Source organism: Neovison vison, chromosome 3, assembly GCF_020171115.1.
Source record: "Neovison vison isolate M4711 chromosome 3, ASM_NN_V1, whole genome shotgun sequence".
NCBI classification, from domain to species: Eukaryota; Metazoa; Chordata; class Mammalia; order Carnivora; family Mustelidae; genus Neogale; species Neogale vison.
In genome coordinates this window covers 68,478,154-68,622,332 of record NC_058093.1, presented here as the reverse complement: position 1 = coordinate 68,622,332, position 144,179 = coordinate 68,478,154, and the positions used below count along the sequence as shown (strand labels likewise).

At 43.4% G+C, this 144,179-nt stretch overlaps 3 protein-coding genes and 1 non-coding gene across 5 annotated transcripts; 2 read left to right on the top strand and 2 right to left on the bottom strand.

The window, feature by feature from the left end:
- The first annotated feature begins 20,867 nt into the window (after positions 1 to 20,867).
- Positions 20,868 to 20,975, top strand: LOC122903780. Its single transcript, XR_006384006.1, has one exon. It is a non-coding gene; the product is annotated as a U6 spliceosomal RNA (small nuclear RNA).
- Positions 20,976 to 29,759: 8,784 nt separating this feature from the next.
- On the top strand, positions 29,760 to 33,129 carry DLX2 (distal-less homeobox 2). The gene is made up of 3 exons (XM_044242342.1): positions 29,760 to 30,445; positions 30,947 to 31,131; positions 31,621 to 33,129. Exons 1-3 carry the CDS (start codon positions 30,052 to 30,054, stop codon positions 32,038 to 32,040), a joined length of 999 nt encoding a protein of 332 aa, XP_044098277.1. The 5' UTR covers positions 29,760 to 30,051; the 3' UTR covers positions 32,041 to 33,129.
- Positions 33,130 to 43,937: 10,808 nt separating this feature from the next.
- On the bottom strand, positions 43,938 to 47,241 carry DLX1 (distal-less homeobox 1). 2 transcript variants are annotated; one of them, XM_044242339.1, is made up of 3 exons: positions 46,589 to 47,241; positions 45,710 to 45,909; positions 43,938 to 44,582 (listed from the first exon to the last, which is right to left on the bottom strand). In XM_044242339.1, exons 1-3 carry the CDS (start codon positions 46,899 to 46,901, stop codon positions 44,328 to 44,330), a joined length of 768 nt encoding a protein of 255 aa, XP_044098274.1. In that variant the 5' UTR covers positions 46,902 to 47,241; the 3' UTR covers positions 43,938 to 44,327. The 2 variants fall into 2 exon arrangements, with proteins under 2 accessions (XP_044098274.1, XP_044098276.1); XM_044242341.1 differs by lacking the exon at positions 45,710 to 45,909 and having other exon boundaries at positions 44,506 to 44,582.
- Positions 47,242 to 51,842: 4,601 nt separating this feature from the next.
- Positions 51,843 to 138,654, bottom strand: METAP1D (methionyl aminopeptidase type 1D, mitochondrial). Its single transcript, XM_044242338.1, is given in 11 exon segments — positions 51,843 to 52,249; positions 52,380 to 52,458; positions 53,375 to 53,422; positions 54,626 to 54,723; positions 62,204 to 62,367; positions 66,010 to 66,052; positions 66,633 to 66,781; positions 68,215 to 68,364; positions 70,395 to 70,552; positions 138,168 to 138,246; positions 138,248 to 138,654. Coding segments are annotated over 11 exon segments (1,422 nt in total). The 5' UTR covers positions 138,623 to 138,654; the 3' UTR covers positions 51,843 to 52,170.
- Between the last annotated feature and the right edge of the window lie 5,525 nt (positions 138,655 to 144,179).

Below are 144,179 nucleotides of genomic sequence, written 5' to 3'. Positions count from 1 at the left end.
AAAGCTTCTGATTTGAGTATATCTACCCTGCTTGCAGCTGACACACTAAACTCTCTTATTAAATCCAAGAGTTGGGGGTTCATTTTGTTTGATTCTCTTGGTAGGCTAGGTAAAAAATCATATCATCTGCAAATAATAAAATTTTGTCTTTTCCTTTCCAGTGATCTAAATCTTGTTTCTGTTTCATCTTTAATTGCACTAGCCCCAACTGGGAAAGACATCAAATGGTAATGGTAGTGGTGGGTGTCCTATAATCCACTCCTGGTTCTAATGAGAAGCCTCTGGTGTTTCCTCATTCTCATTTTCACAACTGGAGCCCAGCACACCCTCATGGGCTTACTTCTTGCACTTTACTCTTCTTACAGACCACTTAAAATGATCCTAGTGTGATCATGTGAGTCTTAAACAACACCAGGGCGGTTAGCTCTCAAAGAAGTGTCCTTTCTGTCCCTAAGCCACAGTGGAAGGACCTTCTTTTGCCCCCATGAACACACATGCGCACTCACACGGCAGGTGGAGCTTGTCCAGTCACACCACCCCACCCCCGTGGGGATTCCAGGCTTTGGAGGGGTAGGTGGAGCAAAGCTGAAGCCCGGAGGGGTCCAACACATCTGCAGCACTTGGAGCGACAGCAGCTCCTGCCGCTCTAAGGACCCCAGGAGCTCACACCCTTGGCTGACCAGCACATGCTGAGTCCTCTCCCGCCCAGCGCAATACAAATAAACCGATAGTAATGGTGTGTTTGTCCTAATCTGCGTAAGAAGTGAACAGTGTATTGAAATGATACAAAAGGAATCACTTCTGCTCCTGCCCCAGACAATGAGGCTGCTGACTTCTGGGTCTTTCCTGGGTCCACCTACCCATCCGTGATGAGGCAAATCCCTCTTCTGTCCCTTCCACTTGCTTCAGGGCAGATTACCGCTGGAAGCCATGTTCAAGTTTGTGGAGAGACACTGCCCTTCTCTGGTCTCAGACGTTCCCCCCTCCTGCAGACCTCCCCTCCTTTTCAGAATGAAAGCTCTTCCTCTTGCTGCCTCCAGGGGATGAGGACCATGGGCGAAAATACATCAGCAGGTGCAAGGGCATCTGGACCTCAGTGTACAGACTGGATGTGCTGCCTGGGCAAGGATATCTTCCCTAGAGAACCGCATCCTCTACAGGCCTTTGCCCAAGCTCTGGGGCTGTCAGAGCGGCCATAGGAGAAGACTGGTGTCATCTCCCCCGCTCTATGGATCCAAGGTTGCCCCGAAGAGAGCCATTATGGAGAGAAGACCACACCAGTTATATTTCCCCTTCTACCAACCTTGGGTACCAGCTCTACTGCCAAACCACCTCCAACCCACGTTTGAGTAACTTGGAACCTTCTTTCCCCCTTCCCAGCTCCCTCCTTGGCTACGACACCCTGTTTGGCAAGGGGAAGCCAAAGGACATATACATCCATATTGGTGTTCATGGACTGGGGGCAGGAAGGAGGCTGGCTTTGTTCCCCCAAGCCCACCCCTGGAACTGCTTCTCTCACCCCCTTGATGAAAGGCTGCAGCAGATGGCTGGATGAATCTGTATTCCAGAACCAACCCTAACCCCAACTGTTTGCTGTTTAGCTTCACTCCAGTCCCCAGTCCTGACCAGCACCTACTCCTCATGCCCAGCTCAGCAATCCAAGCCTTGGCCTTACACTAATATTAGGAATTATAGCTAACACTTACAAGCTAACACACACGCACACACACACACACATATTTATGTTTACAGTAACCCTCTGAAGTAGGTACTATTATTATCCTCCTTTTAAGATGAGAAAACTGAGACCCTGGGAGATTAGATGACTTGCCCAAGGCCACACAGCCAGTAAATAACAGAGCTGAGATTTGAACCCAGGATCCACAGTTCTCCAAGCTTATACCAACACTGAAATTACTAGCCTGCTGTCCCCAGTCCACCCCCAGACTCTCCAGCTCTGATGGCAATCTGAACTCCTTGATAATAGAGCTGAGCCCCGTGGCTTGCCACCCCAAGTTAGAAGGCAGAGCGTGCCCACCGTCTGCCACATCACAGGCTCTCCTGACATAGCCCTTCCCCTCCTATGGTCAACAGAACCCAAGTCAATGAGATGTCAGTACTGAGCCAGGCCACGGTGGTCAGCTCATGGAAGCCCAAGGGAGCCCAGGCATCAAAGCATCCCAGTTGTTAATGAAAATGAATTCCAGATACCCAGGACATGACCATGGCACCCCAGGCCCACCTTCCAGAACTACGGGGGACACTGTCCCATCAAAAGCATTCCTGTGTCTGGAATTGCCTGTGAAATCCAAGGAGTGGGCAGCGGAAGAAGGCAGCTATGGGAGCACAGAAGGCCTAAGGGTGAGAAAGTCCACAGGAAGGCCGCCTTCACTTACCCAGCAAGGAGCAGCAGCGGAAACTACATGTTGCCATTGTGGCAGAACCCCACGCACCAACTTCTCCGAGCTGTGTGCCAATGGCTCCAGGTGCTGTTCTGCAACTTTCTGGCCCAAATTCTGCTGTCCTACTTTAGGTGGCTCTCCCAGCAAACAGATCTAATTTTACCCATGCATGAACTCAGTGTCTCTCAGCCCCATCTTATTCCTATCCTTCCATCCCCGTGCTTCTAGCCACCTCCCTAAGACTTCCTAAGGTATTCATCACTGTTAATTATGATTCATAATCCGACGTACAATTTGCTCAGAATTCACAGCAACCAAGCTAATTCATCTAGTTCTTATATTCACAAGCTCCTTTAGTTCTTTGGGATCCCTATTTTACCCATTTTCCTAAACTCAGTTGCCTCGGGACGAGCAAATGTCATATCCACTTTCAGAAGGCCGTATAACCAAGACTAAGACAACATCTTTTATTGAAATCAAGATAGCTGGAATCACTATCTTTGGAATCGCTGGGAAGGCAAAACAAAATAGACTTGCTCGTTCCTCCCGCCCTTGAGTCACCAGCTTAGGATCCTTGAGTTCAGTAACTCAGATCAGCCTGCTTCTTGGGGCCCATGCTCCTAACACCTAGTTATTCCCCTTCCCTGTGATTCCCTTTCTTCCTACTGAGCCCATTAGATGTAAGCTGAGTTGTGTGGAGAAGGAGGCGAAGAATCAGTATCGAAGAATCCCCAGTATAACTGAGGCAAATTCCCACTAACCTACTTCACAGCACAAATAACTCAGGTACGAGACAGAATCTTGTTACAACACCCCCCCCTTATTTGTGAGGGATGTGTTCCAAGCCTCCCCAGTGGATGCCCTAAACAGCAGATAGTACCAGGACCTATATATACTATGTTTTTTCCTGTAAGACATACCTATAATGAAGATTAATTTATAAATTAGGTACAGTAGGAGATGAACAATAATAACAAGATAGAACAACTATAACAGTATACTGTAATAAAAGTTATGTGAATGTGGTTTCTCTCCCACTCCTTTGCTCTCAAAGTATGTTACTGAACTGTACTCACCCTTCTTCTTGTGATGAGGGGAGACCATAAAATCCCTGTGTGATGAGACAAAGGGAGGATGGAGAGAGGTAGCATTTGGGCAGCTATTGACCTTCTAACGGTCCATCAGGAGAACCATCTTCTTCCAGACCACAGCTGGCTGCAGGTAACAAACCACAGACCATGAAACCATATTTAAGGGGGCCACTACTGTAGGAGCGCCTGGGTGGCTCGGTCGTTAAGCATCTGCCTTCAGCTCAGGTCATAATCCCATGGTCCTGGGACTGAGCCCAACATTGGGCTCCCTGCTCAGCAGGAAGTGTGCTTCTCCCTCTCCCACTCCCCCTGCTTGTGTTCCTGGTCTCTCTGTCAAATAAATAAATAAAATATCTTTTTAAAAAGGGGGGACACTACTGTAGTCCTAAATTTATGCATGATGTGGGGGTGGGGAAAGAACCCTACCCAATTCTTTAAATCACACTATGGAACATTTGCAAAGAGAGGCAAAACTTGCTTTATTTTTTGTTGTTGTTTTTGAGAGAGTGAGAGCATGCCCATGTGGGAGCATGAGGTGGGGGGCAGAAGCAGTGGGAGAGAGAGAATCTGAAGCAGGCTCCACACCCAGCACGGGGCTCAACACAGTACTCAATCTCATGATCCTGAGATCATGACCTGAGCCGAAATCAGGAGTCCCACGCTTAATCAACTGAGCCACCCAAGTGCACCTGCAAAACTTGCTTTAAAGGTTAAAAAAGAGGGGTGCCTACAGGGCTCAGTCAGTTGAGCATCTGCCTTTGGCTCTCAGGGTCTTGGGCCCCAGGACCTTCTCAGCATGCTTTCCCTCTCCCTCTGTCACTCCTTCTGTTTGTGCTATCTTGCTCTCTCTCTCATGCATGCTCTCCTGTCAAATAAATAAGCAGAAACTTTTTTTAATTTTTAAGTAAAAAAGAATATCACAAAATGCCATCAGAGTCATTTTGTGTCTATTATAATATCTCATTAAGACGATGCTTTCCGGAGTGCCTGGGTGGCTCAGTGGGTTGGGCCTCTGCCTTCGGCTCTGGTCATGATCTCAGGGTCCTGGGATCGAGCCCCGCATAGGGCTCTCTGCACAGCAGGGAGCCTGCTTCCTCTCTCTGCCTGCCTCTCTGCCTACTTGTGATCTCTGTCTGTCAAATAAATTAATAAAATCTTAAAAAAAAAAAAAAAAGACGATGTTTTCCAGTCACATTCTGTGGACAGGTAGGGGGTAAATCCAACAGCAAAGGACAAACATGAAGCATGCTCTGGGGAGAGGTGCTGTAACCTGGGGGCCATGGCATCTTTGCTGGGCTTAAGGGGGTTCATGCACATCTTGGAAGTCCATTCAAAATTTTGTATATTTGTGCCTTTTTTCTGGAAAAAAGTTTCAGAATTATTATCAAAGGCCCACCACTCAGGGTGCCGGGGTGGCTCAGTGGATTAAGGCCTCTGCCTTCAGCTCGGGTCATGATCCCAGGTCCTGGCATCGAGCCCCGCATCAGGCTCTCTGCTCAGCCGGAAGCCTGCTTCTTCCTCTCTCTCTCTGTCTGCCTCTCTGCCTACTTGCGATCTCTGTCTGTCAAATAAATAAATAAAATCTTTTAAAAAAAAATTTTTTTTAAAAGGCCCACCACTTAGGGGGGAACAAAACAGCAACACTAAAAATACTAATATTGTAGATAATAAATATCTTCTATAATTCAAAAGTTTTTCTCAAACCCAGTTGTCCCTTCCTCCTGAAAACTGGTCCCTCTTCCTCTCTGGTCCCGCAGGAACACCATGACACCAGGCTGGGCAGCCCAGCTGGTAGTTGCTATCACTCCTGGGCCCGCCTCGTGTTGCTGGCAACCCACTCCCCCACAATGAAAGGCCAGGTAGTCTCCCATAGCACCTTAATTAAGCCAAACAGGGAACACTCAAAAGAGCTGAAAAGGAGAGAGCATGGAAAATAAACATCCGGTCCCCAGGAGAACACAGCTCAAGCAACCTGTGGAATTCCTCGGGAGGCCTGGAAAGACTGAAGGGCTGGAATCACTCAGGGAAGCAGATGAGCTTTCTGAAGGTTAGGAAGGAAGAGCATATTACATGGGCTGGGCTTGCAGGTGTAACAAGCACAGATCAGAGGCGGGAACAGATTAAAGCAGCAGAGATGCAGGAAGGGAACAGATGGACTGGTCCAGGCCAGGCGGAAATGAAAGGCAAGATGAAGGCCGTATCATTGAGCATCACTGAGAGATGAGCCTTGAACTTCTGTATGGAAGATGTCACAGACTGGGCAGAGTTCAGTGGGGAAAAAGACCATGTGACTAGGCTCTAAAGGAGAGGATTGAGAAATGGGGTTTAAATGATAGAAAATAGAAGGGAAATATGATTACTGAGAAGATAAATTGGCCAGCACATGGAGGGTCAGGTATTAATTTTGGAGGCACATGGTAGAGGAATGGACCAGTCAGGAAGGGGCATGCAAGACCAGATGCAGGTGTGGATAAATGGGATGACTCGTGTGAAAGGAAATTGGGGGACCCTCCCCATACATGCCTGGGGTCCACCTCTGCAGAGGTCTTCCCTCAGCTCTAACAACTGACTTTTACCATAGAATTATTGCGAGTACCCATGATAGTCCCAACATCCATCTCTGCCAACACTTTATCCCATATCTTTGAAGAAAAAGTTAACTGAGTGGCCAAGATTAAAGAAAAATATAAATTACAGCATAAGAAAGCCAGAAAATGACCAATAGCTTCCTAGTCTGATCTGGAATCAGTTCCATACCCTGAACCCAGTGTGCATTCTATCCCTTGATTTGTTGTTATAAGAGATTGGGAAATCCCCACATCCTAATGACCATCAGTTTTATCTACACCCTGGAATATTATGCTGCTATGTAAAAGAATGAACAGTATCCAGTTCCAGTTGTGCTAACATGAAAAAATATTCAAAATTCCATCTGGGGAAAGAAAAACAAGTTGGAGATTGTACATATAATTCAATTCCACTTGCTACAAAGAATTATACAAATCCATATGAACTGTCTAGTTGTGCTTGACATTCATCCATCTACCCATCCACTCACTCAAGAAAATTTATTAAGTGTCTTCTGCGTATCAGGTACTACACAAAAATCCTTACTACCTAAACAGAATTTCTATTTCGGTGGGGGAGTGAGATGGATAATAAACAAGAGAGCCAAGCAAAATATATGTGTACTATGTAAAAAGTGAAATCGGGTGAGGGGAATAGAAGTGTAGGACAGATATGATTTCTGATACTATGGTCAGGTCCAGCTGATGCCCTGGAAACATGTTTAAGTAAAGAGTAGAAGGAGGTCAGGGGGGAATCAGGCTGCTATCTGAAGGAACCAAAGTTTCTGAGTGAACGTTCTGTGGCTGGAGCATGCCTAGAGGGCCTGTGCTGGTTGGGAGAAAAATTGGAGGTGGGGAGGGTGCAAGCAAGAGTCCATGCCCAGGGGTAACAGGGCGTTACAGACCATGTAAGAATATTGCTTTCACTCAAAGTGAGATGAATACACATTCAAAGAAAAGCTTCTAGAAAGGTATTAATAGTGATTAACTGAGAAATGGGATTTGAAATAGGATTGAAACTCTTTTTAATTTTCACGTTATAAACTTTCATACAGGTTTTAAATTTTATTATGAGTATCTATGCCTTTTATCATTAATTTCTAAACTAGTTCAAAATGCAAGGTTTCTTTTTTAGTATTAAAAATCACTGGAGTGCCTGGGTGGCTCAATGGGTAAATCCTCTGCCTCTCAGCAGGGAGCCTGTTTCCCCTCTCTTTCTGCCTGCCTCCCTGCCTACTTGTGATCTCTCTCTCTCTCTGTCTGTGTCAAATAAATAAATAAAATCTTTTTTAAATCATTATTCTATTAAAAACATAAATTCAATTAATTTGCTACTTTTAGAATATTCTAGGTTTTCTTAGATTCTATATTTGTCCTCTGGCATCTGTTCATCACAGGATCAATTCTATTAACTATATTTTATTTTCTGTTTTCTTGGTACTCTGGTATTTGAGGGCCTCACAGACTCAGAGAGAGACTGCCCCTTCCAGGGCTACTAATTCCTAAAAATAATAATGGCTTGCCAAAGAGCACACCTTTCGTATGCAAACAACCCAATCCCTACATCTGTATCCCCAACTAGTTCCTAATCTAACTCACAAATCCAGGTCACTATCTCTGCTACCCTAAGTTAAACCCAAGGCCACATACTGGGCAACCCAACGGAATTATTCAAACTCGCCAATCCTTAACTGTGTTCTCTGCCCTAACTTGGCTTTCCCAAGAAACCCCAGTAAAGGCTGTGGCCTCATGACTTCCCCTCCCGCCTGTCTTCTGTCTCCAGATCATCCTGGTTTGGGGGGGCAGAGACAGGGTAGCTGTGCCCTGTGGTATAAAATCTTCCTTCAGTGGCATGGACCTCTCACTGTTACCACTCAATCGTAGTTATATAAATTAAACCCTGGGAATCATAATTTTAGAACACACAGCTATATACCTTTAAAAATTCCAGGGATCTCCATAGAAATAGGGGAAGAGTCGCCATTTTTGTTTTGTTTTTCATTTTAACTGTTGAATTAGCTCATTCCCCAACTCATTCAGACTTCAGCCTATGCCTTTGAAAAGTGGAAAATAAAGACCACTGAAAACCACGAAGGGACAAAACTGCACATTGAAGTTGCTCTAGAGATTACTAGTCTAGCAGACTAGTACCTGGTATGTAAAAAAAAAAAAAAAAAAATCACATCTTACTGCCATGCTCAGCAATTGCTGTAGGTAGAAAGGCCATGAAAATACAAAGCCAAAGGGTGTGGGTGGTTTTGAATTTGAGGAAGTCTGTAGGAAAAGCCAGGATGGGGATTTCGGCTAGATCTGAAGAGGGGTGGATCACAGAAGAGCACCTGCTACAGCCCTCAAAATGTTACAGAACAGGGATTGTGATGACTAATTTAAGGTGTCAGAGTAGAGACTGAGTTTTTATACAAAGGAAAGATTTGGAGCAGAAGTCATCGGAAACCTAAGAGAACGTAAAAGATGAACCAAATGTAAATCAGAAAAGGTACATGAGGGCGCCTGGGTGGCTCAGTGGGTTAAGCCGCTGCCTTCGGCTCAGGTCATGATCTCAGGGTCCTGGGATCGAGGCCCGCATCGGGCTCTCTGCTCAGCAGGGAGCCTGCTTCCTCCTCTCTCTCTGCCTGCCTCTCTGCCTGCTTGTGATCTCTCTCTGTCAAATAAATAAATAAAATCTTTAAAAAAAAATGTAGATTTTCAAAAAAAAAAAAAGAAAAAAAAACTACATGAATGGGTCATTTATTTTTAAGATTTTATTTATTTATTTGACAGAACACAGAGAGGGACTACAGGCAGGTTTAGTGGGTGAGGGAGAAGCAGGCTTCCTGCCAAGCAGGGAGCCTGTTGTGGGATCATGACCTGAGCCAAAGGCAGATGCATAACAACTAAGTCACCCAGATGCCCCTGAATGGGTGATTTAGAAGTGCTTGTTGACTGGGGTCAATCTTTGAAAAAGTAGTCATAAAATGCAAATCACAGGTGTGTATTATACAAAGGTCTGCAAATTTCTGTAAAGGGCCAAATAGTAAACACCTGTAACCCATATTATGTCAGTCACATCAAACCATCTCCACCATGACAGCACGAAAGTAGCTACAGATACTACAGAAACGAGTAAGCCTAAGTTACAATAAAACTATACTGATGGGCGCTGAAATGTGAATTTCATGTCATCGTCATGTTTCACAAGATACTACTCATGTTTTGATTTTTTTTCAACCATTTGAAAATGTAAAAACCATCCTTAGATCCCAAGCTGTAGTTTGCCGACTCCTGACTTAGGGAATAGAGTTTAGGAGGTTTATAAATGTCTACAGAAGGAAAAATATGTTGGGCTTTGGTTCTTGTTCTGAACCTACTGGCATGGGAAATCTTGAAAAACTCCTTGACAAGGAGGTCCTATACCTCATTGCTCTTAATGCTCAGGCTGCCACAGTGTATCCAGCCCTTGCTCTCCCTCTGACGCATCAGAAGGTTGCTATGGGTTTCTGCTGTGTGTTAGGCCAATGTTACATCCTTAAGCTAAAGGAAACATCAAAGTGGGCTTATTTATGAGACATAAGAGAATTTTTTTTTAGATTTGGGATCCAGAAAAGGCCTTAAAATTTTTTGATCCAGGGGGCACCTGGGTGGCTCCGTGGGTTAAGCCTCTGCCTTCAGCTCATTTCATGATCTCAGGGTCCTGGGATCGAGCCCCACATCGGGCTCTCTGCTTGGAGGGGAACCTGCTTCCCCCTCTCTCTCTGCCTGCCTCTCTGCTTACTTGTGATTTCTGTCAAATAAATGAATAAAATATTTTTTAAAAAAGTTTTTGATCCAGGTTCACCTGGGTTGCTCATTTGGTTTGGCATCCAACTCTTGGTTTCAGCTCAGGTCATGATGTCATGGGTTGAGGGATCAACCCCCACGTGGGGCTTTGGGCTCAATGCCCAAATCTGCTGAGATTCTCTCCCTCTGCTCCTCCCCTAGGAGCATGCATATGCATTCTTTCTCTCTTTCTCTCATAAATAAATTTTTTTAAAATTGTCTGATCCAATTTCTATATTTTAGGAACTAAATAAACAGAGAGTCAGAGAGGATAAATGGCTTACCCATCACATCAGAAGCGACCTAGGACTAGAACCCACAGTTCCAACATCTTCATCTTCCCATGTTTCCACTCCACTACCTTCATTTGTATTCTTAGAATAAAATGGGGCGCCTGGCTGGCTCAGTGGGTTAAGCCTCTGCCTTTGGCTCAGGTCATGATCCCAGGGCCCTGAGACTGAGCCCCACATCGGGATCTCTGCTCAGCAGGGAGCCTGCTTATCCCTCTCTCTCTCTGCCTGCCTCTTTGCCTATTTGTGATCTCTGTCTGTCAAATAAATAATACAATTTTATTTAAAAAATTATGAAATGTGCTAAGGGATATAGGGGGTAGTGGGTAGTGGGGTATGGCTGGAGATGCAGATATTGTAAACAATTCAACACTTTTTAAAAAGAACATAAAACAGGGCATCTGGGTGGCTCAGTCAGTTGGGCATCTGCCTTTAACTGGGATCGTGATCACAGGGGCCTGGGATCAAGTCCCATGTCAGACTCCCAGCTTAGTGGGGAGTCTGCTTCTCCCTCTGCCCCTCTCCACATTCATGTTCTCATGCTCTCCCTCTCTTGCAAAAATAAATAAAATCTTTTAAAAATAATAAAAAGAAAAAGAAATAAAAAGAATATAAAACAGAATGGCATTACACATCCATAGAATTTTTTGTACTGTTTGGTCCCAACTATAGGACGAGGGAGAAATCATAAATCTCAGGTAAAGCGTGGGAGCTGAGAAGTATTTGCAGGAGATCCTTCAACATACTCCTTCACTAAGTACTATCCATGCACTAATAATAATAATAATAAAATATCTTCCACATAGATATTCTACAGCAGTAGTTCTCAAAGTTTGGTCCAGGAACATTCAGGCATCCCAAAACCCTCTCAAAGTCACCACAAGATCAATACTATTTTCATCATAAAACTAAGATATTGTTTGCCTTCTTCATTTTCAATCTCGAAAAATACACAGCAAAGTTTTCCAGAGGCCACATGGTACACAGTGTCATAACAGAGTGAAAGCAAAGTAGATACAAGAATCTAGCAGTCTTCCACCAAGTGAGACATTAATGAGATTTGCAAAGATGTAAAACAATATTACTCTTCTCACTATCCTCTTTTTGTTTAGGAAAATATTGTTCTTTTCTGACAAATATATTATTTGTATTAACATCTAATGGATTTATTATTTTTAATCAATTAAATATTTTAAACTGTTTAGTTTTATTTTAATATACAATAAATATCAATAAACAGGGGGCTTTTTAAAATATTTTATTTATTTATTTATTTATTTGAGAGACAGCATGAGTGAGAGAGAACACAAGCAGGGGGAGGGGCAGAGAGAGAAGCAGGCTCCCCACTGAGCAGGGAGCCAAATGTGGGGCTTGATCCCAGGACTCCAGAATCATGACCTGAGCCAAAGGCAGTCATTTAACCAACTGAGCCACCCAGGTATCCCATATAGTGTTTTCTCTTAATCTCTTGTTATACATAGTTTAAAATGGACTTTATCACCCCAGAAATAAAATTTATGTCAACACAAGAATAACATTAAATATCTGAGGGAGGACAAATGATCCAGTTTATTCAACAAATAAATGGCAAGGAAAGAAAGAGGGGGAGGAAAATAAAGACTAAGAGACTTAAAGATATAGAAAATAAATGCAGTGTGTCTACCTCATGAGACCCTGATTCTAACAAACCAGCCATAACAAAGCACTTATAAAACAGTTGGGGAAACATGGAGATGGAGAAGATATTTGATAGCAATTTTTAATTTTACTTAAGTATGAGATGATATTGTGGTTGTGTTTAAAAAAAAGAACACTTTCTAGGAATACACGTTGAAGTATCTATGGATGAGATCATTTGATGTCTGGGATTTCCTTCAAAATATTCTAATGGACAGGGGAGTGAGAGAGGTATGACCAAGACTGATCATAAATTGATAGCTGTCAAATCTCAGACATGGATCCATGGGATACCATTTTTTCTACTTTTGAGTACATTTAGAAAAGTCTATTCAAAAAAATGTTTAAACAGGTTGTCATGTTTAAAAAGGTGGGAAACCACTCCCCTGACTCATTCTTCTCTTAGCCATTTACAAATCAACAAGTCATATAATTTGGAGGCTGGGAATTTATTTTTTTAAGATTTTATTTATTTATCTGAGAGCAGAGCGAGAGCAAGTGAGAGAGAGAGAGAGAGAGAGTGAGCAGGGAGTGGGGAGAGGGAGACGCTGATCAGGGAGCCCAATGCAGGCTGATCCCAGGACCCTGGGATCACTACCTGAGCTGAGGCAGATGCTAACCAACTGAGCCATCCAGCCTCCCTGTGCCCCTGGGGCAGGGAATGTAAATGAGGCCCTCCCTCCTAACGAAGACATCAGATGGGAAGAGAAAAACACTCAGAGCAAAATTCATAACCCAAGTTGAGTATGGCTCCAAGGAAAGCAAGTATTTAGGGGCACCTGGGGGTTCAGTCGGGTAAGCATCTGCCTTTGGCTCAAGTCATGATTGCAGGGTCCTGGGATGGAGACCGCCATCGGGCTCTCTGCTCAGCAGGGAGTCTGCTTCTCCCTCTCATTCTCCATCTGTGCTCTCTTGCTCTCAGTCTCTCAAGTTAATAAGTAAAAACTTAAAAAAGAATTTTATTTTATTTTTTTAAAGATTTTATTTATTTATTTCACAGACAGAGATCACAAGTAGGCAGAGAGGCAGGCAGAGAGGGGGGAAGCAGGTCTCTGCCAAACAGAGAGCCCAACACGGGGCTTGATCCCAGGAGCCTGGGATTATGACCGGAGCCGAAGGCAGAGGCTTTAACCCACTGAGCCACCCAAGCACCCCGGAAAAACCAAATATTTTAAAAATCCATCTTCAAAGGACTCCTGCTTTGGGCAGAACACAGGAGCTATGAAAAGAACACTTTCTCCTGCCCAAGACATTGCCCAGATATCTATGAGTGTCTTATCAACCCATAAGTAGGAGAGTCTCATTTGTAAAGCCACCAGATCGTGGTTTGTTTTCTTCTCCTCTGGAATTACTAGCCAATAGGATTCAACAGTACATTAAAAGGATTATTCACCACGACCAAGTGGGATTTATCCCAGGGCTGCAAGGTTGGTTCAACATCCGCAAATCAGTCAATGTGATACAACACATCAATAAAAGAAAGAACAAGAACCATATGATACTCTCAATAGATGCTGAAAAAGCATTTGACAAAGTACAGCATCCCTTCCTGATCAAAACCCTTCAAAGTGTAGGGATAGAGGGCACATACCTCAATATCATCAAAGCCATCTATGAAAAACCCACTGCAAATATCATTCTCAATGGAGAAAAACTGAAAGCTTTTCCACTAAGGTCAGGAACACGGCAGGGATATCCATTATCACCACTGCTATTCAACATAGTACTAGAAGTCCTAGCCTCAGCAATCAGACAACAAAAGGAAATTAAAGGCATCCAAATCGGCAAAGAAGAAGTCAAATTATCACTCTTCACAGATGATATGATACTCTATGTGGAAAACCCAAAAGACTCCACTCCAAAACTGCTAGAACTTATACAGGAATTTAGTAAAGTGTCAGGATATAAGATCAATGCACAGAAATCAGTTGCATTTCTCTACACCAACAACAAGACAGAAGAAAGAGAAATTAAGGAGTCAATCCCATTTACAATTGTAAAGCCACCAGAAGCACTTGAAGGGAGCAGTACTAAATGTGGACCACTTCATTTGAGCCTGAGCCCAACTACATTGATCTCTTATAGCAAACAGTTCTTTTTATTTTTTAAAGATTTTATTTATTTATTTATTTGACAGACAGAGGTCACAAGTAGGCAGAGAGGCAGGCAGAGAGAGGGGGTGTGGGAAGCAGGCTCCCTGCTGAGCAGAGAGCTCGATGCAGGGCTCCATCCCAGGGCCATGAGATCATGACCTGAGCCCAAGGCAAAGGCTTTAACCCACTGAGCCACCCAGGCGCCCCCAGCAAACAGTTCTTAGAGACAGAAATCAACAGATGCATACTGAAGAATGAATGATACATTTCACTTTTTACTTCTTATATTGAACATTCTTTTAAAATCTTTTAAAATCTTTTTTTTTTTTTTAAGGAAAAAGAAATAAAAGCCACCTGGGTGGCTCAGTGAAGCATCCAACTCCTGATTGAGGCTCAGGTCATGATCTCAGGGTCCTGGGGTTGAGCCCTGCAGTGGGCCACACTCAGTGGGGAGTGTGTTTGAGGATTCTCTCTCTCCCTCTGCCCCTCCTTCGGCTCACATTTTCTCTTTCTCTCCCAAATAAATCAATTTTTAAGTAAATAAATAAATAATAAAATCTGCTGTACAAATGTACACTACAAAAACTTGGAAACACAGTTTAGAATTACTTACTAAAGTATAAAATACACATATTCTATGATCTAGCAATTCCATTTCCCAGTACATATCCAAAAGAAATGTATATATATGTACCAGGAGCTATGTGGAAGAATATTCTTAACAGAAATGAAAACAATCCAATGTCCTTTAATACTACAGTGGATAAGTTATGCTATATTTACATATTAGAATATTCTACAGCAGGGAACACAAATTACAGCTACACATACAACATGGTTGAATCTTACAAACACGAAGTTGAGCAAAAAAGACATAAAAGAGGGGCACCTGGGTGGCTCAGTCGTTACGAATCTGCCTTCCTCTTGGGTCATGATCCCAGGGTCCTGGGATGGAGCCCCGCATCCAGTTCCCTGCTCCACAGGGGGCCTACTTCTCCCTCTCCCACTCCCTCTACCATGTTCCCTCTCTTGCTGTGTCTCTCTCTGTCAGATAAATAAATAAAATATTTGTTAAGAAAACATATAAAAGAATACATTCTGAGGTGTTAAATAATAATTTAATATCTTGGCATGTTTTAAGACAAAAGATTGAATGCAGAATGAGAAAAAAAAAAAAAAATCCTGCCAAGCTGGGGAACGTAATCTAGCTCAGAGTCTAAGCTCTAGGAGATGACACTAGGGGGATAAGACATGGGGTGAGGCACTTTAAAACCAAAAAACTAAGATCTTTCTCAGACTGATATTAGGAGAAAAAAGCCTCACAGTGTTGCTGATTGGCCCTGGATGCAGAATTGTGAGTTAAGTGAAAGGCCTGGGCTGGCTGCGGGGTGGGGTGGGGGTGGTCTTTGTATACATGAAGTTACAGCTACAACTTCAAGATTATGGCTTGGATGCCTCTGTTGTATATATGACGTACCCCACAGGGGACCATACTACAGCCGGGTTCGTGCTGGTGTCAGCAAGCGAGGTAGTCAGGTCAATGTTTGTTAATATTTTTCTATTTGTGTATAGAATTCAAGAACCGGCAAAACTTTAAACATCAAGAAACTGATCATCATAAAAATCAGGATAACTGTTACCTATGTGGAAGGGGGAGGTTGAGAAGGAGGTGACCAGGACAGGACACATGGAAAGCGTTCTGAGGGTAACAGTAGATAGAGTTCTATTTCTTAATCTGGGTGATGTTTTCATGCCTTTTATAATTATACTTACTCTATAATTATTCACCATACTCTGTGTTCTATGCCTTTTCCTCTGGGTGTTATCATTCACAATTAATAAAGGTTTAAAATAAACAAATCAGGGCACCTGGGTGGCTCAGTGGGTTAAAGCCTCTGCCTTCAGCTCAGGTCATGATCCCAGGGTCCTGGTATCGAGCCCCGAATAGGGCTTTCTGCTTAGCAGGGAGCCTGTTTCCTCCTCTCTCTCTCTCTCTCTCTCTGCCTGCCTCTCTGCCTAATTGTGATCTCTGTCTGTCAAATAAATAAATAAAATCTTTAAAAAATAAAATAAACAAATCAACTTCATTATATACAACTATAGAAGTCCCTCTGAAATTGCTAGACTTGTAATAAGTGTATTAATACAGCTTCATTTTTTTTAAGATTTTGTTTATTTATTTGACAGACAGAGATCACAAGTAGGCAGAGAGAGAGGAGGAAGCAGGCTCCCTACTGAGCAGAGAGCCTGACTCAGGGCTCAATCCCCAGGACCCTGGGATCATGACCTGAGTCGAAGGCAGAGGCTTTAACCCACTGAGCCACCCAGGTGCCCCAATACAGCTTCATTTTAGCATGAAGGTATCAATTGAAAATGGAAACCACCTGGGGCGCCTGGGTGGCTCAGTGGGTTAAGCCGCTGCCTTCGGCTCAGGTCATGATCTCAGGGTCCTGGGATCGAGTCCCACATCGGGCTCTCTGCTCAGTGGGGAGCCTGCTTCCCTCTCTCTCTCTGCCTTCCTCTCTGCCTACTTATGATCTCTGTCTGTCAAATAAATAAATAAAATCTTTAAAAAAAAAAAAAAAAAAGAAAATGGAAACCACCTATTTCTGATGTGGCAAATTATCATATGCTATTTTAAGATCTCCTGCCTATTGATTTAAATACAGACGAGCTGTAGAATAAGTATGCTGAACACACTCTTCTGAAATGGTGACATTTGGGTTCAAAGATATCCCAAGAACATTCTAAGATCGACTTTTAAAAGTACTGTATTATAACTAATGTTTAATTTGGATCCTCTCCATTTTGCTAAGCTTTACACCAATTGAGCTAGGGTTTATAGGCCATGAAAGGCAATTAGAAAGAATTGCGACATTCTCAAAACACTAGAAAACTAGTGCTCTGGAGATCATACTCTAAAAGTTTGCTCAAGCAGATTCCGATATGCAAATGTATGCTTTAAAATTAAGCTTCATTAAAATGCACTTACGAATTTAAGTGGAGGCTGATTTTGTAACCACATTTGGAATTTAGATTCTTACTACTTTAAAACAAATGCTATGTAAACATGAAAATTAAGTAATCAAATGATTCTTTGCCCTCCTTCTACAACAATTTTGCTTGGAACTATTGATACACTTCAAAATATAAACCCTCAGAACAACCCAGCAAGCAAACAGAACCCATTGGCTTTAGTAATGCACTTCAGCCAAGTCAAGGGCAGACTCCCTTGAGCTCATGAAGATCACTGGCTCATCAGAACTTTGAGAAGGCCCTCTGCAGTTCAGCCCAGCAGCCTTCCCCAGGCCCGAACAGGCCCTCCTTGTTCTCCTGTCCTTGCCTGCCAGCCCCTGGAGTTGGCTTACATTCTCAGAGCGTGCTCTTCCTAGCCCTTAAGGTCCTCTCTCTCCCTGTTTGGCTGCCAATGGGCCTATCATCTCCCCAGCACCTCTCATTTCATACCCAGTTTGAGGAAAAGCCAGAACATGATAAAAGGACAGAACACAGATATTAATAACACTTGCCGAGCATGTAATGCAGTCCATGCCCCTCAAAACCCTGACAGGGAATTGTCATTAGACCCTTGTTTTATGAAGAAGAAAACCAAAGTCCAAGACAACTTGTAAAATCTGCTTGAGGTCACGCAACTAACAGAGAGGAACCCAGCCAAGCCAGTGCTTAATAATCCACTTCCCTGCATCTTTGCAGACTCGGTGTCCTAGACGGCTCCGCTCAGTGGTTCAGAGCTAGGGCTTAGGGTCAGACAGTCCTCGCTGGAGTCTCAGGCCTCTCACTTCCAAGCTTTGTGACCTCAGACGGATGACTTGATCTCTCTAGTTTCAGTTCTCTAAGGCAAAGCTCAGTGAATGGTAGCCATTACTATTTCATTCTCAGATGTTCACCTCTAGTGTAGACCTCCGCTCCCAAACTTTCCTTTGCCTAAGGATCACCTGGGGCAGCCTGTGAAAAGCAGATTTCTCCTCTGCCATGGGAACTCCTGAGCCAGGTCCAAGAAGCACCATTTTAATGTTTTAACAAGAGTTCTAGAGATTCTGAGGCAGAGAGCCAAGGTTTGGCAAATAGCAATCAAGTACTTCTAACTTCCATACGTGCATTTCTCTCAGGAAAACTCTGTCTCTAAGAACTCGAGGTCTTTCTTCTGAAGTAAGTCCCACTCCACATCTGCCTTCTAGCTGGTGGCTTTCAAACAGACCACAATCACAATAGGAAATACATTTTACGTAATAACTAAACACACACACACACACATACACACACACACACACAAACACACAAATCTTCCACAAAATAAGGCCTTCCCTGTGCATGTGGCATTTCCATTCCTTTTTTTAAAATCTTTCTTAAAAAAAAAATATTTTATTTATTTATTTGACAGACAGAGATCACAAGTAGGCTGAGAAGCAGGCGGCAGGCGGGGGGTGTGGGGAGAAGCAGGCTACCTGCTGAGCAGAGAGCCCAATGTGGGGCTCGATCCCAGGACCCTGGGATCATGACCTGAGCCGAAGGCAAAGGCTTTAACCCACTGAGCCACCCAGGCACCCCTCTTTTTTTTTTTTTAAATCTTTCAATGCTAGGCACAACTTCCAATTTCATTTCACAACCCAATAATAAGCTGCAACCAATAAATGAGCTGCAATCAGCAAAAACCAATACAAGATGTATAAATAGAAAATCTAAGCAAAGAAACAAAACTACAAAAAACGTACCAAATAGGGCACCTGGGTGGTTCAGTCGCTAGGCATCTGCCTTCAGCTCAGGTCATGATCCGGTCCTGGGATCAAGCCCTGTATCGGGCTACCAGCTCAGCAGAGAGCCTGCTTCTCCCTCTCCCACTCCCCCTACTTGTGTTCCCTCTCTTGCTATCTCTCTCTGTCAAATAAATAAGTAAAAAATTTTTTTAAAGGTACCAAATAGAAATTGTAACACTAAAAAAAATACATATGTGAAATAAAAACTGCACTTAATGGGCAGATTGAAATGCCAGAAGAGTCAGTAAACTAGAAATTATTCAATTTGAAAAACATAGAGAAAAAAATTTTAAAGTCTCAGAGATGTGTAAAATGATATCACACAATCTTACATACATATAATTAGAACTCCAGAATGACAAAAGAGAGAGAAAGAAGCCAAAAAAGTGTCAGACATAATGGCTCCAAAGTTCCCTAATTTGGTGAAAGACATAAATTCAAGAAGATTGAGGAAGATTCAGCAAAACCCAAGCAGAAGAAATAAAAAACATACCTAAGGATATCAAACTGCTGAAAATCAAAGATAAAGAAAAGAATGTTTAAAGTGGCCAGAGAGGGCGCCTGGGTTGCTCAGATGGTTGAGCGTTTATCTTCAGCTTCAGTCTTCAGATGTCCAGGTTCTGGAATCAAGCCCCTCATTGGGCTTCTGGTTCAGCAGGGCCTGCTTCTCCCTCTGCCTCTGCCTCCCCCCTTGCCCGTACTCACTCTCTCTCTCTCTCTCTCTCTCAAATGAATAAATAAAATCTTTCAATAAATAAATAAATAGGGGCACCTGAGTGGCTCAGTGGGTTAAGCCTCTGCCTTCGGCTATTCTTCCCTCTCTCTTTCTGCCTGCCTCTCTGCCTACTTGTGATCTCTCTCTGTCAAATAAATAAATAAAATCTTTAAATAAATAAATAAGCAGCCAGAGAAAAATGACTCCTTACTACAATGATATATTCATAGCTAAATTCCCATCTGAAACAACAGAGGTCAGAAGATAGTGATGCAACAACTTTAAAGTGTCTAAAGAATAAAAAAAAAAAATACTTCCAACTCAAGGGGCACCTGGGTGGCTCAGTCAGTTAAGCATGTGACTTTTCATTGCAGCTCAGGTCATGATCTCGAGGTAGTGGGATCTAGCTTCATATGGGTCTCTGCACTTCGTGTGGAGCCTGCTTTGGATTCTTTCTCCCTCCCCCTCTGCCTGTCCCTGCTCATGCTCTGTCTAATAAATAAATAAAATCTTTTTTAAAAAATCCTTCCAACTCAAAATTCTATATCCATCAAAAATATCCTTCAGATATTGAACAAAAGGAAATAGAAATGTTTTCATATAAACAACATCTGAAAGAACTCACCAACAGAACTATACCACAAGAAACACAAAGAAAATTCAGGCTGAAGGGAAATAATATCAGATGGAAATTCAGACCCTTGGGGAGAAATAAAGAGCACCAGAAAGAGTGATATATAGATATAAAAGACTATATAGATATAAAAGATAGATATAAAAGACTTATTTTTTCGCTTAATTTATTTAAGTACATCTAACTCTGTAAAGAAAAATTATAACAAAGTATTGTGGTATTTATAGCATACTTATATTAATGCACATGACAACTATAGCATAAAGCAGGAATCAACAAATTTTCTCTATGAGGGTCCAGATGGGAAATAGTTTAAATTCTATAAACATTATAATCTCTGTGACAAATACTGAACTCTGCCATCATAACATGAAAGTGGACATAGACAACACATAAAGGAATGGATGTAGTTGTACTGCAATTAAACAAAAGCAGGTACAGGGCAAGATTTGGCCTAAAAGCCACACTTTGCTGATTTCTCACATAAAAGATTGGAGTCAATGAAACTGAGTGGTTGCAAAATGTTCACATTTTATGTGAACTGTACGATAACTCTAAGTAGACTCTGAAAACTTAAGGATATATACTGTAGTCCCACAGCAACTATTTGAAACAAAACTACAAAGAAAAATAACTAAAAGCCAATATAAAAAATAAAATGGACTTCTCAGAAATACCCAGTTGACTTACCAAAAAACAGTGAGGGGTGCCTGGCTGGCATAGTCAGTAGAGTATGCAACTCCTGATTTCAGGGTCATGGATTCAAGTTCCACATTGGGTATAGAACTTACTTTAAAAAAAAAAAAAGTGGTGCTTGCTTTGGCAGCACATAAGCTAAAAATTGGAATGATACAGAGAAGATTAGCATGGCCCCTGCACAAGGATGACACGCAAATTCATGAAATGGTCCATATTTTTTCAGACCTGTACCCCTGGTGCAAATAATACATTGTATGTTAATAAAAATATTTAAAAATTTTTCAAAAATGAAGGGGCACCTGGGTGGCTCAGTGGGTTAAAGCCTCCGCCTTCGGCTCAGGTCATGATCCCAGGGTCCTGGGATCAAGCCCTGCATCGGGCTCTACGGCTCAGCAGGGAGCCTGCTTCCCTCTCTCTCTGCCTGCCTCTCTGCTTACTTGTGATCTCTGTCTGTCAAATAAATAAATAAAATCTTAAAAAGAAAAAGACACAACAGTTGAGGCCATGAAGTCTAGCTGACACTTCCTTCACAAGATGTCTCCCTCCGTAGAATGTGTCTGGGTTTTGGTATTCATGCTTTAATGAAGTTCTGTTTTGTATTATTTCATAAACAAACAGCACCTTCCTTATACTAATATGTACAATGTGTTGGCTCCACTCTGAATTGGGATGATGTAGAGGAAGACCACAAATGACCACTGGGTGTCATCAAAGTCTTATACAAGGCAACAGGCTTGGTTGGCATGGCTCCTTAGTGGTCTACCTTTTCTGGAAGGGGGAGATAAATTATGCTTGGCTCTAAATGGAACCAAAGAACGTTATCAATCTAGAACTTAAGTATGTGGTAACATGGGCCAGGGGAACACAGCTGAGGACTGGAAAATAAGCGAAAAATAATATCTTGAAATCATCCAAAATAACATCTCCAAGTCCTTTCACTTGTATTTGCATACTTTCTTCAAAATATTAGGACAGCTATTTGGGCCCTATTAGTGGGAAACCTACTGTTTTGTTTTGTTTTAATTTTAAATTACTTCATTATTAGTACTTCCAGCCTTTGTATTGCCTTCACTGTGGCTCATCCCATTAGTTTAGGTACTGGTACAGACTACAGTAGGAAGTGGGCTTATCACCTCATGACAACTCTAAGCATAATAAGCACGTGCCCCAAGGTAAGAGTGACATTGACATGGAAGGGAGGACCCCACGTGGCAGGCTGCAAACCTTGCAACCTGTCACCTTTTAAAGGAAATACATACGATTTGGGCTTAGACCTGCCAGAACCTCACTAACAATCATTTTAAGACTTGCATTCCTGAAGTGCCTGGGTGGCTCAGTGGGTTGAAGCCTCTGCCTTCGGCTCAGGTCATGATCCCAGGGTCCTGGGATCAAGTCCCACATCGGGCTCTCTGCTCAGCAGGGAGCCTGCTTTCTCCTCTTTCTCTCTCTGCCTGCCTCTCAGCCTACTTGTGATCTCTGTCTGTCAAATAAATAAATAAAATCTTAAAAAAAAAAAAAGACGTGTTCCTAATGATAACCACCAGTTGTGCTAACCTATTTCTATCCATGGACTGAATGCACTTAGGAATCAAATCGTTTCAGTTCTATGCTCACCTCCCAATACAAGGTCTAGTTTTCACAGACAAAAGGTATTCTGGATTTTTTTTTTCTATACTTTGCTGACAAAGTCATTACCCTGACTCCAAGGTCGTATTAGTTACAGTAGTTAAGCTTATATATCTCCAATGTGATGATGCAAGGCCATGATAGAATTCGCTGGAGCCCCATGTTAAGCACTCTATCAGGCAACTCCAAAGAAAATGTTTTTAAAAAAGTAGATCCCCAAAATTCAGTCGTTTAAAATATCAGAAGTTTATCTCTTGGTCAGGTAACCTTCCAAGACAAGTGTCAGAGAGTCCCCTAAGTGACTCCCCTAGGGCATAGTTGGGGCTGGTGTTAGCCAGCTAATGGGTGAAAAGAGAAGGGAGGAGTCTCAATGCTGTGCTAACTTCCATCCTAGGAGGGGCAGACATGACTTCCGCTCAAGTTCCATTCATTGCCTAGAACTGAATCACATCATTATTCCTAACTGCGATGGAAACTGGGAAATGATGGTCTAGCTGTGTTTTCCCCAAAATCAGATTTTTTAAATTAAATTTATTTATTTTCATCATAACAGTATTCATTATTTTTTCACCACACCCAGTGCTCCATGCAATCCATGCCCTCTATAATACCCACCACCTGGTACCCCGACCTCCCACCCCCCCCACTTCAAACCCCTCAGATTGTTTTTCAGAGTTTTTGGAGGCAGCACTTGGTCCACAAGTACCCATTACTAGTCCAAATCATGAAGTTTTACTCTGATTAAACATTAAATTGAGGCACAGAGCAGTAAATTTTCCCAAGGTCATACCGCTAACAAATGGCCAACTTAGGGACGCCTGAGTGGCTCAGTGAGTTAAGCTTCTGCCTTCCGCTTGGGTCATGATCTCCTGAGATGGAGCCCCACATCTCATCTCACCATCTCACAGGGCTCTCTGCACAGTGGGGAGTCTGCTTCCCCCTCTCTCTCTCTGCTCTGTCTACTTGTGATCTCTCTGTCAAATAAATAAATAAAATCTTTTTTTTTTAAAGTGGCCAAGTCAGGATTTAAGCCTAGAAGTCTCTACTTTTCACCACTCTACTATATTTCTAATACCATTTGATTCTCTAATAACCACTCTGTATTACTTTGTAATTTTTTAACAATAATAATTTTTTTAATTAAAAAAGGATGCAAGAAGCCAGGGATTTACCAGAGGGACAATTTCCTATGACTAATTTGCAGGCCTCCTCCCCACCCCCACCCGCTCTGCATTTTCAGAGAGGTGAGCAGAAACAGCCTGGGTATGCCACACAGTGAAACTACCTAAGACTTCACAGACTGATACTCTGCCCAGCAGACTGCAAGAGGGTAGGGCAATGCTGCATGGGTTCGAAGCTGCTTTTGAACCTTTCCTACATTCAGCGCTGCAGGCAGCCTCCCCACTTCTGACCTCTTTCCAAAGCACCTGGACCAAGCATTGCCACCCCTGGAGGCCCATATCCAGGTCCCCAGCCCTGCTCTAGTTCCCTGGAGCCTGGAGGCCGCATCGGTTCTCAGCTCCTGATGACTTTCTCTCACTGGAGAAGAAAGTGGGCAAACACCCTTGCCTTGGCCTCTTAACATTTGTGGAACCCAGGTCAGAGAATGCGGAATTCTCCAGATAAATGAGGCAGCAACGTGTAATGATGTGTTCCCAGGCAGTAATCCCATGAGGGAAGTACTGTTGTTGTCACTACCAGCGTTCTACAGATGCAAACAATGAAGCACAGAAAAAAATAAGTCCTTCTCCAAAGACCAGACAGAAACCAGTGGTTCAGCTCAGTGGAATCTGGCTCCTATTCCATGCGTGAACACATCCTCTTTGCAACCCCATGAACTGGCACAACTCTAGTGGGTGAAGAAGCAGTGTGGGGTGGGGTTGCGGGAGAGGAAGGGAGAGGAGAGAAAGGAGTCCCTGTACCCAAAAGGATACTCGGGAGTTTCAAAGGGTTCTTTACAAGCTCTCCCCGTTTGGTGGAATGTGTGTGGATACGAGGGTGCCCACGCGCAAGTTTTAACCACTGAATAGACCAAGTAAAAGGGACTTGACTAGAATCTAAGACCTGGAAGGCAGAAGGCAAAATGGGTTCTGAAAGTTCCAGAAGCGAGCGGTAACTGACATCCCAGCGCTGTGAGCCTCGGGTGGTGAGGTTTAACCTTCCTCCGCTCTTCTGGGAGGAGCTGCGGTTTCAACCTGACAGCCTGGAGCCCTAGGCAGAGGACAGGAGGTTCCAGACGACAGCAGCGCTGCCCTCCCGGCCCCTGCGCGCAGCCGGGAGCGCAGGGCACCTCTGCCGGCGCCCAAAAGTTCCCCGACGTGGTTGCGTGGTGCAACCAGTGCGGGGAGCTGAGGCTGGGATTTGGAGTGGGGAAGATGGGGGCGGTTTTCTTTCAGGTCCGAGGACGAAGCTTGTGAGCCATGTGCACACCTCCCTGCTCCTTACGCAATTTGAGTGCTGCTCCAAGCGCAAAGTACTCCTCCCAGCGGTCTCTGGTGTCTTTCGGGGTGGGATGGGGAATGTAACTTATTCCATCCGCCTTCGTGGCCTTCGCCACCTGGACACCGAAATCTGGCAGCTTGTAGCCATCGAAGAACTACTGCGTTTCCCCAGGCGCACTGCTGCTTGCCCCCTGAGCTCTTGGTAACCAAGTTGTGAGCCCAGACTCCATGGTGAAGCCACAGGCTTAGCACCTCAGAGCCTCGGCCCATGCTGGGTAACCTCGAGGGCCAGGAACCCTAGCTTTTGTTCTCCTTAACCACTGAGTTGTCCATAAAGTGAAATGGGACTGGGGGGTGGGAGCGGGGAGGGAGTCAGCAAGACGTAGAAGGCGGAAGGCTAAATTGGATCCGAAAATTCTAGAAGCATGCTGAACTACACATTCAGCGCCACAACGTCCCTCAGAAAGGTCATGGATGTGAACGTGAAGTATCGACTTATTCGTGTTCAGTGTTCAAGTCCTTTTGGTTTACTCACACTAGCAAATAGAAAGGTAATCCGTGGCGGAAACAGCAGGGTCTCCTGCTGGGGAGCGGGGCGAAAGTGCACGCCTCAGGGCCTCTCCATTGACCTCGAATCTGTTGCAGGATTTTCCCAGGGTTGCCCTGCCATCCCCACACTCAGTGCTTGAGCTCCTGCTGGTGTTTGAGAGACCACTCTCCTTCCAGTCTGCTCCTGGGGTCGGAGGAGTGCGTTCTGGACTGTCCGTGCCCCCTTTTCAGCTGCCGCGTTGCATTCTGCTGGAAGAACCTGGCCTGGAAAAGGTAGGGGTAGTACCGCCTTCCCCCATGAGCCCCAGGCCAAAAACCCAGCGAGAAGCTGCAGCAACCTTGCCTCTGTGGCCCAGACCTCGGTTTGAATGACAAGTCAGCTGTGTGTCCCCCAAAGGTTTTCTCGAGGTCCCCACATCAGCAGTGGGTGTGTTTCCATTATGCACTTCCAGCTAGTTTACACAAGAAAAAAAGCAGGCTCCTGGTACACAGACCCCGAGTCAGATATCTCATCTGCCTAGCGGGCAAAGGGACTGGGAGGAGCTGACCGCACCCCAAAACCCTGGAGGTTCCATTAGGAATGAGGTGGGGGGCAGTTGTGGACACTAGCAATGCAAAAGGATTGGGCAAGCGTTGTCCCCTAGAAGATACAGTGGCCAATGAAGAAAAGACAAGAGCACGCCAGTATGGTCCTGGAAAGATGGAGATGGCAGGCTCCCATAAACTCCCAACCTCTCCCAAGGTCTTTGAATTCTAGAACAAACCCAAAATATTTCCTAGAACTTCTAGAGGGATAAAACCACAAAAGAATGCCTGGGGCGGTGGGGGGGGGTGGCAGCTGGGCCTGGGTGGCTCAGTGGGTTAAGCCTCTGCCTTCAGCTCAGGTCATGATCCCAGGGTCCTGGGCTCTCTTCTCAGCAGGGAGCCTACTTCCTCCTCTCTCTGCCTGCCTCTCTGCCTACTTGTGATCTCTCTGTCAAATAAATAAAATCTTAAAAAAAAAAAAAAAAAGAGAGAATGCCTCTGGGACCAGTGGCCTGGAAACCCATGTCCCAGGGACCCTCTATGGGAAAGTGCAAAGTGGGGGACAAGGAGCAGTCCCACAACAGTGCATCTGACACTCCCCCCACCAGGAGACTAGGCAAGTTCGAGTGAGCCTAACCCTTTGTGCAAAGAGGGCATCACATGCTCCCGACAGGGGGCATCTTCTCCCCCACAGGACCCCTCAGTGTAATGGAGGATGCCCAGTGGTAGAGCAGAGGTGGTGGTGCATCGGGCCAGGGAAGCCCAGGCCAGCAGTAGGTCAGGAGCTGAAAACAAGGCATGGAAGACCTGTTCTCCAGCTGTTCACCAAGGCTCGGAATAAGTACCCTGCTATTTGATCTACAACAACAGAGAAAGGAGGGGTACCTGACTCAAAGAATGTCATTTCTACCCTGGACCTTCAGTGTTCCTCTGTGCCATGGGAACAATGATTCCATCCATGTCTGACAAGAGTTACCTCAAGGCTTCTCTGGGAGGACACGGTGGGACTCTGTGACCACATGAAGTGCTGCAGCCAGAGATGATGGGCAGAGTATTCAAAGTGAGAATGTCTTGGTGATGGGACTGGAGTGTAGGAGGCCAGAGCAGAAACACTGAGCTCCCCTACTACCCGCAATCTTGTCTAATTCTCTGGAGAATAAACGACTCCCCAGGCCAATGGAGAAAACCAAAAGTAGAAAAGGGGAAGGAGAGTGCTCTGAGGTTGAGGAGGGAGTGTGGCCACACAGTGGTGTTCCCCTAAACTCAGTGTAAGTGCCCCCTCTACCCTTCTCAGATCACTGTGGAGGGGGATGTCCCTCTGCTCTGAACTGTGGACAAATGTGTCCCATTCTCTAGGATACTGTCTCCCTGAGTTTAGACCAAAATGAGGAAATCACTAGGATATTATGATTTGGTGACCAGATCCTATTGGCCAAACCCAGTTTTGTGTCTGGATTATCAGATTTAATATGTCAAGTCTTTATTTTATTCTCCAAATGCAGCTGTAAGTTCAGCCTGTCTGGTTCCCTCACTCTTGCTCTCTCCTTGCTCATTGCCTCTGGTCTTTTCTCCCACATACACATACAGCCCCTTGTTTTCCAGTTAAAGAGAAACTGGAGTCATATTTCCTTCCAGGGAGATGCCATTTTCCAGATCTCAGCTGACCTAGACTTTAGGTTATTAATGGAGGTTCTCATAGATAACATAATACAACAAACTTGCCACCATGAAAAAGCCCAGAGGACATGCTTAGAGTGGGAACAAAGGAGCAGAGAGAAGGCAAAACTAGGGCAATTGTCTCTTTTATATTTCATTTTCAGAGGGGAAAATGTTTATATCGGGCCAAAGCAGCTACCACTGTGCTGACAAAAAGACTTGGAATTTGGAGTTAAGACACCAAAAGGCAATACTGGTTAAATATCTAGAGTTCAGTTTTGTAACTAGGGTCCACAAAACAGCAGGCTGAGCCCAGCCGTTATAAAGGCTGTCCCTCCGTGGTGAGCCCCACTTCCCAAAGCATTTCTAACGAGTTCACCAGGCTCCATCAAGGGGCCTTCCTCAACCAAAAGGCAGGCTGGGAACTAAATCCTGGCAGATTTGAAGGTGGATTACCTTCCTCATTATTCCGCAGAGAGCGAGCTGTGTGGATGCTGGAGTTTTAATTACACACTTGCTTTTTCGGGGGAAGAAGACCAAGATCACATTTTTCAAAGTATCAACTTGTTTTCCATTAGGCAGTTGTTGAAACAAGTTCTTTCAGCGACATGTTATGTCTTTAGGAAGGGGTGCTTCAGATGGCGCGCACTAGCACAATTTTGTGGCTTTTAATTACTATTTTGTTCTTTTGGGGGGTTTCAGAGACTGGCGCCTCAGCGTGATTAGACCGTCTAGTGGGCCCGCTGCAACCAGGCACACCCCCAGCAGGTGGCGCCACAAGGCCGGCACTGCTGCGGGAACTGCGGACTTCGGGAGTCCAGTCAAGGTGAGCGTCCCTCAACTCCCGGCCACGGTCCCCAGCCAGCAGGAAACACTGCTCTGGGGAAAGTCGCCACTTCTGATTTAAGAGGAAATTGCAATGATAGGACGAAACAGGGTCCTAACTGAATGAACTGGAAAATAGGGTTAAGCGCTTGAGGGAAAAAAAAAAAAAAACTTTTTCTATTTGTTTCTGTAAATTCACCCAGACTTGGAGTATCGAGACGCCTCTCTCCCCTAAGAATTATCCTTTGTCGTAAATATATAGAATTTAGAATTAGAACGAACTTTGAAGGCCGTCTGGTCAATCTGGTCTAGCATCCCAACCTAGAGAGGAAATTCCCGGGGCCGCTTTGTGCCTGTCAGTTCACCATCAAATCTACCTAATTGCTCGAAGTCTCGTCCTATCGGGAAAGTACGAGGGAAAATGGTTTCAAATATATCGTTGGTGAGGGGGCGCCTGGGTGGCTCAGTGGGTTAAGCCGCTGCCTTGGGCTCAGGTCATGATCTCAGGGTCCTGGGATCCAGTCCCGCATCAGGCTCTCTGCTCAGCAGGGAGCCTGCTTCCCCCTCTCTCTCTCTGCCTGCCTCTCTGCCTACTTGTGATCTCTCTCTGTCAAATAAATAAATAAAAATCTTTAAAAAAAATATATCGTTGGTGATAATATTTTTGAATTTATATAGCTTTTCACGGAAGCAACAAGAAAACAATCGTTCAAACATTGTCTCATTAATTATCTAATATTCCTGCGGGTCGGTTAGCAAGTATGTGGAAGTAGGGATTATTATACGTGGTTTATGGATCATTTAAATCAATTGACTTCAAGCGCCGAGTGACTGACAAGGGTAACCGCCGGACGCTCCGCGGAAAAGCGGAGCTAGACCTGGCTCGACTCTCGGTGCCGCTTTGATCCGTGTTTGAGGCGGACCTCGGACTGGAGGACGCGAGTCGCGGGACCTGGCGGGCGCTCGTGCACAGAACGGGATGGGAGACCCCCGGTCTTCCTCCCCTGAGCCGGTCCCCGTCCTCGCGCCTCCCGTCCTGCGGCTGCCCGCCCCTCGCCCCGACTCCCCACCGCGCCCCTTCCCCACTCCCTCGCCTCGCTGCTCCCATTCAGCCGCGGCCTGTCTGCGCCCGCAACCGCAGCAGCCGCAGCGCCCGCCCCGTGACACCAGCCCCCCGGCCGGGCGTACCCCGGCGCCCGGAGCCTCGCGGCCCGGCGCTCGGGATTGGCTGTTGCTAGGTGACGTCCCGGCGCTCACGTGACGACTGTTAAATGCCCACCCTGCCCGAACCCGCCCCGCAGACAATCGTAAGGCCGCTCTGGGCTGCTCACCTGCTCCCGCCTCCCGGAGCCCCGGCCTGGCCCCGCCACCCCTGCCCCCTCCGCCGCCCGCCGCCCGCCCCCCGCCCGAGCCGGCGCTGGGCAAGAAGCCGAGCGGGTTAGAGAGGCGGAGAGAGGATGCGGCCGGCGGCAGCTGTCCCGAGCAGTGCACGGTGATCGCCTCCCCCGGAGGAGGAGTTGCCCAGACCGTTGCCACATTTCTTGTTTTCCTCCCCACCCTCCCTCACCCCCCGTAATTACATTGGCTGCTGGAGGGGACAGGGAGAGACGGAGGAGGCGCCTCGCTTCCCCGCTCGCGCCCGCCACCCCTGCTCTTTCCCGTCCCGGGCCAGGATGACTGGAGTCTTTGACAGTCTGGTGGCTGATATGCACTCGACCCAGATCACGGCCTCCAGCACGTACCACCAGCACCAGCAGCCCCCAAGCGGCGGCGGCGCTGGCCCCGGCGGCAGCAACGGCAGCAGCCTCCACAAGCCCCAGGAGTCGCCCACACTGCCGGTATCCACAGCTACCGACAGCAGCTACTACACCAACCAGCAGCACCCGGCGGGCGGCGGCGGCAGTGGGGGCTCGCCCTACGCGCACATGGGCTCCTACCAGTACCACGCCGGCGGCCTCAACAACGTCCCTTATTCCGCCAAGAGCGGCTACGACCTGGGCTACACCGCCGCCTACACCTCCTACGCACCCTACGGGACCAGTTCTTCCCCGGCCAACAACGAACCTGGTATGCACAACGCTGGCGTCAAGGGTGACAAGTCTAGTTCCTGGGATGGGTGGGAGAAAATTGTTTGGGGCGGGGATCCATCCGGAACCCTTGCCGTGTACTCTGCCTGCTCCCTCCCTGCCCGCCCTGCGCCTTTTACTCTTCTCAACCTCCAGTCTGCGGAGGGTCACTGGGTAGGTCCCTCGGGGCTCGGCTGGTGGGACCAGGTGGCCTTAGGGGGCCGAGTGGGCGCGCGGTGCATGCTTCATGGCAACTCATTTCCTTACCACCTGCTCCTTCTTTCTCTCCGGTTGGCTCCTTCTTCCCCTTCCTGGAGAATCCAGCTCCCAGGTTCCAAGGAGGCGCGAGTCCGCACTTAGCGAAGTGGAGTCTGAGCGCCCTGCTCGTCTCCGAGAAGCCGCTCCCCGGCTCAGGCCAAATCCCAGGCCAGGCGCTTACGCCCAGCGGGAAGTCTTTGGGGCTCCCCGTTTGTGGTGTTCTCACGGTTGCGTTGCGTTGCAGAGAAAGAGGACCTCGAGCCTGAAATCCGGATAGTGAATGGGAAGCCAAAGAAAGTCCGGAAACCCCGCACCATCTACTCCAGTTTCCAGCTGGCGGCTCTTCAGAGGCGTTTCCAAAAGACTCAGTACCTGGCACTCCCCGAGCGAGCGGAGCTGGCGGCGTCTCTGGGCCTCACCCAGACTCAGGTGAGGGCTCCCGGCCTGGAGCGGAACGAGGAGCGCGCGGGCCTGGGGTGGCTGGGAAGCAAGCGGGGTCAGCACAACGTTTTAAAAAAGTGTTTCTAAAGTAATTTTAAGGATTACGAGGCCCGCGCCTTGGGCGGTCTAAACTTCTACTCCTGATGCTGAAATCCCCAGGGGGGCGCCGCGCGTGAGAAAACGAAAGGACCGGGGTGGGCAGAAAGCCGCTTTCGCAGTCTTACCGCGCCGTACTGATTAAGCGGGTAAAATCATTGGCCCTCCTGACCCTCCCCCGCTGTCACCACCACCACGGTGCACCCACACCAGCTGTCTCCGATTTTCTGAGATTGCCTCCCAATAGAGTGGGAGCCATCCCAGCCTCGGAGGCCTCGGCACGTGATCCGCTCGCCTGCCGCGCGTGCTTTCCACGCTCCTCCCCTCCCCTGCCCCAGATCCAGGTTCTTCCACTAACGTTCGGGTTCCTTTTCCACAAAGGTCAAAATCTGGTTCCAGAACCGCCGGTCCAAGTTCAAGAAGATGTGGAAAAGCGGTGAGATCCCTTCGGAACAGCACCCTGGGGCCAGCACCTCGCCACCTTGTGCTTCGCCGCCCGTGTCGGCGCCGGCCTCCTGGGACTTCAGCGCGCCGCAGCGGATGGGGAGCGGTGGCGGCCCCGGCAGCGGCGGCAGCGGCGCCGGCAGCTCGGGCTCCAGCCCGAGCAGCGCGGCCTCGGCCTTCCTGGGCAACTACCCGTGGTACCACCAGGCCTCCGGCCCTGCCTCACACCTGCAGGCCGCCGCGCCCCTGCTGCACCCAACGCAGACCCCGCAGCCGCACCATCACCACCACCACCACCACCACCACCACCACCACGGCGGCGGGGGCGCCCCGGTGAGCGCGGGGACGATTTTCTAACCCGAGGGACACTACGCAGGAGACTGACAGAGCAGAGATCGGTGATCCTCAGTGCTCGCCCGGAGAGCCGGAGGGTCCCTCCAGCTGGCCCGAGGACGCCTCCCACCCTCTGTGAGGAGAGGCCCGGGAGGGCCCGCCACGGGCCCTGCTTCCTCGCGCTGCCTCTGAGCGGTGCGGAACTGGAAGGTTCTTCGAGGCCCCGGGCAGGGCCGCCCGCCTTGGCCGCCTTTCCGACCTGAGCCCCGCCTCAGACATGCCTCTCCTCCCCTCCGCGACCCGAGAGGCAGTCGGGCGCCTTCCTTGCCGCGGGCCACGAGCTGAGTCCGGGGGGAGGGACGCCTCCCCCGCCCCGCGAAGCTTCCAGGGTGCTCTGAGGCTCCTTTCTCCGTGCCCGCCCCCAGGCCCAGCTCCAGCGATGGGCTGATTGACCTCCCCGGCCTGCGCGCCCTCCCCACTCACCCCTGTGACCTGGGCGGCCCGCCGCTTTTTTTCTGCCCTGCTGTCCCAAGTCCTTGGAGCCCCCCTCTGCCCTGCCTTAGATCCCGCCCCCTCCCCCAGGAACGCTCCCTTAGCTCTTTCCTCATCCATCACCTTTGGAGTTTTTTTATTTTTATTTTTTTAAAAGTTTAGGTGCCTTTGCGGATGACCTCATTTTGATGTTGGGGAAAAATGATTTTTTAATATGTGGACACTGCAAAAAAATGTGTTTAAATTATCTTTTTTAAAACCTATTCAGGATTGTTAGGCTGGACTTCGACATAGAGTTTGTAAATAAAGGTGTCTGTGCAGATTTTCCCACTGATTTATTTGTATAAAAACACTCGTCTTTTCAGACTTTTTTGTAAACCCCCCCACTTGTGAAAACTGCGGTTTAGCAGTGACCTCAGCAACCCCTCCATTTTATTTTTCCCTTTGAAAATTTTCTCAGTTTAACTAAGCTACTGATTGGGTTTTATTTTATCTTATACTAAAGTCTTTGTTCTTGAAATGAAAGATATTTTGGGGTTATTTATTATGAAAACAACATGCTCTTAATGTTGATTTTACAATATGAAGAGATTATTTAAATAAATTATTGTTTTCATTGGATGTGTGCGCTTTTTCCTTGGAGTCATGACCTGGAGCCTCGAGCCCCCTGCCTCGGGCGGGGAATCTGGCCGGCCGAGAAAGTGACATTTCCATCTTTCAGAGGCTTAGAGAGCGGTGAGGCGAGGCGGGAACAGACGCGCTTGGCATGGGCCTCCCCGAAATGTTCACTCTCTGCGGGCACTCGAGTCTTGGCGCGGGGTTTGCCCTCTCGAGGCGCGGTGAGTCACCCTGCACTCCGGCAGCTGCAGCCTCCGCCCGCCGGGCCCCTCCAGCGCCGGCGCCACTGCCCCGCGCCTGGGCGGTCTGTGCCGCCCCCGCACCGGTGGTGCAGGCGGGGCAGAGCTTCCGAGCCGCCGCGGGGGACCTGCAGTCGCAGCCTGAGCGTGCAGAAGCCGGGGTCAGACCCCTACCTTGGACCCTCCCCTCTGCTTGCCCTGTGGCCCTGCTGGGGCTGCCAGAGCTGAAAACTCAGTGAGTCACCATGGCCCCCGGGAAACTCAGTTGGCTGCTCTGGAATGTAGGGCGACCCCGGCACGCAGGGCTGCGCTAACACACATAAAATCACACACTGTGACTCTTACAGTCACATCTATACTATCACACACTCTAGTATGCACACAGTCACACACTCCTGAGTCACACACGCACACCACTGACAAAAATTCATGCACGCACACCTTCACGTACAGGGATACACCAACCCACACAAGCACACTCATGCACACAGGCACATTCACATAGAGACTGAGGCACATTGCTGTGAGAGTGGCACCTTTCCATCTCACATTCTCTGAGGGGAAATGTGCACACACCGTTCAGCTCTGCTTTCTACCTTGGGTCCCCCCCACCCAGCTTCCATTGTAGGAAGTGACTCTACTTTCTGTCATTCTCTGCAAAGGCCAAGGGCAGGTGGGTAATATAGGCCTGAACTGAAAGTCCCTTTCCTTCAAAGCACTGAGGCCTACAATGGAAGCGTTTTAGGTTTAATCATTAACTCTGTGATTGGGGCTACCCGCCTTAACCTCTCGGTGCTGTAGTTTGCATATCTATACGACTGGAGAAATAAAAACAGCTACCTCAGAGTTTTTGTGAGCATGTAATGAGGTAATGAGGTAACAGTGCCCCGCACATAGTAAGCACTCATTTATGCTATTAGTAGTGTATTGTTTGATCCCAATGCCCCCCAAACAGGGAGGCTTTACTTGTGCCTTGTGTGTACTTGTGTGATTATGAGGTCCAGACTGACCCAGAAGCCTTTCCAGCTTTGCCTCATGTAGAAAAGCAGCACTGTAGAGCTGAGAGAGCTCAGCTCTGGCCCCTTCTTACATGAGAACCCGAACCTCAGCCATCCCCTCTGAAAGGGCCAGCCTCTACTGGAGAGGAAATTAGGGGCAGGCCAGAGAGTCCTGCTAGCCAGATCCAGGCCTCCTCTAGGAGGGCTATTCAGGCCATCCCTGTGTGTCTTCAGATCACCTCAGCCAGAAAGCAGACATGAGATGGGGGTGACTTTCTACATTCAGTGCCATCATCCTGAGACAAATCCTACCTTTTCTGGCCAGTTTTGGGGCTTGCGTGGAGTCTAGCTTACATACAACAGAGTATGGCCAGGGAGAGGGATTCTGGGAAAAACAGGGAAGCTACAAATCCAGTGGCCATTCCCATTCCTGCATTGTTTTCCCAGGCTAGGAAGGCCGGAGCTAAAGCTCGTTGACCCTGTGATTCCAACTTCTCTAAGCAGCCGCTGCCTAGCAGACCCCATTCCTGCTCTCCCTCCCCGCAGCTCCAAATTCCGTGGTTTTCTTTGAGTGCCAGTAGCTGGTGCCAGCCTTCCTCCTGCGGTTGAATGCGCCCTCCCCTCCTCTGCGCGCACTCCCCTCCCCCTCCAGAAACCAGCGAGGAGAGACAGGGCAGTAAATTGGCTGGTGTCGAGGATCTGCAGCAGACAAGATGATTAAGAGGCCTACGCCGGAGCGCCCGGGGCAGGGAATGTCAGCCCAAGTTGGAATCACGCAACAGGCCTTGGCATGAGCGAGCCTGGGAGCCGGGAGGGCGGGCGGCCCCAGCTCCGGGGTGGGCCGAGGCCCCACAGACTCGCTGGAGTCACCGAACCTGGCACCCGGCGGCGGCGGGGTCGCGCCAGGCCACGGCGCGTCTTTCCCCGGGAAGCCCGCAAAGCAGAGATCAGGAGGGTGCAAGGGCCAGAGGAAGGGGGCGTTTCCGCAGACCCGGAGAAGGGCAAAAAGATCGGGAAGCGAGGATGCGCCCAGGTCTCAGAAGTGAGGGGGCGGAGAGGAGGAGGGGTGAGCGAGGGGACAAACAAAGCCTGGCTGGGGGAGGCAGGGGACGGCTCCAGCCCCGCCGGGGGCAACGAGCTGGCAAGTCTTTCTCACAGTCTCACGGCTCGCGGAGAGACGCGGAGCCCTGTGATCAGCCCGCCGCCGAGCAGACACGCTCCCCCCGCGCGGGACTGCGCTCCCCAAAGCGCGAATGAAAAATGGAAATGGGAAGCCGCGATCTCGGCTCCCTACACTGGGAAACCAGTCGCGCTCGGAACACACATAAATCTTCATTGCAATCCCCTTCCATTTGCTCGCGTGAAATATCAGGCCAGAGACAGGATATGACAAGCGCTGGGAAGCAGGGGGAGGGAAGCCGAAGAGTGAGGGATGCCCGGCCCTCTCTGCTCCACCCCCTGGCAGGGTTGCTCGGAACTCTGGCAGAGCGCTGGTATTGAGTTCCAATTCCCCGGGCTGGCAGCCGGGGCGCTCCCTCTTCCACTTCTCATCCCGTTCCCGCCCCTTTGCCCCCCGCCCCCGCCAGGGCGCGCAGGCCATCCAGCCCCGGGTGCTCCGCTGGGTGTAGACACACCCCGCTCCCGCTGCCCCGAATTCCAGCCGCCGGCCCCGCGGCTCCCGGGGTAGGGAGAGCAGAGAAGAAAGGGAACGGATCCCGGGCCTAATCAGCGCGGCTGCAATGTGGGACCGTTTAAGAGGCTTCCCCTCGGCTTTCTTTCAGGATTACTTGTGAAATTTGTGAATATCCGTCCTGTGTAAGAATTTCCGAGACTGGTGGGGCGAGTTTGGGGGAAGTATCAGGTTTGATGGGGGCGGAGAGCACTCTGCAAAACTGGGTCTTTGTTTACAAACAGTTCTGCGGTCGAAGGGGAGAGGAGGGAAAGAGGGGTAAAGGGAGGAGTGCAAATGTGGTGGAATGGTCCCCTCCAGTGTTAGAAGCCCCCTCGAAGGGGAACACGATACTAGGGACCAGAAAGCCCCCTTGCCTTTCAAAAAAAGAAAAAAATTCGTGCTCCCTGACGGTAAAACCCAGGAGCAACTCCCCCACTCCCACACAGCCCACCCCCGAGTTCCCCGTCCCAAACTCTAGCTCAAAAGTCAAAAGCCGGCTCCTTTCCCGCCAAGGAACAGCGACAACCAGTGCCTTAAACCTGTTGAGGATCAGATACCTCCTTTAAAATGAAGCTACAGATCTCTTTTTCCTCCTAAAATACCTCCCTTGCATTCGCTTTTGGGGTCCCCAGAAGCGAGGGGGTGGGGCGCGGTCCTAAGATTCCAGTTATGCGAGCCCCTGGCCCTGTCCGACCAGGCTTTCCGGAGACTGGCCCGCTCTGGCGGGGTCATGACACCCAAAACAGCCCCAGAGAAGCCTCCCTTTGCCGGGACCTCCTTCCCCATTGGGATCTGCCCCGCGCGCTTTTCCTGCTGCCCCGCTCCCTTCCCCCCTTAGACACACCAGCGGGAGCGGATGCGGAGGCCCCACAGAGCACCGAGGCCCCCCTGGCAGGAGTTCCCCTCGCAGGGACGGCTTTGGCAGTGATTGCCACATTACAAGATGTTACATTCCGCCCTGGGGCCTGGGGCCCGGCGGGGCGGGGGAGACAATATGTTTCTGAAAAGAAAGAGCAGGCAGATCTTGGAAGAGCAGCCACTCGGAGCCCCACGTGAGAACACAGGCACAGTCTCTAGAGACCTTTCTTGCAGCGGCCGCCTCCTGCTCCGACTCCGACTGCTCGCTGGTCCTCAGGGTCGGGCCAGACCGCAAACACCACTGAGTCTTTGAGATTTGCGGGCAGTGGGGCTGCGCTCCCGCGATTGTCCGGAGGCCGTTTGCAGGATTCTCGGCAGCCCTGGTGCCACCAGCTGCGTCCCGGGTCGGGTCCCGCCTGAGAGAGGAGTTGGGGGGAGGGGGAGCGCGAGGATCAGGTGCGAAGCCCGGGAAGGTAGTGAAGAGCTGCGTGGGGCAAGCGGGGGCTGCAGGACAGAGGATTAGAATTTGGGGGACGGAGAAGAGGCGAGAGGGAGGGAAGGACTGGACTTGGAGAGCCCGGGGGTAATCCCAGAGGGCAGACTAGGGCCCCAACGGAGCAAGCATGGCGGGTTTCCCACACTCCCGTTCCTGCCCTCCTTTGGGGGGTGCAGGAGTCTCAGACACTCTAGAAATTAAATCGTCGCTCACGGAACAATGGGGACTTCTGGCCCTGGAACTCCACCAAGTCTAGGATGCGCCGAGAGGTGGCCGCACACCAGGTGGATACTCCCGCCCGCTGCCGCTGCGTTGCCCCCTCCTCTGGGGCAGCCCCCGCCCCGCCCCATCCCTCCTCGGCCCTGGCCTCAGCTTCTTAAAGTCGCAGGGTGTCTCAGCGCTCTAGAGAAGCGCCGCCCAAGTGGGGAATGAGTGTTTCTGGGGGGCGCTATCTCGGGACAGTATTGACCAAAGAAGGGCCTAGGGGACCGCGGGGCGACCCCAACAACCTTCAGCTTCTTTCCTCCTCAACCCAAAGCTTCCCAATAGCAGGCTCCTATTCATACCAACTCCTCAATGCAAAGCCTGCTCCCGCACCCCACTTTCGCCTCCCGCCCCTTGGCCTGCAAATTCCTGGGCCGAACCAGGCTGCTTTGTGAGGGGGGCTTGGGAGAATCCGGGAAAGGGGCCGAAGGAAGGAGGATAGAAATTGAAATGAGAAAGGAACGAGTATCGGGATGAGGGTGCGGGAGGTCCGGCTCAGTCACTTTCTTAATAGTTGCCGTATTTAGGGTGGGGGCCCGGAGCTTCCGCGGCATCCAAACCCGGAAAAGCAGGCACGCGGAGAAAGGATTCTCTTCTCGACATGTTCAAGGGGAGAACAGTGAAAATTTGCCTTAGGTGGCCAATTTTCTCATTTGCCCCTATTAAAAGAAAAAGCCCAAGAAATTCAATTAAAGCCACCCTGGCCAAGGCGCTATTTGAGGCATGAATGTCTCCCCTAAAGCTGCAGCAATCATGTGGCATTAGACACTTCCGGAATCCTATAGCCAACCTGAAAAATCCCAGACCCCCTTTTTCCCTAATTTTTGCTCTGATCTGTAATTTTATCCACATTTGCACTAGTTTGAGCATTCTGGCTCTCCCATCTGAAAGCCTGCAATTACTATATAATTCTTCGCAATTTCAGATGTCCTAATATGGACTGTAATTTTTGCGCAAGACAATTTCCTGCTATTTCAAGCATCAACATTGTCAAAGTTGTATGTACATAATAAATGGGAATATCAATGCATAGTTTTTAGCATAACATCTTGACTCCTCGATAATTATATCCGTTCGGAGCCTACGCAGAATTAGCCTGAATTGCATGGTAACTGCTGCTGCTTTAAAATTTTTAAAAATTACTCATAATTTTCCCAAAGATTACCAAGATCTCGAGTGCACAATGTCATCAGCGTAATGAAGAGTAAACATTTATGCTAATAATCTGCAATTTTTTTCATCAGCTATAAAGACAGAGGCTATATAGCCGAAAATTTCAGTCCTATTCTGCAAGCGCTGCGCTGCAAAAAGCCTGCGGCGCTCGGAGGAGCCTGGTCCTGGAGACCTCTTTCCACTCTTTGCTCTCAGGATAGGAGGATGGGGCTGGGGGATTCTTTTTGGTTTTCTGGTTTTGTTTTGATCTGGTTTGGTCGGTTTTATATTTCCTATTTTTCTTTTTTTCCCTTTTTTTTTCCTTTTTTGCCTTTTCTTTCCTGTCATTCTCCCAGCCAAATGCCGCCTTCGACCCTTTTGATTTGATCTAGGAAAGATTGTGTCCAGATTATCTGAAATTGACACTGAAGAAGGTAAGGGTGGAAACTGGTTTCATTTTTCAGAGGGTTGGAAGGCTGCGCTGCGCCCGCCGCGGTGGCTCCCGCTCCGGGAGTAGGAGGGTGGGGGAGTGATTATGTATGCACCAGCTAATTCTTCCATCAAAACTTCTTGTCAGCGATGTCAGGATTATTTTTTTTCCTTTTTATAAAAACACTTGATGTTTCAGGAAGTGTTAATCCCTGAAGGTTGGGGGATGAGGGCGGGGGTAGCAAAGGAGTGGGTGTGGGTGACAGGTTTCTTGAGCCTGGGGAAGGCACCCTTTAGAGCCGTTTGCCTGTCTTCACTGGAGTTGGGGGCTGCTGTGAAGCTGGGGACCGAAGGAGGGTTTCTTTGAGTCAGGGGAGGGACAGACCCTTACCCACCATACTGCATTTGATGGAGGTGCCTATGGCTTGTGTGGGATGAGGAGCAGAAAAGTTCGCTTTAGCCTGTGATTTCAGATGTTTAACCCAGGCGCTGGCTTGACAAAACCCAGATAATTCTGAAATTGGTTTTCAAAAGATACAGAATGAAATAGATAGATAAGAGGATAAAAAAAAATATAGCCGGGAACCTGGGTTGCTTCTTTCCTCTTAATTTTTCTTGGGATCAAGCATCTCAGGTTCCATATCCAGCACCCAGACCTACCTTTCCATAGGTGACAGACATGGACAATTTCTTCAAGAGGAGGGATTTAGTTATTTCTCCATCGAATGATTCTAAGAATAAATTCATATTTCTGTGCATATTGGTAGAGGAATTTTTAAACTTTTTGTAGCTCTTCAAACTAGCACAGACTAGGCGAAGGCTGAAGGGCCATCTGACCTAGCCCAGGAAAACTGTGAACTATAAACATGTTTCCAATTTCAGATTTTTAAAATACTACCTAGATTTAGAACCTGGATTCTTGCACAACTAGACTACCACTTGCAGGACCACTCAGTCCCAGGCTTATGAAAGCCAAGACCAGTGGGAAGGGGGTTGGGGATTGCTGCTTGAGCCCCTACCGCCCCCCACCCCTGCCCCTTTTAGAGCTAGTGTGTGTGAGAGAAGATATTAAAGAGGTATCTGTTGTTTGGCAATTTTGCTAAGTCTGTCTTCACTACTTCGACGCTGTGCATTTGCTAATTTGGAGGCCTGGCCATTGACAAGCTTGCTCCATACACCTGCAAGCAATTTGCCGGCTCCGGTACCAGAGAATTGCAGAGATGGCAGCTCGCACCTATTTGATTTTTTTTTCCCCTTTTCTCAATGCACAGCAAATTTGGCTTTCAGTGCGTTATCTCTTTTGTTAATGCAAAAAGATTCCCTGGGCGAAAAAATTGCTCATAATTACCAGAGAGATGGGGAAACTGCATTAGAATAAATAAACCTGAAATTACTGTAATTATGTTGTGTTTGATGGGCCCGGCTTGTAATCAAGAAGAGAATACAGTGAAATGATGCTGACCCTCTTGGGTTTGCAGCTGTACGCGCACTTTGGGGTCTTTTTTTGCAGAAAAGAGTCATTTTGATAATCATTAAGCTGTGTGTAACCTATTTCAGAAGTGTTTTAAAATGAGGTTCACATTTTTTGAACAAGGAGAAAAAAATCCCAAAATTGCATTTTGCCATTACAGACTCATACATAAGGAAAGGTTGTGTTTTCTAAGTGACAATTGTTAAGACATAATATTCGAAATCAGTATTTAATCATTATAATGAGGTATTGTTTAAATATAACCACCTTTAGATTATTCATAGTTTAATTAATATACTCATTATGAAAATCTTTGAATCAGATATTTGATGAACTACTTGTCAGTAACAAGGCAGCATTAATTAGGCCTATATTGAGATTAACATTTTTTAAAAGTGCAACCGCTTATAATTATAATAGAGCCTAACTAAAGACCGCCTTCGTTGAGCTAAAACTAATAATTTCTCTATTTGAACTGTTAGCAAGAGATTATTAAATTAGTATAAGCTAATATCTCAAAATATTAAAATCCGCTTGACCAAAAAGATTTTGCCTGTGGCTTCAGGCGCTGAGTCCTGGCTGCTGCACCAGAGTTGGATGTGTGAGAGCAACCCACCAAAACCTCCCCTTTAGCAAAGTCACATCTCCAGGGAAAACCAAATGCGGAAAGTTCCCTACCCCACGGCGGAACCCAGCCTGGGAAATCCTGTTCTCCCTCGCAGCTTTGAGGCCCGTCCGCACCCGCCTCCGAGATTTGGCTTCCCGGGTTTGCGTTCCGGGTTCTGGAGACCAGCGGGAGAGGAAATGCCCCAGTCCCAAGCCCTGAAGGGGCCTCGAGGTCCCCGGCTCCATCCCCCACTATTTCCCCAGCTCCCTTCACCACCGCCCCTCCACCGCTTCCCCTCCCCTTCCCAAAGGGCGTCAGAAGAGCCTGGAGCATCTGCTCTTTCACCAGCACCAATTGAAAAATGGGTGCTTGTCACAACACAGATCACTGCCTTCCAGGCTTTGCTCCCCACCGCGCGCTGCAAAGGGCCCCCCAAAGGCGGAGGGCCAGCCGGTACGAAGCAGTGTCGCAAGGCGAGTGCGAGGGAAGCGGGAATCGCTCAAAGCAGCCCCTAGAGGCCCGCAGCTTCCCCGAGCTTCCTCCGCTTGGCTGTGGGGTCTGGGATTGAGGTTGGGGTGCGATGCCAGGCCAACGGGTGGAGGGAGCCAATCTGGTTCTGGTTGATCGGAGTCCACTTTCTCCCGGAGAGAATTCATCGGAACGTTCCACTGGAGGTGCCCCCTTACTGACATGGCCTCAGGACTGTCGGGCTAGGGTTGGGGCGGGGGGTGGGAGGGAGGTCTTGACTCAGCTGGCGCCTGGGTTCCAAGGAGTCAATGGAGTCCTCCTGCCCCTCCCTTGGCATTTCCGTCTGGGCGCGGAAAAAAGCTGGTGATCATTATGAGGAAAGGGGCTTCTCCTGGTGGAGGAGCCCAGTGAGTGGGAGTTACTGTGGGGGGGCCCAGGTGACGCCTTGGGACTGTCCCCCGGAGCTCACTGATCGACTGGGTATAGCCGGACAGACAAGTCCTTCTGGCCCCTTTCTGGTGTCTGGCCGCGTCTTTTCCGCGTCGGGATCGCGCGCCCAGCGGGCATGCAAAAGCCGTAAGGCCAGATCGCGGCGATGGCGTGGGGGGCAAAGTCCAGCGTCCCTGCTTTCAATCCTCTAGGCTTCCGGCGAGGTAACTTGGTGAGGGGTGGCACAAAGTCTCCCATGCCAGCTGCCTTTGAGCTCTGCTTTCATCTCCTCTCAGCTAGCCTTCACAGTCCCTTTGGTTCCTGAGACCCGGCTCTGTCACACAGCACCTGTTCCTGAACCCCCCCCCTTCCAAGGACCCTTGCCAGACAGTTGCTGCCCACCCTTCTAACCCAGGTAGGGATCAGACCCCTTAGGGATCAGAAGCAGAGCAAAATGAACGGCCCCAGCCGCTGGGGAGGGCCTTGCCCCTTATTCTGATGTCTGGAGCCAGGAGTCCCTACCTCTGTCTGCATTATCTGTCCCTAGAGTTGGAGGCCAGGCCCAGCCCACAGCACCCCTCACACAGCACACCAGACAGCAGTTCTTTCTCGAAACCATAATTTTACTGTCTCAAAGAAAGTTTATAACTTATTTACAAAGTTCTTTTTTTCCCAAGATACAAAGCAATAAGTTAACATTCTCAATATAAAACTAAACTTTGACATAGAGAACACAAAACACGGTTGATTTCAATTGATCACATTTTCCAAATTTCACAAGTAAAATGTCAAGATTCTCATTTCACAAAGCATCAGATTTTACAGCCACACACAACAGAACGGAAAAAAAGCTAAGCTTGTGCAACATGTTTACGGAACAATAATAATAACAATAATAATTAACAACAATAATAATATGTACAGCGATTAGATCCTGCATTGGAGCCTGGGTGTCCAGGGCGCTGCCTGGCGTTTTCCTGTGGTCAAGCCTCTGGGGATTAGTGCTGCTTTTGTCTTTCTTTAAAGCTCACTGGCTTTAGGGCACTCATATATGCCTGCCTTTTTTTTTTTTTTTTTTTTCTTCACTGCCCATTGGTCCTCTCTCGATCTCCCCAAGGAGGGAATAAGGATCTTCCTACTTGTCCAGGCAAAGCGACCAAGTGTTTTTCCCGAGATGAGAAAATTGTGTTGGCTTCATTTCTTTTTTTTCTTTTAAAAATAATATGGAACATGTAAAAATGCAAAGCATTAAGTTCCAACTTCTCCATACCAGTGAAGTACAAAAGTTACTGTATAAGTTAAAAATCACCAGGTCCTCCCTATTCGTTTTTCCGGGTGCATTTGTAGTCATCGGTACTCTTGGACCAGGCGCTCCTTGCGCTCCACAGAACTGCGAATTGGCCAACGTTCACCCTCAGAAGTCCATTTCTCAATAAATAAAACCCCTTCCCTCCAATTTCCCCCAATTCCGGAGCGAGCTACACAGATGGTTAGGCAGGCCCAGAAGAAGGTCCGAAAGGACCAAACGTCCCAGCACCCCGAACTGGGCGGCCTGCCGGCCCGAGCCTCTTCCGACCTGGTGACTTTTTTCAGAGGCCGCAGAATGAGGACAGCGGACAGACGAGGACCTCGACTTCGTCAGCAAACAGATACAGAGCGAAAGGAGACAAGAGACAGACAGAACAGGAAAAAAAAAAAAAAAGCTTTTGCTTTTTCTATATTGTTTTTTGTTTTTTGTGGGTGTGTTTTTTTTTTTTTCTTTTTTCTGATAGTCCCACACAGCTGAAGGTCGACGAATCGGGTCCAGCTGGCTCATCTTGCTGCTCTGGCTGTCTCGGGAGCTTGTGCCTGCGCTCGGAGGCCGCTGTCTGCTGTCACCGCGCGGCGTAGGCCGGGGCGGGGGCGAGGGCGTGGGCGTGGGCGCCAGGAAGTCGCCGGTCCAGACCGCGCGGGGCTCCAAGGAGGTGGCGGGCGTCCTGCCTTCGCTGTTCCTTCTTCTTTGGCCCTGGGCCTTTCTGCAGGCCCAGGGCTTGCGGACAGGGTGGATGGACCGGGAGGCGGGAGGGGCCCGGGCCGGGGGGAGACGGGAAGGAGGCGGGAGGGTGCGGGCGGGCAACCTCACATGAGTTGGGGTTGCTGCATAGCTTCTTGGTGCGCCGAGGGGTACCATGACGTGTAGCTGGGGATGTAGGAACCCGCGCTGCCGCCCGAGCCCTTCCCAGATGACGAGTTGGGGTTCCAGCCGGGCGGCACTGGCGGGGAGCCGGCAGAGAGTGCCCGGCCGTTGGCCAGCGCGCTACCCTCCAGAGCCGCCCCGCCCTGCTTCATCAGTTTCTTGAACTTGGAACGCTTGTTCTGGAACCAGATCTTGACCTGCAAGAGCGGACAATAATGTGACTCGGCTAGGTCCACTGTGCCTACCGTGGTCGTCGGGGAGATAAGGGAGCCGTGGGACAGTGGAGAAAGGATCCCCCTCGCCGCCCTGCGCGACTGAGCAGCTCCCTGCTGGAGGAGCAGAGCCCCATCACCACCTATAAAAACCAAAGCCAGGCTGTCAGCCGCCGGTGGCCCGCAGGGGCAAGCTCTCAGAGAGCCAAGGGGGCGTGGTGGTGAGGAGTTAGGGGGGATCCAGGCCTTCGTTTGTCAGGGACTCAGCTCGACCCTCCCAATCGTCTGGGGGAAGAAGCAGCGCCTGCACAACATCGAGTCTTCAAGTCCAATATGAACATCAATAAAAGAATCGAGTGGAGGAAAGGAGTGGAGGAAATTTATTTGTAATGCCACCTGCTTTCTCTTTGCTCCATCCTTTCTGCCCTTGAGTGAGTCGGGGGTTGATTGAGGAGGCCAAAAGGTTTTGCTAAACTTTTCATTTGGACTTACAACAACCTTTCCTTAGTGTCTGTTTGCTCTCCCCAGCTCTACTCCAAATCCCGGCCCAGACGTTGGAAACCTGCACCAGTCCTGATCAGAAAGCCCATGAGCTCCCCAGAGTTTTAGAGCAATCCGGGAAGGAAGGTCCTGTTCCTCCTCCAGGGTCTGGGACTTGGGAGGTGAGAAGGCAGAGGAAAGGATTTCCCCATACCCCAACCCGGTGAGGAGGAGGAGGAGGGAGACAGAGGCTCCAGCCCGGCCCCGAGTGATTAGCCACACACTTTGAAGGCAAAGAAGGGATTAAGCCCAGCGTCTATTGTTCCAGTTGTTCGGGCACGTGTGACCTCAGAGTCCCCAAACAAAACGTCTAGGGAAATCCTTCCACGCCCTAATCAGATTGTCCAGGGAGTGAGGGCCCAGCGGCAGGCAGTGCGGAGTACAGAGTGCAGCGACAGAGCCCGGGCAGAGAGAACTAGAGAGGAAGGAGAGACGCAGGGAGAACCAGGGATGGGACACGGACACACACACACGCACACACGCGCGCACACAGTCTCCGACCCTGAGGCCCAGAGAGCCAGAAATGAAGCTCCGGGCGCAGGCCGCTTGGCAGAGGGGCAGCGGCAAGGTACCTGCGTCTGCGTGAGTCCCAAGGAGGCCGCGAGCTCCGCCCTCTCGGGCAGAGCTAGGTACTGAGTTTGCTGGAACCTCCGGTTCAAAGCCTGCAACTGCAAACTGGAATAAATCGTCCTGGGTTTGCGGATCTTTTTCCCCTTGCCATTGAAGCGCACTTCACCGCCTTCCACCACCGTGCTCTTCTCCGAGTCAGCCCCTGGAGGGACAGCAGAAGCGGGGACTGCTGTTAATGCAGGGACAGCCTTTAGTGCGGGGAGCCGAGGGCGAGTGGCTACCGAGGGATGGCAGAGGCTGGGCCGATAGAGAACGCTCAAGAAAGTCCGAAAGCCAGGGAAGTGTCCCGTAAAGTCCGAGGGCCGGACCCGGGCCGCTGCAGGCGGACTGGGGCAGTTCCCAGGCGTGCAGTTCCTGCCTTTGCAGAGAAAGTTTGCTATTTTTGCAGGCGGTAGTTGAGGTTTAATTACCCTTAATTGCATACATTGTTTATAGCGCTACGCAATAAATAATTACTGCGACTAATACGTGCACATGTGGGTTTCTGTTTTCCAAAGGGGCATTGTGTGCTCCGCACACAGAGCCGCCCAGAGGCTCAGACAGTGCCAGGGGACGCTCTCGGATTTATCCTTTGCTGTATAGTTGGGAGTTGGGTGGAATTTTTTAAAAAAATCTTTTCTTTGCTATGACAAGGATCCATACATAGATTGATACCCGAAACCTCCATTGCTCCGGCGCCCTCCCCACCCCCACCTCTCTCTCCCTCTCTCCCTCCTCTCTCTCTCTCTCTTCCTCCCCCCCTTCCTCCCTCCCTTCCACCCTCCTTCTCCCTCTCTCCCTTCGTACCCTTTCCTCTCCCTCTCCCTGGCAGGCGCACGTACCTGGGTCCTCCAGGCGGCTCTGGGCGAGGCTGGCGCTGCCCGGGTAGGACTGCACCGAACTGATGTAGGGGCTGGACGCGTGGCTGCTGACCGAGTTGACGTAGGGGTAGCCCAGCGGTCGGGAGAAAGACGAGGCCGAGCTGTAGGCGCCGTCGGGCTGCGAATGGCCCGCCGAGTGTAAACAGTGCATGGAGTAGTGCCCGTGGGACATGGGAGAAGGAGACATTTGCTGGTTGGGTGGCCCAAACTCCATAAACACCGCCTTGCCCGACACGGGGCTGTTGAGACTTTCTGGCATGGTGGTCATGGTCATCTCTTCTCGCGGGGTCTGGGTGTGGGTCTCTCTCTCTCCTCTGCTTCCCTTTTGGGGGTCTCTGTGTTTCTCAGGACAGGAAGGAACCCAATTTAAGCGGAACAGGGGTTTTCACTTTCCATTCATAAGAAAATGGAGTTTGTCTCTTTGAAAAGTCTAAGCATGATGCTGCCGAGCTCCCCAAACTCGCTTCAAAGCTTTGACTCAGCCAAGGTCATAAATATTCATGAGCTGGCGGAGCTGATTGGTCCGCTGTCTTGCATAATCACCGGGGATTGGTCCGAGGCGCTCCGGCTCCGCTGGACTAGAGCGGGCGAGGCGGCCGGGCCTCGGGAGAAACGCGTCCACACTTCCCGGCCGGGGCTCCTCTGCAACAGAGCGCGCCGTGCGGAGCGCACAATGGGCTGCAGCGCCCGCGCCGGAACCTCAGCGGCCCGTGGCTCTTCGGCCTCCCGCCTCCCCGGCGCGCCTAACTTCCCAGAAACCCACCAACCGCTCGGCGCAGCCGCCCTCCCCCCACTACTGTCCCCACCCTCCGCCCGCCCCCCACGCCGGGACAGGGGAACTGCTTCTCCTAGCCGCCGTCACCCGGTCCAGCGCTCAGCTTGGGCGACTCTGGAGCCCGGCCGCGGCCTGGGAGCGCGAAGTCGCGCACTGCCGGGGAGGGCGGGGGTGGTGGCACCAGAGGCGGCCAGCAGAGCGCTGTCCTCTCGAGAGTCGTGTGCCTAGCCCAGCGCTCTCCTTGGCCGCGCCTCCCCGGCCTGGATCCTCTCTGCCACATCCCTGGGATCGAGTCTGGGGCCCTCCGGGCGAACTCACTCACTCGGCCGCCGCGCCGCCGCCGCCGCTCCCTGGGGCCCGCTCGCATTGCTCCAGGCCCAGCTGGCCACTCCAGCTCGAGGCTGCACCGGTCTGATTAAAGCAGAGCGCGCGGAGAGCCAGGAACCCGCGCTTCTCCTCCCAGGAAAGGCGACCGCACCGCCCCCTCCCCCCAACACACACCCCCTCTTTCCCTCCCAACCTTCCTCCGCCTCCCTCTCCCCTCCACTCACTCTGCGCCGAATGCCCTGGACTCACTCGCCCCAAGGGCGCGGCGCTGAGTGGAGCCAAGGAGGCGGCGGGCTCAGTTCGGCTGAGCCTCGGATATCGGGTGGTCATTTTCCGGCCTCCTGGGGTCTGGAAAGAGTACCCGGGGTTTAGGAGTCCCGTGGACCCCGGAAACCCGCGGCAAAACCAGCCCAGTGGTAGGCTCGCAGATCTGGTTACAGACAGATCTCTCATTGTCGCCCAGGATCCTCCTCATCTCCAGTGGTCAAAGCGGGCGCCCCTGGGCCTGGGGGCAGGGCTGGCAAAAGCTGCCACCGCGCCTTCTGTCTTCTGGGGCGCTAGGTACAGAAAAGCGCACAAAAGCCCCCCGCCGCCGCCACCACACAGCCACCCCCACGAGGCGTGGCGCGCACCACGCTGTCTGCGAGGGGCTGTTGGTTCCCCATCCCGCCAGCCCCACGGTGAATCCCAAATTACTTTGTTAGGTAATTAGAAAGTGTTGATAATTATTTCTTTCATAATTTAGCGGTGTGACGGGAACGGGGAAATGATCTTGTGAAAGTTCACACGTGCAGATGTATTAGTTACTGATTCATTTGATTAAATGGTAGTCTCAAGTGCTCGGATCCGCAGCTGAAGGCGCCCCATTAGCATAACACTGATGTTTAATTTTCATACGCATAATTAGCCATATATTTAACACTAATAGCAACATGCAGCCTTTCAGCGTTAAACAGCCCGGGGATTTGATCTGGCCTGAGCTGAACCTTCGGCGTTGCACCTTCCCCTGTCTGGAGTGCGCAATGATCACAGGACAAACCTCTGTTCTGTAATCAAGCACATTTTGGCAGAGGGAACACCAATAAAAATGAACATTCAAAACAAATTACATCGGTGCTGTCGTTACAGATATTAGTGGAAGGGGCTTCTCTCTTTTTTAACTTCCGTAGCCGCAGCTGCTGCCCGCGGAATTCCTCTCCCTTTGGTTTAAGGGCATGATATTGGGGGTAGCAATATTTCAGGCAGCGTGGTTGGAGCAAAAAGGAAAACAAAAGCAAAAAAAAAAAAATCCTTCAAACCAATAACTGGTTTGCCAACGTTTAGAAAGGTTTTTCCCCCTTAATCACAGAACCACAGGGCGATGCTTTGTAGCAACAACCAGCTAATGACTCCGCCACCAGACTACTCCTGGAGCCGCTCAACTCCTCTTGATTTCCGTGTTGCCCTTGTGGTTTTAATTGCTCCTTCCTAGCGCCTGTTTCGGGGTGCGGTGCGGTGCGGTGCATTCTGCACAGCAGCACGGATGCCGCCCGGGCCCCTGGTCTCTTGCGCGCACCTATAGCGGGCCCTGCCCACGTAAGTGATCGCCGCGGCTGGCGCCGGGTCGGGGTGGGGACCGAGGGAAGTGGCTGTTGACTTCTGGCGCTCAGGGCTATACGCGAGGAAACCCGACGGCTGGCCGGCCCGTGGCCAGTTTATGCCAGAGAACTCTAAGAAGGGGGGAGGGGAGAGAGGCAGCCACGGGTCGCGACTGTCGTCTACAGGTCTCTCTATCCACATCTGGAAGGAGAAATCCAAACCTTTCCAGTGCAGAGGACCGGGCTGGCTCCGTGGAACAAAGGACGCGGTCCCTCGGGAAACGGCTTCAGAGCCTTGTTTATTTTAGAAATGAATTATATGTGGGCGAGAAGTGTCTATACTCGGGGATTATTTCTTAGCCCCAGAGAAGCAGGTCCAGGGAGGTGCGGCCGAGCCGGGGCCCCTCGGGTACTGAGACACCCGGCCTGGAGCAGTTTCGCAGTGTGCGACCTTATCTCCCCTTGGTGAGCCCGGAGTGGATCCCTCCCACCGCACCCCACCCCCATTGCTAAGACGACACCTGTTCTGAAACGCTGGTTTGCTTAGATCTTTGCCGGTCCCAACTCCGACAGGAAACAAAACTCTACGTTTATCCTGAGAGTCCCGGATTCCGAGTAGAACCAGTGGGAGACACTGCAGGACCCGAGTCCGGTGGTGTCAGCCGTATCCACGCGTTTGCTGAAACGCCGGCGGCCCGGGGGTGAGGTCTGGGGCCAGTTCAACCGGAAGGTGATGGTGGTGGTGCACAAGGTATTTTTAAATCTTTCTAACTTCAACTTCAAAAGCATGTTAAACGGAGTTCACTCTAAATCAAGTTTGTTTCCTACGAGCTGCTGACATTGGCTGTGCTGGTAGATATACATATACATGGGTATCATGTTTAAACTAGGCTTAAACTAGTTACTTTAATAAATAGGATTATAAACCTGTCCCATAAATACTTCCACCGCAAAATAATTGCTGCACAAACAGCATGTTATCCCAGTGGTTGGTAAAACCCTGTGGTCCTAATAAAATTATTCTTGGGGAACTTGGAGTAAACTGATCAGTAGATAAGATAAGCGGGGAACCTTGCAATCTCATTGCTCTAGGAAAGAAGTGAAATCATTATCTGGCAAACCTCTCCCAAGGCCATCTGGGCCGAGTTCTTTCCTGGAGAATGATTGTTCGAGAGCCGCAGTCTCATCTGTAGGCCTTTGCTTGGACGATGTCTCAAGAACTCTGAGAAGTTTTTCTGTGGGCTTTGTAAATCTTCAACCCCTCCCTCACCTTTTCCAGTTCTCAGATACACTTGAATTGGAATCACCTCTGTCCAAATTCTCCATGCCTGAGCACAGAGAAAGGGGGCTGGAAGGGTTGAAGGATCCCCAAGAGAATCCACGCTTGGGGAAAAGCTTGAACTAGCCACTTCTTCAAGGGCACTTACTGGCCTGTTTCCTAACTCTTCTCCCTACACTTTGTGTCACAAAGACAGCTGCCTCTTGGGTCCTGATCACAGAGACCACCTGTCATGGCAACTACAGGTGCTTGCATTTCCTTGGTGCTCTCCAGACCAAGCCATATTTAGTGCTTGGCAACTTTGTAAAACCCGCTTCAGTAGAAACAAAAGTTAGCACAACTCCTGACTGCCTGGACACCCTCACAGAAGTTGTTCCTAAAACCATAATCAGAGGGGGGCTATTCTCTATGTGCCTGCTGGACGCCTGGCACCTCTTCACTTGAGCCCAGGGGTGAACAGGTGCTGGGGAGTGTAATTCCTGCTGAGGAAGAGAGGGTATTCTGATCAAAATGGGCCTTTGGGAAATGTAGAATGTGAGTACTTGGATTTTCTGCTTCTGAAGCTGATGGAGCTTCGGGCTTGCCAGTTTCTATCCCAGCTAACTTGGCTCTTGCCCTCAAAAGTTTCCGTATCTTCTCCTAGAATCTTCTGGGTCTCTAGCAGGAGAGCACAGTCCAAAGGCGGCGGATACGGAGAGAGGTCACCTTAGGGGCTAGACAGCTGGACAGTGTTCACATCTGGATGGGAAGGGGGCAATGTTCAAATTTCTAGTGCAACAGATGTGTGTGTGTGTGTGTGTGTGTGTGTGAGAGAGAGAGAGAGAGAGAGATATGGAGGGGCGAGAGCGTCCCTCAAAAGTAACCTCAGGGATGGCTGCTCGGGGCAGGATGAGGGATGTGAGGAAGAGCCAGAAGAGCCACAGGGATCCAGGAAAGCCATGTGTGTGGACTGATAAAGCACTGTGAAGGCCAGATGCAGGGTTCACTGGCAAGGAAATATGTGTAACCAACCCCACGATTTGCTAGCTAATCTTTTCATCCCAAAGCAGCTATGAAGGGAAAAGAATTGGAAGGGCTAGTGCCAACGTGGGATCCACAAGGGGAAAAGAAGAGACTTCTAAAAAAATTCCCAGCTAACATCTAGGCTCATTCTTTCCCCCAACCGCAGATGTGAAAAGTTCAGAGACTCAAAAATTAACCAGCCACCCTCTCCCTCTAGTATCTGTCAGAGGCGCAAGGACAACAGACACAATGGGCTTGGGAGGGGAAAGCTTTTACTTGGGCAGTCAAGGCAAGGGGAAGAGGAAACCACGCGTCTCTAGAAATCCTTCCCCTACCAAACCCGGGAGTCCCCACTTCCCCCCAGAATCGATTCTCGCGGTAGGAAGCCGGGCCCGCCCTCTCTGCGAAGCCCCGAGGCCAAGGCCAGGCTTGAGATCGGATCCCCATCGGGTTTTTCCAAGACGTGAAGCTAGGTTGGTTACTGCGTGACCTCTCGTCTTGCTGGTCTTCTAAAAGTTCTCCAGCTGGATTTCGGCAATTTAGGATAAAAAGCTCCCGGCCTCTGCGACCTGCGGGCGGCTCCTCAGGCCTCGTGGGGCAGTTTGGTCAGGATCTGCACGCCCCCCGACGTGACGAGAACTGTGTGCTCGAACTGGGCGGACCTGAAACACACACCGCAGCGGTCAGAAGGCGCGAGAGCGCCGGCGGGGCGGAGAACAGTAGCTCCCGGGAGCCGTCGGACCAATCTCCCTTCCCATAGCCTCTCAAAGCAGTGGCACCGAAAGCAAACACCTTTGATTGTCCAGGGAGACCACAGTCCAGGCGTCTTCCAGGACTTTAAATTCAGGAGATCCCTCGGTTATGATTGGCTCTGTAAGAGGGAAAATATTTACTGCAGTGATCTAATCACATTCTTGTCAAATATTGTTCCGGCTGATTACGAAAAAAGAGAAGAAGGTTCTCCTCCCCTCCCCCCAAGTGCTTCCCCCACGGGTTCCTGTTGTCATCTCACAAGGGCTGATAATTGATGTTGCTTACATCGTATATTACAAACTAAACAGTAGGAAGAGGAAACACTACCGCATTCAAAAATGTATGAAGTTGTCTCGTTCGTAATTTTTTTAAGAAAAAAAAAGGGCATTTTAATCAAGCCTTAATTAGGACCCCGTGGATAATAACCACCCAAACACCAGTCCCTCTTATAAATACCAGTCAGTTTTTTAAAATATTTGAATTTTTAAAACATGCTTAAAATGTTCATTAATCAGCAAATAACAATTTTCATATTTCACTCTAATTGCTTCGCCATTAAGTACCACAGTCAGAAATATGATGCCTTTAGGGTCTTAGATGATTGGAATTTGGTGGTGACACCAGTCACATGATTAGCCAGGACCTGGCGGCCAGACAGGGAGCAAGGGACATGATCACTTCTAGTTACTGGGTGTTACTGGAAAAAAACAAAAGCAAAAACGAAAACCCCAAACCAAACCAAAAACATCCCCAAAACCAAACCAAACCAAAACAACAAAAAACACCAAACACTGCCTTATGCTCGTAACAGAATTAGAGGTTGGATGGCTGCCGTCTCCTAAATGTGTCAGTAAGTATCTGATTTAGGAAGATGGGGCTTGAGGATATTATTTAATCAGATTTGCTATGCATCTGAATTATTTCATTACGCTGATTGGCTTTATTATTCCTTCACGGGACTGCCTGGCCTAGGCCAGCACTGCTGCCTTGATCCAGGGAGCCAGAGCTCTCTAAAGGGAAGCTTGGGCACTGACCTATGGTGAACGCCATTCCCTCCTCCATGAGTAGATCGCTGTCATTTGCTGCAAAACAAAAAATATAGGGTAGGGGGAGTGAGAAATGGAGAGAAAGAGAGAAACAGAATTAGAGGGGCAGGACTGTTCAAAAAGACCTTGGTCACTTCATTTATTTATTTTTTATTTTTTATTTTAGGATAGAGGGGGTTCTGACCCTTAGGCTTCACATTTTCTTTGCTTGGGGTCAAGACCCCTAGGAAGGGTGTACCAAGGGCTAGCAGAGGCAGCTGGGGTGTTTTAGATACCTGTTGTCTCCTGACTTCACTGGGTCCTAGGCCCTGCCCGCCACCCCAAAGAGAAAGACATCTTGGGGAACTGATACAAAGGGAAGGCAGATCCTTAGGGTGCAGGTTAAAGCAGGAGGCTAGGACAGGGGTGACTTGAAATAACTCCAATAAGTGTTGGTGCAGGGTGGGGCACACGCCTGAGACACTCTTTCTGCGCTCCTGAGCTGCTGCAGGTGGGGTTCTTTAGTGCAAAAGGAATTCTGACCTGCTGGGTCCACGGAAATCTTCAGGGAATAGGGTTCTACCAGCATTTCTTCTAGGGACTGCTCCAACCCCAAGCACACAGGTCAAGGCCCAATTTTCCTTCGGTCCCTGTCCAGGAGTGCAGCCCCCCTTGGGGGCACTCTACAGAATTGCCTCCTACCCTAACCACTGCCTCTGACCTACCCTTGCCTTCTCATTGTCAGGTGCATACTCAGGCAGTGAAAAGCAGGAGGTTCTGGGGAAGGAATACAAGAGTGGGTATAACCTAGAGATCACTAAAGAGTACATGCTGCTAAATACATCAGCTGTCAACGCTGTGTAGGATGTAATGAAGTTTAACCACAACAGTCAGCAGTTAGAGAAGAGGGTAGAAAAAGAAAAACAGAAAACAGTCATATGTGCATGCTGCTGGGACATTGATGCAGTGGCATTTTGTTTTCAGTAACTTTTTCTAGACAAATATCCCTTGTGCCTTCCAGCCATCACCCTTCAGGGGAAGACAAAAAGCAAAATAAACCCTATTCTGAGACTGAAACTGCTGGGCTCTAATCCAGTAACATAGTAATGTGCTGGTTACAATTGAGTAACTCCCCCCCCACACACACATGCATACACACAAAAGGATGATCATATGAATTCAAAATTAGAGGAACATGAGGAGCAAAATTGCCTTGTTCTGATTCCACCCAATAAATAGCTCCCAAATTAACTTCCTTACCATGATGCCAAATTTCTGGATGTCCATGAAAGTAAGATCCTATCCCATGCCCCACAAAATGTGGACAGACTTGGAAACCATTCTGATGAGTTATGCGGCTTTAAAAGCGACCAAAAAATTTTTTAATTAAATTAGGTAAGTTTTTAACACATACTTAGATAAAGTCACTTTAAAATAGTCTCTGAAAGAGAAAAAAAATCAGTTATATTTAGAGTCAGATGGTAACAATGTTTTCATTATTCTGAAATAATTAAAATTTTTGCCATTGCATGCAATGACTCCTTTTGGATAAATGAAGAAAAAAGTTATGTATCTAACATGGTAGTTTGCTTCATTTACCTTAGTAAGGCATTCAAACAAGGCCACTTTTAGACAACAAGTGAGTGTGCATGTGGATCGAGGCATGCATACACGGATCGATATGCATACCCATGTGCATAGAATGCAGGTCATAAAAACTTGCCTGGTTTGTATAAGATTTCACCAAAGACTTTGCAAATTACTACTGATTTGGGGACTGAGCAGAGAAACAAAAATGCAACCTAGAAATGTGACCTCCTACTTTTATAGTTTCCTTATTCTGGCCTACTTCAAAACATTATGTATTTTAGAAATAGACACACTCATACAATAGGTCAAGCTGCATTGTCAATATTCCTGAAATACTCCAAAACTTTGTCATCATTTGGGATTTCCACTCAAGACTTAAGTCATTAACAAAATTCACACAGAATGTTTTTTAATCACCGTGATGCTTAAGAGAAGCTAGTATTGTGATTCCTAATTATTTTTTTAAAGATTTTATTTATTTATTTGACAGAGAGAGATCACAAGTAGGCAGAGAGGCAGGCAGAGAGAGAAGGGGAAGCAGGCTCCCTGCCGAGCAGAGAGCCCGATGTGGGGCTCCATCCCAGGACCCTGGGATCATGACCTGAGCCGCCGAAAGCAGAGGCTTTAACCCACGGAGCCACCCAGGCACCCCTGATTCCTAATTCTTAATGATATATTTGTTCTTTCTACATGCAAAATGTACAGGTTTCCATCTATTCCATCCACAGAAATGAAGTCTGGCCTATAGAATTCAACCCTAAAATCCTCACATACAAAGTTAAGAAGTTGTTTTTGAAATCAGGTGAGCACACTCATTTCTAAGAGCAAAGAAAGTTAAAACATATAAAGCATGAACAATTTATATTTTCATGTGGGGTTAGTGCCCTAACCCTAACCATAACAATGGATCAGGATTTACAGGACTACTATTAAAAAATTTTTTTTTCTTTTAAGATTTTGTTTATTTGACAGAGAGAGATCACAAGTAGGCAGAGAGGCAGGCAGAGAGAGAGGAAGAAGCAGGCTCCCTGCTGAGTAGAGAGCTCCATGCAGGGCTCTATCCCAGGACCCTGGGATCATGACCTGAGCCAAAGGCAGAGGCTTTAACCCACTGAGCTACCCAGGGGCCCCAACTATTTAAATTCTTAACAAAATCAAAGTTTTTAGATCCCAAACTAGGTTTCCAGTAGACCTTAGGTTTAGTCTGAACATGAACTCAGAAGCAGCATCTCTGACACTCATGTCAATACTCTTATCTTTGAACATGTTTAACTTTCATCTCCGGACCTGCAAGATGCCTTCCCTTATACCAGGATGTCACTATAAGTAGCAAATGGACAGCCTCTTATTCAGACTTAATTTCCATGTAACTGAGAGTGCAGAAACAGGTAAGCTATGCATGTGTCAAAGACAGGAACAACAAGTCAACATCTTTATCTCTTAAATTTGTACTTTGTGGTTATAGTTATTTCTGTGTGTCTGTGCAGTTGGGGCAGGAGGTATAAAAACTTTCCCAAGGTGTTTCTACTTGTACCACACAATTTCCAAATAAAAACTGAGAATGGAGAGCGGATAGAGGGTGGAAGAAAGATTATTACGTAAGACAATAATGATCCAGATTTTTTTTTTTTTACAAGAATGGGTCCTACCGAAACTGCAAATTATGTGACTTTAGTCCCAACAAACCTCAATGATTCTAAGAACATTCCATAAACTGTTCTCCTACTTTCTTTCCTTTAAAGAAAAAAAAAAAAAAAACCCTAGGATCTAACAGATTGGCAGGCATCACGGCTACATCTTTAATGTGTGATACAATGGCAATCTTCATTTTAATTTCTGATGAGAAGAGAGGAAGAAAGCCCACTCTGCAAAAACACTTGGGGTCCCTCTGCCATCACACCTCTCATTCCTCTTCATAAAAGAAGATGTGCAATTACAAGGTGCTAACGATATTTTGAGTGCATTCTCCTACAACAATTTACTGCCTGGATCCTGCTGGAACTTATGGTTATGGGAGTATCACAGAATGTATGTGTCATGAATGCAAAGGTCAGGATTTCACAGCCGGGTGGAAAAGAGGAAAAGCGCAGGACAAATTTCGCTCAGTTCCTTGGCTGAGCATCATCTCAATGCTTGATTACCAGGAGCTAAGTATAGATTTCGGTCTGCCTTTCAGGGCATTTCCCTTGTGGATTTGTAGTGAGCTTTTTTATTATTTATTTATTAAAAAGATTTTATTTATTTGAAAGAGAGAGTGAGTGTGTGAGAGAGAGCATGAGAGGGGAGAAGGTGAGAGGGAGAAGCAGACTCCCCGCGGAGCTTGGAGCCCGATGCGGGACTCGATCCCCGAACTCTGGTATCATGATCCGAGCTGAAGGCAGTCACCAAACCAACTGAACCACCCGGCACCCTGTAGCGAGGTTTTATCACACATACTTATGGGGACGAAATGGGATCAAATCTAATGCTCCTATTTGCTATTTAAAATCATGTCCTTGGGTGCCTGGGTGGCTCAGTGGGTTAAGCCACTGCCTTCGGCTGGGGTCATGATCTCAGGGTCCTGGGATCGAGTCCCACGTTGGGCTCTCTGCTCAGCAGGGGGCCTGCTTCCTCCTCTCTCTCTGCCTGCCTCTCTGCCTACTTGTGATCTCTCTCTGTCAAATAAATAAATAAAATCTTTAAAAATAAAATAAAATCATGCTCCTTCACCTACTTTGGAATATACGGGGAGCATGAGATGATTTGCCCTGATTCTAGGGCTTAAATCTAGATTCATAAAAGACCATCCAAGGGACCTGTAGTAGCAAATTCCACTCTAACCTGAAAGCCAGTGGTGGTCACCCTGACTGCGGTACGGGAAGGTGGAGCACATGTGCTTCCCTTCACTGGTGTGTTGAGGGAAGTGAAAAGAGCTGGGCAGGCAGGGCTGCCCAAGAAATGCCGCGGCTGCTCCCCTGCACCAGCCCTCCCCGGCTGTGACCACTCCTGAGCCCGAGGTCTTCTTGCCCTGGACAAGAAGGAGATCTGCCTTCTTTCTGCTGAAACCTACCGAAAAGAATTCTCCTGGTATTAGCTGTTCTGTACTGATTTTTCTTTAACTAAAAATCTCTCAGACAGTACAACACTTACCTATGAGCCTGAGCGCATTTACAATTTGAAGTCCTTCTTAGGGACTATTTGGGGAGGGAGAAGAGGGTAGAGAAGGAAGAAGGTATACAGATGTACTTCCTGAACTTACTTTGAAATCATCCTATTATTATAGTTCGTGTTTCAGTTATGGTTCCTCTCTTAAGGAATTTCTTGGGGCCGTTTTCGTCCATTTAATTCCCTTTCATGAGAGAGTTTTCCTCAATTGAAGTATTGTGTAGACGAATTAAAATTCTTAATACATTTCAAGTATATTTTGTGACGAAGAACACATTCCCCAAGAGGGCAGAGGAGTACTGTGTTTAAGTGCATACTCTTTTCAAGAAAGAAAAATGCACACGGAAATAATTTTCTCACCATTTTTACACGAATCCTATAAACAGTACTAATTTCCAAATGGTCACAGCTCTAATTAAATGGCCCCTGGTTTTCCAAGTTCAGTCCTTCCAGGCTTTTATTTTAAACAGTAGTCTTTGAATGAAGGAATGCACGAGCCCAAGGATTCCCTCTAACGACAAGGAATGTTTAAGTGCAATTAGTAATATTTTTGAAAGCCAACAACCGTTTTTGGAAAGAGGGGTACATTTTTTTGTTTCAAGCCGGATCACAAATTACTGTGTTTTTCTTACAATAGTGCTGAACTTTTATTTGAGGTTTTCTGTTTCCGAAAAGCAGACATGATGGATTGAAATAAAAGATAATTTATTGCAGTGCTTACTTTCATGTGCAGAGAGAAGCAGTGTAATTGTAATTTACAGTAGCTGTCAAGAAAAATCCATCACAGATGACATTAAAATGACTTATTTTGCCTGAGCCACTTATTGTTTAAATGTGCATAATCTAATAGAAAGAGATTATTTTTAAAAATCTGCTTTATAGTCTTCTAAATTAATATCAAAACATATACTTATGAATTAAACATTAAAAACCATTTATTGATACTTTCATCATGACATTTACAACTATAAGTTTAAATTATTTTTGATGGAACTGTCACATATTTGGGATGCATGAATCTACACATTCACAATATTCTCATATGTACAGATCATATCATCTAGAGATAATTTGAATATACAGTTTTAGAAATAATTTAAAGCAAATGGAGGTACAGTGAGCATAATAACACTGTAATCTAAAGATCACTAGCCATCCCTCATGAAGCAAAAGGGCACACAGAGAACTCTTTTCATTAAACTATTATAGCCAATACTTCTTCAGAGATAGCCTCCTACCCTCACAGGCTTCTGAGAATTTCGAAATGTCCTATAAAGATCACTAGGTTCTTGGTAGCATACTGCTAATAAAAGAAGCTTGAATGTTCTTTTCATGGTGCATCAGTAGAGGGAGGCTATGCAAAAGATGGTGAATATCTTAAAATAAATGAGACTGAGTTGAAAGATGTTTGTAAACCTTCGGTCTGTAATGATTCCAAGTACTTTTGGCTTAAAGGTGGAGACTGTTTATTTACTCCCTTGAGATTTTTGCCTGAATAAGAAAAGGCAAAATAATAGATGTCCAGAAACACCGCCTTAACATGGGCTAGTCCCTGGTGGCAGACAGAAACCATCCAAATAATGAAATGTATCAGGGTGAAAGTAAAAAGTTCATTGTCTGTTATTTTTCACATAGTTCTGTAAGTGTAGCTGTTGGGACTGATCTGGTTTTCAAAGGAGCTTGTCCATGCAAATTCATACTCTGCGAAAACTGACCTTTGCATCCAGATAGCTAAAACCCAATGTCACTTTCAATTCTACTCTTCTTCTTCTTCTTTTTTTTTTATGTAGCTAGAATTAATGTAGTGAATATGTAATGAAATGCATTATCCTGCATGGAGATTTATCAGATTTTCCGACTGAATGCTGTGCTTTGCTAGTACTAGCTGGAGTTCACCTGCATGTTGGTGTGGCGTGTGGCTCTTTTTTGTAAAGAGTTAAGTCGTACACAAAAAAAGGGAACAAAGGTCAGCACCCAGCCGCCACTTGAATGTGAGATTTTTCTTTTTATTCCCCTTGATGTATACTAGGCTCTGTGTTATTAGTCTTAATGATGGAAAATTGTAGTGTTGATACAAATCTTTTTTTCAAAGTAGTAGGCGGGAGCTCCATTTGTTAGTAAGTTTTTTTGTGACTAAAAGCCACGGACAGTACATTTATGTAGCAGTAAAAGGCCTAGATGCTCTTTCCATAGCAGAGCTAATTATTCCTACTGTGACCTTACTGATCTAGCCTGTTCCTAGCACATCTCATCTGCACGCCTGTTCCTCTGTGTAGATGGTGTCAGAGAATATGAAAAACCCTATAATGAAACCATTTTCATGATGGAGAAAGGCTACTGGAGTTGCACTTGCTACAAAGAGGCTCAATTATATGAGTAATTGTGATAATTTTCTACATTCATAGCCTTCAATGGGGAAAAAAGAATGAGAGCCACAAAGGAAAATTACTTTAACAAGAAAGTACAGAGAGTAAAAATGGAAGAAGAGACAAAAAGGGGAAAAAATAACCAGAAAAAAAAAAGTTTAAAAAATAGATCTGGAGGGAGGAATAGCGAGACAGGGAGAACAACAGAAATGCTCAAAAGCCCGTGTGCAGCTGTGTTGCACAATTAAATTGAATTTTTTTTTCTGCAGTTGATGAATGTGACTACTGCAAATGTGCCTCTGTAGTTAGCTATCATTTGTTGTTCCGTGACAGGAAAAGGATAATTACCTCTCAGAGAGAATCAAAGGCTGACATGCCCTTTAGACACAGCCATGAATGCAGAGCTCGATAGAATGCTTGAATAAGAATCTAGTGTTCTCTGCCCCCTTCTACTGAAGAATAAATTTTGTTAAAATGCAAGAGCACCACCAGCAAATTTGTTGAACCCTAGGTGTTCAAAAATATGAGATACATCTATCGACTCATCCCATTTGCAAAAATAAAACTGCATTTTGAATTCATTTCTATTATATTCATGGACAGTAAGATAGTGAGATATGCATTAAATTTCTTTTCCCAGTAGGGGTCTGATTCAACATTTCCTATGAAAGAACAGAGAGACACTATCCTTTTTTCCCAGGCTAGTTAGCCTATAATTTAAAACTGTCAAAAACACAATTTTGTTCAAAGTCTTCAATAAAAGCTTCCCAGATATAAGCCAAAGAGATTTTACTAAAGTTTGATTCAGACATTGTTACAATATTTTTAAAGCCATAAATACATTTAACTGATATTTTACTGCCTTTTTTCTTAAAGTGTTTGAGGGCTTACGAAGAAAAAAGGCAGCATCTTTTCAAGGTGACTAAGCCTTCCATCCTTTAGACAAACGGGAAGTATTCAATGGTTCATATTAATGAGAACAGTACTTTAAAAGGTACTGATGTGATCATCTTTAACAAAATGTATTACTTTTGAATGAAAACACATATTCTGAATGTCTACTTCAAAACAGTTATAGGGGTTTAAAAAAAAGATCTAAAAGTAGGTAACAGATTACGGGGAAAAGTCTTGAATTCAGAAAATACACATACACTCAAAAAGCAAGCATAGAATGCTGTTTGGAAGATAAATTATAGTTTACAGGAAAAAAATGAACCAAACAGGAAAAGGACATAAGCTCGCCCTTTCAGCCCGTTTGCTAATCCACTAATTTGAAAGGTAAGTCTTGCTTGAGCTAATGTTTTTTTTTTTTTAATGTTTGTATTACAGGAATATGTTTCACTTCATTCCTTTATAAAATTTAGCTTTTCTCCTGTTTCATTATCCAAGAGTTGGGATGCTTATCCCCTTCTTAGTTACTTTCTTCCATGTTTGGTGTGATTTTGAGTAAAGGAACACTACACACCAAAATGTCGAGCTTAAACTAAAGCAGTCATATAAATATTGCTTGCCGCTCCTGTAAGTTTCCTGCTGACCCCAGTATAATTCACTGTTTTAAAATCTCTCTCTCTTTTTTTTAAGCCCAGGGAACAGCATTGCAGCTTGGCAGTTCACATACTGATATCAGACTGAAATGATGGTTCTGAATCATAAAACATGTCATCAACTTTATACCAAGCCACCAATAACCTTTGTACCATTTGCCAACCCTCCCTTTACTTGTCAGTGTAAGGCTTACCTGATTGTGTTTCCAATTACAGAGAAGGGAGCCCCCGCTCTGCAAGCTGCAATTGCTTCATCTCTACACCTCCTGGCAACCTCCACTAACTTTTTACCACATTCATCCACATTGCCCACCAAAAACGTTTCAGAGGTGTCTCCGTGGTAGCCATTGTAATAGACCTAAACACAGGCAAACATTTAAAAATACATCCTTGTTTAAAAATGTACTTTCCAAAAGTATATATTGTGTTCATTTATGTATTTAGTAGATTCATATGTTTCACCCTTCCAGAATTACTCATTTCCCTACAAAAAAAAAAGATATGCTAAAGCCTTACAGAAATTAAAAAAGATGAAGCCATATGATGATATTACAAAATTCAGAAATAAATATATAACTGGAATGGTTATTTCAGCATTATGATTAGCAATGCTAGTATAATGTTTTATTTTGAGAAGACAAAACTATACATGCATAAATTAGTGACCAAAGACATTGACCCACAATTACTACTATAGCTCTAGGGAACCTAGAAGTATTTAACATAGTGAAAAGTTTCTTCAGTGTCCTGAAGACACTCGATCTTTTATTTACCAATTCTACATTTGGAAGTGATAGACAACAAGAAGAAATAAAATAGACATGTCAGTCTTAGACAGTAGGAGAATTTTGTTCCAAGAAGTGAAGTGGCTCAATATGGGAATGAAATATGTTAGGGAAAGATCCTGCCTAGAAGTGAAACTTGAGTCAATTGTTCCAGATAGCAGAATGTTAACAGAAGACACTATACATGGGGTCTTAAAGGATTAAAATATAACAAAATAGGCTTAAGAATAAAATTACAGAAAATACAATTTTATCAGTTGTCAGCAGGCCCTATAGGATCTTGGAAGACATCAGAGTCATTATAAAAATCAATAATTAACAAACACTATAAGAAATACACAAGGTACTATGGTGAGTGCTGTGAAGTGTATAAACCTGGCGATTCACAGACCTGTACCCCTGGGGATAAAAATACATTATATGTTTATAAAAAATTTAAAAAAATAAAAAATAAAAAAATACACAAGGTAGAAGGGACTGGTTGAATACTGATCCTCAGATAGAGCACAGAATTTGCTATTTTGCATTAATTTGACCTAGGTAATTATTTTTCACATTTCTCTTTCTCATGAAGTAGAATGTACAAACTTATAAAAAAGATATTTATCTGAGCTATTTTAATACCGAGTTAGTGTCTTAAATCTGTATACTATTCTGCACACACACAAAAATACTCTACTACATTCTGTAAGGGAAGCAGGAAAAGTCTTTATTCATCTTCACTTTATAAGTCAGGAACCTGAGGCTTAAACAGGTAACTCATCTAAGGTTACTGGCAAAAATACAGAGGTAGATCCAGATGTAGTACTGGCTTCTAATCAAATGTTTTCTCTACTGTGTCAAATGACCTTAATTACCTTGCAATACAGTAGTGTTTTATACATTTTTTCCCATTTGCAGTCCAAGAAAGTACAAGTTTGATTTTATAAACAATTATGTTACTGTTGCTAATATAAGAGTAATTATTTTAAAAATGTGTAATTCAGTGTTTGTGTAACTGTTATTTAAGTAAAAGATATTTTTAAAAATCTTTGACTTCTTATATTACTCTTTGCTAGTTTTCCAAATGACTATGTGAAAGATTCAATATGTACGAGAATAATAACACTTCTGAAAGCCTATGGCAGTTATCTATAATTAGGGTTTACGCTCACAAAGTATTCTTGTTTTGTACTTCATTTATTAAAGAAATATTTATTGAGCAACTACTCTAGGCATCTCATAGTTTTTTTTTTTTTTTTTTTTTAAAGATTTTATTTTATTTATTTGAGAGAGAGAGACAGTGAGAGAGAGAATGAGCGAGGAGAAGGTCAGAGAGCGAAGCAGACTCCCCATGGAGCTGGGAGCCTGATGTGGGACTCGATCCCGGGACTCCAGGATCACGCCCTGAGCCGGAGGCAGTCGTTCAACCAACTGCGCCACCCAGGCGTCCCTGTTTGTTTGTTTTTTAATTCAGCTTTCAAGGGGGAAAGAAGTCTGTTTCCTTGTGATATATACTAGATGTAAACAATTATAAAATGCACAATGAGTACTTTCTGATGAAAGTATAGGATCTCGTAATGGAGCCTTTCACTTAGTAACATATCTCACAAGAAATATAATTTGTGGGAAGGGGTTAATAAAAAGAAATATAACTTATGAAGATAGCGACCAAGAGGTCTTCTTGACTCCTTTATATTTTGAGACACTTGAAGTCTTTCACCTTGCTTTTATGAGTTTTGCAACTGTGATATATCTGAATGTTAAAAATTCATTAAAAGTCTTCAGGAAACAGAAAAGGCATGGGATATTCTCTCTGGATGCATTGGGAGCAGAAGGAAAGAGTGTGCTGATTTCATTCAAAGCAGCAATATTTTATTAGGGGGTGATTAGGTGAGACAATAAATGTAAAACCCCCAAATCAGTTACAATTCAAAAGAAAAGTATATCAGGAAAAATACTTATTTCAGGCATACTTCATAAAGTATCTCCTCCTACATGATTCTGAGTAGGAAAGATAAACCAACAGAGTATCTGTGGAGTAAATTCTCAAGTATTCTAAGGACAAAATGATATATGAAAGAGTAGCAGCGATAAAGGCATCATTGGCTATGTCACCATCCAATCTGCTATGAAAAAAGAGGGGGAGTTAATTCAAACCACTAAAAATTTGGCTGAAGTCAACTGGATGGCAATTTCCACCTCATTCCCATACCTACCTAAGTTCATGGTCTGGATATACAAAATAACTATCATGGAAAATATTTCCTCATTCATAGAAGCTATGCTCCTTGAATGTTGTCTCTCTCAACTGGTTCTCATGAGATGATTAAATTTTATTTCTTTACTTAAAACTTGTTTATTAATCACCAAGTGCACAGAATTTATTTCCAATCCGCATAATCCAAAGGGGCCCCTGCGAACTTTTTTAGTAAAACGAACTGCCAGAGCGCAAATAATCCAAATCTGAGACTAGTGAACGGCTGAGGGAATTAGAAAAGGTTGGCACTTGTACAGTTTGAAGTTCCCACGTTAAATCACTTTGGGTTGTTATTTAAAAGAAAGGCTGTTAACCATTTGGTAAAAAGTTGGGTTCAGAGAGAAAACCACTCTGCTCGTATGCTCCGAGTTCAAGGCTCTCTATACCCTCGATGCCACAAATGGAGCACGACGTTACCTTCAGGGATTTTAATAAATCTAGGGAACACTGCTAGCAAAAGAGTTGCTGTCCAAATAGACTGACACACACAGGCCAATGTAGCCCCTAATGACAGAGTAAGATAATGACAGGCCCTACTCAAAATCAGCAGGAAGAGGAAGATCAATCTTGGCAGAGTGAAGGAAAAATGCTGGCTTTCTTCGCGTTAGCTCATCTCATACATATCTAGCTTCAGCAGCTGCCCAGTGCCGTGGTGCTCTGCTTTAACTACACAGTGGATCAATAACAATTACACCTTCTCAAAAACATGACACATAGCAGGATTGGGTTGACATTTCACTTAGGCCAACATTGATCTCAGTGCATCTGATTCCAGCCCTAAATTCAAGTCAGGCCTGGGTTTACTTGGAATAAACACGGAGTTAAAGACAAAAAAGGAAACCAGCTGCTTGCGTCTGGGTCTAGAAGTAAACAGCACTTCCCTTGGTGCGGCTCGCATTTTCAATCCACAATTCTTCCTGGTGCTACCAGCAATTCCGAAGTTGATCAAAGACTATTTTTTATATTATTTACTCACCGTGACATCAATGTTGATAATATCTCCATCCTGAAGAGGTCGACTGAAACATAAACAGAATAAAAATGGTGATAGACAGATCTCAATAAGAGGAATGTACAAATAAATACTAAGACTATCACGAGCCCAGTGAATTGCAATGGTAATTTGGGGTGGAAGAGGAATAAATGGAAAAAACTATATCTAATCTTTATGTTATATTAGTCATGTCCCATCTTACAAGAAATACAGAATATGAACATATTGCCATTGTTTAAAAATCTTTTAAAAATTCTTTAAAAAACATTCTTATTGGTTACCTTAATTCTGTAAAGAGCTGAAACAATAGTTGATGACCTCTATTTGCCTACATTTGGATTTTTACCATTTATATGGTTAAAATCTAAGAACGTACAACCAATATTTAAGGAGAAATGACCTTTTTGGACTACACACTGCTTTAACAAACATTAAATTATATCCACTTAGAAGCAAAATACTTCGAAATTTTTGTTTTACCATAATCAGCTTCACAAGTTTGCAGGTGGGTTTCAATTAAGCTCGTGTCTTTCACCACGTGTTACAGATCTTCGGTCTCATGGTTTAGTTTCCAAAGGAACAATATGTTATTAAGCAATAAATACCTGTCAGGAATACCATGACAGAGCACGTTGTTTACAGAGGTACAAACGGATTTTGGAAAACCTCCATAGCCTAGAGGTGAGGGATAAGCATCGTGACTGATGATTTCCTGATGGACAAGAGCATCTATCTCCTCAGTTGTCATGTCGACCTAAAATATTAAATAAAGAAGTTGTGCAGCCACAGTTGAAGACATTTCCTGCACTCGCTGACCATGTCTCTGGCTATAGCACTTCCAGATGAGACTGTACAGACTTACTGTGATAAACTCGTGATACAACATTTTAATTAATGGGGGTTAACATGATATATTTCAATTGTGCCTTTTTGATAATCGTTTGGGTATACGATGTTGTTATGGGCTGTTAGGAAATGGAAATTGTAAGCCCTGAGATCCTATAAATTATCTGTTGAGTCATTAAATGACATGACTACTTTTGAGCCTGAACACTTCACAAAGAGGTTCTTAGGCACTTCCTTCCTCTTCCTCAAGGGCTAGGGCCTCAGGTAGCTGAAGCATATAAATTCTCAAAAGTAGTTCAGTTTAGGTGACAAAGCTTGAAAAAGTAAGTCGACCCACACCTCTTTATCTCAGTGAAAGCTTACATGGGCTTTGCAGCAATGATGAGAAGATAATGGATCATTATTTAAAAAAAACTCGGCCTGATACATATAGTAGAAATTTGGTTTTCACAAATCTTGCTTTCTTTTGTGCTTAAGTAAATCCATTGGGTTTTTAAAAAATATTTCTCTCTTATTAATAGGCATCCAATTGCTCTCAAGCTAAAAAAAACACAAAACCTAAAACTGAGTTTTTTTAGTATACGAAGATATCTCCATAAACTCATAAGTCATAAATAAAATTCTAAAACAAAATCTTTCATTAAAAATTACCTATTTCTTCAATACCTTTCTATGTGTCATTTGATATTCACATTATGCTTAATTATGTTCCTATAACCAGTTTATTACACAGGTGACACCCTAAGTGATTTCACCATTGAGACGCACTTCCTAAATTCTGCCCACCTTCTAGAAACTACAGACCCATACTTTTCTTTTTCTTTTTAATGACCTCTAAAAAGCAGAGTGTTTCAGATTATTCTGGAGAACTAAATCTTATAGTAAGACAGTTGTCTGTAATTACATTTCTCTATTACCCATAGCTTTGTATATATGCTCTAATCTTGCTTTGCAGAACTAATGCAAGAGAAAAAGAGACAAAGGATGAGGCAGAACAACTCTTCAGGCACACAGAAATAATGTGGGGGAGTCAAAGCAGAAACTACAGGCAGGATAAAGGGGCAGAAGTCAAAACTGTCTGCCACTGATCAAGTGGGATAGGCTGGCTGGGCCCAAAGGATCTCCAGAATCCTGCTACTTAAAATTGAATTTGGATTTTAAATTACCTCTAGAATAAACACACAAAATAATAAAATCTCCTTCCCCTATCCCAAGGCTTGACTTGATTTTTTTTTTTAACAAATGAGATGTGTATGCAAGAAGAGCGAAAGGGAGAGGGGGGAAAGAGGGGGGTTTTGCTGCGACTTCTGTAAGTCCTTCTGAGGTTTGCTGAGACGCCACCTTTAAACTCTTCCCAGCCAGGAGGAGGACATGTCGCGCCAGCTGACAAGCCTGACGAAGCCCTTGAATCTGATCTTCATTCTTAACTTCTATGCTGTCTCCCCAGTCGGGTACAATGCCTGTCGTCACATAGTCTGGCTTCTTTATGTGCTTGAGGAAAAAGGATTGAAAATGAAGATCAGAACCCAGCACACGACAATGGGATCATTTTTCGGACACAGCCTCCTGCTTCATGGGGCTCTGCCCTTCCTGCCGGAGCACCGACCTCCGAAGCCAGCACGACAGACCCTCCAGGCTGCCCCCAGTTCCTTCCCCTGCCCTTTTGAACTTAACATTGCCTGTTAGTGCTGCCTCTGGATGGTCTGTTAACCTTACTGTGCTTTGAGTCAAACTGGTCTGAAGTAGACTTCTGGTCAAAACAAACAGTAGTTTTCTTTTCTTCCCCCTCCCAACCCTGTAAGAAGCATTCTTGTCGTTGATGGAAAAAGAGCACCAAGCTTCCAAATTGCCAAATGGCTAATTAAGAGTACTTTCATCTTCTTAACACAAAGGTAAAATTTATGCAAAGGATAGCTCACAACACCCTCTCCGAATGAATATATGTAAAAGGCTGACTCTCAAGGCCCCTGAAGCCTATTACAAATACACTTTTCTTGTACTCGGCAACTGTACCCAAACTAAGAAGGGACTAGAGAACAAAACCCAACAGCTTTCTTTTCTTTTTCTTTCTTTTTTTTTTTTTAAGTACATTAAAAAAAAAAGAAAAAAACACCTAGAACATTCCCATGATTTGCCAAAAACAAAGAAACCCCCCAAACTCAAAATGTTCAACTCTGATCACCCTTGTAGAACATTCTCCACTGCTTCCTTAAACCTATGGGCAGTATTCAGAAAATAAATAACTACTTTACACACAGAGCTTCTTTCAGTCCCAAGGTTGTGCTCAGCTCTTTACAATCTGTTTATAGACACCGCCACATAAGCACTGTGGAACTCTACCGAGTTTAAGCGCGCACAGCACTTGGGGACAGGAGGCAGAGGGAGAGAAGACTCTTCAGCTGGCCTCACAGTGACTCTGGAAGGGCTGAGCTTAGGGGTCTGCTCTCTGTGAAGCGCATCACTCCTTCACTTCTAAGACCTTCCCTTATCCTCATGTTCAGGTGGGCCTTTGTGACACAGGGCACGCCGGTGTTTGGCTGAGCTCTGGGCAAGCATCCACTCCTCCAGCTTTGCCACCAGTGCCCACGGATGCTCACACAGTCTCCCCCACAGACTGCGCTACTGTCTCCACTCGGCCCTGCGACTAGGTGGCCAGGTTACAATTACAGGCAGAAGGGCTCCGGGCTTGCACTGGCGTTCTAAAACAATACATTCATCTCTCTGGAGGCTTCCCTTTCTTTCCCAGCACAGAAACACCAGGAACATCCTCTGGGTTCTGGTAGCCTGTCTCATTGGCCCCTTTCCACACATACACAAAAGGGGCCACTCACCTTCAGGGAGTATAATATACTTAATGTGGGTTTACTGTTTAAGAAATGCATCAGAGGGGGAAAGCAGGTGAATTTGTGACAAATCTAGACTTCTTTCAGGTGTTCTCATTCTTTCTCCATGACCCCCCCTCCACCTCCTTCATTTTGCATTTCGAAACATGGGTAGATTGTCTTTCCACAGAATTGTACTCTCTGAGAAAAAAATCAAGAATGCTCTGAGGCAAGAGGTTTTTATTTAATTACTCTAAAGGAGGATTCAAAAACAGCAGCATTAATACTATGGAAAGTATGAGCAGGCGTTAGGAAAAGAAATTCTAGTGTACTAGTTTCAAGTAATCTCTCTTGAATGATCCCAGTTTTACAGTCCATTTTTTCTCTAAAAAGATTAAGAAACTAGAGACATGTACTTTTACCTTCGTGTTAGAAATTTAATATAGAAAATTTTCACGGTAGAAACTAATTCTAAGTAAGCTAAGCAGCTGTAAGCTCAGAGCTTTATTTAAAAAAAATAATGTTATAGAACTGCAAGATGTTACCGCTTCTCAAATCACAATTTCAGATCGTAAACCAAGTTTAAAAATCATGATTCAAATGGCTCAGAAATCAAAGGTGCAAAAAGACACTGGTTCATTTCTGCGGATAAGCTTCATCCTGGCTGGAAAAAGCAGCAGATAATAGGCAACACGGTACCTCAGGGACTGGGTGAGCTGAAGAAACGGCAGCCGGCAAAACTATACTGTGGGAAATCTCTCTTTGTCTCCGGAAAAAGAAATTTCTTCTTTGTTGACTGCTTGACTCCTTGTGTAAGGAGATAGGATTGAGTGGTGAAGAGAAAATTCTATGACAACCTATGAGCAGAAATAGGCACATTTTAAGTTAAAAAATCTACCATAGGGCTACATTTTAAGATGTTCACCATTGTTGTCTGTTAAATCATTATCCTAATCCTTTACTGGCTCAAAAAGGAAAAGCCCCAAATAGAAAGGAAAGCGGTTATAGTCTGAGTTCTAGTACAATAATAGCACAGCGTATTTATTAGCTAATACTATGTTTACATACATGTTTGACAATGGAAAACTCCACTCTAACGGGAAACAAACATATAGAGGCATCTGCTAAGTACCAGGTTTGCAAAAAGAGCAATTTCTGCTGTGGAACCTTCCCCAGCAATGTCCAGGATGACCTTAGATTCAGGGCACTGTTTGGGTGGCTTTATATTCTTTAAAGCTGTTTTCCTTTCAAGAATCATGGACAAATTGCCAGCTGCACTTTTTGCCCTTGATAGGATTACTACTCTGTGTTAAGTTCACGTGCAGCAAGAGGCATTCTACCGAAATGCACTATGACAAATGCTCAAGTCGGATAAAGACTAAAAAACAGAAATGTAGGGTGTGACCCTGAAACAAAATGAACGCAGGGTCCTAAAGTGCTCACAAGAGGAATTAAGAAATAGCTATCAAAATTTTAAATGCATATATCCTTTGACTCAGCAACTCATCTCCTAGGGCTTTCCCTTGCAGATATTATGCAGTAATGGATATAAGAAGATGTACCCTCACTTTGTGGTAGAAAAAAATGAGGAATAATGCAAATGTCCATCCATGGGGGACTGGTGAAATAGAGTCTGGATGTCTATGCAACAGAAAGCTATGAAGGTATTAGAGAATAAGCTAAATCATTTATTTCTACGTGCTGATACGTAACCAGGCCACAATACATTGCTAGGGAAAAGACAAAGCTGAACAGCAGGTATAGAAAGCCCAGTGATGTAAAAAAGAATGTATACATTTATATTAGCTTGTATATCCCTATAAAATTTCTGAAAATTTATATTCATCAATAGTGGTTATTTCTGGGGCATGTGATTGGGCCTGGAGGTGGGGAGGAAGTCTCCCTGATTCATTTTATTTTCTTCTACACTGATAGATTTTTTTAAACTACCCATTTTCATGCATTACTTTTATAATTAAAACAATAGTTTGAAAATTCCCCAACATGTCACAATTGCATGTCAGGGGTTGGCAAACTACAGCCCGAAGGCCAAATCTAGCTTGCTGTCTGTGTTTTTGTACAGTCCACAACCTAAAAATGAATTTTACATTTATAAATGGGCAAAAAAGAAATAAGAAAAATAGTATTTTGTAACATGTGAAATTATATGAAATTCAAATTTCAATGCCCATAAGTACAGTCACATTCATTCACTTACAATGATCTACGGCTGCTCTGAGCCACAGAGTTGAGTATCTGTAACAGAGACTGTACGACCCACAAAGCCTAGAATATTTACTATCTGGCCATTTATAGAAGTTTGTTGACTCCTGGTCTAGAGCACTGGTTCTCAAAAAGTGGTACCCAGACCGCCATATCAGCATCACACGGGGAAAAATGCAAATTATGGGGCCTCTCCATTTACTGACTCAAACTCTGGGATGAGATCAGCAATCTATCCTGTGACAAGGCCTCAGGGTGATTCTGATATCCTTGAAGGGTTGAGAATTACTGGCCTACAGTAACATTTCAGCTGTGAAACATAATAGGAACACCAAGTGCAGGTGAGTACCAGCCTCCAAGGCCAGGATCTCCAAGTGACCTAGAGAGAGGCACACAAACAAACCCCTATGGTCAGCAATTCAAGGTTGTAAGTTTCACTCTATTATGTTCTTCCATAAAGTTGAATGTAATAATGTTGAATCAAACTTACAGAGGTATTTCGGTGTTATTTTAAACAATTCCAAATACTAGACAAAATGCAGCAATATCATTTTTTTCTTTTTTTTAAATCAAAAGTTGCTTCACAGAGGCAGGTACATATTCCCCGAAGTTTGCACATTTCCCTGTAGACAACACCACCAGATCTAGATTGTCAACTGGTATATGGGGCAGGGCAGAATCCTAGGAGAAGCAGATGGTTGGAAAGTAGATGCCTAATAATGAACAGTTCCTTCAAGAACACTTAAAAAGATTTTAATGAGAAAGAAATCGTCCACTCCATTACAGCTTCTAGTACCGAGCACTTACTATGAGTTAATTACTGTCCTAGGCACTTTACATAGGTTAGCTCCTTAGTCTTAATGAGAACCTTCCACTGCACTCCAGTTGGGGATACTGAAGCACCCAAAGGAAGGTAACTTCCCCAGGAGCATGCAGTAAGTATGAAAACGGTGGGAAAGCGGTCAAGTTGCCTCTACAAAGTATATTATTTTTCCCGTACACCTGAGAAAAAATGACCTAACACATATGGAAACACCAGAAAACGTACAAGGCATCACTAAACTATTAGGAGTTACTATCACTAGGTTATTCTTCCAAAAGTGGTGATAGGTTTGACCTAATTCTTCCACTCTCAAGCCAAGCTCCCTTCGCTTTGGTGCGGTGGCTGAAAGAAGCTGGTGGGCAGTCTGCACTATGCGTCCCAGCGAAAGCAAAGACTTAGGCGGAATCAGTCTATGACTCCAGGCTCCCTAACTCCATCCCGAGGCAGGACCACGACAAGACACAAACCCACAAGTATTTCCCTTCTGAGAAAAGAATGTATTATGATTACTATTAATAAGGATAACACTAATAGAATTAGTAATGATAATAGTGGTTAGCATTTAATGGCCACATTCTTTGATGAAGCACAGTGCTAGGTGCTTTACATACATTATCTCTTACCAACTCTGGTGGGCAGGCAGGCAGCTATTAACGCCACTGTTTCACAGATGAGGAACTAAGATTCAACACTGCTGGAGGTTAGGGGGAGGCCCGGGCTCCACATCCCGCAAAACCAACTCAAGGACTGAGCTCACCACTCCAAGCTGCCTTCCTACAGTGTGCTGGGGTTCAAGTAGATAGCATGCTTTCCTATAGGATGTGGTTTTTATAAGGGATTAGCTTTGTGTGTATTATTATTATTTTTTTAAGATTTATTTATTTATTTGAGAGAGGGAGACTTGGGGGAGGGACAGAAGGAGCCGATCTTCAAGCAGACACCCTGTTGAGTGGGCAGCCTGCCTGGGGAGGTCGGGGGCGGGGGGGCGCGATCCCAGGACCCATGAGATCATGACCTGAGCCAAAGCCAAGAGTTGGATGCTCAATGGAATGAGCCACCTGGGTGCCCCAGGGAATAATTTAAAGGAAAGTTGGTTTGTGTGTGTGTGTTTAAGATTTATTTAGAGAGAGAGACAGAGTGAGAGAGCGAGCAAGCGCATGTAAGCAAGCACGTGAGTGGGGAGAGGGACAGAGGGAGAGTGAGAAAGAGAATCCTCAAGCAGACTCCCCTAACCCCCAAGCACAGAGCCCAGAATGGGGCTCAATCCAAGACCTTGAGATCATGACCTGAGCCAAAAAACGAGAGTCGCCTTCAACCGACTGAACCACCCAGGGGCCCTAAAGGAAAGTTAAAAAAAAAAAAAAGAAAAGAAATAAAAAGGTACTTTTCATGAAAATTCGTCGATCCGATCTAATTGGGAGGTACTGCAGTAGTGAAGATAGCATGAGCTTGGAGGGCAGATGGATCTGCGTTACCACAACTTCTGAGCCCCACGTTCTTCACCATCACATGGATGTTTTCCTCACCACTGCACTGTTGTGAGCATTAACTGAGATAACATTCATAAGTAAACCATCTTAAAAGCAGGTGCCTCATAAACATTAATTTTTTTCCTTTCCCTTCTCAACTCTTCAATGGGTTTACCTGCAGGCCTCTAAATTTATTTATTCTTTTATTCAGCAACTACTTACTGAGGTCCTTCTGTATGCCATGTTCTGGATACTGGATGAACCAGACAACAAAGTCCCTGCTCTCATGGAGCTTCTATTCTACGGTGGGACAAAAACAAGAAGCAAACCAACAAATACATTAGATTGTATCAGATGGTCATATGCATGATGAAAAACAGGCCAGAGAGACACAGCAGCGGATGGCACCTTGGAACCATGGTGCGGCTTCGGTCCTGCTAAGAGCTAACTATGTGACCTGAAGAAGTAACAGTAAACACCGGCTGAGCACTTTCTGGGGCCTGCTGAGCAGTCAGACCCTGCCCACTGAGACAGAAGGCTTAGGAAAATGAGGGAGTTGGGCTTTCTCATCTTTGAGGGAGGTCTCTTTTAGCTCTGGCATTTGTGCCATCACGCCCCGGCACCTGATTGTCATGCGAAATTCCAGGCAAAGGGAGGATGTGGACCTGATCAATTTCAGGACTCACGAAGATTTTTTTCAATGCAGCTGATTACATGAAAGAGAGATCATCTTTATCAGCATTATCAAGTTCAAGCAGACAGTCATTGCAGGGGGAATCTCTTCCATGTACTTAAACTTGAGGCATGAAGTCATCAGGCCTCTACCTGGATATCTTGTTGAGGCTTTGAGACATTCACTTCAAGGATGAACAGTGTTGCCAATGTACCTGTCCTGCCAAATGATAGGCTCATTGCCAAAAAGATGCAGGCACACCCACACACGACTTAAACATTGGGAATGCAGCCTGAATACATCCAATCTGTTGACAATTACGGTTGTGCAGTGTACTCAGAAATTCCACCTTCATATGATACTTTTTTATTCGGAGCAAAATCTTTTCTTTCAATCTGATAAAAGACACCCTATAAACGCTGTCACAAGGTAACAGGATAATAAGGTACCATACCGTGTTTATTCCACTAACTATTCATTACAAACCAGGAGAAAAAAAAACTAGTGTTTTCACAGGTGAAATGAAGAAATGGGCTTTAAAAATACATGCCTTTAGAAGATAATGGTCCTCCAATTAATGTGGCAAAAAAGAGGTGGGGCAAAATCCTCCATTTTGTTTATCATACTGGAATTAATAAATAGTAGTTAACAAATTTTCTAAATGCAGAGTGGGTAAAATTAAATTCTCCAGTACCCATTATATTCAGGGTCACAGGATAAACAAACTACAGTTACTGCTATAGACCATTCTAGAAAAGGTTTGTTGTGTTTCCTTTATACCTCCTTTCCTTATAAAAGCACTGCTTTGTACACTGAAAGCTGATACAATCCAAATATTATATGTCAACTTTATTTCGATTAAATAAATAAAAGCACTGCTGATACCGTATCACAACTGTATCTAACTTCCCACTTGCTACGGTCAATGTTACAGCTAATTTGATGTATGACACCCATCATCAGAGGCAGGGACACCAGCAAGGTTTTCATTAGTCACAAGACTGGCCGCTCTGTCAGTCTTGTGGGCACCACGATTTGCCCAGGATCCACAGCACATATCACGTTTTTCAAGTTTAGTATTTTTTTAAGATTTTATTTATTTATCTGAGAGAGAGGGTGTGTGCATGAGCAGGGTAGAGGCAGAAGGAGAAGCAGACTCCCCAATGAATAGGGAGCCCGATGCTGGACTCGATCCTAGGACTCTAGGATCATGACCTGAGCCGAAGGCAGACACTTGACTCACTGAGCCACCCAAGCACCACAGGTTTTATTTTAAGTAACCTCTGCACCCAACATAGGGCTCGAACTCACAACCCCAAGATCAAGAGTCACATGCTGCACCAATGAGCCAGGCAGGCGTCCCAGATCTCCTTTTGTTAAAGCTATTTTCAGGAAACAAGTTTCAGGTGTGTACTAATTATTGTAAGGGATAAGGTGACCAGTCTGAAGTTAAGGAGGCACAAGTTGAAAATCATCAGAAGCCGGGGTGCCTGGGTGGCTCAGTTGGTTAGGCAACTGCCTTCGGCTCAGGTCATGATCCCAGGGTCCTAGGATCAAACCCCATGTCGGGCTCCTTGCTTGGCAAGGTGCCTGCTTCTCCCTCTCCCTCTGCCTGCTGCTCTGCCTGCTTGTGCTCTCTCTCACTCTCTGTCAAATAAATAAATAAATTTAAAAAAAAATCATCAGAAACCTCAGAAGAGGAGCGCCCCAGATCAGCAAGGAGCTGCTTTGGACTAATTTGATCTTCAAAGAGTGATCATAATGAGTGTTGTTACTGCTGATTATGTAACAGAAACTCTCTATAGGGTTTCCTTGACCAGTACGTCTATACGTTATTTGTTATAAATACTAGAATATCTACTGTTATCAGAGGTAATAGTAAGAATTATTTTCAGAGTCACAAAAATTCTATCAGTGTCTAGTTTCAGCTGAATGTCGAAAATTATAGGCAACTGCTTCTTTCACTCCATGGAGAAGCACACTGTGCAGCCTGAATGTCTTTTGAAATTGGTATATGTCCTCTGGATCCTGCAGCACATTTTTCATATTTTACATTTGTATTTGCTGTGGAAATCTAAGTCATGGTTTTAAATATGAAAATATTTGGGAATAACATCAATTTCTAAAAACTGCATTTTATTCCCCTTTACAGATTAAGTCTGAAAGGTGGGATTACGGAATTCAAGTATGATGGAGGGAGGAATGCATTTTTAAATAACTAATGTTGCTGCACACAACATGACCTATGTTTACTGGCCTCTTACTCAGGGTCCATTTTAATTGTTATCTGCTCATGCATTCTATAGCACATAATGAAATGCTTCCATTTCACCCACTGAGCCCGGGGTTTTTCTGTGCACCTCTACTAATGACCCTTAATTAAGCTGATTTATCCTTGAAAACGTAAGTTTTCTTTTGGCCAACAAGTATTTTTAAGGAAGAGGCCTGAATGAACTTTCAAAGAGACATTTAAAATGCTTATTATTTTAAGCGACCGTAAAGCTGAAAAAGTATATTTGTACTTAAGTGTGGTCTACCAACACCTATATTTTTCTATTGTATGTTTCCAGGGAAGCACTTCTACCCTGCGTCAGGCATCAAATCCTCGGTTATGCTTACATTTCAGAGGTATTAGATATCTGGGTAGAAAACAACACAATTAAGTAGCCGGTACTACTTTACATTAGTTAACAATGTCAACCAGAGATAATAGGTAATTTAAAAGATACTCTGTAAAATGTCTTACTGAATATTTTTTTCATAATGGTCAAATGCCAAAGTCTAGTAACAAAACTATTATTTATAGCATATCAGCATCTAATTGGTTTTACAAATGGAGGCAATTATTTTGGATGAAGGGGGGAATGTGTGCCAGATTTAAATGATTTATGATTACTAAGAGAGAAAACAATGTTTTGCTAATTCATTTTCAAATATGGCTCTTACAGTCATTGATAATTTTAATTCTAAACCAAGTGATTTGCTTAAATAATACATTAACTTAAAAAAAGAGGTAACTTACTTTGTGACAGCAAACAGATACTTTTAACTGTTTAGAAACATTGCTTCCTACAGTAGGCTCAAAAGGGACTGTGCCATAGAAATACATTTTCGAGGTGCTGATTTAGAGCCACAGAAAGATCACACTTCACGAACTCCAACCAATTACCTAGAGTAGGAGCACAGGCTCTTAAAGCACTGTGTGCTTCAAGTCCAAAAAGGAACGCTGCAAATGCATCCATGCCTTATATTTCTTGACCCAAAACACTGTCTACTTGATCGGTTTGATAACTTGCACAAATGTTGTGAAAGGAAAATTAAACACTCTGCATTACTTGATATAACTCCCATTGATTTTTATAATCTAGGACTAAGATGTACCTGTTTCAAAAGTAAATGAGAGAGATTGAGGGTTCCTTCACATTTCAAGGAGACTATCAAGCAGAAGAGAAGCTCACATTTCACAAGAAATAACCTGTGCAGTGGTTGAAGAAAAAAGAAAATCAGCTCAGGGAATGCCCCAGGCTGCAGCAGATACTGATTGGGCAAAGCTAGAGGACAAGGGCCCTTGAAACTAAACAAAAGCAAATTCATTCTGTTGACAGATGTTGATTACATCAAAGCAATAGGAACTCCCCCAGCTCCCCAATTTTTTTTTAAACAATTAATACTTCTCTACAATTTACACAATAAGGACAAAGTAAGTTTTTAAACCAATCATAATGAACATTATTAAACTTGTTTTTGAAAAGTTTCAGTTCTGCTGAAGACTTCTGGTGTGTTTTTAGCTATGGGCTTCTCCAAACAGTGGTTTATTCATTCCCACGGACATGTCGGGGAAGCCAAGCTGGCCATGCCATCAGCCCCTTCCTTCCAGGGGTTAACTGCTCTGGCTGCCAAATAAAATACAGAGTGAGCCATGTAATTATGGAGACAGTCAAAGGGCAGGCTCTATTTTGAAATCTATTTGCACAGACAAGGTCTTCCAATTGAGCTTACAGGAAACAAGCTGGTAGAGAGCCTCCTTTTCCCCAGATGCTTTCCACACTTTTTCTCCAATTCAGGAAATCATGGATATGGACACCATACACCATTGCTTCCTGGATTTCACGCTAAGATACCACGACAAGAAGAGTGGATGTTTTACAAATCCGCAAAAAACACTTTTTTCCCCCTTTTTCTTCTTGCCTAATTAAGAGCATTTGGCAGTAGCCTCTAGATGATAAAGCAACAGTGCTTATTAAACAACATTTCTAAAGAGGATACAGGCACGGTTATGCAGGTTTTGGAAAATAGATTCTTTTCCTTAATGCTCAAAACAAAGCATAAAGTAAAATATATTGGCATAAACACTTGTCTGAAAGATAGATTCTACTTGACATCCAGTAGTGTTAGCCTTGAAGTTATTCACAGTTCTGAATGCTAAAACACTAACAAAGATTCCACAGAAATAAAAAAGAAATGTGTAAAATAGTTTGGGTGAAAAAAAAATCACAAGTCACTTTATGCTGCAACATAAACATTTGTCCTAGTTGCTTAAGGCTCTAAATTTGCAATTGCTCTGAGCCTTTACGGTACTCAGATTAAAACAGAATCAGGCCACCACTGCCAATAAAACAAAGTAGTTATATGAAGTTATATGAAAGTGAGATGGTCGTCTTCACCGATACTAGCCTATGGATGTCAGAACTCTTCATCAGGCCATAAACCAAAGCTTGGGAGTCCTGATTCTAGAGAAGATGAGCTGGAAAGTCCGCCTTGGTCAGACCACTTCTGGGGAAAGGAAGGGCAGTGGCCTGAGGGCACCCTCTTCCAATAATAACAACATTCAAGAATGATGCCCAGGTCACGGCAAAACATGACCTTCCCCAAGGCTCCATCAGGAAGTTGGTTCCATGCTACATCCCTCCTCCTTTTTAAAAATTTAGCAATAGCAAATAATAGAGTATAATGACAATGACAAGCTCAGAAATGGGGTTAGGAAAATACTGCCTCTTCTTTTTTAAAAAAGCCAATCAGATAATTTGTGATTATCCATCAGTGTATACTATCAGCACCCAGGCATTTGTGATTTAAACAAAAAGCATTCTCCTCTTCTTGGGAGAAAAAAACACCCTAACCTACTCTAGAAATACATGTCAATAAACAAAACCTAGTTAATAAAATAGACTTATGTTTGTGGGACTGGGAAAAAAATCCTTTAGGCTGGCCCAACCATAGGTCGGGGAGGGGAGTCAAAGATTACTGTTTAAGAACTCAAAATCTAAAACCGAAAGCAGATCATTTGATGGATAAATAGAAGTTACAAAGAAATGACTGATGTGTAATAGGAAATGGGGCTGTTGTGTGAAATTTCTCCATTTAGGGTTAAAAATGTTTTCTTCAGAATTTAAAACCTAAATTCATTTCTATAATCATAAAATATTGAGTCACACTGCAATAGTGTATGCTTAGAAAATCCCATTGTCTCTCAGTTAAAGTTTGGAGAAAGCAGCTTTTTAGCACTTCAACAATACATATACTCAGGCAACTTCTTGGACAAAGAAATATTGTGTCTTTCCAGGGGAAATAAAGGAGCTGTTTATTAGGGCTGTGGTTAAAATGTAATAATTCATTCTAGTTGAGCCCTGTGGAAAATGTCATCAAAATATCATTTTCTTTGCCAGATTTTCTGGATGCCGTGATAGCGTTTAAATACAGAACAAAAGGCAAACTCTGATTAGAGTATCAGTACACCACCACCAAAATGAACCAAAAGCAAATGTTCATTCCATCAAAGGAGCAGGAAAGAAACTCACACAGTCCTGATGCCCAGAGAATGCACACTTTTAGGTTAGCACAGAACATCTGGCAAACTTCAACCTTCCAGAATTTCTCAAAAGAAGTATTCCTATTACCACACACTTTGGCTAAAGAAGAGGAACCAAAAAAATTTTATATTAAAGCACATAAATAAGAATCAGAAAGAACAATTTCACAGAAATCATACATGGAATTCAACTTTGGAGAAAGTGCATATAAAAATAAATGAGTTTTTAAAAAATGATATAGTAAGAAAGTCCTTCTTTAATTAAAAAAAATCCTCCATAGTGCAACCACTCTGGAAAACAGTGTGGAGGTTCCTCAAAAAACTGAAAATAGAGCTACCCTATGACTCTGCGATTGCACTATTGGGTATATATCCTAAAGATACAAATGTAGTGATCTGAAGGGGCACATGCATCCGAATGTTTATAGCAGCAATGTCCACAATAGCCAAACTATGGAAAGAACCTAGATGTCCATCAACAGATGAATGGATAAAGAAGATGTGGTATATATACACAATGGAATACTATGCAGCCATCAAAAGAAATGAAATCTTGCCATTTGCGACGACGTGGATAGAGCTAGAGGGTATTATGCTTAGCGAAATAAGTCAGTTGGAGAAAGACAACTATCATATGATCTCCCTGATATGAGGAAGTGGAGATGCAATGTGGGGGGGTGGGGGGTAGGATAAGAAAAAAATGAAAGAAGATGGGATTGGGAGGGAGACAAACCATAAAAGACTCAATCTCAAAAAACAGACTGAGGGTTGCTGGGGAGAGGGGGGACGGAGGAGGGTGATGGGGATATGGACACTGGGGAAAGTATGTGCTATGATGAGTGCTGTGAAATGTGTAAATCTGGGAATTCATAGACCTGTACCCCTGGGGATAAAAATACATTATATGTTTATTTTAAAAATTAATTAATCAATTTAAAAAATCATCCATAAATACTACTGTCATGTAAAAGTTATTAGTTATTTCGATAAAATATTAGTTATTTGGATAAAAGAAGACAGTGGGACTTACGGTTTGTGATCAAAGGCATGGCTTTAACATGAATATTTTTCAATTGTATTAAAACATTTGAAAAGAGTGTAATTTTAGGCTTCATCCCACAACAATGTCACCTGAATTCTATATGCAACATGCTCTAGTTACATTGTTGGATGTATTTCTTTCTCTCCTTTAATGAACCACTTAAAGTCATTTATGCAAACAATTGGTATAAAATAGCTCAGCACTTTGACCAAAACTGCAGTATCAATACAAAAAAAAAAAAAAGCTCTTAGATCATAATATTTTTCTGAGAATGTTTTCACTGTACAATTCCAAGTGAAAGACATGAAATAAAAAGAAAACATTTAAATATAAATTCTTCCATTGGTATTTTGACACATGTGGGAGTTTTGTTTCTGCTCTGCAACACGGCAATAGGAGTGGAAGGAAGGTAGGAAGGTCAGTAATCACACTCCAAAATGAGGAAGCTAAAGCTCCAAGAAAACAATATATTTCTGACCTTCTGCAGCTGAGAATACGTTGATTTAAGACAGTAGGAGCCAAGATCACTCATCAAGGGGTTATTTCCATGAGAAAAATAAAGAGAAAATAAACAGTAGCCTCTGAAGTAAAAGAAAAAGTTCCAAATTATCTAAAAGTAGTTTTTTGGACTGATGTAGTTATGTTGCCATCAATAACTTTTATTCAATTAAACTGTATGGACTTAGTTAACCACGTGAATCATCACTCCATAGCTTCAGCATTAATGCAAAAAGTGCAATGTATTAAAAATAGTATGAGCTTAAGGGGCGCCTGGGTGGCTCAATGGGTTAAGCCTCTGCCTTTGGCTCAGGTCATGATCCCAGGGTTCTAGGATCGAGTCCCGCATGAGCAGGGAGCCTGCTTCCCTCTCTCTCTCTGCCTGCCTCTCTGCCTACTTGTGATCTCTGTCAAATAAATAACTAAAATCTTAAAAAAAAAAAAAAAAAAAAAAAAGAAGCGGGCGGGCGGTTACCACAGAAGTCTACTTACAAACTGACCCATCCTTTTTTTTTTATGGATGCTCAACTATAAAACCATTATTTTTGTACTAAAGATTAAAAATTGGGGCTCTGGGTGGCTCAGTCGGTTAAGCATCTGCCTTCAGCTCAGGTCATGATCCTGGGGTCCTGGGATCAAACCCCACACCTGGTTCACTGATCAGTAGAGAACCTGCTTCTCCTTCTCCCTCTGCTCCTCCCCCAGCTGACTCGCTTCTTCCCTCCCTCTCTCTCTCTCAAATAAGTAAATAAAATCTTTGAAAAAACAACAAAACTATCACATCACCCCTAACCAAACGTGTACTCTCTCTATATGAAGCAGGCTGCTTCTCATGTCTGACAATGCAATATTACTTGAAAACTTCAGCAGACCAAGATTAGTCATACTTGGTGGAATGATAAATCCATCATCTCATTTTTATTCATTTTTTTATCATCTCATTTTCAGACCAAAGTCTTCAATATGACCACAATACTAAAATATTTGATGTATACAATATTTGAAACACGTTTACTGTCTAATGTGAGGTATATTGAACATTTCTTTGAACTATACTCTTCGTAGAGTGTTACAAAAAGAAAAGCAACCCTAAAATGTCTAAATAAAATATAGCAAATTTGGAGGTAGAAAGAGGGAAATGATGTGGCATTTAAAACACTTTACATTTGGCTTGTGAATGCACCGTGGGATCATATTTACTTGAGTTCTTGCTTAAATTGGTTTTCCTTCTCTACACAATAGTTGGTTCACTTAGACAAGCCTTAGTTTCCTCATCTGTTAACAGGAATAATATCTTCCTCATAGGGGTACCAGGATAATTGTATGACATGAGGAATGGAAAGTGACACAGGGTAAGCACTTGATAAATTGTAATTATGATCTTGGTTGTATGATGAAGGGAGGTCACTCTAAAATGGACTAATCAGTAGGTAGGAACCAGCCTGAATTTCAAAATGTGCTTTGGCTAATTCACAAAGAATTTATGAGATTCCACGTTGGGTCCCAGACATGCTACCTACAAACCACGCTACCTAAAACACTGGGGCTCTCCCGCCTTCATCCCAGGACCATGCTGACCATCAAATGAGACTGCACATGTATTAACACTTTACAAAGTGGATAGCATTTTATCATTGCAGTGTATTTTTTAAAAAGATTTTATTTATTTATTTGACAGAAAGAGACATGGCGGGGGGGGAGGGGGAGGGGGAGAGGGAGAAGCAGACTCCCCACTGAGCAGAGAGCCTAACATGGAGCTTGATCCCAGGAACCTGGGATCATGACATGAGCTGAAGGCAGACACTTAAAGAATGAGCCACCCAGGCGCCCCTCATGATTGTAGTGAATTAAAAGAAGACTCAAACGCAGTAGGATGAATTATGCACAGCCTAGTTTTGGCATTTTTCTCAGAGTTCTTGGTAAGGCCTTGCCAGATGCTGATGGCTAAAGGTGAAGTGTAAGGAAAATATCTTCTTCCGTTCAGAGGCATAAAAGACCCCACCTTTTATCAAGAATCATATCCTTCCAAACACATTAGTACATGAAATAGTTTTCGTATCTGCAAAAGGTGAGTAGGAGGAGTCATGTTCTAGAAAGATTCCACTTAGCAGTGAAGGCATTCCCTGTAAAGCTCATTATCACAAGCAACTTTAAGAATTAGAGTAGAATGGGGGAGCTTGAGTTGTTCAGTCAGGTTAAGCGGCCAACTCTTGATTTTGGCCAGGTCACGATTTTGATCAGGTCATGATCTCAGGGTTGTGAGATCACCATTGCATCAGTCTCCTAGCTCAGTGGGGAGACTGATGGAGATTCTCTCCCTCTGCCCCTCCCCACCATTCGTGCACATGCACACATGCATGCTCTCTCTCTAAAATACATAAATAAGAGGTAACTGGGTGGTTCAGTCAGTTAAACATCTACCTTCAGCTCAGGTCATGATAGCGGGGGCCTGTAATCCAGCCCTGCATGGGGTTTCTGCTCAGCGGGGAGCCTGCTTCTCCTCCCTCTGCCTCACCTCCTGCTCATGTTCTCTCTCTTGCTCTCTCACTCACTCACCTCTTGCAAATAAAACAAAAAATGTTTAAAATAAATAAATAATCTTTTAAAAAAGAGAGCAGAGTGCTATCTTTATTCTGTTACTAAATTGTGTTCAGTCCATCTTTTTTTTTTTTTTTTTAAAGATTTTATTTATTTATTTGACAGAGAGAGATCACAAGTAGGCAGAGAGGCAGGCCGAGAGAGAGAGGAGGAAGCAGGCTCCCTGCCGAGCAGGGAGCCCGATGCGGGACTCGATCCCAGGACCCTGAGATCATGACCTGAGCCGAAGGCAGCGGCTTAACCCACTGAGCCACTCAGGCGCCCGTGTTCAGTCCATCTTGTGCTTAACCATGGCTACGTTGTCCTTGGTAAATTCAGGAACTTAAAGGCTGTAAGAATTATATTTGTTTCAGTGTGCAACTATTTAACAGAGATATTTTAGAGCTCACCAAACCTTATCGTTTAAATGTACCAAGAAGTCCTCTTTGCATAAAAATTCCTGTTTATTAAACACTGATACAGAACTTATTTACATGTCAAGCACCACCAACATACATCATTTATGACAAAAAAGGCAAGCACTCCATACGAAATGCTCAATCACTGTCAATCACAAACACCAAAATATACAAAAACCAAAGCAAGCCATGTGAACTGTATTAAATTCAGCTAAACACAGAATTACTAACCAAACAAACAAAAAAACAAATAATTATCAGTGACTCACAGACCTATTTACATAGTACACAAAATAACTTGGGAAGGTGTAACCATGGAAACATGATAGCCTAAATTCAGTGCCTTTAAAATCTGCATTTATTTAAACAGTGTGCAAATGATGTCCTTACAAAGTTTAAATATTTCAAAAGCAGTCAAAGCTAATCTTTGTTATCTGATCATTGAGCAAAATAGTTTCCACTATAAATTAGCTGCCTTTAAAATTATTCAGGGACCAATTTAATGAAACTCTGATAAAAATGTCAAACAATTTTTTCTAATTTTTCAGCAAACTGTTATTTTCACAACCGCTGATTAACAATTGAAAAAATTCAATTATATACAACAATTCTCATAACAGTCAAATAACATTAAAACATGCTTTGACATAAAGACTTTTCTTAAACTCACACTGTTGCATGCAACCACTCCCACTTCCTCTAATTAACCACTAAAGCAGAAATGTTATTAGCTGTTTCGGTTTACAGGTGATTTTCACTGATGGTTACCATTGGGAGAGTTTAATATTTAATGCTATAGTTAGTCGTAATGTCTTGTATTTTATTTTATAAGCTACACGAGTAAACCATTATTTTGTAGTCCAGTGGCTCCCACACTCAAGATATAATGTTCAGTGTGTATTTCATTATGTAGATGAGCAATGGATGTTGTTTGACATGATTTAAATGGGTCAACAGTATTTTCCTAGTCACATTCATCATTCAGACAGCCAGAATTTTTAAAAAAGGGGGGGAGGCCTTGAAAATTAAAACTTGAGAATCTATTCACGCAAATGACACTTACCATTGGTGGGTTATCTAGGATGTGGTTAAGCCGAAGGAAGAGTTACAGACTTTGAACACATGTTTCATTATTTATTCAGAAACCACTTCAAGATCTAGCTCTACTTTCAGAATCCAAGTGAACACCCACAGAGACGGATTTCTGAGACACCAAACTATAATTTTTTTTTTTTTTTAAGGCATTAGATGGAGATCTGTGAAAACTTTTTCATTTGGGAAGAAAGAATAAAATTTGGGAAGCCCAGCTGCAACTGAGACTGTGCCTATGGGTAGGGTCGGGAGTATGGTGTCTATAAAAATATATACCCCAGCACAAATGAGGGCACAGGCCTCACTGTGGACAACAATCCTGTCTTCACCTGCTGATGGCTCCTGGGAAGAGGAGAAAAAAAGAAAAGCAGAACCAGCTGCAAATCATCTTGCTCCAGTCCTTCTATGAGTCAAAAGAACTTCATAAGAAACACGGAAAACGGGGTGTCTAGGTAGCTCGGTGGGTTAAGCCTCTGCCTTCAGCTCAGGTCATGATCTCAGGGTCCTAAGATCCATCCCCGCATCAGGCTCTCTGCTCAGCGGGGAGCCTGCTTCCTCCTCTCTCTCTGCCTGCCTCTCTGCCTACTTGTGATCTCTGTCTGTGAAATAAATAAATAAAATCTTAAAAAAAAAACAATAAAAAAAAAACCACGGATAACAATGGGTATAACCTCATCAAAGGCAACTCTGCAGCCCTCTTTCCCTTTCGTTGTCATGACGGACCTTTGCCTTGTGTCTGACCAAGGGATGACTTAGTGTACCTATTCAGTGTGCCAGATACTGTTCTGGACACTCGTCCTACCACTTTGTTCCATATGTCAAGTGCTTTCTAATAACAAGTACGGGAGGGACGTAACAATCTTCACAACCGAAGCTATTCAGTGGGTCTTTGGCGGTTGTGAAGAAGACAGCGTCTAGCATTAACTTTTGCATTCTGAACCCACTTCTCAAAGGTCATTCTCTTGAGTGGCTGTGCTCTGCCCTCTCCCGAAACCACACAGAATGAGCCAGGGTCCATGGAGAGCCCACGTTTTGTTCAGTTTTATTATGAAAACGGCACGTGTGATATTAAGTATTTTTATAATACTAAAAAAGCAAGAAACAGTAAAAAGCTTTCTCAAATGATTGCTGTTAACATTTAGCCAACACACTTTAGAATATTTCTCTAAGTATCCACTAATATATTTTATATTAATTTATCATATTTTATAAGCATTCAGTTTGTGTATGGAGTTTTGTTAAGCTGCTTTTTGCTTTTTTTTTTTTTTTTTTTTTTTTTGGAGAGAGACAAGGGGCAAGAGAGGAAAGAGAGAATCCTAAGCAGGTTCCACACCTAGAGCAGGGGCAGAGCCCAATGCGGGGCTCAATCTCATGACCTCAAGATCATGACCTGAGCTGAAGTCAAGAGTCAGCTGCTTAACTGACTGAGCCACCCAGGTGCCCCAAAGCTGCTGTTTTCAAAGCAATTAACTTCTCTCCATGATATAGAAGATAGGTAAGTTCTTTTTCTTTTCCTTCCAAAATATACTTTTTACTAATACAGTTGCACACTTGACCAATTATTCTTTTTAGCTTAAGATCCTTGTAGAATTCTTAGGTTAAGAAATATGCAGAATTCGGGGTACCTGGGTGGCTCAGTGGATTAAGCTGCTGCCTTTGGCTCAGGTCATGATCTCAGGGTCTGGGATCAAGCCCCGAATCAGGCTCTCTGCTCAGCAGGGAGCCTGCTTCCCCCTCTCTCTCTCTGCCTGACTCTCTGCCTACTTGTGATCTCTCTCTCTGTCAAATAAATAAATAAAATCTTAAAAAAAAAAAAGAAATATGCAGAATTCAGGGGCACCTTGGTGGCTCAGTTGGTTAAGCATCTGCCTTTGGTTCAGGTCACGAGCCCAGGGTCCTAGGATCGAGCCCCGCATTGGGCTCCCTGTTCTGTGGGGAGTCTGCTTCTCCCTCTCCCTCTGCCACTCCCCCTGCTTATGCTCTCTGTCAAATAAATAAATAAAATCTTAAAAAAAATATGCAGAATTCTGCCATTTTCAGCACTGCTCTCCACATAATAGTGATTTATATTCCCAATGGTGCCAGTTTTCCTACACTCTCACCAATATTACTAATGTTAAAATCTTTGTCGGTTTGATAAACCAAAAATGATTATCTTGATTTTATGTACTTTTTTCAAATACTACTAAGGTTGAAGATCTCTTTATTTATGTATTTATGTTTTTTTGAAATTTAGGCATCTTGGGTTTTTTTACTTATTTTTAAGAAAATTTAAAATTTAAGAACATTTAAAAAATTTTTTAGGGGCACCTGGGTGGCTCAGAGGGTTAAAGCCTCTGCCTTCGGCTCAGGTCATGATCCCAGGGTCCTGGGATCAAGGAGAGAGCATCAGGCTCTCTCCTTGGTGGGGAGCCTGCTTCCTCCTCTCTCTCTGCCTGCCTCTCTGCCTACCTGTGATCTCTCTCTCTGTCAGATAAATAAATAAAATCTTAAATAATAATAATAATAATAATAATTTTTTTTACTTATTTTTAAGAGTGTTCTGTTAATTAGAAACATTAAACATTTGTGTACTTGTTTCAAATTTTTTCAGTTTGCCATTTGCATTCCAACTTGTTTAAAGTGTTTTTGGCCTCACAATTGGGGCTTACATTGAATTTATGGAGAACTTAGGGAGAATATGACTCTAAAATACTTAGTTGCCTTATTCAAGAGATATCTTCAAGGGGTGGCTCAGTTCAGGTCATGATCCCAGCATCCTGGGAACCAGTCCCATGTTAGGCTCCCTGCTCAGCGGGGTGTCTGCTTCTCCCTCCCCTCTGCTCATGCTCTCACTCACTCTCTCTTTTTCTCAAATAAATAAAAAATCTTAGGGGCGCCTGGGTGGCTGAGTCCGTAAGCGTCTGCCTTCAGCTCAGGTCATGATTCCCCCCCACATCCTAGGATCGAGCCCCATATCAGGCTCCCTGCTCTGCAGGAAGTCTGCTTCTCCATCTCCCTCTCCCACTCCCCCTGCTTGTGTTCCCTCTCTCTCTGTGTGTGTCTGTCAAATAAATAAATAAAATCTTTAAAAAATAATAATATAATAAATAAAAAATCTTTTAAAAAAAGAGGGAGAGAGATGTCTTCAAAGGTACTGCGTCTTTTCAAACATCCCTCGGTAGACGTCTAATTTTTTTTTTCACACAGGTCCTATATATTTGTTATTATTTGTTTAGTCCTAGGTATTTTATATTCTTGTTTGCTATTATAAATGGAATTTTTCCCATTATATTTTCTGCATAAATACAGGACAGTAATTTATTTTCATATAATAATTGAATGTATTTTTCTTTTAAAAAGTTGTTTAAAAAATTAAAATACTTCAGTGTCATATGTTTATGCTCCTTAACATTTTAAAAAGTCATACATACAGACTCACAAACTTATTTCATTAGAAAGAAGCAAGTTGTGCCTGATGGGTTAACTAGACTTTTCTTTCCATAGTTGCCAATTCACCTCTCTTACTTTATCTTTCCCCCAAATTGCCTTCCCTCTTCTCAAATATGAAGTGCTAGACAGGGTAGGCTGACAGGGGCTAGAAGTGCCAGTAAACTACAGACATCAAAAAAAAAGGGACAGATTTTTTGGGAAGGGTTTGATATTTAAAATATTTCCCCCAAAAAGCAATGGCCTGATCATGGCAGGGAAGAGAGGGGGAAAATAGAGTTTTTTAAGAATTATTTATCCATACTTATTTATCTGATTTTATAGCTTAATCTTGCTTTTGTTTTGGATTACATGTTTGGGTTGGTTTGGAGCGACCAAAAATCTTTTTAGTGCTCCGGTCCCATCTCGATTTAGCCCTTATGTAACTATAACTAAGCCCCCAAGTTCACGAGGACCCAAATGCACCAAGTAAGGGCACAATTACAAAACTTTGGGACGCCTGGGTGGCTCAGTTGGTTAAGCAGCTGCCTTCAGCTCAGGTCATGATCCCAGCGTCCTGGGATCGAGTCCCACATCGGGCTCCTTGCTTGGCAGGGAACCTGCTTCTCCCTCTGCCTTTGCCTGCCATTCTGTCTGCCTGTGCTTGCTCTCTCTCCCTCTTTCTCTAATAAATAAATAAAATCTTTAAAAAAAAAAAAAAAAACTTTCCCTGGTCTTCTAACAGTGAAAGAGAACCAGAAACTTTTTTTTTTTTTTAATTTTTAAAAAGATTTTCTTTATTTGACAGAGACACAGCTGAGAGAGGGAACACAAGCAAGGGTAGTGGGAGAGGGAGAAGTAGGCTTCTTACTGAGCAGGGACCCTGAAGCAGGGCTCGATCCCAGGACCCGGGGATCATGACCTGAACTGAAAACCGATACTTAAAGACAGAGCCACCCAGCCGCCCCGAGAACCAAGGACTTTAAACAAAAATAAATTTAAAATGGATCTGCCAGCCTTTCGAACAAGGATTCTGTGTAGCTCTAGTTCCTAGGACCCTCTCGTATTTAGTCTGACTTCCCCCTGAGAAGAGCAATTATGTCTTAAAGTTGCAGAAGAGGGCAAGATGGAAAGAATCCTCTATCCCTCCCTTAAATCAAATGTTCTCCTGATGTATTGTCTTTCATGAGTTTCAGAATACTACTTCCAACTCCACCTACGAGTCTGGAAAATCATGATGCTATATAGAGGACAGAAAAAAAAAAAGACTAATTTTTTTCCATTAAAAGTATCTGATCCACAGGTAACAGTATGGGGCTCATTAAATGCTTTCCCCTATATCTGAAATTTTCAATAATAAAAAAGTATTTGAACAGCACTAAAAAAAACAAAACAAAACTTTATCTTTCCTAGAGAATTCTAAGAGGTAGAGCAAATGGGTTATTTTAAATCTAGATGCTGTTTATATGTGAAAAAAACAAGCATTTAAAATGAGCATTGACCTGCAGTTGCTCCTGGGCCATAGGCTCGGAACTTACCGCTTCTTGATGGTGGGGCCACACAGTCATTCACACATGTCTCATTTGCATTTCACAGCCACATGTGCTTCTTGGGAGCCATCCTGGGGTCCAGACTTTTAGCTGCTCACACACTGTGCACTCCTTAAAGTACTTAAAAGTTACTTTAAGGTAACTCCTTAAAGTACAAGCCCGGACACTTAATTGTTTCTGAGTACAATGTGATGGTGGGTGCTGGCGGGGATCTGAAACATGTTTGGGCTTGGCCATGGTGATAATGTACAGATGGGCAGGAGGTCTTCATGGCAGTTCAACGCTGGAAATGGTGGAGAAACACTGTAGAATGAGGGGAGTTCTTTTCCCACCTTTGCCTTATAAAATCTTGGACAGCAAGATTTTAGCACAATGGTGTGGGGTAGATAGTGCGGAGATAATATATAAGATAAGAAGACTATAAAATCCTGTAAAGGGGGAAGCAGGGGACTGACATGGACAGAATTTAGACTTATAACTACTCTTTCATCATTACCAAATCTACCCTGCTCTCAACTCCACTGCCATGACTAGATGATGCTGAATTCACTGAGTAATCTGAAAGACTAGCAATATTTGGGTTTGGTGATTGCTAACTTTAGACCTCATAAATATTTTTTTTTTTTAGATTTTTTTTTTTTAGACCTCATAAATATTATGTAACTCTAGTCATTTTGCCTCTAGCCAACCAGCCTGACTGCAATTTTCAGCCACAAGTGGCAAACTGACACTGAGAATTTATGGGCTCTGCTGTATTAGTAATGCCCATTTCCTTTTGAATTATTCTAGCCTGTAGCCTGAAGCAGATTATTAATTATCATTCCTTTTGCCACACAAGTCTGATGATCTACAAGAGGTGCAGGAAGCTACATGAATATTTCTCAATGTCTTAAGCAGGTTGGTAAATAAAAGTCCACGTATGACAAATGGAAAACAGATGCGGTTTTTTTGGTATGGCTAGAATTTTTAAGCCATCTTAGCTAATTAAAATTTGGTCCCAGTGACAGTGTGTCCATAGAAAATGATTCCCTGTCTTATTAGAGATGATTTTCACTTTACTATTAAAAATGCATATTGTACAGTTTTCTTGAAGCACAGTATTCAGGTAGTCAATCTATACTAAGGATAAAGTTAGTTCTACACCAAGATAAATATGTGGTCTTTGCTGTTTGGGAAGCATTTTCCTACATAAACCATGGGGCTAAGTTCCCAGGCTATCCCTTTGCCTCTAACGTAACTGAAATACTACACATCTGCAATGAAAACAAAAAGCTAGAAACAATTCAGCTGCAAGGCACCTACTATTTTAGCTATGTTATGGGTTTTCTGAGCTAGCCTGGGAATGTTGCTGCCATTTACAAAGCAGTTTTTCTAAAGAATGATGTGTTTCACGTTGGTGGACAATTAGGGAAAGTAAACAGTCTACTCTACTGCCTCCTACCGCCCATTCGAGCCCCAGCCAGAAAGCGGACAGAGGCTTGAGTGGCCCTGAAAACACTAGAGAAAAGAGAAGGCCAAGTGTCATCCCTTCCCATAAATCCTGTACCTGCACCAGGTCAGGATTCTCATGTTGCATCAGCTTCCAACTTCTAGAGCAAGTGAAAGGAAACAAGAAGTTCAATCAACCCCCTTACCTATTCCTCAGTTCCAGAATGAACATCCCAAGCTGCAGGACAGCCACCCTGACAGTGAGCCATGGTGGTCCTGGGGGACTATGTCACTGTATCCAAAGTTCACCAATAGGGGCAGGAGGTATAGTTAATAATTGTTTCTAAATCAGAACCAGGGGAACTGGGCTGTCTAGCTTCAGTTCCGGCTCTAAGATTCACCACCTCTCAACTTTCAGCAAGTTACTTGAGCATTCTGTGCCTCGGTTTCTTCACTTGTTAAAAAAAATGGGAAAAACCGTTATAAGGATTAAGTAAGTTCTTATGTCTTAAGTACTTCTTAGTACTTATTAGTACAGCGCATGGCCCATAGCAATCAATAAGTTATCACTCAATATAGGTTTATAATATCACTATGAATGAAAAGTTACAAAAATGCTCTTTTTTTAAAGTAAGCTCTAAGGCCCATTGTGGAGCTTGAACTCGTGACCCGGAGATCAAGAGTTGCATGCTCTACTAACTTAGCCAGCCAGGGGCACCTCTTTCCTTTTCAGGGCTGTATTATTTTTTTTTTCTGGTCTTCAGAGTAGTAGTTAGGAAGGAGGGTGTAATTTAGCAAGTAGACATTAATAACCCGAAAGACTTTAGGTACTCTGAATACTCCTACACACCCCTACCCCATGTACACACTTCTCAAACAAAACCCAGATGTTTAAATTACAAGTACATATGTGTAATAAATAGTAAACTTATTTTACCTATGTTGTTTTTACTAATAATATTTTAAAAGAAAGCATTTTAAAAGAAAATGCAAGTAGAGATGAGAATGTGGAGCAAGAGAAACACTCCATTCTACCAGAGAAAGTGCTGATTAGTATAACCACTTTGGGAAACTGTTTGTCTATGAAGTTGCTAGTTCACTCCTAGGTATATACACAATAGAAATGCACCAACAATGCACCACAATAGAAGGTGCACCAAAAGACATGCACAAGAATGTCTGTAATGGAAAAAAGTGCAAATAACTAAAATGTCCATCAACAATAAATGGAAAAATTATGACAATTTTGTAAAATGAAAAGATTATACAATAACCAAAATGAATGAGCTACAGTTACAGACAACAATACGGATGCATCTTTAAACTGTAAAATAAGTCAAAGAAGTCAGACACACCAAAAAGTATACCTACTGTATGAGTCTATTTACATAAAGTTCAAAAGTAGGCAAAATTGGGACGCCTGGGTGGCTCAGTTGGTTAAGCGGCTGCCTTCGGCTCAGGTCATGATCCCAGTGTCCTGGGATCGAGTTCCACATCGGGCTCCTTGCTTGGCAGGGAGCCTGCTTCTCCCTCTGCCTCTGCCTGCCACTCTGTCTGCCTATGCTTGCTCTCGCATCTCTCTCTATGACAAATAAATAAATAAAATCTTTAAAAAAAAAAAAGTAGGCAAAATTGAGTCATACTGTTAAGGAATTTTACATGGGGGTAAAACTATAAATGAAAGCAAGGAAGTGAATATTATTAAGGTCAAGAGTGTGATTACCTAAGAGATGGAAGAGATCTGAACTGGAAAAAGCATTCAGAGTTCTTCTGGGGTGCAGGCAATGTTTGATTTTTTTTTTTAAACTGGCAAGTAGTTACATAGGTGTCTGCTTTATAATCATTAAATTGTACATTTGTTTTACACATGTTTCTCCCCTATGCATTATACTTCACAATAAAGTGCTAGAAGGACAGGAGAAAAGAAGGCAGAAAAATAAGGAAGGAAGAAAGGGAGAAAGAGAGGGATAAAGTCAGAACTAGAAAACAAACAAAAGGAGAGAAAGCATTGTAACAATCAGGTTTCTGTATATTATAACACAAGTAGTTTGAAATACTTATTAATATGTGAAATTCAAGCAGATTTTTAATCAAGGAAAATTAAAAATCTGCAATAATTTTTACTACTTAGTGAAAAAATTAGAAGCATAATTGTCTATGCTCTTAAATTGACTAGGCTATGAGAAATTTGAAAATTTTTCAAACGAATTCTTGTAATTACTCTATTACTTCAAACTAGTTAATAAATACCCTTGATGACCATGTAACTATTTTCTTATTCCAGAGCTTTTTTAATTAATTTAATTAATTTTTAATGCACATGGGACAACTATACCACTTGCTGAAGCAGAAAAAGCTACAAATTCTCCTAGCAGGAAAACTATCCTTTCAAAAGCTGTATAATAACAACAATAATAACACAGCTGACATGTTGTAGCAATTTGCAAAGTAACTTCATACATATTTAATATGGTGTAACAACATGTGTAAGGTAAACTGGGAAGATATACTTAGTTTACAGGAAAAAAACCCTGAGACTCACGGAGCTTCAGGGATTTGCCCAAGATCACAAAATTTTTAAGTGGCAGATGTGGGTTTCAAACCTAAGCCTATTTTTTTAAAGTTCTTATTTACAGAAATTTCAAACACCCACAAAAGTAGACATTAGTATAACAAACTCCCATATACCCATTATCCAGCTTTAACAATTATCCACTCATGCTGATCTCATTTTATCTATAACCATTTCCCTGTCCCACAGAATTATCTGAAAGTCAAACCCAGACATTATATCATTTCATCTCAAATACTTAAGAAAGAGTATCTAAATGATGAAAACTCTCTTTAATGATTTAAGAATATAATCTTATCAGACCCAATTCCTTAGTAATTCCTTAAGTAATTCCCAAGTAATTCCCTAATATCATCAAATATTTAGACAGTCTTCAGGTAGTCTCCTTTTGGCATATTTATATGACAATTGTATATATATTACATATAATGTATAAAATTACATAATGTATAAAATTATATATATAATTTTTTTAGATTAAACAAATGGTTTGTTAAAATAGAATCCAGGAGCCCTGGAGTGGCTCAGTCGGTTAAAAAAGTGACTGACTCTTCAGTTTCTATTTAGGTCATGACCTTGGGATCCTGGAATTGACCCCTGTGTTGGGTTCTGAGCTCAGCGATGAGTTCAGCGAAGAGTCTGCTGGAGTTTCTCTCTCCCTCTCCCTTTACCCCTCTGCGTGCTTGCTTGTGCTTGCTTGTGCTCTCTCTAATAAATAAATCTATAAATAAATAAAGAAATAGATAGATAAGATCCAAATATGGTCTACCCATCCATTTGATTGACATGTCTCTTATGTGTGTTTTATTTTTAAAAAAATATTTTATTTATGTATTTCACAGAGAGAGATCACAACTAGGCAGAGAGGCAGGCAGAGAGAGGGGGGAAGCAGGCTCCCTGCTGAGCAGAGAGCCCAACGCAGGGCTCGATCCCAGGATCCCAAGATCATGACCTGAGCCGAAGACAGAGGCTTAACCCACTGAGCCACCCAGGCACCCCTCTTATGTTTGTTTTGATCAATTCCTCTCTCTCTCTCTCTCTTTTTTTCCTCCATGCAATTTATTTGTTAAGGAAAAGAATTTCTTTGTTCCTAGCATCTCCACATTCTGGAATTCACTAGTTGTACCTCAGTGGTGTCATTTAACATGTTTTCCTGACTCTTATATTTTCTATCAACTGATATTAAAACTAGGAATGCATTTTGATTCAAGTTCAGGTTTTTTGGTTAAGAGTATTTAATGGGTTGGTGGTGTGCTCTGACAGCTTTCTCTTTTTGTGATGTTGGCAGCCATTTATGGTCAGTGCCTAGATGCATTAATTCATTAGGGGTTTGCCAAGTGGTGAAATTTTATCACTCCTTCTTCTTTCATTGGCAAGAATACCTCTATACAGAAAACCTTTCTTTCATCAAAGTAGTTGGTCAACCTGAGGTTCAATTCATACATGAAATCAAGCTAAAGACTTGATTCTTTCCCTTTACTTAACCAGTTTTCAAGAATTAGCTAGTAAAAACCTAGAGCTTTGAACAACCAAATTCATAGTTCTTAATCAGAAATTAGATAAAATTTCTATCTAAAACATTCAGAGGTAGGGGCACCTGGGTGGCTCAGTTGGTTAAGTGTCTGCCTTTGGCTAAGGTCATGATCCCAGGGTCCTGGGATCAAGCCCTGCATAGGGCTCCCGGCTCAGTGGGGAAGCCTGGTTCTCCCTCTCCCTCGGCCTGATGCTCCCCCGCTTGTGTTCTCTCTCAACTCTCTCTCTGTCAAATAAATAAATAAAATCATTTAAAAAATTAAAGCAAAACATTCAGGTGTAAAATTTATATACTTCTATATAAGTGGTTTCTATATGAAAGATTATGTCAAGGAAACTTCACTTCAGTTTGAAGTCAAAATACTGGTTAGAGTCCAGTAAAACAGAAACATTTTACTTATTCCTATCATAAAGTAAAAACACTAATCACCTAGACGTAATATCACATATCTTCTCCATCCTTCTCACACTTTCATTTTGGAGGTGGGTGGGGCTGGAAGATTAGAGTTTAACAAGACTGCAGTTTAAAGGGGGGTAAAACCCAATTCCAAATGGATTTTTCTTTAGGAAAGAAACCCAAAACCGAAAGAAAACAGGTAAAATTAGCTATTGGAAATTATGGCCATGTGAATCAACCCTTGCTCCCCACATCTGGCAGCACTTAGCTCCCCGAGGGCATGCTTGGTGCCCTAGGGCCCCAGTACATATGTTTGACCAGCCGGGCAACAACAAAGGACACAAGGCTAGAAAAAGAGGCAGCAGGTAACCATCAGGCCGGCCAAATGGCTGAGGCACTTTGACAAAACACACAATGAAGCAACTGGTTATTCCCATGGCTGAAAAGTCAAGGAGGGAGGGCTTTTATTTGAGGACTCAAATTCCACAAGTTGCCTCTTTAAGTCACTGGGTTACTTCCCTGTTTTAATCGAGTCCACAAATCCTCCCTTTTCTTTCAGACACTCAGTGAAAAAGATCGGAGACAAACTGTATAAAGCCACCTTGTGCTCTTGCCAAAAACCCTTCTGAGAATTCAACTCGGCTGTTTTCTGGACTCTACTTCTAGACTGTGGAGGAAGTGAAGGTGCCAAGTTATTCTGCACACATACTGGCATTATGTTCAAAAAGAGACAGAAGCATTCGTGAAGGACATAGTCTATTTATATCCATTCTACAACTTAGATGACTACAGTACTATCAGTTTTAAATATGGCTCCTGCCTAAGTAGACATTTCCTAATTACGAAGTAGGGGCTTTGCCTCTCCCACAGCCTTAAGTCCTCTTGGTTGGTGAGTGTCTCCCTTACCTCCCACCAAGAACCCTTATACTCCCCTCTACCTCTTCACCAAAACTATTAAAAACATACCAACTCATTCCTTATAATCCATCCTTAGCAAAACACAGGAATGATAACCCCTATTAAACTAAGGCTTTATGGGGGAAATCCCCTTAATCCAAAGGAATGACTCTAACAGCTGGAAATTTTAGGTTCCAAACAGAGTGGAAGGGAGATATTTTGGGGCCAGTGGACCTTTCCAATTATTTTATTTACACCTCTGTTAATAATCTGTTTCATAAATATGAAGCTCTAGGGAAGGAAGAGATGACTATCAATGTTTTAGTCTCTCCTTCCAGTGAAATATTTCTAAATTACAAATTTTTGAAAATGGTAAGATAAAATATTTCTAAGTTGTCAGTATTTACTCCTTAAAACAACTTCTTGACACTAAGCAAGAGGAAGACTTTTTTGATATGACATATACATATATACACACACACATATATGTGGGTGTGTGATTGTGGAATTAAGACATCTCTTAACAAATGGATCACATATAATTAAACATTTGGAGAAGTTAAATATATTTTCATTTCTATTTTTTTTTTAATTTTTTTTTTTTTTTTTAAGATTTTGCTACACCCAACATGGGGCTCAAACTCACAACCCCAAGATCAAGAGTCACATACTCTGCTGACTGAGCCAGCCAGGATATTGGGAAAAAATAGGGATATTTTCATTTTTATATACAAGAGAAAGATAAATGAAAGGTTTTATTAAGAAACAATATTTCTTGCTAACCATGTTACTTCAGTGTCTCCAATTTAAGATAAAAGACAGACGGGTAATTGATGAGTAGATCACTACTGCTTATGACTTTATTACAAAACCAGAAGCATATTAAGGATTTGAACTGGGAATGCTGAAGGCTGGGGCCAGGGTTCATGGGTTAAGAATGCAGATGGGGTTTGCCTAAGATATGTCTCCTATAATGTGACAGCAATGTCGTGTCACACATCTTTAGATCCCCTTACTTCTTGCCTGCTTTAGCCCATTTCCATCTCTGCAATATGTTTGTTTGTTTTTTAATGTAGGCTTAATAATGAACTAAGTTGGGTTCATGAGTTTGAAGAGGTTATTTCTGTGGGCTATCGTTTTTTTCATTCACTTGCTATTTTGGAAAATGTTTGCCATAAATGCCCATACTATAGCAGACTCTGAAACCAGAAAACATCAACCCCATCGCTGCTTTATTGTAATATAGACAGCTTCTCCTATGCAAGTTTGTGCTTAGATTTTACAAACGGGCAGGATCTAAAAGAAGTTGGAGTTTTTACAGTTCAAGGATTTTTAGATATATTTTCCACAAAACTTAAATATATTTTAAAAGTGAATAAATGAGTACATTTACAATTATTGACAACAGTAAACTGTACTTTTATTTATTTTTAAGTTTTTATTTCAGCAATCACTCCACCCAATGTGGGGCTCATACTCATGACCCTGATATCAAGATCTGTACATTCTGAGTGCCTGGATTGCCGGGTCGGTTAAGATTCTGACTTCAGTTCAGTCATGATCTCATGGTCGTGAGACTGAGCCCCGCATCAGGCTCCATACTGGGTGTGGAGCCTGCTTAAGAGTCTCTCCTTCTCCCTCTGCCCCTTCTGACCCCACCCTCCACTCCCCACCCCCACACTCTTTTTGTTTTGTTTTGTTTTTAAAGATTCCATTCATTTCTTCGGCAGAGACAGATCACAAGTAGGCAGAGAGGCAGGCAGAGAGAGAGGAGGAAGCAGGCTCTCTACCGAGCAGAGAGCCTGATGCGGGGCTCAATCCCAGGACCCTGAGACCACGACCTGAGCCAAAGGCAGAGGCCTTAACCCACTGAGCCACCCAGGCATCCCCCCACGCACTCTTAACAACAACAAAAAAAGGTCGTATGCTCTTCCAACTAAGCCAGCCAGGCACCCCAGTAAACTATACTTTTAAGGGTGACACATCTCTGTAGAGTTTACTGAGTTTCTTCTAATTTGTTATGGTTTGACCACACACTTCCTGTTGAATTCTTATTCTTCTATTTTCCGTCTTTGTTCAGGTTGTGCTGTCTTTAGAAGGTGAAGAATGGTTTATAGAGCTCCTTTAACAATAAATACATGACTGAAGTAAATACCAATCATGATAAGTTTATGAGAAAATCAAGAATCAAGTTAGAATATGTTTTTAATGTTCTTAAATTATTGAAGTGAATTTGTATCTATAACAGGCATTTAAAAACAACCCAGTGCTTCCCTCTTCACCCCTAAGAAACTGATTTACCATCATGGCTTCAATTTTGTTTATTTGTTTTTTTCTTTAGAGGGAGAAAGAGGGTGTGCAAGATCAGGGAGGGGGAAAGGGAGAGAGAGAGAAACTTAAACCAGCTCAGGCTCAATCCACATAAGCAAACTATCCACGATGTGCATAAAATACATTACTTCATTCACTACCTGAAAAGCTGGAAATGAGAAAAACCTCATGCAAACTTACCACAAATGACATATGTAGATAAATTAAAAGGGAAGAAACTGACTTTTTGAAAAGCATAATGTAAGTCGGAAGGAAAAATCAAATACACACATATATATGTGCCTATATATGTACAAAATTATATATATATAATCAAATATACATATATACACATACACATCCATACATACCCATCCATATATATTATCTGTAAGTACAAGATGACATCTGACGGCTAACCCTAGACTCAGAGATAAGTAGTTCTGTGTGTCAGGTTGGGAGTTCTCTAGTGTTTATAGCTACCCAGTGCTGGCTCTGTGCCAGGCAGAGAGCCGACAATCAGTATGTTTGTTGAGTGAAGGAATGAACCCTGGAATGATCTTGGCATTCTTCACATTGCTTGGAAGGAGAACCCTGGGATGTAAGTAACCACTTACTGCTATGAGTAAAATTGCCTACCCCGATCCAGAAATCTCACGCTTGCTTTCAGGACAAAATAGATAAATACAAGGATTAAGAAGTCATCTCCTCTGCCCCAGGATGGGATGCAGGTACAGAATTGGTGGCTCTGACTCACTTGAACTTGGGCCAGATCACCCTGCCTGCAACTGTGGTTTCATTACAGAGCCCCAAACTGTTCACTCAATTGTGTGCTCATCTAGTCATTAAGATGAATATGTCTCAGATGAAATAAATCAGAGAAAGACAGTTATCATATGATCTCTCTGATATGAGGAATTTGAGAGGCGGGACGGGGGGTTTGGGGGTAGGGAAGGAAAAACTGAAACAAGATGGGATCGGGAGGGAGACAAACCATAAGAGACTCTTAATCCCAGGAAACAAACTGAGGGTTGGTGGTGGGGGTGGGGGGAGTAGGGATAGGGTGATTGGGTTATGGACATTGGGGAGGGCATGTGCTGTGGTGAGTGCTGTGGAGTGTGTAAGCCTGATGATTCACAGACCCGTACCCCTGGGGTTAATAATACATTATATATTAATAAAAAAAAGAAAAAGAAAAAAAAAGATAAACATGTCTCAGAAATGGAAATAAATGTTGTAGGCAATAGGTCACATTTTAAAGATTACTACACATTGTGAAAATGAGACTAAGATGTGAATGCAAGAAAGCCTTACTGCTTTTGATATCAGTGTTTTAGTAGACAGCTATGGGTTCACTGGAACACTTTAAAAGTCTAACCCAGAAAATGAAAAATCCATGATGAGAGGGAGAAGGTTCTTCCATGAGCTACTTACTAAGTTAAAATATGTAGTTTTCCCTAGGAAATAATGGATCTCAGCAATGGCCACTAGTAGGACAAAAGAGAGACAACAAAGTATGTGCCTCATGATGGAAGCATATGATACCACCTATGATATATTCTTGCCCCCAAACTGAACTTTAATCTGGTCAAACTCCATGATGGAAGTGATGGAGTTTATAGGAATTACAGGGAAAGAAAAATGGTAAATGACAGCATGGGGACCCAATCAGAAAATCTAGACTGAGAAAATCTACAAAACAAATGTACTGTTTTCTTCAACAAATAAATCACAAGGTGGGGAAAAAGAGAGAGGGGCAACCTATAGATTAAAAGATTAAAGAGACACATCAATCAAATGCAATGTGTGGACTGTATTTGGTTCCTGATTTCAGCAAATCAATCGTAAAAAAAAAGGAGAGAGAGACAATCAAGGAAATGTAGACACTCACATATTTGATACTACAGAAGTCTCAAATTTTATAAGATTTAATGATATATTTCTAGAGTACTTATATTTTAATATTTTAGAGTTGCCTACTAAAATATTTATTAATATAATGATATATCTAAGATTTACTTCCAGAAATAATCTGTGGAGGAAGAAGAGATGAATATAGAAATGAATCAAAATTGTTGTGGTTGGGTGATGGGTCCATGGAAGTTCATTACATTATTCTCCCTAATTTAGTGTATGCTTAAAATTTTTCCCAAGAAAAAGCTAAAAAAAATCCATAAGATTCTATTAGTTAACTTAAGATCCACGTCTATATGGATTCTCATGTGGCCTAATAATTGCATCAGTATCTACATTGGGTGTTTATTAAAATGCAGATTTCTGAGCTCTGTCCCTGAACTACTGATTCAGAAAACCCAGGTATGGAAGCTGGAATCTCATTTTTAACAAACTAAATGATTTCTACACATATTGAAGTTTCTTACATAAATGATTCTTATAAACATTAGGATTTGAGGATCACTAACTGAGCATTTTGTGTCAGGTTTCACTTCTCACTTTCCAAGTGAGAAAATCAAAGAATGGAGACAAATTAGTTGGCCAGAGTTCACTTTGAGACCCTGAAATAGGTGAGATCTTTGAGCTCTCAAGTCTTGCCTGTCTAGTTTACTGCTCAAATACCAGCTGAGCAACACAGTCACATTTAAAAATATATTATCATTAGCTTTTAAAAGTTTGGTTCAAATTCCACCAGAATCAATTTACCCTTTTGACCCTTCAAGATAAAAACACATCTATATGCACAACATAAGTATTACCAGAGGCCCATATAAGATATCTTTAAAAAGTGGGCTGTATCAGGATGTAAGAAATAGTCTGGCATTCTGATAGAACAAAGGTGTTCTTGGCCAAATCCCTGGGATTTGGCTGAAACTGAAAGCCCATTTTCATTTGATAGGGTCTTGCTCTAAGGTATATAGCAGGAGAGTCACCTGCTCGCCACTGGTGAAGATTATATGTCAGGAGGCCATGTTCTTCCCCTGGTTAGGGTTCTGGAGACCAATTCTTAGTCTGCCCAGAGAGGTCACTGGCTGGGCTGCATGGTTTGGATTTCTCAGAGCTCCTCTTGTTTGTAAGGACACCCTTGGCTTCCATGCTTGGTAATGGCCTTTCAAATGGTAACTGGAGAAAGTATGAGGTGGGCACATTTTTCTATTTATCTAAATGGCTATATTCATACCCTTTTGGTATTAATCCAAGTGGTCTGATTTTGAATGGGAGTGAGAATTAGATTTAAATATAGAGGTGCACAGATCCTTTATTGAGCAAAAACCAGTACCTTCATTCCTCCCCCACCAACATTTTAGGAAAATTTTCAAATATAAAAATGTTGAAAGAATTTTAAGGTAAACAATAACACTACCTAGATTCTACCATTAACATTTTAACTATATTAAACATATTTAACTACATTAACATTTTAACTATATATAACCCCTCCCCCCAAATTTCAACATTATTAACCCAATGTCAATATGTATTTAGAGGTTTGTTTTTTTTGTATTTTGAAGTAAAATTTACATACTATTACAGGCACAAATCTTAAACATATCATTTGATGAGTTCTGCCAAATGTATATACCTGTGTAACCAAATATCTATGAAGATACGGACTATAATCACAAGAAGTTCCCCCCTCCCTTCCCAGCAAACCCCACCCTCACCAAGCGACTATAGAAATACATGATCTGATGCTTCCACATCATCTAGTCAGGTCAGGGACTAAAATTATAGTAACACTTCCCAAATAGGATAACTTGGGCCAGAAAGAGATTAATTATTTTTCTCCTATCACAGGAATATAACATAAGAACCAAAACTTCAGATGCTGAACAGTTTCATGCTTTTCCTATTTGATTGCATTCCAAAGTTTCACTTAAAAACTTCTAAATTAAATTTCAATCAAATTCATGACTTCTGACTGTTTCCAAGCAAATAGACAATTTTTCCATAACCTTTTATATCAAGGCATACCTACAGGAATAGCGAGTGTAGAGAAAAGGAATCATAAATGCATTTTTAAAAGAGACTAAAAATAATTCACATAGGAAATGCAATTAAGTTTAATTACATTGAATGCTAATACTCCCCCTGCAATCATAAAAACAAATGTTTGAAATATGGTCTAATGAAAGGAAAAGCCCCTAGTATATGGCACAGTTAAAAATAATCCATTTGCTTAATATGTGAATTTTCATTACTACTCTAAATCTAATACATCCCAGATTTCAAGAATTAAAGGTTCTGTTCATTCTACAATTTTCTACTCATGCAAGCAAAGGCAGTGAAGTTATAAGAATATTCTTAGGATATCTGAAAACTACCAATAAACAACATCTTTTCGTATTTGTTTAATAACTGCTGTCACTCTTTTTGTAAGCAGCAATCACAAGATGTCAAACAAATTCTGCCTTGACTGTGGGTACTGATAGATGTCTTCGCTTGTTTTTATTAAAAACAAAAAAATTTTCCCAGCATTAATTACCAACATCAGAGAAGGGGGTGGGGGGCACGGCTGGGATGTTCACCAGCTTCTGGGCAAGCAGAGAGCCAGCACGGAGAACCACAGGGCAAACTCGAATCCCGGAATACCGGAACACATTTTTCTCGAGCTCCCTGGGGGACGCAGGGACTCCAAGTCTTAGATTCCCTTAAAGGGAACAGCAGGCGCTTGGGTGGGGGCAGGGTGGGATCACGTTTATCAGTCACAACAGTTCACTGGGCCTGGATCCAGGTAGTCTGCGTGTCTAAATTTGATGAACTATAGGCGCCACCAGGTAACAGTAGTGGTCAGGGAGCTTGCCAGGAACCTGTAACTCAAAACTGAAAAATGAAATGAAAAGACTACTTTGGCCGGGCAGTTTCTTTCTTCGGGATGCAATAACTGCGAACTACAAAGTTAAAAGAACAGACAATGCTTTGTATGTTTAAAAATTTCTCCTCCCTAAGGGGAAGCAACATCTGGGCCCAAAACAAATACACATCGCTTCCAAACTTGCATTTTAATATCAAACTGTCATGTTTCTGCAGAACTTCCCCCTTCTCTTCCTCCTTTCTTCTTTCTCTTCCCCACACTCTGCACGGGGGCTTGGCCTGTGGCAGGGAGCCAAGGCCTGCCGAGGTCTCGGGTGTATCCGGAGGGCAGGTATGAGGGGCAATGGCGGCGGAGCAGAGGCCTGACCCTGTCCTGTCAATAAACCTTAACCCCGACCTGCCAGGCCCTGAGCTAGCCAATCTCTGTCTAGCCTCCGTTCTAATTGCTCTAAAAATGACTCTTCATTTAAAAGTACCTTTGTGTAAACACCCCACAGGAACTGACAGTCATCAGAATTACCACACAGTTCTAGTATTTGAGGAGAGCAGGAAAAGTCTTTCATTGTGGGAGGACTTTGCAAACAGTTTCAACTGCTGTGCGAAACAATGCTCATCACTCTTTTAGCGAACTCTGCAGGTGACGTTAATTTGACTTTTAAAACTGTTTACAGTGAAACCTTAGCTCTTTTGATTAAGTTATTTGAGAGTAAAGGTGGATAAGAGATTTTCCCCACAGAACCAGCCTGTTCCTTTTTCTTCTGAGCACCCCTGACAGGGATGTAAAGCTCAATTCCTGTGCTTCCTCATACAGGGGATGAGGCTTTCCTATAATCCTGAAAGGACCAATGTTTTTTACCTAAATATGAAAATCCAAACAAACAAGAACTTAAAATGGGAAAGTGAGGGGGATAAGAAAACAAACAAAAATTTGAAATAGGGAAGTGAGGGAGATAAGAGGAGAGGTTTTGGAATAAAGGTTTTTTTAGTAACAGAATTAAATCAGCCTCATAGATTAGTATAAACACAAACTTCTCTACTGGTTTGTGGCTCAATTCTTTTTCCCTTTCTCTTTACAGTAATAAAACATTTATATCACATAAATTACCGAGGGCTTCTTGGAATCGATTCCCTAAATTATTTCTCTCCCAAGGACAAAATGGGAAAGCTAGTCATTGTCCATTTTATAAAAGGAAACCAGACTTGAATTTTGCAAATCTTCAGCTCTCTTCTGATTGGGTACAGGTTAAATTCTGCCTTTTAAAGTATAGCTTATTTAAGTAGCTCAAATTAAATAAACTATTATCTCTAGTAATTTATTACTAATCCTGACAAAATTAAAGAAAGCCCCCCTTTCCATTTTCTCCATAGTCCTTATCACCTTCTAAAATACTCTGTGATTTACTTGTTTATCACCTCTCAATGAGAGCTCCTTTGAGGGTAGGGACTGTTGCCTGTTTTGTTCATTGATGCACTCGAAATGACTAGAACCATATCTGGCACATAGCTAGCCCCCAACAATAGTCTTAGAATTAATGAATAAAAATTAAGGAAACACTCTTAAATAAGGGTATTCATCTTATTTCTACTTATCTACCTTACCCTGTATTTTAGTATAATAAGTTACTTTACTTATTATACTGAAGATTACATATGCTTTTTTTTTTTTTTTTCAACAACCCAAAAGCTTTTCTGCCCCCTCCACAACACTAGTTAAAATGCAAGAAGAAAAAGGTTTGATATTTCAGAGTTGAAGCAGATCTTAGAAACCACTTCAAACTGAGGTTTGAACCTGCAGAATCCCCCAAGGAGCTTGTGAGCCTGCAGATTCCCAGGCCCCACGCTACACCTACTAATAAGGAATCCTCATGTTCAAGTACCTCAGCATCTAGAAGGGTTAAAAAAAAAAGAAGAAGAAGAAGAAAAGATAAATTGATTAGCCCACGGCTGTGATCAGGATGCTGCTGGAACCAGGAGGCGGTGCGTATAAATCAAAGTGTACTTGAGCTGAATTCTAAAGTATGAGCAGAAATGTGTTAGATGAACATCAGTGAGGGTATATGCATTTCACACAGAAAAGTGTTTTGTAAAATCTACAGGTGCTACAGCTTGAGGGAGGGGTATCCATCACAAGATCAGAGAAAGTAGGTGAGGGTCAAAATACGAAGACCTTCCTATTCTAAGATAAGGAGTTTAAATTTTATCTTAAAAACTGGGGGAAGCCAGGAGCTTCTGCAGGGCTCAGTTGGTTGAGCATCTGACTCTTGATGATGGCTCAGGTCATGATCTCAGGGTCGTGGGATCGAGTTCCCTGTTGGGCTCTGTGCTCATCGGGGAGTCTGCTGGAGATTCTCCCTCCCTATCCCTCTGCCCCTTCCTCTCTCAAAAAAAAAAAAAAAGAAAAGAAAGAAAGAAATATAAATTTCAGGAGTTGGGTGAAGCTCAGCTATCTTTCAACAAGCCCTCCAGTTGATTCTAATACACACTGAAGTTTAGAACTACGGGCATAGCCTGATCTCTAACTCCAGAGGACAGTTAGCTTTGGGGAATGAAAAGATGACAGATAGACAGACAGATAGATTAGGCAGGAGTCTAAAGCCTAAAGCCATTGGCTGCCAACTCAGAGACATATCTAAGGTCACGTGAAAAGTTATAACCAGAGTTAAGTTACCATTCTTCCTACAGTCTCCTGTTTGCTACCTCTGTACAACATACAAGTATCCCTTAAGGGAGCCTGTTAGATAAAGGAAAGACTTCTAATACAATCCATCTTATTTGTTGTACCTTAATATAACAAGATATCCTTCAAACTCTGACTGCAACTCATTATTGGAATCCTTGCATTCTCATAAATATGTCAATACCCATGAAGTCAAGTCAATCACCTTTGCCATCTGTGGCATGAAAGGTCCTCTTATTTCCCAGTGCACATATTTTATAACAACCTTTTTGTTTTTTTGCTTTTGTATCTTAATCACCACAGCAGATCATATGCATAATAATCAGACACAAATGTGTCCATTTACTGTCCTGAATCTTATCATTCCAAACATCATGTTCAATGGCAATTGCATCTCCCCCATAGGACACTTCCTCATATTCAATGACACCAGAGCCATTTACAGGCGCTCTTCAATGTTGGGAAGGAGTTATTTATAGCAGGTTTCTCTTTTTTTCCTTAAGTTTTCATCTAGATTCCAGTTAGTTAACATACAGTGTAATGGATGCTCAGTTAAATTTCTATTTTCTTACATAAAAAACCTGAATTTTCTCCTGGAGGTTTTTTATTCTCCCTTCTAATTACTACCTTATCTTGTCTTGGGCTAATATTAAAAGGTTCTCCCTTAGGGCACCTGGGTGGCTCAGTGGGTTAAGCCACTGCCTTGGGCTCAGGTCATGATCTCAGGGTCCTGGGATCGAGTCCCGCATCGGGCTCTCTGCTCAGCAGGGAGCCTGCTTCCCTCTCTCCCTCTGCCTGCCTCTCTGTCTACTTGTGATCTCTCTCTGTCAAATAAATAAATAAAATCTTTTTTAAAATAAATAATTAAATAAAAGGTTCTCCCTTATATCCAGGTATTAAATCTACTCTTGGCAAGATGACTAAATTTTACTCATTTAGCAAACAGTTGTTTAGTTCTTACCCTCTTGTGTATTTACTGGGGAGGGAGGAATTACTTATATACATTTTCTGCTCTAGCAGTCTCGAAAATACAGTAGCATGCCAAGGTTAGTGTGAAAACCATTACAAATATAACAGCTCGTGATTCACAGTAAGTGGCTATGGAAGAAACGATGGACTCATTCCATCTCATCCCATCCAGGCTCATTCCATTCCAACCTCTAAGTGGTCTTCTGTATGGCAGAGACTGGATCGCTAAAAACTACATTTCCCAGATTTCTCTGCAAAGAGGTTCTACATTTGAATTTGACTCTACCAATTAGATGCACTCATGGGATATCTGAAGGAGGAAGTATGGTGAAGGCCTCATTCCTGTTGCTTCCGCTGTTCTCTTTTCTGCTGGAAATGTTGGGTTTTTCTGAGCAGTATTCTGCTGTACCATATTATCTCTTTAAGTACTGAGAAGCAGCTGGAAGTGGTGGGCTAGTTCCACCTGCTTCCTTTGTGGGTCAGTTCAGGGGAGCGGTTCCCTATGTTGTTCCTGCAGGCCCGCCTACAGGCTGTTTCTTTAACCTCCCAACAATTAGGAACACCCTATCTCTATACTAAAAGCATTTCTACTTGAAATAGCTAGACTGACCTCAGTTTTCTGCTTAACTCCAACTAGTGGGTTCCAATATTGGTAGAAAAAAGGAAGGGAGGAAGGAGGGGAGGCAGACAGACAAGATCAGAACTATTAGGGAAGATCAAGAGAGGCTCAACAGAAAAGGTGGTTTCTGACATAGTCCTTGATATACAGACGGTATTTTGACAAAAATGAAAAGGAAGGGAATAGCACACTAGACTGAAAGTAAAGTGTGAACAAAAGTATAGAGTTAGGAAAGCCCAGGGTACATTAAGGTTTGAGTGGTCTGGTTTTTGTTTGTTTGTTTGTTTTAAGATTTTATTTATTTGATATATAGAGAGAGATCACAAGTAGATAGAGAGGCAGGTGTGTGGGGGGGAGCAGGCTCCCTGCTGAGCAGAGAGCCCCATGCGGGGCTCGATCCCAGGACCCTGAGATCATGACCTGAGCCGAAGGCAGAGGCTTTAACCCACTGAGCCACCCAGGCGCCCCGAGTGGTCTGATTTTTGTTGAAGTATGTTTATTTTGAAGAGTAGATAGAATAAGACCATACTCTGGAAGATTTTAAGTGCTTAGGGTAAAGAGTTTAGATTTAATTCCACAAATTATTAAAGTTTTTGAGTGGGGGAATGCCAATATTAGAAATGACTTCTTAGGGAAATTGGAATGGGGAATCAGGAAATGGTACAGTTAGGAGGCTATTATAAGAGGATGGATGAGAAGTAGTGTGAGATTAAACCTCAGTGGTAATTTGGGCAATGTAAGAAAGGGGATGGACACAAGAGACTGCAGAGGTTATAATTTACAGAACTTGGCAACTGTTTAAATATATACAGACTAAGGGAGAGTAGGCAAAGATAATTCTGAGGACAGGGATGACATTAACAGAAAGAGGGAGCACCAAGGTGGGGGGCATGAGTTGGTTCTGGTCTGGGGAAGACTTAATTTGGCTTTGGGTTTACTGAATGTGAAGTAGTAGCAGGACCTTATGTGAGGGTGTCTAGAGAGCATTTGAAAAGGCAGGGTCAGTCCTGACAAGAGAAGTCAATCATATTGACTTCGGAAACTTATCTCATTATCTGTGACACTTTATCTAAAGAATTAATTAAAAAGAAACTAACTATAAAGGCTTCCTACTCCTCTAGCTACTCTTCATTCTCTTTTGTAGGCTTTCCTTCCCTGACCACCCCTTACAAAATCAGTTTTCCTTAGGGTTCCATTCTCACTCCTCTTCCAGATAACCTACCACCTTCCCCTAGGGAGCTTATATTGTCAACACATGTTCATGACTTCCAACTCAGCATCTCTAACCCATATCCCTCCCTAGAACTCTCCTTGTCTGTTTATCTCTTCCGCTTACTAGAATCTCTCCTTGGCTGTCTCTAGGCACTTCAGACTCACCATGTCCCAAATTAGACTGATCAGATTCGCCTCCAAAGCTGATCCCTACTCCAGTGTTCCCAATGAATGGCACCATAATCCGCTCAACTGCCAGAAACAGATGCTGTAAATCAGTGGGTCACCCACAACTTATCCTTTTCCATCACCACCATCTCCAAATCCAATCTAACCAATTTGTGAGTCTACCACACAAATATCTACTAAAACCATTCACTTCTCTCCACCTCCCCCAATATCCTGGGCCAGGCCACTATAATCTTCACCCCAAACAGCTGCGATTACTTCCCTATTGTTCTTTCAGTTTCTAGAGACATCATCCTGCAAATCATTCTTCTCCTTAAGGCCAGTGGGCTCTTCATACCACGCAAATTTTTACGTGTCAGTCCCTCACTTAACGATTTTCTCACTTGACTTCCTAACTGCCATTATTGATAAAACCTAAACATCATACTTGTGTTGGCTAGCTTTTGCTCTGTCGAAGTACCCCTAAATTAGTGACTTAAAACAACAAACTTTATTTCTCATGACTCTTTGGGTTGGCTGGGCAGTTCTTCTGGCCTGGGCAAGCTCAGCTGATCTCTGTGGTAATCGCTAGGGGCTCTGCTGAGACCGAGATGACCTCACACCTGTCTAAAACTTGGTTCAGCATTAGCTGGGAGATGGTAAAGACTCAACCATGTGTCTCTTCATCCAATGGGAGAGCTTGGGATCATTCATATATGGTAGTCAGAGTTCTCAGGAGAAGGAAAGTAAGCTCCAATATACCAGTACTTTTCAAGCCTCTGCTTAGGTCATCCCAGTAGCCAAAGAACTTACAGAGTCAAGCCCAAATTCAAAGGGTAGAGAAATAAAAGTTGACCTTTTGATGGGAAGGTCTTTGAAGTCACACTACAAATAACATACATACAGAAAGGGGGAAAATTTGTACCCTTTTGCAATCTACCTCATACATGTACTTTACAAACTTCTTATGATCTGGATCTGATTACCTCTTACACCTCACCCACTTAAAACCTGACCCTTGTACCAGGACTCCTATCTACTTCAAACATAACAGGCTCTTTTCCTTCTAGGTCTTTGTACACGTTGATCCTCCACCGTGAATACTCTTTCACTTCACTATCTTTTACCCTCAGGTCTCCTCTTAAATATCACCTTCTTTAGGAAGTCTGCTTTGATCCCCTAAGACTGGGGTAGGTGCCCTTCCACCGTGCTTCACAGACTCTGCGCTTACCCCATCACAGCACTTAACACATGTAATGCTGATACTGTGTCTGTCTCCTATCTGTCTATACTCTCCACTACATTGTAAGCTCTCTGAAAACAAGGACTAGGTCTTCTTTATCAGTGAAGCCCCATGCACAGTAAAAACTGATAGATTCCTGACCAACGAAATTACCAGTATGAAGTATCAGGACGAAAAAAAGCAAAGTAAGGAATAAGAGAATAAGGAATATGGATGAAACATGATTCATGGGTAAATCAGTTTTCAAAGATTAACACTGTGGGACACCTGAGTGGCTCAGTCAGTTGAGCATCCAATTCTGGGTTTCAAGCTCAGGTCGCTATCTCATGGATTGTGAGATCAAGCCCCACATCAGGCTCCGTGGGAGGTGCAAAGCCTGCTTGAGATCTTCTCGCTTTGCCCCTCCTCCGACTTGTGTGTGCACTCTCTCAAATCAATGAACAAATCGTTAAAAACCAAACAAATCTTTTTTTTTTTTTTTAAGATTATTTATTTATTTATTTATTTGACACAGAGAGAGAGAGAGCACAAGTAGGCAGAGAGGCAGGTGGAGGAGGGGGAGAGAACAGAGGCTCCCCGCTGAGCAGAGAGCCTGACTCGGGGCTCGATCTCAGGACCCTGAGATCATGACCTGACCCAAAGGCAAAGGCTTAGCCCGCTGAGGCACCTAGGCACCCCAACAAACAAATCTTTTGAAAACAAAACCACGAAGATTAATACTGTTACCTTATGCAGGATTTAAGAGAAAAATAAAAAGCTTTGCAGAAAAGCTTGAGATCTCTTAGCTTTCATCATATTAGAGGTGGTAAAACCCTGAGAACCATTCAACATGTCTGGGTAAAGGAAAAGGATGGAAAATTAGATGAGGGTTACCTCTACAGAAGAAATTATGAAACTGAAGTAAAATTAAAATCTGACACATACCAGGGCAGTATTTCTGGCCAGCACGCAACAAGATTTATTTCATAAGTCAATAAAGAGGGGTGCCTGGGTGGCCGAGTTGGTTAAGCATCTGTCTGCCTTCAGCTCAGGTCATGATCTCAGGGTCCTAGGATCGAGTCCCGCATCTGGGTCCCTGCTCAGACTACTACTTCTTTGTCCCTCTATTCCCACTCATTGTCTCTCAAATAAAATCTTTTAAAAAAAGATTTTTTTAAAAGCCAATAAAAATGGTGAACTGAACATGCATCATCAGCTTTTACTGCTTCTCTAGTAGATTAAAGCATGAAACTTTAAGACCAGATAGAATATTGGCAGCCAGGCCTCTACCTTTCAGGCAGAAGATTAGCAGAACCTGCTCTGGATACTCTGAACAGCCTAGGAAAAAAGACTTGAAGATACTGACTCTTGATATTGATTCCCCAGGAGAACAACCAACCAGATCACTCCAAAGCTCAGAGCTGACCCATAGCAACCCACCCTCCACCATTCGCTCAGAGCTTCCGCTCAGTCTGCCTTATTTTTACTTTTTATTCTGAAATAATTTTAGACTTACAGAAAATAGTTCAAAGGGAAACAAAAGTACAGAAGGTTCCTATATATCCTCCAACCAGTTTAATTTAATGTTAACATTTTATAGAACCATGGTTTTATCATCAAGAACAGGAAATTAACGTTAATACATAAAATATGGATAGTTAATAACTATTACATATAATACTAAGCATAATTAACTAAGGTATAGACCTTATTTGAATTTCACCAATTTTTCCACTAATACCCTTTTTTCTCTTCCAGGATCCAATTCAGTTTTCCACACTGTAATTAGTTATTAAGCCTCTCTAGTCTTCTACAATCTGTGACAGTTTCTGTCTTTCCTCGTCTTTCATGGGCCCACTCAGCTTTTTAACCACCCCCACCCCACCCCTCCACCTCCGCTCACAGAGAAGAAAACAACTGTGGATTTCCAGATATCTGAGAAACCCTATGAAGATAAATACCACACAAACAAAAGGAACGAAGGAACGAAGGAAGGAAGAATGGAAGGGAGGAGGGAGGAAGGAAGAAAGGCAGATTCAGAGGAAACAGGACACACAGAGAAGAAAACTTTAAGAAAACTATTAATAACATGCTCAAGAAAAATATGGCAACCACAAAACAGGAACAGAATACTATTTAGAAAATTTTCAGGCACATAAGACAGACTCTTAGAGATTAAAAAATATTACAACAAAACTGTAAGACCTCAACTGAAGGGACAGAGAATAAACTTGAGGCACTCTCCTGGAATGACAAAGTCCAGGTGGGAGCTGGTCATTAAAAGAAAAACCACGCAAATGAACATATGTTTTTAAAATGTGGTATGTGGGGCGCCTGGGTGGTTCAGTTGGTTAAGTGCCTGCCTTTGGCTCAGGTCCTGATATCCAGGTCCTGGGATCAAGCCCCAGGCCAGGCTCCCTGCTCAGCAAGGCCACTGCTTCCCTTCTCCCTCTGGCTTTCCCCCTGCTTTTGCTCGGTCGCTCTGTCAAATGAATAAAAAAAATCTTAAAAAAAAAAAAAAAGTGATATATGTTATAAAGGAGAAGCACGGACCACACATTGAGAGAATATACTAGAGGGTAGAATATGGGGGGTGGGTAGGAGAGGGGGTCAGGAACTTCCTCTGATGAAACTAAGACTTCAAGAATGAGCATACCTTAGGCAGATAAAAGTGAGGAAAGAACAGCTCGGCAGGCATAGCAAACAGCATATGCAAAAACCCTAAGGAGGAAATGGTTTAGGGAATTAGAACACTTGAAAAGCAGGCAGGTAGACAGGAGTGGAGGGGCTGGAGAGCTGGGATGATAAGACAAGGCCAGTGGGTATTAGAGGTCAGGAGTTTCATGGGAAGCCAACAAGAAGTTCTAAGGGGGAGTAAAACGATCCAATATGCTATTTATTTATTTATTAAAAGATTTTCATTTTAAGTAATCTCTATATCTAATGTGGGGCTCAAACTTACAACCCCAAGATGAAGAGTCTCACGCTCCACCGACTGAGCCAGCCAGACGCCCCCTCCACCAAGATGCTTTTTAAAAGGCCACTTGACTGCAAAGTGTAAGTAGCTGAATGGCGGTTATCACAGTCCCTCTCGTCTTATAGCTGTGTCATAATTTGCTTGATCATTCCTCTATTTTACTGGACATTTACAGTGTTTCCAGTTCTTTGTTAATGGAAGCAATGCTGGAAGAGACATCCTTGAACCTATATCTGTGCCAACATCTCTGGTTATTTTCTGAATATAGATTCCTAGAGGTAGAATTAAATAATTGAATTTAAAGGTATGAAATTTTCTGGCCATTTTCTAAAGTTTTTTGAAAATAAATATTTTGATTATTAAATATGAAAAATATACTTCACAAACTGGGTATCTCCCCATTTATTCAGTTAAATGATAGCCACAGATGATAAAAAGATGAAAAACTTATATTTTTATGTAAACGATACCCTCGTTTATTTGTTTTTTTAAAGTGGTAAGCACTTGAGTCCCCAAAATCAATACTGTCCAACTTCTTGATTGGGATGAGCCACATTTTTAAAAAAAACAACCTGACAGCAAGCAGGCCGTGCTTGGGAATCAAATGACTACATATTTGGGACATCCTAAAATAGTCTCTATGTAACGTAATCTTCCAAGGGGATATCTATTTGTGGTTGTACTTTTTTATAACAATACATTTTTTTGGTGTTGTTAAAAATACACTCACAAATCTGAAAGAAATGCTTTGTCAGACCGTGTTTCTCCTGACGTGTGTGTTCAGCTCTGCCAAGCAGAGCTGTAGTTCTGCTCTCCCCATTTTCTCTTCTGTTCTCTCCCCTGTGGGCTCCTTCACAAGCAAATATGCCTCTTGCATCTCCTCTCAACCAGCGGCATCACCAAACACAGGCTCCTCTCACCTTTTTACCTCCTTCCTGCATATTCTGTCTCTAGGTACACAAACCTCCTCACCTTCAAGTTCTTACATGTTTATTTTCTCTTCTAGGATGTGAGCCTTTCCCTCTTTTTCTCCCACATCCCTTCACCCTCACTTTGGGCTTCCCTCAGACTCCTTGGCCCTCCCACCTCTCCTCTCACTCACTGACTGGGACCACTCCTGCCCCGGGTCCTAGTTCAGGGAAATCTGCCGAAGTGGCTGAGGGAATAATTGGGGCAAGGGTTGGGGGTGCAGATGCATGGATGCTGGGCACGAGGAGGCCAGGTGGCCAGCCAGGGTTTCCCAGGCCACTGTGGCAGGAGGGGGTAGGCCTGAACTAAAGGATGGGGCCGCCAAAGCAGGAGACAGAGGCCGAGTCCTGCTGCTCGACAGCCGGAGTGCATACACAGAAGCCACTAGAAACGCTTTGTGGCCTGGATGGGGTCTGAGAGTTGCCAGTTGGCCATACTGACCTAGACAGCCAATTAAGCTGTGTTCAAGGTCTGCTGAACAGAACAGTCTTTTAAACTAGGCTAAATCCCCTGTTAAGAGTTGCTGATTTTTCTCCCCGTAAATCTTCCAGATTTTCAGTCATAGGAAGAACTGAAAGACAAATCAAGCAAGGGCACTGCAAAATCGGACACACACTCAACATTAGAGTTACTGTGCTTTTGGAAACAAACCAGGTATTTGGCCAACACTGAAGGATCTAGTAGGTATGCTTGATGAGAATCTGTACTGGGGAGAAATTTAAGATCAAGGTCAGGAATGATTAATATGCATGCAGGAAGTCATCAACATTTAAGCATAAGCAGTATGAATCTCATTAAGTCTTCAATCACTTCCTATTGCCTGAAGGAACTGGTGGTAGTTTAATGATGAAAGCCGTAACATTAAAGTAGAAAACAGTAATAGAAAATGAATCTGACCCTTGGAAAAGGAGCTAGTACAAAGGACCCGTCCACCTGAGCCACTTTGTAAGACTCTCCGAGGCAGCTGTGGTTTTTTTTCTTTAACGTGCACTGTCTCCTCGTCCCCTAAGCTAGAAGCTTTTGCTGAAAAGTGACTGCTGAAAGAGACGTTCGAGGGCCTTCTGCTTTCCTTTTTTTTAATCCAGGTAATTGATAATCTTTTCCCAACGGGCCATCATAAGGCTGTTTGTCGTGTTGCCTGCCACGCTGCTATCCGCAGAGAACAGCACCTCCCTCCGCCCCAGCCTTCTCCTGCTGTGTTGCTCACTTACTTTTCTGATTGCTCAGCAATGCCCTGAACAGCTGCTATTCACAGAAAATAAAGTAGGGGAGAAATGACAGAAGACAACAGAGGAGCTTTTGAAATATCAATTCCTAGAGGGGCTGGTTTTCAGCTGTATCAGCCAGTTGGCAGCGAGTATGGTAAGGGTGTTCTTTTCATCCCTGACCTATTTTCATTTGATCTTATAGGGAAATCATAAACTTACTGATGACAGAGACAGAGAATGATGCCCCAAATTCAGCATTATCACAGTGCCTAAGAGAAGGATAAATGAGAAAGGATAAACAAGAGTGTGCTATAGAGACTCCAAGTACAAGGGACAAAAGGACCTCAAGGTTAATTTTCCTAAGTTTGTATTTCAGTAATTTATAAGCTTTTTCTGTGGATGTGGTAGAAGTTTTTTAAGATCATGGTTGTATTACCAGTAGCCCTTCTTAGGGGAAAAAATCATTTTAGGAATGCCTACTCTTTCTATCAAAATAAGATTGTAATTGACTTTCACTTTCTTCTTTACGTATCTTCATAATATCTTAATACTACCACTACAAATAGTTAGTAAGCGCTTATTATGTGTCACATGCTGTGCTAAGAGCCAATGATAGATGGTCCCCAAGGACCTGGCCTCCTGGCATTCGCACCCAGGTCTGCCACACTGTGCTGTTCTTTATTTTTATTTTTTAAGATTATTTATTTATTTGACAGACAGATCACAAGCAGGCAGAGAGAAGTGGGGAAGCAGACTCCCTGCTGAGGAGAGAGCACAATGTGGGGCTTGATCCCAGGAACCTGAAGGCTGAAGGCAGAGGCTTTAACCCACTGAGCCACCCAGACGCCCCCACACTGTGCTGGTCTATGTGTCTGACAGCATATGGCAGAAGTGATGGAAGTCACTTCTGAGATTACGTTATCAAGGACTGTGGATTCTGTCATGTGCACTCTGATTCTGTCTCTCAGATCACCAGTTCTAGATGAAGCAGGCTGCCACGCTGTAAGCAGTCCTCTGTGTAAAGACAGAGGTGGAAAAAATGGGAGGTCTCCCCAAGTAACTGAGGCCTGCTGTGAGCCATGTGAATGAGCCTAGAAACAGGTCTTCCAGCCCTGAACAAGTAGTGAGATGACTTTATCTCCAGCCAACAGCTAGCTCAACAGCAACCTTCTGGGAGGTCCAGACCCAGAGGCACCCAGCTAAGCCACACCCAGGTTCCTGGCCCGCAGAAACTGTGGCATGATAAATGTTTGTTGTTTGGGATAAGTTTTTTTTTCCCAAAGATTTTATTTATTTGACAGACAGAGATCACAAGTAGGCAGAGCAGCAGGCAGAGAGAAAGGGGGGGTGGGGAAGCAGGCTCCCTGCTGAGCAGAGAGTCTGATGTGGGGCTCGATCCCAGGAACCTGAGATCATGACCTGAGCCGAAAGCAGAGAGGCTTAACCCACTGAGCCACGCAGGCGCCCCTGGAATAACTTTTAACATGGCAATAGGTGACTCATACCACTATGCAGGCATTACTTTTTAAATCCTCAGAACAGCCTAGTAAGGTCGGTACTTGTCTCATCCTGATTTCAAAAATGAAGAAACTGGAGGCATTCGGATTTGTGTTGAGTGGCCACCTCTTAGTTTCAGCTGGGGTCATGATCTCAGGGTCATGGGATCCAGCCCTGGGGTGGGCTCTGCACTCAGTGGGGAGTCTGCTTGAGATTCTCTCTCTTCCTCTGCCTCTCTCCAACCCTGTCTTCATGGAGTTTACATTCTGATTAATCAGACATAAATACATGAAAGATAGTGATTTGTGTTATGGAGAAAATACAGGGTGATTAGGCCCTACCGCCAAGGTGATGTTTGAGTAGATAATAAAAGAAATGAATTTGTGAGCAGTGTAGATATCTCAAGGAAGAATGTTAACACGCAGAAGAATAACAAGTGCGGAATGTGCTAGACGTGTTCAAGGAATATCAAGGAAGCCACTGTGACTGAGAAGGATAGCTTGGGAGGATGATGTGTCTGGAAGCCAAATGATGAAAGTGCTTGAAGGAGGAGGAGGAGTGAACTATGTCAGGTGTTGCAGGTAGTTCTCATAACATACAGGCTCTTGGGATTTAGTGATTTGTTTGTTTGTTTGTTTGTTTAAAGAGAGAAGTGATGGAGTCGGAGGATCTACTTTTTACAAGTAATTTAAGAGAAATTAAAAATGGAGTATAGGGGCGCCTGGGAGGCTCAGTGGGTCAAAGCCTCTGCCTTCGGCTCAGGTCATGATCTCAGGGTCCTGGGATCGAGCCCCGCATCGGGCTCTCTGCTCAGCAGGGAGCCTGCTTCCCTCTCTCTCTCCCTGCCTGCCTCTCCGTCTACTTGTGATTTCTCTCTGTCAAATAAATAAATAAAATCTTTAAAAAAAATAAAATAAAATAAAAATGGAGTATAGACTGTTTTTTGGTTTTGCTCAGAAGTGGAGTTGAGAAATGGGCAGCTAGAGGAAGACACTGGCTAAAGTTAGATACAGTTAGATGTTTGTTTTGCTTTTGAAACAATTGCAAACTTACAGAGAAGTTAGAAGTATAAAAATACAAAGACTTTTTTCCCCTGAAATAAGGTTAGCAATTCCCGAGAATTGCAATTCTCGGGAATTGTTGACCTGATGAATCACCATCACATACTCTTTAATGCATATTTACTCTGAACGAGAACATTATTATACATGGCCAGAATATAATCATCAAAATTAGAAAACCTTTTTTTTTTTAAATTTTATTTATTTGTCAGAGAGAGAGGGAGAGTGAGCACAGGCAGACAGAATGGCAGGCAGAGGGAGAAGCAGGCTCCCTGCCGAGCAAGGAGCCCGATGTGGGACTCGATCCCAGGACGCTGGGATCACGACCTGAGCCAAAGGCAGCTGCTTAACCAACTGAGCCACCCAGGCGTCCCAAAATTAGAAAACTTTATCAATACATTATCACCATTTAATTCTCAGACTCTTAAGTTTTCCCACTTGTCCCCAAATGCCCTTTTTAGCAAAGGGATCCAGTTTAATTAGGATCAGGGCTTCCATCTGGTTGCCCTCTTTTGTCCCCTTCAGACTGGAATAGTTGTTAGTCTTTTCGTGACTTTCATGATCTTGACACCTTTGAAGATGGCAGACCAGTTATTCTGTAGAATGTCCCTCAGTTTGGGTTTATCGGATGTTTGCTCGTGGTGATTTCAGGTTCTCTTAGCTTTGGTAGGAAAATCACAGAAGTGACATGCAGATCTTAGAGCACCTACTCAGTTTTTAATATACAGTCATTAAACTTCCAATTCTTTCATTTATTTAGTTCCCATATTATTTAGTGGATTATAAGTTGTTACTGTCATTTATTTTGGTTCTATATTGTCCCTGATTTGGCCAGTGGCAGCCCAGTTCTTGCTGCTTTCTGTGTTTTCACATGTCCTCCTCCTTACTTGATTACTTCATTCTTTGATTACTTTCTGGAACAGAATATTCCAGTCCTGTCTGTTATCTCCCCCACAGCTCTGGAATCAGCCATTTCTCCAAGAAGCCCTGTTGGATTTCTTTATTTCTTTCTTTCTCCCTCCCGTCCATCCTTCCTTCCTTCCTTTCTCTCTCTCACTCTTACCTTCTTTCTTTCTCACTCTCCCTCCCTCCCTCCCTTCCTTTCCTTCCCTTCCCTTTCCTTTCTATTTAAGAAGAAAGTGGCATTTCGAAGCTAAGGGCGAGCAGGTGTGTTAGTGTTCTAACATCAATGAGAGTGGGCCTTCTCAGTGGATAAAACTTTGGGCTTTCCCTTTCTCTCTTTCCTTTCCTTTCCCTTTCTTTCTTCCTTTCTTCCTCTTTCTTCCTTCCTTTCTTTCTTTTTCTTTTTTTTTCTCCCTTTATCCCTTTCTCTCTTTCTTTCTTTCTTTTTCCCCCTAAAGACTTATTTTTTTGAGAGAGAGAGTGCACAAACTGGAGGGGGCAGAGGCAGACGAAGAGAGAATCTCAAGCTGACTCCCGAGTTGAGCTCAGAACCCGATGCAAGGCTCTGTCTCATGACCCTGAGATCACAACTTCAGCCAAAGGACGCTTAAGTGACTGAGCCACCCAGGTCCCCCAAACCCCCAAATTATGCACTTTAAATAGGTGAACTGTATGGTCTGTGGATTATATTTTGATAAAGTTTGTTTTTTTTGTTTCTGTTTTTTAAAGAACTAAAAGCCTCCATACTTCTCTACAGCCACACCATCACTTTTCATAAGTTCCTCCATTGCTAAAATTTTGGTCTAAGTCACCATGACTTCCTAAGAGCCAAATTCACTGACCTTTACTGAGCCATCCACAAACTTCCTCCCAAGCCTCTTTTCCTGGCTAGGCTTTTAGTTTCTGTGAATTCCTGTTCTGCTTTGGCAACTCCTCTCCCCTATAAGTCCCCTTTCAACCACCAGAGCCTGTGGATTTCTCTCCCCCTCCTTCCCATAGTTACTGAATTAGTTCAGGACCCCCATCTCTCTGTTTCTGCCAGTTCCTCCCAACTGACCTGCAATGGTTTTTCCTTTCTAGTACATCCAGAACACCACCAACAGCATAATATGAACAGAGACCCCACTTCACATATTTGTCAAAAAAAACTCTGCTGCCCATAGCCCTCAGCTGGCCCTCAGGTTTCTCCACGACCTGACCCTAACCTGTACTGCTAAACATCTCCTATAACTCACCTACACAAACAGGCAGCTCTAGCCCAACACTCCATTCCAGAACCTTCTAACTATACCTTGATTTTTCCTGTATCCATATGGTTTTCCTAAAACCACCCTGCCTCATGCCCTTAGAAATGGCCCCTCCCCCAGGCTCCCTGTTGACCGCCTGAGGTATCCGTCAAGATGCAATTCAACCGTCCCTTCTTCTGTGAAATGAGCACTCCCCCTCCAAATGAGCTTTCCTTTCGCTTATTCTCAGAGCCCTGTTATGTTTTGCACCGTTAACTGTAATACACTGCTTCCTTCAATTAAATTAGAAACTGTAGTTTCTATGAGCCCATTCAGAAGTCACCTCCATCATGAAACTGCAGACTACCCCAAACCTTCCAGTTCCCTCACTCTTCATTCCCATATACCTGTTCTTTGACCTCGCTGATAATTCTCATCTTAGAACAACTCCTCCCCCCCAAAACTATCAATCTCTTCTCTTTTTACTGCTATATCTTAGATTATTAATTCATTATAATAGAAATGGGCCCAGAAACAAACAAAATAGACAGGCTCCATATCCTTAGGAAACTTACAGCCTACGGCAGACTCTAGAATTCATTAAATCAATCCCTCTCTTGCCAACCACCCACTTCTCTTACTCCCTGGTCTTTCTAGGGCATCCAACTGGAAAACTCCAGTCAATTCCACTATCTACCTTCACTCATTCCTACACACAAGATGATACCCATTCGGAGAAAATCACGCAATGGCAATGAATGGGGCCATTACAAATACACTCCCTCTAATTTCACTTGGATCTCAATATTGCTGGGCAATCCTTCTATTACCTCTTATCAGTTTCCTCACCTATTTCCCAATCCCCTACCTCACTTCACCTCCGATCTCTGCAAACAGGTACAGAAAGAAAAAGTCATTGGAGGGATGAGGAGTTTCTTCAATTTTCTGTTCCCTCTTCCACTTGAAGAACTATCTACATACATATTTCCTCCAACCCTAAGGGAGATGTCTAGTGTCTTCATCTCTTCTTACACATGGACTCGGCTGTCTCATTCAGCTGGCCCCCAAATCCTGTATATTTACTGGAAAAAGTAGCTGGCTCCATCCCCCTCTCTGGCTACTCCCTAGTTCTTACTCTGCTTGCTTACCATATTAAACCAGCGAAGCTCCCAGAGGCTGCAGAGATTCTCATCTCTCTCTGCCTTTGGACACCCCCTCTGTCTCTTGAGTCCTTCATCTGACCAGACCCTCCTTGCACAGCAAGACTCAATCCAGTCTTCTCCTCTGTGAAGCTGAGGAATCTTCAGTCTATACTGGGTGATCCCACTGCACCCTTTCCTCAACTCTGTCTCTGTCTCTATCTTACTCTGTTGCAGTAACTGACTTACATGTCAGATCCCCCTGAAAGAGTGTGAAATCATAGAGGACAAGAACATGGATTCCAAGTCTATGACAGTGTTAGTGTCACCATTCTTCATTCTCTAGATTCCTTTTGTGTTTCCACAACCATGTGGATCAAACCTCTCTCCCTGTTAATTTGTATACTACTGCTTTGTGATCAGAGAATGTAGTTCATATCATTTTTTTCTTTGTAGAACTTTTTGAGGTTTTAATGGTATAACATCAAATTTTATCCAATTTCATGTGTATTTGTAAAAACAATCTTTAATCTGAGGTATCAAATTTATTATTAAATCAGATTTACTAATTATAACATTCTGAACTTCAGTAAACTTATTACATCTACTTAAATTGCCAAATTAGAGGCATGCTTAAGTTTCCCACTATGATTATGGTTTTATCCTTTTGCTTTTAACAGAGCTTGCTTTATGAATTTTAACATGTTATTTGATTAATAAAGACTCATTATTAATAGCTATATCGAAACAACATTAACTATCCACTTTTTGTTCATTCATTCAAAAAATCTTTATGAAATGCTTATTATGTGTCAGGCACTGTTCTAGGCACCTGGGATACACTGCGGAAAAAAACAAACAAAACTCCTCTCCTTATAGAACTTGCATTCTGGTGGGGGAGATGAGCAACAGCAACAAAAATGACAAATAAGTAAATCATACAGTGTGTTAGAAAGCATTAAGTGCTGTGAGTAGGGCCTTACAGGCTATTATAAGGACTTTGGCTTTTACTCTCAGTAAAACAGGTTTTGAACAAAAGAGTAAGATGATCTGACTGACATTTTTAAAGTTCAGACTGGTTCTAGTATTGAGAATCAAGTTGAGGAGGGCAAGGGTAGAAACAGGGGGACCAGCAGTGGATTATTACAATAATCCTGGTAAGAAACAAAAGTGGTTCAACTCAGGATGGTGACAGGGTGGGGGGTGACAAAATGCATTCTGGGTATATCTTAAAGGTAGATTAAACAGGATTTTTTGGCAGATTAGGTACTGAGAGAAAAAGAAAGGAACTGGGGGATGATTCAAAGGTTTATGGTCTGAGAAACTGACAGACAAAATTACCATCAACTAAGGGTAGGGAAGTTCTTGGAATGGAACAAATTTTAGGGAAGAGATTATAAGTGCAGTTTTGGCGTTTTGAACATGTTGATTTTGAGATGTCTATTAGACATCCAAGTGGAAATGTTCAGTAGGCAGTTGGATGTACGAGCCTAGAATTTAGGAAAAAGGTCTTGGCTGAAGGCATAAATATGCAACTTGTTAAATTAATGGATCATAGGACTGATGAGGTCAGTAAGGGAATGGTGAGTGTCCAGAGAGAAAAGGAGCATGAACCTCTTCGTTCTGTCTGATGCTTTTTGCCCTAAATTCTCTTCTGCCCCATGGCAATATTGCTACTTTGCTTCTTTTCAATGAATATTTCTCTATTGACAAACTTGACCTTGGGTTAATTTGCTAGCTCAGTTCTCCTGGAAACCTGGTAAAGATGGAATGTCAACACCATATTAAGTACTATCACTTATGACAAAAATTACTCCAGATTGATAAATTTCATCGAGGCTATGAATAAATTTTAAATAATCTGGCAAGAACCTATACTTTGTTGTGTGTGGTGACTCTAAGATTTACAGGAGATATGTACATGTACATGCCCGCATATACTCCCAAGTGGCTCTTTGTGGGCCCTCTACTGAAAATTATTTAAAATCAGTTATTGCTAGCTATTACATACTATAAACTGTTCCGGTTACCATTGCTGTATGACAAGTTAATCAAAACTTGACAGTACAGAAGAAAAAAGCCTATAAATTTATTATGCTCCCGGATTATTTGGGCCAAGAATTCAAAAATGAATGTCTAAGGCTGCCTGAGGTCTAAGGGCCTTAGTCAAGAAGACTTGAAGGCTGAGGATGACGTAGTGGTTGAAACTGGAACCCTCTGAAGGCTCATTCACTCACATGTCTGGTACCTGTGATCGGTTGACTCAGAAACTAGGTCTCCTGACCAGACCACCTTCAAGAAGCCTCCCCAAATGGCTTGGCCTTCTCACAGCATGGTGGCCCCAGGGAAGTTGGGTTTTTTATAAGACAACTCAGGCTCTAAGCATGATTGTTCCAGTGAATAAGCCAAAAGCTGCAGCCCTTTTTATCCCCTTTTATGACAGCCTTGGAAGTCACACAGCATCACCCCCCCCCCATTCTCTTTAGGTTGAAGCAGTCACAGGGCAGCCCAAGATCAGGGGAGTGGACATAGATCCTACTCTTCCATGGGAGGAGTATCAAAGAATTTTAATAATCTAAGGGAAATGCTTTTTTTTTTTTCCCAGATCACATCTTACTTCAGGAAATTAATGAAAGCCATGCATATTTTCTAGCAGAAATCTGCTTATATAGACAAAATTTTGCATATATCTGGGAAGTTCATTCCTTGTCTCCCCATTGTATTCAAGAAACAGCCTTAGATTCTCACAACTGACACTTATCCCATGAGGAAGGACTCCTATGTCCACTCCCCCCGATTCTGCGCTGCCTTGTGATTACTTCAACCAATGGAGAACACCTGCCACAAGGAAAGGGGCATTTCTTTTTTCTTTTTAAAGATCTTATTTATTTGACAGAGAGAGAAACAGAAAGAGAGGGAACACAAGCAGGGGGAGTGGGAGAGGGAGAATCAGGCTTCCTGCCGAGCAGGGAGCCCCACATGGGATTCAATCCCAGGACCCTGGGATCATGACCCGAGTCAAAGCAGATGCTTAATGAGTGAACCACCCAGGCACCCAGGGCATTTCTTATGCTAGGTGTTGTTACAGGTTCTCTCATTTAATTTTCGTTTGGCTTAGATGACTTTATACCCTGTCCTTTTTTTAACAGATGAACCAAATAGAATTCAGAAAGTTTAAGTTATTTTTTAAATAGACTTTATTTTCTTTTTTTTTTAAGATTTTATTTATTTATTTATTTGACAGAGAGAGAGAGAGAGAGCAAGAGAGAGAGAGCGCATGCACAAGCAGGCAGAGCTGTAGGCAGAGGGAGAGGGAGAAGCAGGATTCCCGTTGAGCAGGAACTCAACTGAGCCACCCAGGTGCCCCAAGAAGCATATATATTGTAAGCACAGGATCTGACATTTCACTAGATAAAAAAGTGAGTCTCTTGCTAGAGTGTGAATGACTAATAGTATGAGACTCAACTTGCAAAAAGCTCTGGGAGAAATTCAATTCTTTCTCACCTTATAATCTACTCTAACATTACATTATAGTAAGAATTCCCTAAATTCATTTTGTAAAATGCTACTTCTGTCAATAGCTTTCGGTTTTCTACCTTGAATCTTGCAATCCTGCATTAGGATTCTGTTTCAACGCTACATAATCCTCACATATATTTTCATAAAATTAAAGAAGTAGATACACAATTAAAAATAAATCCACATTATTCTACGCAACTCATTGGTCACTTATGGAGGGTAAACTTGTTGTTTAAAAACCGGTGAACAGGGGTGCCTGGGTGGCTCAGTGGGTTAAAGCCTCTGACTTCCGCTCAGGTCATGATCCCAGGGTCCTGGGATTGAGCCCCGCATCAGGCTCCTCTGCTCAGCAGGGAGCCTGCTTCCCTTCCTCTTGTGATCTCTGTCAAATAAATAAATAAAATCCTAAAAAAAAAAACAACAACAACAACCAAAACTGGTGAATAAAGAGAACAAATCAAGCATTTAACTTTCCAGGATGAGGTCTATCAGGGTAAATACTCAATGAGAAAGTTTCTCTCTGTAGACATTTTTCAACAATAAATCAAGAAGGAATGATGGAATTAAAATACTGCCATTTTGGGGGCGCCTGGGTGGCTCAGTGGGTTAAGCCGCTGCCTTCGGCTCGGGTCATGATCTCAGGGTCCTGGGATCGAGTCCCGCATCGGGCTCTCTGCTTGGCAGGGAGCCTGCTTCCTCCTCTCTCTCTCTGCCTGCCTCTCTGCCTACTTGTGATCTCTCTCTGTCAAATAGATAAATAAAATCTTTAAAAAAAAATACTGCCATTTTGCAAACTCCAATGACCTAATGGAGCCAAGTAATCATCACTGGTGGCCTCTAACATCTCAAAAAGCAACACCCTATGAAGTTTTCTTCCCCCTACCCCACCCCCCCAAAAAGTCTAACCTAAATCAGGTCAGGCCTTAGATCTAACAGTGATTTTACAGAGGAACATTCTAAATGACCCCATTAGATATACAATCCACAAAATCCAGAATGTGGAAAGCTCCAAAGGGCAGACATACTAACCAGTTGCTTCAACAAATAAATTTCAAGGAAAAAAGTACTGATAAGTGGGAAAGTAAACCTATAGGTTAAAAAAAAAAATGTGACTTTCTCTCCTGGTCATGTTGACATAACTGTTATCAGAATTCCCTCCTGTTCTAAACAACTAAATTAACTAGACAAAACACGAAGGAACTATTTTTTAGCACTGGATATTAACCACTGCAAATGGTGAACATTGAGGGTAAACAAATACACAGAGTAAACCCAGACTGTCTCCAGTGTTCTGCCTGGGGAAACCATTCTAAATGGCAGCCTTTGGGAGGTGTAAGCTGAACAGCCACAGCACCTCGCTGCTGAGTTAGGGAGGCAGAGTTCTGGTTGCTGACCCTGCTGGAATCTGTGTGTCAGGGTACTGGAAGGGAGGCCGAAGGTCTACCAGATGGTTGCTGCTGTAGGCTGAGTGTGAACAGAGATTCTAGAGACTGCGGGGCTGAGAGAAGTTGGGGTCCAGCTCAGAGTCGAGAGACCTCCCTGGAGCTGAAAAGGCATTCAAAGGAGATGTCAGAAAGATCACGCCTTAGGAGTAAGAATCAAACATTAGCAGAGCAAAGGAGGGCAAAGTAAGACCTGGCTCACCAATTTTGCAAAGAAAATGTTATTGGAAAATAGCTACACTTATTTGTTTAGTAAAATCTATGCAGCTTTTGCACTATATTGGCAAGTTGAAGAGTTGCAAGAGAGACCACAGGGTCCACGAAAGCCTCGAATATTTACTACCTGGCCCTCTCTAGAAAAAGTTTGCTGACCTCTGCACTAGAGTAAGGGCTACACTCTAGGTCTAAGGGCAAATTAGATTCACTCTAACGAAGAATAAAACTAAGGCTTGTGGAATCAAAAAGATTTGCCAGTAATTTAACTGCCTGTCAGAACAAAACTCAACATATTTAAAGAAAAACAACATAACCTGTACAAGGAATTATTCATGATGTCCCATATATAATTCCACATTAGATAACATTTAAAGAAGCAGAAAAATGTGACCCACAGTCAAGGTGGGGGGGGAAGTAGCCCTCACCTGCACCCACCCCAAGCCAGGGGTTCTCCACACACCCAGCATTCAGTGAGATGCACCATGCACTGATGATAATGCAGTGGACAAGGACAGAGGGATGGTGGCCAGGCCAGACTGGGGCTAGTGCTTCTGGCCCTGTGCCTACCCACACAAACTTATTCAAATCAAATAGCTGTTGGGGTGCCTGGGTGGCTCAGTGGGTTAAGCCGCTGCCTTCGGCTCAGGTCATGATCTCAGGGTCCTGGGATCGAGTCCCGCATCAGGCTCTCTGCTCAGCAGGGAGCCTGCTTCTCTCTCTCTCTCTGCCTGCCTCTCCGTCTACTTATGATCTCTCTCTCTGTGTCAAATAAATAAATAAGTCTTAAAAAAAAATTTAACTCATTCTCAAATCAAATAGCTGCTGTAACGCTTTCAAGTAACTCCTCCCAGAATACTCTGGCTTCTCCAAATCCAGCTAATGCCACCAAGGCAAGTGGTAGTGCTCTGCAGTCAACAGCTAGTCTCTGTACAATCCTCTTATCCCTTCTGTATCTATTCTGTTTAAAGATTCAGGCCAAGAACATCTATATTACCCATTTTCTAAACCCAAGTCAAATGGCATCTAGACATCCAGTGTGACAAGGAAAACAAAGGTTCTTCATCAAATCTGCTAATTCCACACCTTATTAACACAGAAAATGCTGCGGATCCCAAATTTGACTGATTCGAAGAGCATGTGAAGATTTTGACTAGATGAGGAATGTTAATATTAACATCCAGAATGAGTTAAGAGATGATTACCTTAATGTGGCTTAAAAAATAAGGACTTTGAAAATGACAATAGGGGCACCTGGTTGGCTCAGTTACTTAAGCATCAAACTCTTGATAGAAGCTCAGGTCATGAACTCAGTTTTGGGGGATTCAGCCCCGCATTGGGCTCTGTGCTCAGCAGGGAGTGTGCTTCTCGCCCTCTACCCCTGCCCTTGCATGCACTCTCTCTTCTTCTTCTTCCCCTTCTCCTTCATCTTCTTTTTTTAAGTTTTTATCCATTTATTTGAAAGAGAGACAAAGATAGCAACAGACAGTACAAGCGGGGAGGAGGGAGAAGCAGGCTCCCTACTGAGCAAGGAGTCCAACACAGGGCTCCATCCCAGGACCCTAGGGCTGTGACCCAAGCCAAAGGCAGATGCTTAACTGAGCCACCCAGGCACTCCTTTCTCTCTGTTTCTAAAATAAATAACTAAATAAATCTTAAAAAACAAAAACAAAACAAAAAAAAAACCACAACTCAATCAGAATACCTATATTTGGAATGCTTTCTGTTCTTAGTCAATATTTTTAGATAGTTAGAACCTGATCCAAACCCTAACGTGGGCTTGGCTCTGGAGAGTAAATCTTTCCACAACTGCCTCAGCGCACAGAGAGCTTTTTAAAAATAGACCCTCTAAGGGTGCCTGGGTGGCTCAATCGTTAAGCGTCTGCCTTCAGCTCAGGTTATGATCCCAGCATTCTAGGATCGAGCCCCCCATTAGGCTCCCTGCTCAGTGGGAAGCCTGCTTCTCCCTCTCCCACTTCCCCTGCTTGTGTTCCCTCTCTCACTGTGTCTCTGTCAAATAAATAAATAAAAATCTTTAAAAAGAATTAGATCCTCTCTAAGGTCTTTCGTTTGTACGGTCACATGCTAAAGCTTAGATGTTCCAATATCTAATATGGTAACAGTAGTCTTGATAACCGAAGTCATTTTCTCCCATCTTCAGGAACCCACAGTGGAACAACCATATCCAACAGATCTGAACCTTCCTTTTTGCTTCATATCTGAATGCCATTTATCTATTTCAGGTTATACATTATGTTTGTGTATTTATACTTTGATTCAGAGTAATTTCTCATGTTATAGAATTGATCTGCCTTGAACACAAACTGTAAATTAAAAGAAATGGTTGAGAGAAAAGAAAACCAAAGTCATAGTCAGTAAAATAGGAACAGACCCTGAAATCACCCAGATGACAGAATTAACAGATAAGGACTTTAAAAATGGTTACTAAAAATATGTATGTTCAAGTACTTAAAGGAAAAGGTAGACATAATGAGTGAACAGCTGGGAAATCTCAACAGAGAAATGGAAACTGTAAGAAAAGAACCAGTCGAAAATTCTAGAACTGATATGTAGAATATATGAAGAAAATAAAAAGGGCTCCCTGTCTTTCAGAGATACATAATGAAAAATCTACAGATGAAATTATATAATATCTGGGATGTGCTTCAAAACAATCCAGTTCCAGGGAGAGAGTGGCTAGGGGTAAAGATAAATCAAGAGCGGCCATAAATTGGTGATTATTATAACTAGTGATAGATATGTGGGAGTTTATTTTACCACTCTCCTTTATGAATATTAGAAATTCTCCATGTTCCAGGGTACCTGGGTGGCTCAGTCAGTCAAGTGTCCGCCTTCAGCTCAGGTCATGATCTCAGGGATCTTGGAACTGAGCCACCAAGTCCAGCTGGGCTCCCCGCTCAGTGGGGAGTCTGCTTCTCCCTCTGCCCCTCCCCCCCACCTGCACATGTGTGCACACTCTCTCTCGCAAATGAGTAAATAAAATCTTAAAAAAATGAAATTCTCCATGTTCAAGAGCTAAAAAAGAAAATCCAATCTCCACAAGAAAAAGTTGTTTTAACTATAAAATAAGATGTTCAAGTGAAGCTCTGTACACATATTTTTATCCTTCCATCTTTCTCAAATTCCCTAAGATACACTGCATTCACTCTGCATTTTCAAAGATTTCCAATGCTTGGGAAAATGGGAATTTCATAGTATTTGGAATATTTTCTCTTTCTCTCTCTCTATAACCTATGCAAAATGTGCAAGGATTTACTTCTATCAGCTTCCTTCATCTCTCCTATGGCTATACTGCTTAAACTTAGACGCACACAAAGATACTGCTGTTTTATTTTACAAAATGAGATTATATTAAACTGTCCTATAACTTGCTTTTTCCAAACAATATAAGTTTTAGACATCATTCCATGTCAACAAATACAGGTCATCATTATGGTTGATGGGGCACCTGGGTAGCTCAGCCGATTGAGCCTCTGCCTTCAGCTCAGGTCAGGGCCTCAGGGTCCTGGGATCGAGCCCTGCTTTGGGCTCTCTGTTCCTTGAGGAGCTTGCTTCCCTCTCTCTCTCTGCCTGCCTCTCTGCCTACTTGTGATCACTCTCTCTGTCAAATAAATACATAAAATCTTTTTAAAAAGTCATGGTTGTTGTTGTTTTTTAAATGACTGCAAGTATTCATCACTGAGGGTCTACAGGTCCTGCACTGTGCACTGAGATTTTATAATTTCAATGGGAGACAGGAACTATCTGTGCTATAGAAAGCTGTTTCAAGCAGAGGAAAAACATAAGAGCCTATATGGCTTTAGGGACATGCCTGACTTTAGAGAATTTAGGACCATGATTTTTTTTTTTTATTAAGTATGTCTTTTTTTTTTTTTTAAAGATTTTATTTATTTATTTGACAGAGAGAGATTACAAGTAGGCAGAGAGGCAGGCAGAGAGAGAGAGGAGGAAGCAGGCTCCCCGCGGTGCACAGAGCTCGATGCGGGACTCGATCCCAGGCCCCTGAGATCAAGACCCGAGCTGAAGGCAGCAGCCCAACCCACTGAGCCACCCAGGCGCCCCTTAAGTATGTCTTAATCCATGAGTAACAAGCTATATTATAAGAGGGCTGGGAAAGTATTTGTTAAAAAAATATCCTACTAGCAAAAATCCATTTCACTCTCTGGCTGTCAACATGAATAGAGATTAAGTCACAGGAAGCTCCTTATTATAATACCATTTTCCATTTTTTGAGACCACATCTCAAAACCAAATTCTGACTTGGTTTGGCAAAACTGAAGATACATTTTTCTACAGAAGCTATACAAGATAGGAAGGATCTCAGGTCAACTGACAAAAGTTTAAAGTACTTAATTCATGATGTACAACAGCCCCTCCCTGACCTGGAGGATAAATTTTTGAAAAACCATTATGGAAAGAGAATTCTCAGTGGAAAAATTGATGGCTTTAGAGTCACAAAAGAACAGAAGCACTTGTAAATATTTCTTAAATTTGTTAAACTAAAAAAAATGAATAATGAAATATTAGTAGCATTATATGCATCTTAAATTATAGTATGGCAATGAATAACATATTCTACTTGAATATATTATGTAATATTTGGATAACAAAAATGCTCACTATATAAAATTCAAACACATCAAGCACCAAAAAGTAAAACTCAGTCCAATCTCACAATCTAGAAATGACAACTATGAACATTTGGGTGAACGTATTCTATATATCTCTTTGTGCATATATGCACAAGAAAGCAAAGAAAGGTACTTTTACATAAGGGAGATGTACTGTTCTATGCCCTGTTTTTTTCCCTCAATATGTATCAATGACTAAGTCTATAATCTTTATTTATTTATTTATTTATTTGACAAAAAGAAAGTATGATCAGGAGGGGCAGAGGGACAGGAAGAGGAACTCTCAAACAGATTCTACACAGAGTGTGGAGCCCCACTTGGGTCTCAAACTCAATACCCTGAGATCATGACCTGAGCCAAAACCAAGAGTCAGACACTTAACTGAATGAGCCACCCAGGTGCCCCTTGACATCATCTTTTCTATTAGCTGCATAGCACTCCAGTGAACGGATGAACCACAATTTATGTAGCCATTCTCTTACCACTGGACATTTCAGATTCTGTCCAATATCACCAATATACAATCTTGTTCAAGCACCTTTGCATACTCATTCTATTGTTCTCTTAGGATAAATTCCTAAAAGCAGAATTGTTAGGTAAAAGGCGTATATACCTTGTATCTCGAAGACATTGCCACACAGCCCTCTGGAAAGGCCAGACTATTCCACACACCCACCAGATATGTCTTCCTTAGAGTTTCTGTCAGACTTGCCAACAGTCTGCCCCATCTCCTCTCACAGCATCAACTCCTTCCACATGGCTTGTTTCCACAGCAGGATGGAGTCGAGGTGCAAGGGTTTACTTCCATCAGCTTCCTTCATCTCTCCTAGGGCTACACTGCTTAAACTTCAAGCACTTCTCTTTTAGATTTCTTCCCTTTTCCCATTTCAGTTTTTTTTTCTTTCTAATTATAAGTCTGATTCACAATTCAAATAACCTGGAATGAATTTTTCACAGTTGCCAAAAAAGATACACAGAAGTAAAATTGTCTTACATTATTCTTGGAGAGATGGAATATAAAAAAGAAAGTGAAAAAGAAAGGAAGGAAGGAAGGAAGGAAGGGAGGAAAAATGGAAGGAAGAAGGAAGGAAGGAAAAAAATTCACTATCTAGGCCTGTTATGTGAAGGAAACTGACATTTTTATTTATTTTTTAAAAGATTTTATTTATTTATTTGACAGAAAGAGATCACAAGTAGGCAGAGCAGCAGGCAGAGAGAGAGAGGGAGAAGCAGGCTCCCCACTGAGTGGAGAGCCCAATGCGGGGCTCGATCCCTGGACCCTGGGACCATGACCTGCACCGAAGGCAGAGGCTTAACCCTCTGAGCCACCCAGGCGCCCGGGAAACTGACATTTTTAAAAAAGATTTTATTTATTTATTTGACAGAGAGAGAGAGTGAGAGAGGGAACACAAGCAGGGGAAGCAGTGATGGAGAATGGGAGAAGCAGGCTTCCCACTAAACAGGGAGTCCGATGGTGGGGCTCAATCCCAGGACCCTGGGTTCATGACCTGAGCCGAAGGCAGACGCTTAATGACTGAGCCACCCAGGCATCCTAGAAACTGACATTTTGAGATATTTATTCTTTAGGCCTACTGTACAACTTTTGTGCACAAATATTTCTGTAGGAGGTTGCAATCTGAAAGGGTTTTCATTCAGTTATGAAACTGAGTACTTACCATGTCCAGACACTGTGCTACAGGCCTTGCGGAGACAGATAAAGAAGGTAAGACACACCTATAAGAAGCTCTGATTCTAGCGGTGTGACAGAGGTGTAAACTAATATTTTCTAGAGAAGTATACATACTTTGATGCCAGGTGACAAGTGTTCTGGTAAAGGTACAACCCAAGTGCTATATAAGCAGAGTGGGTTAGTTTGGCTGGGCAGAAGAAAGCAAGCTTAAAGGAGAGATGGAATTTAGGTGTGGCCTTGAGGGATGAATGGTTTGTCAGGTGAAAAAGGACATTGCAGGAGCACAGTTAAGGATGCACACAGCTGTAAACCTTAGCAGCAATATGAAGAAAGGGAACTGACAGGAGATGAGGCTGCAAAGATTAAGTAGTGTGCTGGAGCTGGCCTTGCATGCTAAGGGACTTTATCACAGCAAAGAAGAGCTCCCAGAAGTTTTTCATCAGGGAAGCATCATAATCAGATCAGAATTTTAGAGACAGAACTGTGGTTGTGGGAAAGAAGATGGACTTGGGGTGGAGACCAGTTACAAAGGCCCTGTCTAGCCAAGGAATGGTAAAGACTTGTACTTAGACTATGCAGAAAACTGGAGGGATCCAAGGAATAGGATGTGCACCAAGTAATGTAGAGAATTGTTGAATCATTATATTGTACATCTGAAAGTAACATAACGCTATAGGTTAATTATACTTGAATTAAAAATAAGTAAATAAATAGCTTGCGGGGGATGGGATTTACTGGGGTGCCTGGGTGGCTCAGACAGTTAGGCGTCTGCTTTTGGCTCAGGTCATGATCCCAGAGTCCTGGGATTGAGCCCTGGGTTGGGCTCCCTGCTCAGCAGGGAGCCTGTTTCTTCCTCTCCCTCTGCCCCTTGCTTGCATGCTCTCTCTCTCTGTCAAATACATAAATAAAATCTTAAAATCGTTATATCTTAAAAAAAAAAGAAATGGGATTTACTAACTCACTGAACAGAGAAATGTTTAAAAAATTGTGGGGACCAAGAGAACTCAAATGCTTTTACTTAGATACTGACTGGGTGGCAATACCATTGATGGAGATAGAGTCTATAGGCCTAGAAGAAGATGTAGAAAAATACTCACCTCCATGTTGAACCTGTTGAGTTTAAGGGCCCTATGAGACATCTAGGAAAAGATACCGAACAGAGAGCTGGACTACAGCTGGTGCCCAGTTTCAGCAGACACTCTGTTCAACTTTTTAAAAATCATCTAGATTTGACAGTCATTGAGGTAGATAAATTTGGTGACAACAAAGAGAGAAAGCAGCGATGGAAGTTCAGGACAAAATCCTGGGGAACAATAATATTTAGAAACCCAACAGTAGAGCCTAGTGAAAGTCTGGGAAAATCAGAGAGGTGGAAGACAAACCAGGAGAGACTGGCTCATGAAAGTGACCAGGTTGTAAAAGAGAAAGTATGTCCCACTTATTTGCCTTCCCCATTCCTTCACGTACAAAGGATCCATAAAGGTGACCTTTCCTGGTCACTAAATCTCTCCCTGATGACACATTTTCTGTCCCTTTTCTAATCAGAAGATCCCTCTTTTAGTTGTTACAGCACTGTGGGATATAATGGAATGGGTTATAAGAACCAATAACCTGACCTGGCTTCCCTATAGCTGTCTTTCCCAGGATTGTCTGAACCACCATTCGTCAAAATCATGACCCCCCCCCAAAAAAGATTATTTCTGTAATCTGCGGGGATTATATACATACACACACATATATGTGTACATCATATAATATACATGTGCCTGTGTGTTTTGGTTCCTCCACCACCTTGACTATCTCCCCAGATTCTCTTCACCATTACCTGTGGTACACAAGAATGTATAAATAACACTATTTCTTGCCAAAAGAGGAAACAGAAAAGTAACTCAATTAGTAAACAGAATTTGGCCTGGAGCCCAGATCTTAAGAGATGTAAATTACGGCTCTTTTCACAGGGTTGCGCTCTCTCCTGTTGACTTCCACTCTAACAACCAACCAGTCCAAAATACTGCTTGCATCATTTTCTTCTTGCACATATCTCACTTCAAATTTTCCTCTGGCTCCTCTTACAATCTGTGCGGCCTTAGTCACATTACTTAACTTCTCTGCCTCACTTTTCTCATCTGCAAATCGGGAGTAATGCCTTTTAATTCAATGCCCAATGAGTAACTCATTGGGTTTTGTTTATTTACTTTTCACAGTACAGTGTTCCTTTGTTTAGTTATAATCTTAAATTTTTAATTCAAAAAATATGGAACGCTTTATGAAATTGCGTATCACCCCTGCCCAGGGATTACACGCTAACCTCTGTATTGCATCGTTTCGATTTTAGTATAGGTGCTGCTGAAGCACGCACTAACTCACTAGGTTTTATTTATTTTATTTTTAAAAAAGATTTTATTTATTTATTTGACGGAGAGAGAGAGATCACAGGTAGGCAGAGAAGCAGACAGAGAGAGAAGGGGAAGCAGGCTCCCTGCTGAGCACAGAGCCCCATGAGGGGCTGGATCCCAGGACCCTGAGATCAAGACCTGACCCGAAGGCAGAGGCATAACCCACTGAGCCACCCAGGGGCCCCAGCTCATTAGGTTTTAAAAGGTAGCTAGCGGAGCACTGGGTGTGGTGAAAAAATAATGAATACTGTTTTTCTGAAAATAAATAAATTGGGGAAAAAAAAGAAAAAAAAAAACACCAAGGGGAACTTTAAAAAAAAAAAAAAAAAAAGGTAGCTAGCATATGTAAGGTCCTGACACCGCATCATGTACTTCCGTGCTATGGTGATTGATGTGGATTGTGTAAGACTGATGATTCACAGACTTGAACCCCTGAAGCAAATAATACATTATATGTAAATTTTTTTAAAAAGCACTTAATAAACGGTAGCTATTTACTATGAAAATAATATTTACCTCACAGAGCTTCTGATCCTATATGCCTGACACCTCAAAATATGTTAGTTCCTCTCTTTCCCAATCCTTGAGACAACTTCTTAGTTCTTTCTAAGCAAGATTCAGAACAAATCTAACAAGGATTCCCCTAATTTCCCTGCAAAAGTATCTGCATATTTACTGAAGTCTCACCACTCATGCAAGGGTAACACCTACTGAGAGCTACTCCCGCATGATTTCTTCTCCTCCTCACTTTAAGTCACTGTGACAGAATAATCACATGTTGCAAGTTTCCCCCAAAGATGTATTGTATCATGCCAATAGATACAACAAACACCAACTGCTTTCTCTGTGGCAATGGGTATCCAGGCGCATTCCCGAGTTACCGTAGATTCATCTCTCCACAGCCAAAATAAGTAAGTTTGCTACACTAATCATACAACTGACGTGGGGAAGAAGACTCCAGACAATGTCCCATAAACCTCAAGGGGTGACTGCGAATAGATGCCACGCAGTGACGCGGTCCAGGCAAATGACGAGTGGATAAATGTGTCTGTTCCTGCGGCGTGTCCGTGTCAGCCTGTGTGTCTGCGTGTATCGGTACAACTGAAAGTTACATCCGTGTGCACCGAAATGTTTGAGCGCGGGGGTGTAACCCCTTTGAACCCGGGTGCTTAGCGAGAGAGCTACCGAGCAAAACCCCGCGGAACTGTTCTCCAGGTGCTTACCTCTGCGGACGAGCAGGTGGACGCCGCTGGGCGCCGCCATGTTAACGCCGATCACGTGGTCGCGGAGCACTCCTCAGCCGTCCCGTCCCGCCCCGCCCCGCCCGCAGGAACTGTCCAGTCGCAGCCCTGCCGAAAACTGGAGGCGCCCGGGCCACCCCGGGGGAGCGCGCGTGCGCGCGGGGGGCTGACTGCGGGAGTCCCGGCAGCGAAGCGGCTCCGGCACTGGGGCCAGCAGGGGAACCCGCGGCCCGCCGAGCCCGCTCCGGCCGCGAGAGGCGGGCTCCAGCCACGGTTCGCGCGCTCGCTCAGAGCCCCTGCGCCCAGGTGGGATGGAAGAAGCGTGTCAGGTAAGCGTGGCATCCAATATTTGTAGCATCAACATTTTGGTGCATGGAAACGTGAAGTCGGGAGGAAAAAATAAAGCACAATCTAGCGTTCAACATAGCACTTTGCATCGTCGGCCACTCTGTTGCAATTTCCCTGGATTGAGTTGAAAGGTAAAATTTGATTCAAAGTCCCCAGCTGCCCCTTTGCTGTCCCAGAAATTACATTACTCAGCAGAGACTCCAGACAAGACGGGAATCTCTGTGCAGCTGCAAAATCAATTCTGGGTACCCCAGTGGATCTCTTCCGGGGACTTCTCTTTCCCCAAGGACACTTCCCGCTCAACGATATTAACTGGAGTCTTAGTCCTAAATTTGACTTTTAAGAATGAGAGGATGACGTCTGCCAGTGGCGCTGCCGAAAGATGAAGCCTACAGAAGGCCAATTGTGAGACAAGTGAGGGTGCTGTTGTATCCCTAGTGATGACGGTGCCCATTCTTACCAAATCCACTTTTCCTCTTAGCTGCATTTTGGGGCAGATTTCCAGCCTGTCATAGACCAGGTATGATTGATCTTGGTAGCCTGGTGCCAGTCAAAGAACCTGGTATTTAAGGAATGCCTGGTGAAGGAATTCAGCTCTCCACGGAACCAGTCAAACCAAGGATTTCCCGGTTTTCCAGACTTAATGCAGTAAAGACTGTTAAGGATCCTTGGTGATTGTGTGTGGTGTTCCCTAATTAATTTTTAAGAATTTAAGTACACACTTGATGAAACATGCAGACAATTCAGAAATGAATAAAGGAAAAAAGCCCAGGTCCCCTTCCTAACCCTCTCTGCACACCACAATCCTACTCTCCAGACAGCCACTGTGTACATCATTCTGTTCCTTTTACAGGCAAATATGTGTAAGTATTTAAAATAAACTCACATCCTTACTGTTAGGACATGCTTTTTGCACTCATAATAAACATCAAATCTTAGTTCAAACTCATTCTTTTTAATGACTACATAGTTTTGATACTTTTACTTTCAAAGAATGAATTGTGGCAGTTCCTTGGAGGACACGTGCTATACTTCTTGGAGACCCAGTTTTGGATGCTTTTAGGTCGCCTTGAAAGATAAAGAGAAATAATGTTTTCCACTGAGGTAAATAAGATGTGTAAGGTTGAGAATGAAAAGTACTCCCACAGGTTATGTCAAGCTCTACCTTTTTCAAACTTAGATCAGTTCCAGGGAGAGGGCTTTTGAATATGGTGAATCTGTTCTGTTCTCCTGCAACTACAAGGAAAAGGAAAGGGAAGCACTGTGTGGACACAGGTGGCCCCACTATAGTGGAATCCAGGGAGAAAATGCCTAATAAATTTGTGGGTATCTAGGATGAGCTAGAAATGACACAGATAGGAACTTGCACAGGTTATGCAGCTCACCCATTGACCTCTTATTTGGCTTATCTCATACGATATCTCCCTGACATTAGAAGAATTAAAGGTTGCCAGTATGTGCTCTCCCAAATCATCAGTTTATGCGATAAATGCATACTGACCAGTAAGATAAAAGTCTAGACCACCAACATCTGAGATCCTTTGCGATTTCTAGTATTCTGTCCTGGAGAGTAAGGGCATCAGAATGCTTTCATTTAGATGAGTAACCACTACTGACTCACTTCTCTACTCCATTTCTGCGTCTTCCCGCCTGTGAAATGAAGGTTAATTACACTGTGGTACTTCACTGATTTGAATGCCCACCAATATTCAGATTTTGTATTTGGGATTCTTGAATACAAAGTTGAGTAGTTTTTCAAGGCCAGAATTCAAGAAATAAAGGATAACCTTAATACCTTAAGGTTAAGTGTCCAAAAATTCATTTTTTAATGTTAAAATATTTTTATTAGTTGTGATTCATTATTGTTTTATAGGTCTTTTACCTTGGTTTTATTTTTTACCTAAGTTCATGTCTTATTAGCACCTTTTAAAATCTTTTTATCTTTTATAAAAGAAATAAATCAGAAATAAATTCTGATATTCATATTTTTGAAGTCAGTTTTTCCTTCTACTTAATGATATTTTATTATAGATTTATACTATATAACTTTTTCAAAAGTTATATATAGTTTGTAATAAAATTTAAATTATATTGGTTTCTGTAATATATGTTTTGAATTTGTAATTCAAATTCACATGTTTTAAATTCTCTAGGATATTATGCGAGATGCAGTAAATCTCTTTAAAAATAAATTTTGTTTTGTAAAACATCATCCTGTAACTTGTTTTACAAGTTTAGATTTTTTTTTTAAAGATTTTATTTATTTATTTGACAGAGAGAGATCACAAGTAGGCAGAGAGGCAGGCAGAGAGAAAGAGGAGGAAGCAGGCTCCCTGCTGAGCAGAGAGCCCAATACGGGACTCGATCCCAGGACCCTGAGATCATGACCTGAGCCGAAGGCAGCAGCTTAACCCACTGAGCCACCCAGGCGCCCCTACAAGTTTAGATTTTTTAATACTTATTAGGATTACCTACAATGCAAGATACCAAAACAAACAAACAAACAAACAAACAAACCTATACTAAGATGCTTACATATCTATAGAAGAATATATGAACACATTGTAAAACTAACTTAAAAAAGGCAGTATTTCTTGGGACGCCTGGGTGGCTCAGTTGGTTAAGCAGCTGCCTTCGGCTCAGGTCATGATCCCAGCGTCCTGGGATCGAGTCCCACATCGGGCTCCTTGCTCGGCGAGGAGCCTGCTTCTCCCTCTGCCTCTGCCTGCCACTCTGTCTGCCTGTGCTCGCTCTCTCTCCCTCTCTCTCTGACAAATAAATAAATAAAATCTTTAAAAAAAAAAAAAAGGCAGTATTTCTTACTGGGCACAAGGCAGATTCTATGGCCTGCTGAGGGTAACTGGTACGCTAGGGCCTGGACAACTTCAGCAAGACCGTCATCTAGCCTGAGTTGCCTTCATTTACCCTTCCTGACCTTGCTTCTCAAATTGGAGAATTTTGCCTTTTGATTTGATTTCAGGATCATTTCTTAGCATTTTACTCTACGGCTTGAGAAGAATATTTCCAATCCTGCCGTCTGATTTATCTGATTTTAGTATGAGGAAATACTTTTATTTATTTACATTTTTTAAGTTAAATGAACATTCTTTCCAGGAAATAGGAGTTCTGCATAAACATACCTGAACATAAAACAGGGACCTGTCTCAGCAGCTCATTGGACCCCTGTAAAGTTAGGGTCCAGCTTCAAATGATTATCTGTACAGGTGGAAAATTTCTAAGGCACTCTTAACCAACTAGCTGGCAGAAGGTCATTTCCTATGCCAACATTTGAGACAGCAATGGATAAGTTACTGAATAATCAAGGGGTATCCTTAGAGAAAATGCATAGATTCTCCATGTTTTTTTGAGAAGAGTAATGCCATATCCAAGGCAGTTGTGAGAAATCAAGAGGATTTCTCCTTGCTGTGTGTGCCCTGTTTTCTTGATCTATAGCAGTGCCAACCAAGAAGGAACCAGGGGGCAAGGGAGTGGGACTTTAGTTGTATGTGACCCTCCTGTCCCTCTCATTTTTGATTTGTCTACTGACATTTTCTCAGTCATATAAATTCTATGTAAAAGAAACAAAGTTCCACCCCCTTCTAAGAACAATATTGTCCTACCTGAGCCCCTCCTACCCTGAGATTCAGAAAATGTCAGGAATCTATTGCCATATATAAACCTGGTCCAAATGGGCTCAGGAAATAGCCTGCCATACTTTCCTGAACAGTCTTTCAAGGGGTCAGACAGGACTAAGGTAGCTGTAGGGTAAGACCAAAACATTGTCCCAAGAGAGTTGTTGCTTTCCCGCCCAGTCTGGCCAGTATTAATTTCAAGTTGGTTCAACCTCTTGACTTGAAAGATGTTGTGCGAGATTGTAAGCAGAAATAATGCTTCAATGGACATTGGGGAGGGTATGTGTTTTGGTGAGTGCTGCGAAGTGTGTAAGCCTGACAATTCACAGACCTCTACCCCTGGGGCAAATAATACAATATATGTTAATAAAAAAAAAAAGAAAGAAAGAATGCTTCAGCATATAGCCTGTTCATTGTTGGAGCACAGAGGGGTGGCAAGAGCCAAGAGGAGGAGGATCTGGGAGGGCTACAGGGAAAAGGATGAGAATAGTCCAAGATCTCACTCGCTGATGCATCCGAGTTTTCTGATAATATTTGTTTCGGTCAAGTTTTGCTTTGAAACTATGCAGGTTTGGGGTAAAAAGGCTTCTTTGACATCGTCTCTTGGGACTGGCTCAGAGGAAAGTTGAGTTAAAGCAGAAGTTTGTATTTGCCTCCATGATATCTAAATAAAAATGTGTACACTTAGTGACTGCCATCTCTTCCATTAGTAATCCCTGGAAAAGTAGCAGCTGCTTATACGCTTCTGGAGAATGGTTACCCTTCAGAGTAAGGAAGAAAGGCAAGAAGTTTACTAGACAATTTAACAATCAATCAGCCAACAAAGGAATACTTAATGCCTACTCTAGGCTCCAAAGAGACATGATATTATTTTTGTTCTTTTTTTTTTTAAGGATTTTATTTATCCATTTGACAGAGAGAGAGAGTACAGTAGGTAGAGTGGCGGAGGAAGAGGGAGAAGCAGGCTCCCTGCTGAGCAAGGAGCCCAACTCTGGGCTTGTTCCCAGGACTCTGGGTTCATGACCCAAGCTAAAGACAGAAGCTCAACCACCTGAGCCACCCACGCAGCCAGATATTATTTTTGTTCTTAAGAAACTAGTTGGAGAGGAAGCTCCCTGGCTCAGTGGATGGAGTATGCAACTCTTGATCTCAGGGTTCTGAGTTCAAGCCCTATATTGGGTGTAGAAAGTTCTTAAAAATAAAATGTTAAAAAAAAAACTAATTGGAAAGCTGAGACTAACATATTCACAAGATTGTCCATAAAAAAGGACCAAATACCCTTGAGAGGATAAGCCCATATGAACAACTCCAGGGGTGAAGGGTTACAGAGTCTGGCTATCCTTGGCTGCCAAGACCTGAGAAAAATGCTGAACTCTAATTAGGCAAGCTTCCAGGAAATTAGAACCTGGTTAATCCGTTTTACTTCCTGTGAAGTTGAAGGTGAGAGAAAGGGATATAATTCTTTCTTTAACATCTGTAATCCACAAGGAAAATGCTCTTATCTCCTTGTTGGAACTTTTTTTAAAAAGTCTGGTTTTTTGTTTTGTTTTGTTTTTACTGTTTATTGAAGTATGTAATATGTGCTCTTTAAAAACACTTACAGGGGCGCCTGGGTGGCTCAGTCAGTTAAACATCTGTCTTTGGCCCAGGTCATGATCCCAGAGTTTTGGGATCGAGCCCTGCCTTGGGTTCCCTGCTTAGCGGGGAGCCTGCTTCTCCCTTTCTCTCTGCTCCTCTTCCTCCCACTTATGCTCACTCTCTCTCTTTCTCTCTCTCTCTCTCTCAAATAAATACAGAAAATCTTTAAAACAATAAAAATAGGGCACCTGGGTCGCTCAGTTGGTTAAGCGACTGCCTTTGACTCAGGTCATGATCCCGGAGTCCCGGGATCGAGTCCTGCATCTAGCTCCCAGCTCTATGGGGAGTCTGCTTCTCCCTCTGACCTACCCTCTCATGCTGTCTCTCACTTTCTCTCTCTCAAATAAATAAATAAAATCTTTTTTAAAAATAAAAT

Excerpts from the sequence above, each read along its gene's own strand:
- DLX2 (XM_044242342.1), top strand. The coding sequence starts at position 30,052 with ATGACTGGAGTCTTTGACAGTCTGGTGGCTGATATGCACTCGACCCAG. Across the intron at positions 30,446-30,946 it reads CCCGGCCAACAACGAACCTG|AGAAAGAGGACCTCGAGCCT; the intron begins GTATGCACAACG and ends GTTGCGTTGCAG. Across the intron at positions 31,132-31,620 it reads TGGGCCTCACCCAGACTCAG|GTCAAAATCTGGTTCCAGAA; the intron begins GTGAGGGCTCCC and ends TTTTCCACAAAG.
- DLX1 (XM_044242339.1), bottom strand. The coding sequence starts at position 46,901 with ATGACCATGACCACCATGCCAGAAAGTCTCAACAGCCCCGTGTCGGGC. Across the intron at positions 45,910-46,588 it reads GAGCCGCCTGGAGGACCCAG|GGGCTGACTCGGAGAAGAGC; the intron begins GTACGTGCGCCT and ends CTGTCCCTCCAG. Across the intron at positions 44,583-45,709 it reads TGGGACTCACGCAGACGCAG|GTCAAGATCTGGTTCCAGAA; the intron begins GTACCTTGCCGC and ends CCGCTCTTGCAG.